The sequence below is a fragment of the Pungitius pungitius genome, chromosome 4, assembly GCF_949316345.1.
Source record: "Pungitius pungitius chromosome 4, fPunPun2.1, whole genome shotgun sequence".
NCBI lineage: Eukaryota > Metazoa > Chordata > Actinopteri > Perciformes > Gasterosteidae > Pungitius > Pungitius pungitius.
Window position 1 is genome coordinate 2,323,599 of NC_084903.1, and position 144,179 is coordinate 2,467,777.

General features: G+C 43.9%; 1 protein-coding gene across 2 annotated transcripts; it reads left to right on the forward strand.

The window, feature by feature from the left end:
- Positions 1 to 20,931: 20,931 nt before the first annotated feature.
- Positions 20,932 to 63,653, forward strand: adamts18 (ADAM metallopeptidase with thrombospondin type 1 motif, 18). Of its 2 annotated transcripts, XM_037455323.2 has the most exons (24): positions 20,932 to 21,224; positions 21,525 to 21,597; positions 22,605 to 22,918; positions 32,280 to 32,568; positions 33,498 to 33,712; positions 33,832 to 33,915; positions 34,017 to 34,176; positions 35,547 to 35,652; positions 36,209 to 36,346; positions 36,454 to 36,607; positions 38,489 to 38,584; positions 39,473 to 39,621; positions 44,535 to 44,707; positions 45,608 to 45,738; positions 46,362 to 46,485; positions 46,578 to 46,822; positions 51,829 to 51,949; positions 52,458 to 52,584; positions 56,593 to 56,797; positions 58,624 to 58,824; positions 59,909 to 59,979; positions 60,129 to 60,294; positions 61,531 to 61,732; positions 62,391 to 63,653. In XM_037455323.2, exons 1-24 carry the CDS (start codon positions 21,123 to 21,125, stop codon positions 62,504 to 62,506), a joined length of 3,762 nt encoding a protein of 1,253 aa, XP_037311220.2. In that variant the 5' UTR covers positions 20,932 to 21,122; the 3' UTR covers positions 62,507 to 63,653. The 2 variants fall into 2 exon arrangements, with proteins under 2 accessions (XP_037311220.2, XP_062417649.1); XM_062561665.1 differs by lacking the exons at positions 20,932 to 21,224; positions 21,525 to 21,597 and having other exon boundaries at positions 22,778 to 22,918; positions 32,280 to 32,572.
- The last annotated feature ends 80,526 nt before the right edge of the window (positions 63,654 to 144,179 follow it).

Sequence of the window (144,179 nt, forward strand, 5' to 3'; positions counted from 1 at the left end):
CAGCATTTTTTTCTTGCCATCCCAATTGAAAAACATGTACTTCATAGATATGTTAATTTTGAGTGTGTGTGATAAATTGAAGTTGAAGTGCTCCTTGGATGGGTTTGTACAATTCATATAAAATGGTATTACGATAACCTATTGTCACTGTCTTCAGTGGATCAGCTGGAGAATGCATCGTCACGAAGCTGGAAACAGGGCTGTTTTCCTGAACTATTGAAAAATATGTGGTTCTTACAAAGGACAAAGGCGACATACATATGGTGATTCTTTTAGAATACGGTTCAATGCTGTGGAAGAAATACCCAAACAGAATGTAAAGCAGGTCAAACTAACTCTTAACTTTTAGCGGATTGTTTTCTTAGTGTAGTAGGAATATCTTTTACATAAAATATCTCAATCCTTCTTTCCACTGCTTCTGCCATTGTTAGTTGTAGTCATATTACTATTCCTGACACCATTACTGCTGCTAAAATTAGCTCTCATTTTAACTTACTACTTCATTTTATGAATTATTTCTGTCATATGCTTCAACACATAGTAGTGTTTTACATTATTTATTCTGTAATCATGACCTCTATCCCACCTTTGTCCATCCTGATAGAGGGATCCCACCTCTGCCGCCTTTTACCCCAGTAAAGGTAAATTTTCAAGGAAATCTAACTGTTTTGATGTGAGTGTTCTGGGATAGAGGATGTTCCATGTGTACGATTGTAAAGCCCTTCGAGGCTAATTTGACATTTGGGGCTTTTCAAATAAATTTAAAATAATAAAATGGTTGATCCAAGTTACGAATGAAAGTACGTAAATCAAGTCAAATCAGAAAAATGTAAACAGTGTCTCTGACTAAAAAAGATGTGAAAAAAAGGAACTCAATCTTTAAAAATTTGAAATAAATGATTATTAAACACCATTTGAAAAATGTTGCTTCTTCTCTCACTTCAAATTGTTTTTGAAGTGAACTGGACTACACGCTGGTTCTCTTCATCAGATGAAACACCTCAGCAGGCTGAGCAGATTACAACTTTTTAATTTGACTTCAGAGACTCTTTCTTCAGTAGCTACTGTTCACTTTCAAATCAGTATTTAATTAGACGGACACCAAATCCCCAGAGTGGGAGTTTTTTGTCCTTGTGTGACCACTTTGACCTTTTTTGTAGACAGGCAAATGGCAACTAGTGGATTAGGGGAGAGGACGAAGGTAAATGTTTGTCCGAGCCCCTTTCACCCCGTATTGTCTCACAGCCAATATCTGATGGGAAAACATTTGCTCCAATATCCTGATGTCCAGAAGACTAAAGAATGCCAGAACTGGGTGACAATAACAAATGAACATTCCTGGAGCTTTTAGGATTACAATGGAGAGTCTGTCCAAGTGCTTCATAGCAGGGTTGATAAATTAGAGTTAAAACCATTTACATTACCGTATTAAACTAAAATCCCAAGAGCAAAAGTGACAGGTACCTAATCACATTGAGGACTTTTTCCATTTCCTGTCTGAGTCACTTGGTGAAAAATAAGCATGTCATTAAGTTATGGCACCAATGTTAGCTTAATTACCTAACATGCTAAATATGATCGAATCTGTTTGGAATTTTGTCATTTCAGAGGGGGACTATGAACTCTCAACTGAAAAAAAATAAGATTGAGAGTTTTTGTTGCTGTACTTGTGCCATGCAAGATTAGTGTAAGCCTTAGCAAAGGTCTAATCTGTTCCATACGGCCATCATGGAGTCCATCCTCTGCTCCTCCATCACCGTGTGGTACGCTGCAGCCACAGCCAAGGACAAGGGCAGGCTGCAGCGTGTCATCCGCTCTGCAGAGAGGGTGATTGGCTGCAATCTGCTGTCTCTCCAGGACTTGTTCACTTCCAGGACTTTGAAGCGGGCCAGAAAGATTGTAGCCGACCCCTCCCACCCTGGATATGAACTGTTTGTGCCCCTCCCATCCGGCAGGAGGCTGAGGTCCATCAGGACTAAGACCTCCCGCCACACGAACAGTTTCTTCCCTTTGGCAGTCGGGCTCATCAACAGAGCCCGGGGCCCCCTCTGATTGACTCTCACTCTCATGTTCATTCACTTTGTCACTTTCACTTGTCACTTTCTGTTTAGCTGGTGCACTTTATCTTTATTTCTCAACTTACTAACCCATAGCTTTAGCCTACTAACCCATGGCATATTTTATTATATTTTTATTTTATTTTTATCTTATTACTGCACTACGTTGTCATTATTGTACTGTCTTCCGTCATGCACCTACCGCCAAGTCAAATTCCATGTATGTCTAACATATAATGGCAATAAATGTTTCCTGATTCCTGATATCTACACTAAAGAAAACAACCTATAGAATCTACATAAAGCATACTTATGTTTTAGAACTAAGATACACCAAAAGAAATAAGGTAATTTGCTTTTTCAGTACACAACAAAACATTGGAACTGGGAAAAAGTGTCCATTTTAAAGTGATGAATGAACTCGGAAAGAAGGTGTAATGATGATGTTTGCTTTCCCTGCACTGATTGTTGTTGTTGTTGTTGTTGCTGCATCATTTGCAGATTTTTTTTTCATGGTTATCTTTGCTTTGATGGATCGAGATCCAATCATAGTACTCGGGTGTCCACTTGGGAAGGTCCTGGGTGCACGGATCCGTGTCACCATGGAGCATGCTGTTCCTGTTCCGTGTGAAACCAAATATCAAAACGGATTCATTTCTATTTCAGTGCTTCTTTTGTCACACGGTGAGAGGCGGCCATCACCAGGACAGCGACCTCCTCATATGAGGGGGGTTAATGACCTGCTCGGATAACGAGACCATTGGGGGAACAATCATTTCAGACATTTTTGTCTCTGCTATCTTTGTTCGCATGGAAGATCTTCTCATCTCAGTGAGTGTGTCGTCAGAAATGTGCAGCACCTTCTTTAAATTCATTGTGAATCTATAAAAACCTTTTCTGATTTGTAATCCAGGGTGAGATGGGTTGGTAAACGACCACCTGGTGTTTGGTGTGTGGCTTCCACAGGTCAGATCCTAGGTCATGTATTTGGTCCTAAACATGTCCATGCGGGCCGTGGATGAGCGGATTTCTCTTGTCGGAGCGGGTATGAGCCATAGAAGCATCAATTCACTATGTTTCCTTATATCTGAGTTGATTCCCTACAGCATTTGTTTTAATGTTTGCATCTCCACACAACAAAAAATCTAATGCTCACATGCTAAAACAAAAAACCTTCAGCCTGTGTGGTAAAACTGCATGTGTGTGTGTGTCTATGTCTGACATGATGCATGGCGCTGGTGTGTGGGAGGATGTGAGTGGACACGCTTGCTGGAGCACCCTAAATCCATGTAACCTCTCACTTTTCGCCCTCCAACTCCAGCGGAACTTTTTACATGCAAGATCTGCTTCACGTTTTCCGGCCAAGGACTTTGCGAAGGCTCATTATGGCATTCGTTCTTTGCTGAGGAAAATCTGCAAAACACCCGGGGGCAAGGCATACGAGTCTGGGCATCAACACTCCCACTAAACAGATGATCATAAACTGTATAACAGTGTAAACAGTCATTACCTCGGGTGATGATTGATTTTCACAGGGATTTGAAGAGATATTAGAGTGGAAGTCTGGCATATTTAAAGTCAATCCTTGGTTACAGTCAAAACAAAATAGTAAACTCCTTGCTTCACGAACACACAAGCTACAAAGCGCTCACCGTCAAGACCCCGCATGTCCCGATGGACACGGTAATTTATTATGAGTCGCCGCAGGCGGCGGCGGCTTAGTTGGAAGGAAGAGCGCTGATTTGAAGGAAAAGTCCCCATCCTGTTGGATGTAACGCACAAGTGGGGCTGCATTGTCTGAGAGGCGAAGGCCGTCTTCAGCTTCTCCACGTCTTCACAACCCACGGCTGTGGGTGAACCTCTGAGTGAAAAGACGTTACGTTACCATTATTACACCATCGCTGGAGTCGGAGTCTTTTTTCTGCATTGTTAACTAATGAAGCCTTGTGATTAGCGGCTGATCCCTCTGTTTATCTTGCAGCGGGGTCAACAGATTATGTCTGGGTGGATTTCTGCTTTTGATTTGCCACTGATGCCCAGTGATTGGTACCAATTATGTTATGGAGCCATCCTATCCAGGGCCATCCACATTTAATCCCAGTTCGTAATGTTTTCACTCAGGATGCTTTGGAATGATCCTCGGTAGAGGTCATGAAGAACGTGGCTCAAATTCAGCCGATTATGAGCTTTCTTCAGCAGGTTGGAGATGTGTGATGGCCCCTTCTGATTCCCAGCATCACATCTGGTAAGGACCCAAATGCAGTACGACAGACATGAGCAAGGCAACCGCTTCATTGCAGGAAAACCGTCTCAGATCAGCTCACGTGGAGAAATCCACCGGGCGGAACGCCAAGCCGTCAGGGGAGCAGGCGGGACGGAAAGCAGAGGAAGCAAAGTGATGAGCAGATGAAGACGAGAGCTGACAGGTGCACTGAATGAGCTCCTTAGGTGAGTGAGGCAGTGACAGGCAGCCATAGGGGTGCAGAACAGAAATGCTTGGTGAACTAACTTGATGGATATTGTTTTACTTGATTGTTGCAGTTATCTAGATGGATAGTAGGCACCCTTCTCTTTGTAGGGCCCGTAGTAATTGTCTCATTGGGACTATGAGACAGTAACAGGGCGAGGTTTTAGAAAATATCCATAATGGTCATCCCAACAATAAAAGTGAGGAGGACACAGGATTTTGAAAAGTGAGTGACATTTCATGGAAATAACTTTTGATTTCCAATAATTAAATTTGAACAAAAAATAAATAGATTTCATTTTTAAAAAGCACAGGTCCAACGGCCATTTGGACGGGTGTCATTTTGCCTGCGCAATGCGAACTCAAAGAAAACGATTGACAGCTAGATTCAGCTGGGAAACACAACGGCCACTCATTCACTCCAATCAGGGCGGAAAATCGAGAGACAAGAGACCCTCTCCCTGCCGGTCACACACATTCCCATGCACACGCACACACACACACAAACACACTTATACACCGTGCATGGCTGGCTTCCTGTGGGCCCTGCATGGCAGCAGTTGAAAGCCGTCGGCGGGATCAGACGAAACGGGCCGGGCCTCTATTGTAGCAGACGACTGGGAGAGAGGCGCGTCGCCCGCTCTGAAGCTCCCCGCCACTCCGCTGAAGGGCGGCCGGGGATGAGCTCATGTGCGCGGCGGTCGCTCTTGTTGTCATTATTTACCGCCGGTGTTTGGTTGCGCTGACACGCAGCTTCTTTGTGGACAGGAGCACGGATCAGAATGTATCTGTCGCGGTCAGAAGCTATTATTGTCAGGTTCACCTCGTCCTTTGGATGTCGACCGTCCTCCGCACATATTGCTGGAGCACGTCACACTGAGCCATTGCATTCTTTAGCTGTGGCCATTGGACCAATGAGTGTGTTTAATGGTGCGTTTCCACCGAGCGGTGCGGTACGGTACGGGTCGGTACCCTTTTATTTGTGTCTCCACTGAGAAAAGTACCACAAATCCGCACCGTACCACTTTTTGGGTACCCTTCCGTTGGGGTACCTGGCACAGTTGTTTGGTACTAAAGGGTGGAGCTAGACTCACTGCAGAACGTTGGTTGAAAGAGTGTCGTCATTTGCGCGTGCCGCAAGGGGAAAGACAACACACGAGGCGCCATTTTTAAACTACAACACCGTCGCAACAATGTCGCCGCGCAGCATTTACTTTAACAGCCACATATCGAGAAGCAATAACAGGACCAGCTGTATGTCCTCCATTGTTGCTTTCAGTTGTCGCGCGATCGAATGATGTCAATCTACTTTCCGTCCAATACCACGCCTATCAAGTGACGTTACCACTACTTTCTGGAATACGCCACGCCTATCAAGTAAGGGTACTGTTGGCGGTGGAAACGCTGGCCAAATCATGGTTAACAGACCCAACCCGTACCCTCCCGACCCGTACCGTACAGCTCGGTGGAAACGCGCCATAAGTGTACTATGTGCTAAGCATGAGCTGATCTCATGAATATCAATCACACATTAGTTGGTTACGCAAAGCTGCAGTGTGATGTCTCCTGTTTCTGTTTACAGATGTTCTGATGGACCCAATATAACTGAATCCTTAATTGCATTTTCTGGAAAAAGTACTTTAAAACTACTGCTCAGGGTTTGGCTTAAAATATGTAATAATAAAGTATTAAAAAAAAGTCAACATTGACTTAGCTTAACACAATACACAAAGACTCGATCTACCTTTCTGTGGTGACTGCAGTGAAATAGGATTTGAAACATAATTGTGATATTTTGAAAATAGAAGTAATATGTTTTCACTTAACATGCGTGACAATGCATTTCTGTTGTATTGGATCAGATTTTAGGAGACCGGACTGAAACGGTTGGCAGAACAAAAAGCAGCAAGCAGCTAAAAAAACAGATATTGTCAATCTGCAATCAGGGGTTAGGTAGCCGATCTCCAATGGTCCGTGTTGACGTGTCCTCGGGAGGTCCCCAAGAATTGCCAGAAATGCTCCCATTTCAATTGTAAAATCCGATCCGAATCAGCACATTCATCTTTCTATTTGGAGCTGGCCTTGTACAGACAAATGGAAAATATACCAGGCTTCATTGTTTATTGCGCTGTTGCCAACAGCCAACAGATGTCGCTTTGTTTTCTTGCCGCACAAGCCCTCAATTCCGGTTTGTGGACATATCGCCCACACATATCGCCTCTCTGTGGCCGCCGAGCTTCATCCGCACGCCACCCTGCCGCGCTAGTGCCCGTGTGACTACCCTACTTCCTGATGCCACTGATGTTACACGATGAAGCGGTTAGATGACACATTTGTCGGAGCCATTTACTCGCTCAACCTTAACCTTGTCTGCAACAATCTTATACAGTCTGACCTCAGTTTATTTCAGAGGACGCAGGAAAAGTAGTTTTCTACGTTCACTGCTCTTCATCGCTGACTTTAAGAAAACGTTCCGTGCTCCCCCCCCCCCCCCAAAAACCTTGAGCGCTTTTGTTAACTCAGCAGGCTTGAGACTACATAGTGAAAGGACTGCATGGTGCAGCAATATCCTGCTCTGTATTGTGTAGGTTGAGTAGTGTCAGGGACAATGAAGTTGGCCTGTGTGTGTGTGTGTGTGTGTAATCCTATTTGAAATGATCTCACCCCTCTTCAGGTCACTTCATCATTGAGGCCCTCCATCTTTTGTCCTCTCCTCTCTCTCGCTGTATTTCCTTCTGTGTTTTCCATTGAAAAGAAAACACACACACACACACACACACAGACTAGTGAGGAGGGAGGAGATAGCAAAGTAAACATCGGCAGCAATAATCCATCCCTGTCCCCTTGGAGGACGGGGTGTCAGGGGTTTGTCTCTGTCCATTGTCCGGCCGTGGATGCCAGGGACAGGGGAGAGTTTCCAGCTTCTAGCCCCAGACAATAGAGCCCTCGGACGGGGCCAGGAGCGACCAAGTACAACAAGGGCCTTGGGTTCAGATGGAGGAGCTCAGAGGAGTCATTAGACTTCACGCTTCAACTTGAGGGACTTTTGCTTTCTGATGTCAGAAAGCATCAAGACTTTGCACGGACTCCAGTGTGAAGTTGTCCCTTCCCAAAGACGTTTCGCTTCTTCATTTTCCAAGCTCCATTCGACGTCAAATAAATGTCTGACCCTGTGGTTCAAAGTTCTCTCCTGCTCTTAGCCTCCTTTCTACTTTGTGGTGCATTTCACAAACAAGCAAAATATATTTATAAATATATCAAAGGGTGGCCCTTCCAACCTCGGTAATTCCGCAAAGCCACAAATTGGAATCCGTGCTTGGGAGTCAGAGCATGAGGACGATCCCTCGATACACAGGCTCTAAATACAGCGAGCCGACGTGCCTCCCCTGGCCTCGCGCCGTGCTGAACCTGCTCCTTTTGCCACTCCTGGCCACTCGGTGTATTTTTACAAGAGATGTTTATCCTCAGAATGCCGGTTGAGCTGTAATTTTGGGCTGTCCATCCGTCTCAGTGTCTGTCTGTCGCTCTCCGGGGGGAGGACGGAGGTTGCGGCGGCCGACCACTGGCACAGACTTGGAGCCCAGCCGCTCGCCCAGCTTCTCCTCTGGCCGATGCAGTGACTGATGTCTGACGCGTCGTCCTCTGACGAGTTCTGAAAGGACGTGTTTTGGTGTAATAATGAACAGTTTAATACGGTGATAACTCATGGAGCATGAGCCAACTGCAGTGGCTCATGTAGTCCAGCAGAATATGCTCCATTGATAAATAATGGGGATTAAAGTAAATGAATAACACAAATCCACAGACACAATGAACCTTTTTCTGAGGCAATAGTATTACATTTTTGTATTGCTGATTGGAAAAGGAAGATTCAATACATCACTGGCCCATTTTCCTCTCTACTACAAAAGAAGTCAGATTGGACAGAAAGATGAGCCACATAGCTCAAATGGAACCTTGAGTTTGAGTTCAATACTATCAGCAACCTGAGTCCATCCATGCAGTCATTTTATTAAACCCCTTTTCCTAGTTACTAACACACACACACACACACTGCAGGGACATTCACGTGCACTGTGCAATTCTTTTAATTCAAATGTCTCGCGTCTGCTTGATCCATTGGATGTTTCCTTACGGCTCCTTTGGGTGCCGTTACCTACCACAGTCCTTGTCAGCCTTTTGAATGATGACAAATAATATACAGACGCAACTCCACAGAACTTCCAAATGTATTGCCATCGTTTGACAACAGAAATATGACTTGCAAACATGAGGTGCAGCATCTGGGTTTTTTATCCCCGTTTTAAAATAGATCTTAGAAAATGTGGACAATGCTTATCAAATCGTTGAAATCATTTAAACGAAAAAAAAGATCCATGGCGAGAGGCAATTAGTCCAGTTTCCAGTGGCTTGGCAGCACAGGGACGGACCTGCACTCTGTCACGCCCCCCCCCCCCCCCCCCCCCCAGAAAGCCGGTGGCGCCCGACTTGTAAAAGGGGGTATTAGGGGTAAAGGGGACAAGTCAACGGTCCTGCACTGAAGGCGAGCCAACAGACCATGTGGGCCGCGTGCTGAGTGAGATTTGGGTTTGGGTTGGAGGTGGATGTGGGCGGCGGACATGATAGACATTGGCAGGCGGTGCATCCAAGATGGAGGACGACAAGCGCCGCCAGTGGTCACGTTGCGTTTGCAGAACGACGGCAAACACAGAAGCACCGGTCCGCGGGCCGCCGGCCTGGACCTCATTACCCCTTCAGCTCTGAAGTGACCCACTGAGGCAGACCCTTCTGTCGCTGATGCCACCGGCCTCGGCCTCACTCTACATCCTCTCCCGTTCCTACGTTCACAAAAGTGTCCCGCATTGGAGCCCGATGTGAACCAAGCTGAAAAGATGCAGACATGTATAAAATGTTTCGTATACACAACATTTTTTTTTTAGCAGCTTCTCAGTACAAAATGCACATGAAGAGCCCTTCATCACAAGGGATGTTGTTACTGCATATAAACAACAGTCTTTTATTAAATGTAAATGTACTCACCAGCAGTAAAGGCAAACCAGATTTTACATCTGGTGTTTCTAAAAGCCTTGTCTATGCTTTGTATACTTGTGTATATTCGCATGTGAGTCACTAGAATCACAACGGCAATAAACGGTGTCACATTACAATCCATATTTCATTCATCATTTCAACGCATTTCCCTTTTCACGTATTACAGTGGGACACACCAGTGTCCTCATCCCTCATAGGGAATTTGATTTGTGGGTTGCTTGTCGGATCTGTCCATGTCTAAATGCTCTCTTTGGAGCTGTAAACAAACTCAGTTTTGTTTATAGACTAAACAAAATACTTTATTCATGTCCTGAAGGTCTAAAAAAAACCATTTGAAAGCACTTTTGAGGGGGATTCTATACGCCTGCATTGTCAACATGCAGATTTGATTAGTCCTCATCTTTGATCTTATTTGATCTTTTTAATTCAACATAACTAAAGTACTCCACAGAGACATTTAAGTGATATAATAAAGCAAATGTAGCTATCCAGTCCTGTTAAGACAATGCCAGCAGGAGAGCATTGCATTTATTAATCCAGTGTTTCCATGAAACAGTTGTCAAACGTCTCTTTTGATCATCAAAACGTGACTCTACAGCGCCACCAGCAGGTAAACTAGTCAAATCCAGTCCAATCAATATTTTTTCAGGCTGCTCTCAACCACCGCTGCCAATGAAAAGTAACCAGGACGAGTTGACACAGCACAAGGAGCACGGGGGAGGAGGTTGGGTGGGTGGAGGGGGGGGGGGGGGGCTCGAGGAGGTGCCCTGATTGCTCGGGTTGCTGGACATCACATGAGGACTGGTAGTTTTATTATATCCAGCTGTCGTCTGGGTCATCAGAAATACAACCAACAACATGAAACATGTCACAACACTTTAGGATGAATGCTAACATTGGCTTGATAGGAATGTATTTTGATGGTAATGCAAACACGTTGGTGTAAATGTTCTAGTCAGAAAATGCATTAGGCACATTCATTCTGCAGGTATATGATAAAGATCATCTTAAAACAGCCGCATCTGTCTTTTATCGGCTGGTTGAAGTCCCCATTGTCGTGTCCCATACTGTCTGTCCTTGTCCCTCAGAGAATGCACTGTCCCATCCTTTAAAATACCGTGAGACTCGACCCAAAATGTTCTTATTATCATTAATACAAGCTTGAATGTTGGCTGTTGACTGATATGATTGGTGTATCCCCACAGATTGAAGCATGACAAACTGCAAACCTCCCACTACTTGCTCATTTCTATGCTCAATCAAATCAACGGTAGATGAAACGCTGCAATGCAAAGGACACTTCATCCAAATGAGTGAGGTGATGTGAAAACTTTCCAGCATGAACAACTCACAGCACACCGTCCTGACAAAAGGCTGGACCTTTTATTTCATTTCATCTCTTTGGTGGATGTCTGTGCTGAGCCTTCCTGACCAACGCTCAGGCAGGTGTGTGTTGCGCTGAGGCCTGAAGGCTTCGATATGAGGAAAAAAGAAAAAGGGAAAGCCGTCACATAGAATAAAATAGAAATTAATAGAATATTGCTGACTGGGAGGTTTCCCCGAACAACAGCTCTTTTTATCACCTGTCACCTGACGCCTGTGTCACTGTCTGTATGAAGCCATTAAGCAGACACCTGAGGCCCCGGGGCGCCCTGTGACGCAAAACAAACGCCCTCTGTCATTCTTTACCTGGAGCTCCTGGGGGACATGGAGTGATGTAATGCTGCATGATATGTGCACACACAGATAACTGCTGTCTGTGTTTCTCACACACACACACACACACACAGACAAAACTCCAAACACACATTTTCTTTATTTGGTGAGATACGAGTGCAAAGAGAGCAGTGAAGCACACACTGGGAGGGCAGCTCGATGTTCTCCTTGTGTGACTTTTGTGAACCTGACTGAATCGTTTTCCTGCTTAAACCCGACCGAGCCGCTTCGTGGACACAAACGAAAAGTGAGCAGCCGTTTCTTTGTGGGACAACAAACTAACTTTTGTGCGAGTTCTTTCTCGGTGAGTCTGGGCTTCGGCACAGTACACAATCGGCCTCCTCTTACCTCAGGCTCAGGCTTGCCCTCTTCATGAGGAGTATTAAGATATCAACAGCTTACCACTGTAGTCGACATTGTAAATATGTGGTCCAATACAGGTTTATTAAGGGCTTCCATTTGGAGCGCAGATAAGCGGAGGGGTTGGTAACAGCTTGGATATCCTTTCTTTGGATCAGTTTGTACCTTTCAATCTCACAATCACCCTCATTTATCACTGACATAATACCTGTAGTAATACCAGTGTCCTGTTTGATATCGGAGTGATTGTGTCTCTGAGGATTTGCTACTGGTAGATTTTGGATTCATTGAAAGAACACTTCCTCTAGAATTCAATGTTTAACATCGGCAAAAGCTCTGGCCCTGCAAATATTGTGAAAGAAATACAACCGGACTTTAAGTATCAATAGGATACGCATCAAATCATTTTCTCAACACAATTGCTCGGATGATTTTCTCCCCAGTGGAAAATAGTGAGTCAGTTGGAGGTTTTGTGGCTGAACAGAATATCAGAACACTTTATACAGACCTTGTTTTCTGTGTACTGTATTAATGACAGCAGGCTGCAACCAGAGAACGGATTAAAAACACGGAGCGGACGAAGGCATGCTAGAGCAACAGATGTGGTTTAAGCCTCAAGAGCGAAAAATCCTCAAGCTGCCTTTCAAAGTCCGATTTTAGAATAAGCCATCATCGCGTAGCCGGATTATCATTCGGTCATAAACATGCTCGTGCCGTTCCATGAGCATGTCAGACAACTGGAACATCTGCTGTCGCCAACAGAAGTTCCCAAAACTGATCTGATTTGGCACAAACGAGCCCTCTAGTCACATCCCAACGCCGTGGTGCGAACAACCAACGCCTCCTTTGACACGTCCGTGCAATCGGACACTGCGCAGACTCTATCTGGAAAAGACGGAACGCATCGGGTTCCCACTCCACTTTTAGCTCTCTCATGCAGCTGCGGGTCTTGTTTTGAAGTTCAGGGTCGGAGTGAACGTGTGCAGAGGACTGGTAAACTGGAAAATACACAGGCAACGGGTTTTCAACTCTTTTCCAATGACAGCAGCCAAGCTCCAAAGGTTCTTAGAGCTGCACGAAGGTGACCCAAGTGGGCCAATAGGCCGTCCCTTCAGCGTCTCCCCTCAAAACGATCCTTTTGAACGTAAACATTTTACAAAAGACAAAACCAACAAACGTGACTGATGTTAGTACTCGCATTGTTGAGCCAGCAGCTTGTGGATCAGTGCACCGGTAGAAGAGTTCATGGTCGCCCAATTAAATAATTGGATGGGCTTATAACAATCCTGTGGTAGATACACATTTTGGTAATTGCTGTCAAGATATAATGAGAGAAAAGACATGTTTTTAAGGAAGATTACCAACTCTACCTTTGAGACAGTGAACCTTGGGAGGCTCAGTGTGGTTCTCACATCATGTTGTGTGGCTCAATGCTTATCTGAACTTCATTTGTATGTCTCAAGGTAGCATGTAATGCCAGAGACGCCATGTACGCCTTTGTTCAGTTTGGGATAAAACTAAACACACACAGGTTCAGGGAGTCAGTGTCCAGCAACACCGCACTGTTGATTACAGGCTAATGTTTGTGCTCTGATGACAGCACATTTTTAGGAATCAAACTGCTCCCACGAGTCCTTTTGGAGTGACGTAATGTGAGCGGCCGGCGCTCGACTTGTGTGTCGTAAACTTGAATGCACGACACGTATGTCATGACAGGTGTGTTTTTCCACACCCAAGTAGCTTTTCCTTTTTAAGAAAGCTGCAACCAGCCTCCACCGGCCCTCTCTGGACAGCCATGGTCCGAAAGGACACATCAGTCAGAATTCTTAAGCCTCTTAATATTGTTCCGTCTTTGTCAATATTCATTTGCAGCTGACAAAGGGCTCAGGTGTGGACCGGCTGCTGTATTGTTGCAGAAGGTTACAGAACATGTGGAGGATCCCTGTGAACAAAAGTTCTGTTTGCATCCAACAAGTGATTCTTTTGAGGTATAAAAAGAGGCCTTGATGTGTTTCCGGGGCGAAATAGACTGTTTTGTAATATGCATTGTTTAAATCCATGTTCACAAGCTTGTGGTTTCTGCCTTTTGTTGGCCCTGTTGCTCCATTCACTACACTGAACATCAATCAGGTGGGATGATTTGAAATCAATAGCAGGAGTGGCCTCAATGATAAAAAAAAACTAAGCCCTAGGATGACATCCATGAACACACATGAACACACACAATTCTTTTGCAACTTTAGCCCAGTGTGCCAGCCCAACAACTCTTTAAGAAGCAAGCCCTTTGATACAGACCCCGGAAGATCATTTGACCATAACAGAGGAGCAGCTCTGCAAAAGGAGGCAACAGGCAGGGTGTGTGTGTGTGTGTGTGTGTGTGGGAAGCATGGCGCGTACAGTGGAACCCCAGCAGCACCAGACCGTATCTAATGGGAATTAAACAGTGTATTAAAACCTCGCCCAGTCATCTTTCTACCCAGCCTCGTCACAACAGTTGGAAACGTCCTACGCTCCGCCACTGGACGAGGTCCAGCTGCATGATCCGGGAGCCGTGCGGGCTGTTTCAATGAGGTTATAGAGGAATGTGCAGAAATAAAAAAAGGAGAAGAGAAATAAGGAAGTTAAGAAAGACGATTCAAAATGTCTTCTCCTCGCGGTAAATCTTTAATTGTAAAGAAATAACCTTGATTGTATCAGGATATCAGTGTGTATTCAATGCGTCGCCATGGAATCCCACATGTGGGTACCGTTTGTGTTTCAGGAAAACTAGAAGATATGAAAATAATCCTTTCACTTGTTCTGAGATAATGCTGCTGGTGCTACATCCCTTCCTTCCAGGGTGCAGTAATCACCCCGATAGAGGAAGATTGTGTTCATCCCTTCAACAGCACCAGGCTGACGTCATGCTCCTCTCACTGGACCAACTTACAGATTTAAATACAGTGTTTTACCGAACGATAGGTCATTTCAAATAATGTATTTATTATATGAAGTGGATGAATACATTAATAGGTTACAGTAATTTATGATATCAACCTGGTCATTGATTTACTCTTCTTTTATTACATTGATAAACATTAACCTTACGATTAAGCACTTGTCAAACATTATTACAAAGTGCTTTAGGAGACAAATGAAAGGTCCCAGTCAGATGGGGGAGACAGCGCTCCCACGACATTCCTCAGTAGCTGGGTAATAGAAACTGCATAAATCAATACTAGAGCAGCAAAGACATACACAAAGAATTAAGATGGCTACATATACAGATGTGGATCTGTGTGTGTGTGTGTGTGGGTGTGTAGCAGATATTCAGAAACATTTTTGTAACACAGAAATGAAGCTATGAGGAGTCTGGACTGATGCCCCAGGAGCAGAAGGCTTTTATTCTACCCGGCAACCAACACTGAGAAACATCAAACACACACACACACACGGCGGGCAGTTAGCACCTCCCCAGCACTGTCTGTGTGATGTCATCGTGGACAAGTCCCAGGTGCTGATGGGATAGGAAATGGTCTCTCTGGCTCTCCTGGCACCTGGCTGACAACTGATGGTATCTTTCTTTTTATGTAATCATCCCCTTGACTTCAAAGTGAAAGTAGGGGAATCCCACCTCTCACACACACACACACACACACACACAGTGCAGGTACAAAAAGTAAAAAGACGTGTATTTATCTCATTTCTCTTCCTAGTTGGAAGATGGGACAGGGTTATGGTTTAACTTTTTTCTTTCGGTAAATATTCTTCAGACGTCAAACTACTATCCGACGCAGGCGAGTCTCGTAAAATGAGACATTTCATAAGAAAGCATTGCAGAAATGGGAGAATGGCAAGTAAAGAGACCTTTGAGTGGTTGATAAACCAAAAAGGTACAAATTAATGCACCAAAAATCTTTTAGGTCCAATGTTTAAAATGAAGCCAGAATGATAGATGGAAACATATGTAAATATGTATTTTGTTCCAGAGATAATTACTCAAATTAGCATGCTACCTCCGACTTACTCTTGTAGTATCACTTGTTCCACGAAAGTCTGCATTCAGTGCAAAAAACAGGTCTGTCTATAAATCTCTGGAATGTAACTGAAATTATTACACAACTAAAGCTTGGTAAAAAGAGAAACTTTGCCCAATGATCCATTATTTTAGTTGGCAGTGTGCACCTGGGATTAGGAATACAGTCATGCACTGCTGTAGGCAGCGGATTGAGAGCCCGGTCAGATTCATTCCTCACACTTGTGTTTTTGGATTGGTTAAGCTATAAAAAGAGACACCACCCTAAGGTACAGTCAGGATACAGTGCGGCTCCGCTACGGTAGAGATGTCCTGAATGACCTGCATAACGTGCATTGCTGAGCTGTGATTGGTTGGTCTTTCTTTTTGTTATGGGTTATGCAAACATTCCGTTAGCATGGTCCACAGTTAACCCTTCCGAGATACGAATACTCACTGTCTTTTAAACAGGATCGAGATAAGTCTATGATCAGACATCCACTATTAGCCAATTAACCTCAACTTTACCGTTCTCTTACACTCTATGTGACTGATCGCACAGACGCTGTTTCAGAATTCCAGACGGACCATCTGCAAGCTAAACTAACATTTCACGTCTTTGATGCTGGCAGTGACCGATGCCTGAAGGCCTGGCCCGAGGAGCTCCTCTGATGAGAGTAGGTGACACTGACTGAGACTGGAAACGCACTCTCAGGGGCATAAGCTACCAGCAAGCATTCACATCCATTACCAGCTTGGCTTTAAGACATATACACAAGACTGAAGTTCCTTCAGACATTTCCAAAAGCTAGATCCTCCTTTTAACGGAATTTCCTTTTGTTTTCCCAAGCTATCACATCCCTAAACACACACACACACACACACACACACACTTTATGTGTGGTTGGCCCACACTGGAGCTATTTCTATCCACACGCAGGAGGAGATCACGCAGGGCCGCAAAGGACGAGACATGACTGACAGGCCAGCAGATGCCTGCCGCTGTGGCAACCGCTGACACAGCCTAAAATAATCCTGGAAGAACTGGCGGAAATTCACCCCCCCAAAAAAGGGTTCCACAGATACATGCAGCAGGGTAATTATGAGGTCTGAAACGAGGACAAGAGTACAGGACAGGAGAGAGGAGGAACGTCTGGAGACGCAGTTGTCCATTTTGCAGTCCGCTGCTGGAAAAAAGGCGGTGCCAGGGAAGCGAGGATGAACCGGGGCAGGAAAGCTGTCGTTCTGATATTCCCAAAGTGACAGTTGGCTTCTCCTGGGGGAAACAGACTTTACCCCCGTGGCGCTCCCACAGTGTGTTCCTGCAGCGTGTGATCGGGCCGAGGACGACACGCAGTGTGAAAGCGTGTTTGGAAGTGTTTTCGGAAGACTAGAAAAAGAGCCCATTTGCCATGTGACTGTCAGAAATGAAATGTCCGAGTGGAACAAGAGTGCACCCACCCAACGCTTAGTTTATAAACTAAACCTCAACCAAGGACTCCGTCCTAGTGGGTGGCTTCCAGGTCAACCTGCAGCTTCAGGGCTCCTCAAGCCGATTGTAAATTTAAAAATAGTACAATAAAAGGTGCCTCATTATCACTTATCACAATTATATTTTTATTAAAATCTGGTTTAAATATTGGTTTCATTGCAGACTATGCTTCTAGGTGTGCTAAGTCTTGTGAATGTTTGTCATCATGATAAAAAAAAAGCTTTCAGAGACCCCTTTAAAATAAGTATTTGTGTTACCTTGAGTTCATATTTCTGTGTAGGTATATTTGGCCGTCTACTAACTTCGACACCATTAACTTGTCAAAGGTGATTTGGGTGGTGAAAGGGGATTTGACGCTGGTTCCTCTCACTTGGTCGTTCCCAGGACGGAAGGCCCGGGGGATGGACCTTGTCTCGAAATCTTAAAATCTATTTCCATCCCCAGCCGGAATACTCAAATGCTTGTGCTTCCCGTTGCAACCAGATATGTTGTATTCCTTTTGGGATACAAACAACAGACTGACCTGAAAGGCCCCAGTAACTCAACAACCCCGGGGGGGGGGATGGGGGGGGGGGGGGGGGGGGGTGATCATGAGAAAGGGAGGGACATCTAATGGCCTTAGACAGTCGTTTTAGCGTGCAGTAAATAAACACATTGTCTGTCAACACAGTGGCAGCGAGCGTGATGTGCTCGGCTGTAACAGCGTTCACATTCGAAAGCATCTGTGACAGCCACCGACGACCCAAACTGCACCCTCAGTAGGACGGAAGGAAGACGATCCGTCCGGAGAGAAAGCCGTCCTGTGGAAAAGTGAAAAAGCAAGGAGCTGCACTGGCCACATTGCAAATCCCATCAAAAGTCTTTCCACTCTCCTGTCTCGACGCCGCCGCGTTTCTCGGAGGCTCCGCATCACAAGAGCAGACGGGTGGACGGGAGGGATCAACAACGTGAGCTGCTTGCAGAACAACCGACTCCACATCACACTGTGCAGACGACATTTTCAATTAGCCTCCAAAGTACAGAGTAGGGATTTTCCCAGCACCCTCAAAGCACACCAGCACCAAGTACAGGGACACCCAAATTGCATCCTAGATCTTAGCGACAAGTAGACGCTGTTAGGAGCCAATGAGGTATAATGTCATCGTGAGGGGGGCCTATTTCCACAAAGAGATTGTCTCCATAATGTGATGTGGGAAGAAAGTGAACATTTACTGAAGGCCTGCTATTAAGGGACTCATACGTTGTAACAGATAGTGAATTCGTTCTGCCTTCATCCACTATCCTGCTCCAAAGGGTTATGTCCTTGCTTCACTGCTTTATTGTACATGCGCGATAGTGGTCTATGGAGAACGTGGCCTCTTTTACAGTAGTTTCTTCAGAATGGTTTGTAGATGTAGCTCCTAAAATACAACCTGGCTTCCTGTTCATTATGGATGAGATAGCGAGACTAAAAGGACAGAGCTGGGCAGGGTACCATCAAGAAGATTTTCTTACCCGCCAAGTTAAAAGTTACGAATAATTCATGTGTTTTATTCGACTCGCACAAACACCGCTGCCAAAAATGTCTACTGCATGCTTTGGCATGCCGCGAGGAATGCAAAGTTCTTCTCACATGCTTCCAGCAACTGTTTTCCTCGTATTACAATGAGAAACATAGCAGATCCCGGCATAATGGGTCCCATTTTCAGAGCGGGAGGTTTGCAATGCAGAGTGGCTCTCTAATGAAACTAATCCGAAACAGCTCCAAACCAGATTGTCCTTACACGGTACGAACGTGCAAAGAGTCTGAGCGCTCACGCCATGTAGGATCTCCCCGTGACTCCGGCGAGGCGGACCAGCTGGGGGGCTTGACTCTTCACTGAAATCCACCACCATCTCCCTCATTTTCGCCCTATTGCACGATTTCACACCATATCTGTGGGTAATGCCTGGCGTTTACATCTTGTACAGGAAGATGAATCTATTTTAACAACCTAATTTCCATTGGCACCACTCACCGGTACAGAATGACAGTTTGTAGCCTAATGGTAAAAGTAGGGTTCTTTTCCTTTGCGTTCTGGTTGTCTCATATGATCAATCTCCTCCTTTCCTTTCTTCACAAAATGGGATGATCCCCAAGTCTGTGTTTGACACCTCAAAGAGGCATGTGTTGGCTGAACCTGTGCTCTAGGTTTAATGGGATGGCCTTGGATTGAAATCCTTATCAAGATCAATACATGTATAGTATTCCACCTTAAAACTTTCATTTTTGGCAGTAATCTACAAAGTGTCAGAGCACACGCCCTTATATGGTAGGACCGCTACCGTGACTGATGAAAAAGACACAACGAATGGTGATTTGGCCAGTCCCCTCTAAACACACGTTTAAGTGGCACAGACATTAATAGGCCCCATGAGAATATTGCGGGGTTTTTTTTAAGGGGACGTTGTATTTGGGCTGCGCTCTGTGCCCGGCCAAAAAAGCTGGCAGGAGCTGTGAGAAGCCTTATTGTGCTCGGCGGAGCGTGAATATCTGTGTGCTGAGCTCGCCGGGCTCTTCAGCTGCGGGTCTGTGGCGGCACCCCTGCGAAAACCTGCCCAGGTGTTTTAGCGGCCAGCGGAATGAAGAAGGCGAGTGCAGGACCGGGGTCACTCGCGGGCCCTAATAATAAGGGCCACGAGTGACCTTCTTTCACTTGGATATGACACATTTCACCGTGAGACTTTCTAATCGAGTTCAAACCGTGCGCTTGTTTTATTGACTAGCTGTTAGCGCTGCTAGGGCTGGGATGATTAACTCAAGCTGCTTGCTTTGAAATGCAGTCGGAAGTATGGAGAGTGAAATGTCCACGCATGCAGACCCCCTGATGTGTCCACCTTGATCTTTAGGCAGTGCTTGATTCATGACAAGCAACCCCAACTTCAGAGTGTTGGACCTTTCACGGAGCAAAAAATAACACCTACGCAAATACACTTTTGTGCAATTTCATTTATAAGAACAACATTCATATTGTCAGAAATCCCCAAATTGCCTAAAGGGGCAAATGTAAGCGTTGTTTAAAGTAAGGTGCGCTGAGCAGCATTTGCGTTGTGTGCGTGTGTCATTATGTTTTTAAGGTTTCTTTTAAGGGGGTAAGGGTTTTTTAAGGCAGCAGCAACTACAACAACACAAAGATCTTAATCTGAAAGTCAACTCACATAAATGGTGTGGTGGAGTACAAGATTTACCTCTGACTGTTAAAGTATCAATTAGCCGGAAAAACAATACTTTATAAGTAAATGGAGACATTCTACGGTACCTGACTCACTTTTTTATCAATGCTAGTTTTTATCTAAGCAAAGCATTGGGAGATCCGAACATCATACCTTGGTTTCTAATTTACTGTATTGTGCATGTCTTCATTATTTTGAAACAATGGTTTCAAAATAATAAGTTTTTTCTCCACTTCATGCCTATTTTTTCTCCACTTCTTATTGCAACATGAAAAAACCTATTCCTCCCGTTTTAAAAGTCATTTCACCGCTCACAAAGCTTTTAAAGTCGAGATTTACGAGTGGAACCTGAAGGCAGCAGCAGGCCCGCGGCTGCCAGGAGGAGAATCTCTTTCTCTTCTCTTTTCATCTGCGCGTGGTAAATGATGGCGCGCGCTGATTGGCTGCCGGCCGCTGGCTTGCGCTCCATCCTGCGGGCCGACTCCACTCAGAGCCCGGACTGGGCGCTCAGTCAGCGCGCTCCTCCCGGTGATCCCCGACACCGCGCCACACCGCTCCTCCTCACACACACGCGCGCGCACACACACACACACACACACATGAGTGCGCGCTGCGTCCGTGCGCACCATCGGCTGCTGCAACCTGCTGACTTCACCTGAACGAGCAAAGTGCAGCGCGGACAGACGCACTAAACAATGCGTGCATATTGCATTATGCGACACCGCAGGCTATTACTACTTTTGCGCTCTTTTAGGAGGTAACGGCGGAGGTGGAAGCTTGCATGCCATCACCATGGATTGCCTTTTTCTTCTGATCTGGACTTTACCCATCCCGCTGGTCGGCTGCAGCTCAGTCAAGCTCCTGTCCACCCTGTTGTCCTGGAACATTGTCAAGGCATGTGGCAAACGCATACACTCCTAAAATGCAGCACACGCACCCATCTGGGCCGGGACCAAAACAAACCAAACACAATTGTCTGTTTTCAGTGCGGCGCATGCACCGCCGTGCTCTCCTGACTGTAGGGCAAAAGTTGGACAAGTGATTGTCATCCTAAATCAAACCTGGGTTGCAACTCGTGTCTCAACAGAGGAGCTCCATTCATCAACGCCGTTGGCTCCCGCTTCTTACAGCGCGTGTAACCTGTTGCTACCCGTCCCTTGATGGGCTTTCTTTTTCTTCTTCTTATCTTTGCAGACGCTGCACGTTTACCGCGCGCACACAGTCACGGCCGGCTATTCCTCCAGCGACAGACACGGATTAAATCACGGTGAGTGCTCGTCCTGTGACATCTGCGGCGGTTTCTTCCAGCTGGCATGGTCCCATTGTTTGTAAAGCGAATGTGGCTGAGATACTGGACCAGTGGTTCCATAAGATGCTCTTGATTCAAGCAATTGGGAATATTAAGAGTTCCATTGTTATTCTGGGAGCTTTATAGGAAGAAATGTTAGGGGACCCCCACCTTTTTAATATGCTTCATTGTCTGTACCAACCTAGTTCCCTGAGTGCAGGGATTCCCCGTGGGCGTCTTTGACCCAAAGAAACTTTTGAGTGAAGATACTCCATTGGAGAGGTTTATATGAAGAACATGCAGACACTCAGACCTTTAAAGCACAGAGAGGAAATACTTCAAAAACCTTTGGTCCTTTGTAGTACATTTCTGATTTTAATGTGGAATCTCCCACTGCTCTACTGTATTGAAGTGGTTAGTAAATACATGATTGCATTTAAGTGGAACACCATGACAACTGCACAACATAACCACAGCCTCCGTCTTTGAAGTATTGACCCATATCCGACATGCGCGGAAGTATGATTGTGCGCCGGCTTCTGTTAGAAAGTCATCTGCGACCCATATGAGGGGCTCTCCTCCGAGCAACAGCTGAGCGCGGCACCTTCCCCTCCCATAAAGCGCCTGCCATCTGGGAGATGCATGCTGTGTGTGTGTTTCTGGGTTGGTTTCTGGTTCGACCTGGCTAAATGCGACTCGGCGTTGTCCTTTTTTTGGATTGCATCTACCAGTTGAAGTTACCTTTTGCAGCAATCATTAAGAGCAATTAGCTTGCGGCAAGAATGCGCAGCAACCAACTGTTGCTTTGGTAGTATACAACTACTTTGGTATGGTGTCATTGTCTGTCTCTCAACTGACACGTTCAAGCAATGGCTTAGTTAACAACTAGCTGAAACTGAAATGAGATGAAGCCAATGAACCGCTGAGGAGGAATCATTCGAGCGCTTGATGTCATCTCTCTCCCTTCCACCCCTCTGGGTCTGCAGACTACGTGTTTGTGACCCCCGTGGAGGTGGACTCCGAGGGGGGATACCTGACCCACGATGTGACCAGGAGAAGCCCTCGCAGCAGGAGGTCCCTGTCTTCCTCTCTGCACTACCGTCTCTCGGCCTTCGGGCAGGACATGCACCTGGACCTGGAACCGTCCCCTGTGGTGGGCCCGGGGTTCACCGTGCAGGCGGTAGGCTGGGATGGCATCGCCACGGTGATGGACGACGTGGGGATTCACGACTGCCTGTATCAGGGATTTATACGGAACGTTTCGGCCTCCTCTGCAGCCATTTCGACTTGCTCTGGACTGGTAAGTGTCTGATGGTGACTTCTTGGGTCTTGATGAGCTTTGTTTAAAAAAAAAAATGTTGTTGTATTATTTTTATTACATTGCATGTATCTCTACTGAAATAGATTATTCTACATGGCTTGGAGAAGGATGAAACATTACCAAGTTAAATGACTTCAAATATGCTAATGAGGATGTTTTTCATTTGCAAGTCTTTTTGGGGGGGAAATAATAGTCTCTCATCTAACATGGCTTGTGCTCCACCCTTACCTCATGAGCCATTCCTTTATGCCCTTAAAGCCGTCTGTCCTGTAATGACTGATGGTTTTGGTGAACTGTAGCATGACATCACTACCCAATGAGTGCAAGCATCCGTTTCTCCAGCTTTGTGAGGGACCTTGTTGAGAGGTTGAGAGGGGATGAAAAAATGGGAATAGAGAGACATGATAGTCTGCTGACAGGGCATCATACGAAAAGATTCAATAATTCAATGGAGCTGTTTATCTTAGTGCCAGGGTTAAAAGCACCCAACGTATTGATCGGGACATTCTGAGGAAGAGGAGGAGATTGACCACAAGTCATTCTTGCAGGAATCAATTTAATAGTTTGTTGCAGACAACGTGCCAATAGAATCAACATGTATCGTCATTGTCCCTCGTAATAAGATAGTAAACAGACCAGCTGGCCCTCAAGTAGAGCTCAGGATGGGTTTAGCTTAGCAAAGGTCTGATAGGGCGACTTCTCTGCGTGTACAGATGTCTATGAAAAAAGGACTCTACTTGTCTCTTGATTTGCTTTCCCTCTGTAATCATTGTAGACAAGAGTTTATAGTGTCAATCTATAGTTTAAAGCCGTCTTCAAAATCTTTTATTAAATTATCGTCATGTTTTTTGGGGGGGGGGTAGGCCAGCTTACTCTTTTCTTCTGCGTCTGGTTTGTTATACAAACAAAGCTCAAGACGTTAAGACTCCAGATCCATACTTAATTCACATGACGTTGACATCGGCTATCTCTTACCTTAAGACTAAAAACAAGAATGATTCCAAAAGTTCTTACTGTCTTGACTTTATTTCTCTCTTCATTACAGAACATCAGTGACACTTTAATTGGAATTTAGTTCTGAACTTCTCATTGATTATTTTGAACTCCTCAAGGGACAGAGGGGTAAGAAGATCATTTGCTTTGACATGCCTTGACGCGTCCCACACCAGCCTGAACCAGCTGGACACACTATACCTACTTATTAAAAGCCATACCCCTGGTTATCACCCAGGCTTCCATTCCTCCTCTTGCCTCCTCCAGCTCGGCCCAGCTCATTTATCGCTTGCGGCGCCTCTGCATCTCTCGTTGTGTACTCTTGTTGCGGCAATTAAAGCCAGGGCGAAGTTTGAGCCGCCTCGCCGGCTCTGCTAATCTGCGCATTGTCCCTTTCATTAGGCCAGCTCTCACTCACAATAAAAGACAGCTGACCCTTTCTCTTAAAAGTGACGTGAGAACACAATGCGATCGGGTCACGATTGCACTTGAATGCTCTGAGAAAAACACTTTGATCTCCCCAGTCCCAAAGGGGACCCTGAAGCCATCGTTGGTTGGATGTCCACTGGTGTTTCATCGCTGGCAGGAAAAAGGAAAGACAACTGGTCTTCTGGCCTTTCCCTGTTCTCTGTGTTTACGGTTTTGGACTGCTCTGAGGCTTAGAGCACCGGAAGCAGTTGACCCTCAGCTTTCAGCTTCCACCCTGCAAAAGTATAAATGGGGAAAGAGCTATTGAAGCCCGCCCGAGGCAGTGGTGGGCTCAAGAAAGAGATTAGGGTGGGATTAAAAACAATGGTTAAAGGGAGCAAGTCAGAAAAGTAGAAGAAGACAAGAAAGACCAGGAATAGGGTGAGAGACAATTACCTCACGTCATTGTCTAGACGAGAAAAGGGAAAGGAAAGTGTCTGGAATACAAGTTTTTGGACGTGACCCTCTCTTTAATATCTGCAGAGGTTTCAGCAGCTATCGACCAAGCTGTTTTTTTTTTTTTAACATGCTCCCTGGCCCAGGGCAAGCAGATGGAAGGGATTCAGCCATTTAAATGAAGACCGGGGCGACGCGGTATTAAGAGCGGGGCCGGAAGGATGAATGCCTAAGAGGGATTTTCTGCTGTAAATCCTCATTAATTGAACACGGTGTTATGTTCTTCTTTTTTGGTTGAAGCGACGCACTCATGATTTAAGGGCAAATAAAAGTGGACGGCCTCTTCGGCGTGGACGAGATGTTTCACATGTAATGCGCTCTGATTTGTGAGAGGAATGGGGGGGGGGGGGGGGGCGACGGGGAGTCCTCTTCCTTTCTTCTGTTGAGGGTCTCTTTGCCCGTTGACCCCAATCCTCTCTACTCGTGGATATGGGGAGGGAGGGGGGGTGTGGTGTCAACCTGGACTCTCTCAGGTTCTTTGCATGTAGTTGAGGGTTCAGAGCTGCGTCCCGCTCGTGTGAACGCGGAGAGGAGAGGAGATTTACTGCTCCCCTCTGTCCTTCAAGCCCCTTCTCAGGGTAGGATTCCTCTCCCTGGGGTGACGGGGGCAGCTCTGAGACCTGTGCTGCTGGGCCTGTGAGAAAAATAGTTACTCCACAGAGAAAGAGAGATCAGAATGTTGACACCTGTTTGCAGATTGCAACTGAACAATAAAGTGCAAAAGAGAGAGACACACGAGGCAACATTTGTTATTCAATTTGGATTAATCCTTCATGATTATCAATGCTATAAAAAAATTAAGACAGTAATAAATATTTGATACGACCAACAGTCCTGAAACAGAAGATTTTCAACTGAGAGTAATATATCAGTAAAATAAATAAATAAATAAATGAATAAATTCCTCTAATGGGTGAAGTTAGAACAAGCAAGACTTTGAGGGAAATATCAGAAATACCTTTTTCTGCAGAGGTCAGAATTTCAATTTGAGATTTTTATTGTGTTAGCTAGCCGGTAGCTATAGAGCTACATCTGATACATTGTATTTTGCAAATAAAAGTTTTGTATAGGACAAGATGCAACATTTTTCAAGGTCATCGAAGCTCATTAGTGCTACAAACAACCTTCCGTCATTATTCACATGACGGCATATCCTCATAGCAGAAACATTTGTCGGATACATCCCACGTGGTGGCCGAGCCGACCATGACCATTACTGTGACCTTTCCCAAGCCCCTTCCAGCAGGTCAGAGACAGTTTAGTCTCCATGGAAACGGACCAATGGTGTGCAATGCATGGGATCAGTTTCACTCGGGTTGATACGAAGACGTGTCAGAAGTGACATTGCATGACTAAATGTGTGCTTTTGGAGGGTCTCCGTTCTGTGCGCTGGTCAGTTTCCTCTCGTTCAATATTCAACATAGTTCTGCTCTTCATATTCATACAGCTTTACTACGAAGCATCTGGAAGCAGTGGGCCATGAGAGCTGAAAGACCTGATCCACGGTTCCACAGTCCCCATCATGTTCTAATCATCTAACACTTCAAACGCAGTTTATAAACTAATCAAACTTGTATGTGGGGACATCTCTTTTACATGTTATTTTTTTCGGATGAGCTCGGGATACTTCTTGGAGTAGTCTTGGGAGATTACCCAGCGACCCCCAGGTAGCTCCTTTTACAGCTTAAATGAGTGTGTGAGAGAAGGAACTCAAGGGAAAGTGTCAACACACACCTCCTCTTTACTGCCCTTCATCTCTTCACGGAGCTCAGATCAAACCCGTCTGACGGCCGTCGTTGACATGGTGCCGAGTGTCGTGGCAGACACCGGTGAATGCTGTAAGACGGAGCTCAACCTACGACCTCTGTCTGCGTCTACCGGGCACAGGGCTCCCTGCGGTGCAAAGAATGCCTTTGCTCTTTTTTCAGGGCTGCATGTACTGTTGCCCCTAGAGGTGCTCGTGGCTTTAGAGCCTATCATATATGCGAGGTTGGAGTTCCACTGTTTGTCCGTTTTCTGGTAATTAATGATTTAGAAGTATGATCCACTACAACACTCTTGTATGGGATTTCAGATATCTGTGTGTGTAATCTACATCTGGAAAATATAAACTATTTGGACCGAAAGGCTTGATTATTCAACATGCGTAGATGGTAATCCCATCAGACTCCTCGAGGAGTTTGTCCCCTGTGCTCCAAATTCCTTAGGCCTTCAGCTGGGCTAAAATGACCGATAGCCGGCCGGCGCTCGGGCCGTTTGTACCTGTCGGGTCTCTGTAAAAGGCCAACAAATTGGAACGTCTCCCCAGTACAACGTGCCTCTCTGGCTTGGTTATAATTCAGTGACAGGGCTGGGCCACAGAGGCGCTCAGAGCCTGGCGTTACAAGAGCAGAGTGGCCCAGAGCCGTTCCCTGGTGGTCTGAGCCCTGACAGTGATGTAGTGGCCACTGTTGGATGCCAGCAGGAGAGGGGGGGCCAGGCTCTCAGCGTGGCCGTGGGATGGTGGGTATGTGTGTCGAAGGAACAGTGTGTGGTTGTATGTCTTTTCAAGTCTGTGCAAGGTCTCACATAAGACTAATGGCTGGTGCCGAGCTCTTCAAGTGGATGTTGCAACTGCTATAAACAGAGCCAATACATCAAATCTGACCTACTGTTGTCACCATGGCATCATCAAGTGCTGCCTGTTTGATAAGAAATACCAATGCACTTCCTGGCCTTATTTATTATATCAGACTTAAACCTTTGAAAAACAACCTTTCACCCCCAGCCATTACATTGTAGTACATCTATTTGGTTTCTGTTCCGGCTAGAGCAGACTGAATGGTGCAAGGAGCACAATCTGGTCCAATCTAGTATTTGAAAGGGTTTCAGAATATGGTTGAGAATAATCTCATTCATGCTCTTGTATGTGTGGAGGAGCTGTTTCTGTATTCGGGGCCTCAAATCAGTAATGAGCACTTAACATGGATGTGTTGAGCAGGACGCTGTGAACAGTTGACTACATGGGCTACCTTCTTTTGCAAATATACCTATGTTACCAAATGTGTTTGTGAAATTCTAAGGGCCCGCGTATGAAATGACACAACTGTGGTGTCTTCCTTGGGTCAGAGGCTAAATTGTTGATGTAAATATATAACATCCACTTTATTTTAGTCTTTTTCTTTTGGATTTTGTAAAATATGCCAGATCAGCGTCGAGATAATTTATGCCCTCGGATGAACCGTGTTTTTCATAACTGAACATGATGACCAACTGTGTTCCTCTTCGAGCTAGTGAATCTTTTTGCTTACTCAACAACCATCAATCCAATCAGCTCTTTAGGCTGTTTGTGTGTGACAAGCATACAAGTAGAGATATCAGACCTCCACCTTACTTGCACCAGATGCCATTGCTGGAAAATGGAAATGGTCTGTAACGGAATTTCCAGAACTCCTTAAGCTCATACACGTTTGCATCCATACTTTGCCTCCCAGTAGCCTTGCATTTCTACAGCAGTAAGAGTGTTAGGGCTGCACTGATACCTGTAATAAGTGCAATTAATGGCGCTTCCAAGGATGACATTACCATATGTATGGGCTGGTGTGAGTAGTCCTCCTGTTCCCTACTGTGTCCACACAGGATGGCGAATGGGACCATTACATGTCCATCGGCTCCAAATGACAAAAGACTCACCCGACACCATTACTTCATCTTCTTTGTGTGTGCCCACCTCTGCTTTGTTCACAGGCTGCTAATAGGTCGTTCAAAGACAATTAGTGATCCTAAACAAAAGCCGTAAGACCCGGGGGCTGTTGACACATGGTGATCCCAATCAGTCTCTCATGAAGAGGGTTATCCAGACATACAGTACTATAACCAATGGAGTGGCAGCTAATGGAATGGCTTAATGCAACTGGGCACTTGGAAATACAGTCATTTGTTAAATCAAAGGGATGCCAGAGTTATGCCCTGCCATTGCCGCTCAGCTCATGTCTGCTGTGCCATCTTCTTCTGATCCAAGACCCAAAATAACCATTTTTTTCTCGGACCAGTTCTAACCCCGATTTAAAAGACACATGATTCACTCGAGCAAACTATAATTACTCAGATTGTGATGCCGTTGAATAAGTTTGGTCCCCGAGGGGGTCTTTCTGTTCTTGTATTCCCCCCACCCCCACCCCACCACCACCACACACGTGATCCTCTGCTGAGCTGGAGTGCAGATGTGCTTTAGAGCTCTGTAATCACCAGCTTGGGGCTTCTCGCCGCTCGGCACCAGTCCTTAACAGCATGTAAGCACTTACTCATTTGCCTTATAATGTCATGGTAGGAAACCTTAAAAGAGAATACGGTTTATACACAGACAAGCTAAAGATTCTGTCTCTCCTGACAAAAACCGCTATGTTACCAAAGAGAGAAAGGGAGAGAGAGTTTTTCGGAGCGGCTTGGTTTGGCTTTACCGTCCTTTTTCTAATATAGAAATTATCTCGTCGGTTGTGGCCTGGTCCAACCTGTAATCTTGCCTGTGTGAATCTGTGTGTGTCAGAGAAATGTGTGGGTCTGCATGGGAGGGAGGTAAAGTGAGGCTTCATCCCTTTAATTTAGCCAAGTGTTAATGTACGGAGATAACTAGAGGTCTGCTGTATCAACACTGCCTTCAAGTCTGGGAGGGTAAACGCTATGAAAAGCGTAAGTACTTTTTTGCATAACGCATCATTAAGTGTATTGGCCAGTATCTTTAAATTGTCTTTGACACAGGGAATAGAGTGGTACATGATGTTCTATATTGAAATGTGATGTTGATCCATTGATACAAATCTATAAACAGCTGCACCAGGTGTTGTGTTGGCAAAATCTACTGCTCTAACTCTTCTATTCTTTATAGCTATTGATATCCCGATGATGTTTGAAGAAATTTCTGGATTCAGACTGGGGGTGCAATAGAATATATTTTTGAAGCAAAGATTCCACCGAAGCTCTCTCTCTGGAGAGCAACTGATTTACATCCTCACATCGTAAGGCCGACATTGCATTTTGGTCTTTACCCCTTTTCCACTGTTTCCTTGGATACAACAATATTTTTGAATAACAGCCAGTTTACGTCATCTATTGAAATCTCAGTGTATGAAACTTTCCTTTTTCATACCCCCCCCTTCCCTAAATGACATATGTTGATATCCTTTTTCTTAAATGATTTATGTCTGATGGCCCTTTTCTTTGATAACATCTTTCTAATGGCCCCGGCACCACACCTGCTGTCAGAAAAAACATATTTTCAAAAGAGCACTCTTTGTAAGTTTGACCTCCTCAACTGCTGTTTTAAATTCTTATCGAGGTCGAGAGGAGCTTTTTGTTTCTCGATTCAAGTGTATTTGGTCCATTGCCCGGGAGCCTTTCAGTGCGATTCCGCAGGTCAGGGCAGCTGTTAAGTAACTAGCTTGAGGACGTTTTGGCAGATATGGATGTTCTAGGGTTTAAACTATTGACAAAATAAAAATGAATCCCAACAAGTGAACCTTGTGGAATTGACACAAAGTCTAAATAATGAGGGATTGACAACATTATGCTCGTAAAAGTCTACATTGCACCATGGAAGCTTGTTGGACGGAAAGATGATTTAGAAGAAGATATTCTGGCACCTGAAAAGTGAAAGGAATGGATGAAATGTTAAATAGATGGAGGGAGGGATTGATGAAATATACAGATGAATGTTTTAAATAAATGGATGGTTGGATGGTTTAATGAAAGGATGGATGGATAGTGGGCGATATAAAAGGTTGGATAAAGGGTTTGATTGATAGATAGATGAATGTAAAGATAGATGCATAGTTGGATGGCTGGAAAGTCGGAAGGGTGGAAGGAAGCAAGGATGGATGGTTGGATGGTTGAATGGATGGATGGATGGTTGAATGGAAGGATGGATGGTTGGATGGAAGGGTGGACGGTTGGATGGTTGAATGGTTGAAAGGAAGGGTTGATGGATGGATGGTTGAATGGAAGGGTGGATGGATGGATGCATGGATGGTTGAATGGAAGAGTGGATGGTTTGATGGTTGAATGGAAGGGTGGATAGATAGATCGATGGATGGTTGAATGGAAGGGTGGATGGTTTGATGGAACGGTGGATGGATGGATGGAGGGATGGTTTGATGGTTGAATGGAACGGTGGGTGGATGGATGGATGGATGGTTGAATGGAAGAGTGGATGGTTTGATGGTTGAATGGAAGGGTGGATAGATAGATCGATGGATGGTTGAATGCAAGGGTGGATGGTTTGATGGAACGGTGGATGGATGGATGGAGGGATGGTTTGATGGTTGAATGGAACGGTGGGTGGATGGATGGATGGATGGGGATGATGTTGGCAGTCTGCCATATGTCCAGGCATTGTTTTGACAACACGAGCCTCGCCATGGCTTCCCTTTTGTCTTGCCTCTGTTTATTTTGCCACCTGCTACTCCGGGGGGAATGGGGTCAGCTCAACAGGAGCAGGGTCCTGTCAAACACGCTAACATGCATACGCACAGTTACACACATACCCACACACACATTCACGCACACACTTCAGTAGGTTGACATAAAAACACACACACACACATACACAAAGAGGTCAGAAGTCATTGGGTCAGAGGGTGCATGTGTATGTTTTTGATAAAGTCAGTGAGCATGTGTGGATTGAGTACACAGTAACTTTGTGTGCATTCGTGGGTTGTGGAGAGAATTAGGTAGAACTCTGTGTTCAGACGGAATGTTTAAGGTTCAGTAGCTCAGCATCTCAATTCAGAGGGCAGACAGAGCAGGTCTGTCAGCTTTGTGCGGTGTAAAGAAAGACGGGATCCACTTTGAATTTCAAAGTGAAATTGGTTGAAAGATGTAGAACGGAACACGGCCATATATGCCACGTTAAGTACAATGTGTGTTTAGTAAGTGATTGAAGCAGTGAATGATAATTATGTTTTTTTTTGTCTATATTTAAACCTCAGAGTAACAATTCAAAAGCAAAATAACTGCCCAAAGAAATATTATTTGAACATAATCATCACTATAAAGTGTCACTTCTTCATTTATCAGTATTACTCATTTACTGTCTTAATACAGCTGCAACATATACATTTCTCTTTGAGGGTTACATATATTGTTTTACTCACAGTTTTCGTCTATAAATGAATCCTACCTAGTATGTCTTTCGGCTAATTAAGGCATCTCCTCCAATCCACAGCTATTTCTTCTTTGACATTGCTCATCTGCCTAATTTTAGGACAACGTTAAAGTTGGTTAAATTCTAGGGCAGACAGATCCAGTTGTGTTAGCCCTTTCTGTATTGAATTCATTTATTATTGGCTTCTTTCAACAGCCACTTATTTTCTTTAAAAGTGGTAATTATAAAACCAAATGGACGAAATAGAAATAGTTCCATTGCTCCTGTCCTTTCTGTATCTTCCAGTCAGGTTTGATCCGCGTGTCTCAGGAAGAGTTTTTAATTGACCCGCTACCCCATCATCTGGCTACACAACACTGCTACAGCGCCCCCGATGGTCACCACCCGCATGTCGTCTACAAGCGCTCTGCGGAACACATTGTGCACCGAAGATCCAGCAGCTCATCTAGCACCAGTTCTTCAACGCCCGACAACCCGTACCTTCAGCATCAGCCCCATCATCAGCAGACTCATCACCATGACTACCAGCGGGGAAAACTGCAGAGGCAACACTTCTGCGGACGCCGCGAGCAATGTATGTAAGGGAACCTTACCTTCCTTATACTTAAAACTCCTTCATTACCTGCATCCCTCATAAATACCTGATAGGCCCGATGACTTTGCTTTGTAACATACAACAGCTGACTAGCATTTCTAGCTCCATTACACTCATTAAATATTTCAATATTTAAACAGTTTTGGTGCAACGCAGCCCGGTTTCCTGTTGTGGCGGCCAATCACCTAACCATTGAAGAGAGGCCGGTGTGAAGCACCATAACAACCTAATTCTTTTTTTTTCAGTTTGCAGACAACTTGTAAATGGATCATTCTGATAATTATCCAGTTAACCCAAGCCAATCCAACTACCAACTGTAACTATGTAATTAGAACGTTCTATCATGTTAAACTTTTTACCTTCAAATCTATCCCAGCGACGGTCTAATATGAAGATGTTAATCCTATGTGAATGTAGACAGACTAAAGGGAACCCACCTGTGTGGATAGGATGTAATTATGTACTGGACAAACACCATACGTTATAACACAACAAGATGTGGTGTACAGTATAAAGCAAACTTTTTGGATTTGCAGCGGATGTTTTAACTTTAGTGTAATGAAGGAAGCAAGTAGGTAAATGGTAAAAAAAGAAAAAAAAATATCAAGAAGTGACCATACAAGGGCCAGTGAAGGAACAATCTCTAATCTATAACCAATATTTCATATTATCCTTTTGCAAAATAGTTATTTCTTTACTAAGTTAGACCATTGTCATCATTACTGTCTTCTCTTCTTGTGGTGAGAGGTAGGAAGCAGTGGGGGGGGGGGGAGTACATTTCCTGTCCTTTAAACCCCAGAGTGTGTAACCTCATCACCCGACACGAGCCAGGAACAACACTGCCAAGTTCTCCTTCATGCTCTCTCTGCCTCTACCCACTTCCGCCCTTCCCTGTCCTGCCCTCCTAGACGCTCCCAAGCCTCCTGCTGAGGACGGTTTCGTCATGCCCGACGACTTTGTGGCGCCCGAGGCGGAGGGAGCAGGAAGGCCGAAGAGATCGCCCATTAACTCCAACCGGGTGGGGGGTCTGAACGTGGAGACCCTGGTGGTGGCGGACAGGAAGATGCTGGAGAAACACGGCAGGGACAACGTCACCACTTACGTCCTCACCGTCATGAACATGGTGAGGGGGGGGGGGGAAGAAGGGAGCAGAGGAAAAGGAGGAGGTGTAACGCCACGTGCTACACATCAGTTTCAGGTTTTTGTAGTTTGTCTCATAATAACAATTCATCTCTTTTGCAGGTTTCCAGCCTTTTCAAAGATGGCACTATTGGGACGGACATCAACATTGTAGTGGTGAGCTTGTTGCTACTGGAACAAGACCCGGTGAGTTGACTGATACTAAAAATCGGCCTAAATTTGTTGTTTTGCCATCATTACGGGTGATTGATTAATTCACTCTCGCTCTTGTGTCTATTTCTTTCAAGCTGGGCTTGACCATCAATCACCATGCGGACCAGTCCCTCAACAGCTTCTGTCAGTGGCAGTCAGGTCTGGTGGGGAAAGGTGGCAAACGGCACGACCACGCCGTTCTCCTCACTGGGTTGGACATCTGTTCCTGGAAGAATGAGCCATGTGACACCCTGGGTAAGACAGCTCACCATAAGAGATGTGGGAGCTGTCTTCCACATCTGTGTCTTATGCTGACAACTTCCCATAAATCCCTAGAAGGGGGAAGAGGTGATACTGAGTGGACATTAGAACAAGGCTGCATTTTACTGGGATTATGTCTAACGCCTAAAGTATGTGTGATTGTAGATAGTGACAGTGTTAATGCACTGAACATCAGGGAGGAGGTGCGACATGCAACAAAGGTGCTCGGCCCGGGAGTGCAAACATCACCTTGATTAACTGTCACTCAAGAGGAAAACAGCTCGTTGTAAAGTATCCTGCTACGGTAGTCTGTCAAATGTCTGGGTCAACAAAAAAAACAGATGTGGACCAAGGACCAGGGCTCAACCGTGCCTGAAGTGACCAGCATTGCACTTTAGGATGGGCTCATGTTCAGTTGATGCATAAATCTTTACGCCTGTAGGAACCAAAGGCAGCTGAACCAACATCATCGCAGCCAACTAAGCTTGACTAATGCCATAATCATATTGCTTTCACACCACTTGTTGTTACGAATCTCATAGCAGCCCCATAACTCATTAACGGTATGAGGTAGGAGGAAAAAAAAGGGGCAAGGTCACTCAATATTAGAGGCATTTATTAGCTTTGTGTTTTTAATGTTCCACATCTGGATATTCTTGAACCACAGTTTCTACCATATACATGTTCTCATGTCTCGGGTCCTTTGGGGGAAAAGAACATTTTCATCAGCTTGTCTTTCCCACATCTAGGGACGCTTGTCTCGTTCGCTAACGCTGTCTGGTCCCACCCCCCTCCCCCCCCCACCCCCCTCCATCAGCAGCAGCACCTCCAATAAACCAAAGTCTACCAGCAGAAAGGCTTTTGATGTTGCAGCTGGCGTGAAATCTCCCGCCGTGCATCTACGTACGCATGTAATATGCAAATATGACAGACATTTTTTGTCTGCCAAATGTGTCATTCGAACGGAAAGAATGTGCTCAGTTACACCACAGGGGAAGGGCAGCAGGATGTGAGGGTTTGATGCCTGATTTTGTTGCCATTCAGCTTTTGATGTGGTTTTCCGTAGAAAATGTACACCGTTGTTTACGCAGATATTTTCCTGTGCTTTTGGGATCCTCGTCCACAAGTTATGGAAATGGATATTTCTGAAAACAAAAAGGCGTTACTTTGTACCTGTGCGGACATGTCAGGCGGATGCTGTCCTGTCCCCAATCAGCGAGCCACATCTAGTTCTTGTGTGCATGGAGATATTATTTATTTTGTGTTCATTTTAAAAGGAGCCAGAGGAAAATACACGTTCAAAAATGTATCTGCGTACAACCCTAAAACCCTTTTTGCCGTCGCTCCTACTTTTTTCAACGCAGGTTTTGCCCCAATCAGTGGGATGTGCAGCAAGTACAGGAGTTGTACCATCAATGAAGATACGGGTTTGGGCCTGGCCTTCACCATCGCTCACGAGTCTGGACACAAGTATGACTAAATCGTTTTCAATTCTGCACCACACGGATCAAAAACAGATGAAGCTTGACATACATTCATCTAGAGCGGTACAGTGTACCAGTCATCATTTTGGCGTGAGTGGGTGTAATGAATGTATATTTAATAAAATAAACAGTCTCATTTAAAGCAACAGATATTCTGTGAATTTCGGAGCATTACGTATGAGCAATACGTCACCCACCCCATGCTGCTTCATGGAGAGAATAATGGAATGTTTGTTTCCATACATTACCAGGCTGTCAAAAACTAAAACTCTTACAATATGTCAGGATACCTATAGGATGCATAAGAGAAGACTCAAGGCTCTACGTCCATTGTGGATGAATTAACAAGGAACTAAGTGCTGAACGTGTCGCAGTGATTAACGAGCAGGTTAGCATCAGCGAGCTGGAGGGATTTCCTGAGGACTATTTAATTATAATCGTGTGGCTAAACGATGACATCTGCTCGTCACGCTCGTTCCCTTTGAAAGCCCAAACTTCTTTCTTTTTAACTATAAACTTTTCTTCCTTTTTTTTAAATCTAGTTTCGGGATGATCCATGACGGCGAGGGGAACCCTTGTCACAAGACAGAAGGCAACATCATGTCCCCAACTCTGGCTGGAAACAACGGGGTCTTCTCCTGGTCCACCTGCAGTCGGCAGTACCTCAGCCGCTTCCTCGGGTAGGCCTCATGGCCTCGTGCAAGTGCACCAACACTTTCCACGCCAGCCAGTCTCGTTGCCGTTTGTTTCTTCCCGACTGACGCGATTGATTGGCTGTGTCCACCAGAACAGCCCAGGCATCCTGTCTGGTGGACGAGCCCAGGCAGATCGGCCAGTACAAGTACCCCGAACAGCTTCCCGGGCAGCTGTACAACGCAGACACTCAGTGCAAGTGGCAGTTCGGCTCCAAGGCCAAACTGTGCAGCCTGGATTTTGTCAAGGTGAGATCTTCGCTTTAGTTTAGTTGCATGCGCCTCGCAAGCAATCAGCGCCCACTCATTTGGGCTTTTGAGCGGCAAAGGAAGCTGTCGCACTTTAGGACTCGAGATTAGTCGGATCCAATAGGATCAGACAATCAAATAAAGTGATTGAACCATAGGTAGATCTAGGAGATTTTGACCATTGACGTTTCTTTACAGTGAGGCCTGCACTAAAGCCTCTTTTAGAGTAGTTTTCAGTACTCTACCAACGTGAAACCTTCCATAATTCCTGTCCACACGGTGGGCTATCACTTAGAAGTGTTCTTCTGCCTGGTATCTCCATGTTTCATAGGACCTACAGGTTAGTGATTTTCTTGTGTTGTATATTGACTTATATTGACCATATAAACTGATTTTCACACAGCATAACACTTACAGGGGCTCCTTTGTTTGACAAGATAAACAAAGGAGTTCCAGAGTAATCACACTTTTTATCATGGGCATGCCATTTTGACAGCAGAGGCCATAAAACAGGCCAGCAGGGTGTTCTCTTCACAGTAAGTAAGTCTCTGTTTTGAGAAACGTTGCCAGCAGGTCATACAATCCAACAAAGACACTACACACCAAAGTAAGAGGAGCAAAGAAAAGACAAAGGATGCTTCCTTAAAGCGGATCATTAAACTAATCCCGTATTGTGCACTGACAAAGAACCCAACCTTACCCTAGCAGTGTATGTGAATCGTCCTGGTTTTTACATGGACCCCAACACTCCTAAACAAAGCATCATTCATGTGTCCCTTTGCGTGAAATAAGACTCAGCAGACGAGCCTCCGGCGCCGAGATGGAGCACCCCCGGATCACACAGGGGCTGCAATTGTCTGCTTCCCAGCGCTAATGGTGCAGTGCTTAATTGGCACTTTATTAATTAGCATGATCTTTGCACAACAACCCTGAACCCCGCACATTTGACCCACCTTTCCAAATGCATTCTGCAAATTGAATGGGAAACCTCAGCCTATACCCCCCCCCCCCCCCACCTCACCCCTCCGAAGCCTCGTCGTTTGAGCCTTTATGTCGGTTGCATTCACGGGTGTTTATTCACATGTAAATTGTGTTTTAAATACTACGGGGCATCCTACAGCTTTAATTGCTGGGAAATCGACTTTTCCAAATGGTATATATAATGGATTAGCACGCACTTCATTGCCTGGGCTATTCATGATTGCTCCAAATCCCTGCTCTGTTTCCCTAACACAGAAGATCAAATACCTCTTCTTTATTTGGGCACAAGTCAGTGGGAGGTAAATTAACCTACACGCTGATTAGCAGATTCAGGGCTGCCTTTCACAGTTGTTGTTTTTTGTCCCCGATAGGCTCATGTAGAATGATTTTCAGCCTCCTGGTATGGCTGTCAATCAGCTGCGCGGCGTCAGAGAATGAGGACAAAGACTTCGGCCTCTCCTGCCCCCCCCCTCTCTGGCTCCTCTCTTGTTGTCAGTTGCAGTTGGGCGGGTTGCCAGACTCTGCCGCCTGTCTTTCGACCCCGACTCTCCCTCCGTGATCACCCGCTCGCCCTCTCCCTCCGTATTGTTGGGTCAGATGACACATGCAGTTAAAGCCCGTTTCATTAAAAAAGTACAGTGATTCGATTTGACACCGAGGCTTTGTGGAGCGGCTTATCCTTGGCGGGGGCTTTATTGACCAGCGTGATGGTGGTCCTGGCAGGAAGCAGGTGCTGGCGGGTCAAGGATGAGGAGAAAGGGGAGGAAGACGGAGCCAAAAAGGCTGTCAGTGTACGGGGCAGAAAGAGAACTGATGACGGTGGAAAAAGAGCTGCCTTTGATTGACAACTCATACTGTGTGCGTGTGTGTGTGTGTGTGCTTGTCTGCCTCGTCCGACAGGACATCTGCAAGTCCCTGTGGTGTCATCGCACGGGGCACCGGTGCGAGACCAAGTACATGCCTGCTGCAGAAGGCACCAGCTGTGGACCGAACATGGTGAGGAAACAGTGCACGTGGTGCACATCGAAATGAACATACCTGACAGGTGATACACACATGATGGAGAGCGTTTGCAGAGGAGGAAATAAGGTGGGGCACACACTAGGATGCCCCTGGTGTAGATAAAAAAAAAAAAACATCCGTTTCATACATTTTTTACCCCTGCTTAAGTTTATTTCCAGACAGATTAAAAAATTACTTCTAAAAAAAAAATTACTACAAAAAAAGAGGATCCCATTGCTTTAAACTAATTAAACGAGTTAATAAATATATGACAGAAAATGAATTCCTTGAAAACATCCACCACAGTTTACAGTCCAACTCACTGCAATGCGACGAGCTTGTTGCAGCTGGGGGTCCGAACACTTTTCCGGTATAATAAGAGATTATCACCGACATTTTGGGGGCTTAGATGAATCAGTCTGTAAGGTCCAGATGTCACGGTGTTTTGGACGGATTCTATTTCAGTGAGTGAAGTGTTAAAATAACTGTTAGAAAGGATGTCTGGAAGCATTACAGCCAAGTTGTAATGAATTGCAAGTTCCAGGATTCAAACTTCCCAGTGAGCCAAAGTAAACCTTGGCTTAGAAAGGTAGAGCCGACCGCCCGTGTGCCTGCGTGTACCTGCAGGAGAGGTTTTACGTCCCCGAGCTGGACGGAGAGCGGCCGGGCCTCTTCACACGATGGAAAGATGATATTTAGTAAGACAGAGAGGTGATGATGTGTTTGAGCGGAGGGCTTGGCTTGGATGGGCCCGGGTGTGGTGTGTGCGTGTGTGTGTGTCTGCCTGTGCTGGCTGCCACTACGCAGTGTGGGTGTCCAGGAACGCTCAAGTTCTGATAAGAGAGCTATTTCTGTGTGTCTCTCTCCTTTCCTTCTCTCCAGTGGTGCCGCAGGGGTCAGTGCGTCAAACACGGGGAGCACGGCCCTCGGGCGGTCCACGGCCAGTGGACGGCGTGGTCTCAGTGGTCTGACTGCTCCAGAACCTGTGGAGGAGGGGTCATGTACAGGGAGCGCTCCTGCTCGAGCCCGAGGTACACATGCACGGACACGCTCCTCTGATTCATACGCTCCATGCTAATGCTAACCGCTAGCCAGACACATGGCAAAGGGATTCATTTGTTTCGCGTTACTGCGTTTACGATGAAGAACAGCAGATTGGGCCCAAAAGCAGTTCTCGAAAGCCCCGTGTCCCAAAATACTTTCTCGCCGAACATCTGACAGCGCCGCCTGCCAGGTACCTGTCAGCACAGGGATGCAAACACACACACACACACACACACGAATACTAGCGCTAACGCTAAGCCTTCGGTCAAACTGATAGTCCAGACAGACAGACTAGACAGCGTCCCCGTGCTCCACACAAGGACAGCCTCCCAATGCCGTGCTCTTTTTCTCTGAAAGCTGGCGAGACGGTCAGCAAACGTCCCCTTTTGCTGCTCACTCACATAAAAACACAATCCCAGAGGGCATATCTCATGGTTAGAGGTCTGTGCACGTCGTTACACGCATGTGAGGGATCCTCAGGTTTACTGTTGTTTCCTAACTCCCTCAGAACAATCTGCAGATTTATGGATGTTCTTTTGCAGATTTATGGATGTTCTTTAGCCTATATTACACTTTAATACAACAGATTTCTGAATTTATTAGAAATGAGAATCTCAACCAAATTCTGTTCCAAATGCTATAAACACAGGCCAAAACAATCAATCAACAATCAATCAAGGCATGTTAAACTCCACCTTTGCTTGTTAGATGGCTCAGAATCCGAGCACACAGTGAGGTCCAAATGGGTTGTATTTGGTCCTCTGAATGGGTGTGAGGGGCCTCATCCTGTGACGCACAGGCAGTTGGGCCTAAAAGCACAGCTTTGCTCTCAGTGTCACTCACACAAGGACGAGGAGAGGTGACGCTGGTGTGTGTGCACCTTCAACACGTGGCCTAAAAAAAGCTGTTTGTGTAACAATAATGAATCCCCAAAGAGGTGTGAGGGGGGAGCATCCTACTGTGTGTTAGGGGGATTAGTGTTTCCCTTTATTTAGGGGAACAAGAAATTGGTGCATAAAAATTACCAGACTAAATAAAATGAAAATCTTTATTTTGCTGTGAACCTGTCTGTTTAGGGGCGTCTTACTAAACTCAAGTATGTAAACTGTACACAGGAGGGACAATACTGTGCCATAGACTCACACCCAGGGTTTTTATTGGTCAATGCCACTTTCGCTTTCTGTTGCCTCCAGCTGGGCTACTTTGTGCCGGGTAGAAGATTTGGCCCTACGAGTTGAGCAGGAACTCTTGCTCTGCAAGACGGATTATGAATTACACACTCTACAAGGGCTGTAACGCCATGAATGATCTGCCGATGCATTTTTATCATTTCTGTGATTAGGCTTCAACTGACTCCAGTCAAGAAAGTATTTCAGCTTTTCTAACTCCCACAAATTGAATTGTTTGTACACATATTACTCCAACTGCCCTCAATGGTCACACTTAAGCTGACGCTTTAACTTTCATCACCTTTCAGTTTTTACACATTTGCACTTGACTTCAATTTCAACTGACAGGACCATTTATTATCAACACTCCTTTCCTTTACTCTATCTTCGATTGAATCAACTCCTTTCAGAACTTTGACCACTTCCAATTCTTCAACTTTACTCAACGTTACGTTTAAATTTGCACTTAAAACTGTGAATGTTAAGCTTATTTCATCACTTCCATTTAAACTCATTATTTTATATTCTCTTACTGGTTGTACATTGACTGCCACTTCAACTCTTTTCAGTTTTTCAGCTATTTCCAATGTCAAAACCGTTTTTCACTGCGTTCCAGCGCTGCTTACTTAGACACTGATGAAGGTATTCCCTCCGTCACAGTTGACTTGTCTCTTAATCCTCATGAGGGATCAAAGACCAAAAGGTTTTTTCAGAGGCAGACCGGCCCTCACACGATACACTCTACCTGAACTGGCAGACCAAAAAGGGCCAAAGAGTCCTTTAAACCAGGTTAGCTGTCACATTCATTCATAATTCCCGTGTGAGAGTGCTTTGTAGCAGCAGCTGCTTCCAAACGGGTTGGTGCTGCCAAACGGAGATTTTCGGGGTCAGTGGGACAGAGAGGGGATGGAAAGATGGGGAGGGCTAAATATTAAGTCCAACAATGCTAAGTCATGATACCATTTTCCAAAACATACAGTGGGTCAACTAGCTGTCGCATCCTAAAGGCATCTCATGTGAAGACAGCAACATGGTTTGGGGTATGTTTCATGGCATCTCTTCACCATCCTCAGCCCACTCCTCCACCCTGAAGACACTCGCGTACCCCCTGAGTCACTTCTCAGAGTGTTTCTCTGTGGTAATCTCTGCGATTAATTTTTGCAGGGCACTTCATCTGGGCAGAACAAGAAGGATTAGGCCGAATCTTCAACCCCAAGTTGAACTGTCTGCCCACTGTGGGCGCTACCACCCGACGCCACAGTGGAGGCGCGTAGTTGAAGCCCAAGCATCTACCAGTTGCTCCCGAACAGAAAATGAGTCTTCTTGCCCTTTCCATCCCTTCTCCTCCCTGTAGACCACCTGCCAGATCAAACACAGTCAAACCTAATCCTCACCAACAAGCCCAGGAGATTAGGTTCACCATCTTGACCTGGTTTTGTTGGAAGGACATTCTGTTGCACACTACATTTGAAGCGAGCCGGGGTGTTTGATGAGGCGGAGGGGGGGGGGGGGGGGGGGGGCGATTGTTGGTGTAGCTGTACCTTCGAGACTTGTAAAAGAGATTAGCTCGGCACCGTGGCAGAGCAGCGGGAATAAGGATCTATTTAGGAAGTTATGCGAGAGGCGGGGAGGGGGGACGGTGACCTCGGACCTTATAGTCTCAGCTTCTGTCGCCGGGCAGATTTACCGCCCTTCCTGGGCATTTTAAGCATCCTTAAGAGCTCCGAGTGCTGCAACAGAGCTGCGATTTAGATTTAGAGCCGGAGTGACTGGAACAAAATTTGACATATCTGGTTTCTGTGTTGATGGAAGTAGATTAGCGCTTAAAATGACAATGGAGAGCAGAGAAAGACAAAGAAGAAAAGAGGTCAAGAAAACAGGAGGGTTTTGAAGCTCAGGGGAGGCACGTCCATAATCAAGAAATTGTATTTAACTTTCTCCAGTAAATGGTCCTTGATCCACGCTGGGCTCTGATCAGAAGTCCTTGGCTGATGCAGTATACAGTGTAGTCCCCCACTGGCCTGCCGTAAGCACATTAGCATGTGGGGGGAATTTGTCTGCAGCTACGTCTTAATATGATCAAGCCTTTACACAAACCTGGGCCAAATCCCCCTCTCACCAAAGGAAACGAGATTGGCACCGAGCACATTTACACACACACACACACACACACACACCTTGATGAGCTCCATCCCTCTTGGCAGCGAGGAAGCTGTTTGATTGAGTCCAGGTCCGAGTGAAGGGGATGAACGGTCTGAGTTAAATAAAAATATAGTGAAACAACATGCAGTTTGGCTTCTGATTGTTGCTGACATTCGTTTCATTCAGACGTGTTTAACACTGTTGCATTGGTGCAAGGAATCTAAAATAAATAGAGCAGTCTCCTGCTGGTGTTAACCGTGTAATGATTTTTTTTGTTCCTTTTCCAAGTGGTTCATTACACTGCGCCACTTACTAAATTGTTTTTATTGGACATGTTTGATCAGCATGGTGCCCCAGTCCCCGGCCACTTTGCTAAATAGCTAAACTCAATTTTCCCAGCAGGTTGTTGTGTTGGAATGCTCAGCTTGAGTCCAAAAAGCCTGAGAAGTCAGACACGGCATCCTTATGTACCCTAGATGTCCAGGCTCTACTTGTGGTGAATGCTTTCATCACTTTTATATACACATTAAAGCTCCATTACATGTTTTCTTTTCTATACATTCTTATTAAGAAGCAGTAATTTGGAATGGTGTGGAAACATCCAATATGTCGTACAAACTGGTCATGAAACCAACATTATGCGTAAACCATGTACTGAAATACATTGAGGAATGATCTGGAATCATTGTAGTCATTTGAGGAAGCATATTTGTCATGGATGAAAGGAAATGTAACAGAGAAACTCTTGAACTTAAATGTCCCTATTTTGGCTTGTTATTATGCTCAGAAAGACAGTCACAATGATTGAGATTTAAAGGTGTCCCTTTGCGCCTTCAAGATGCTCTTTTAAGTTTTCTTAGAAACTTTAAGTTTTGTACTTTTGTACTTTTTAATAAGTACAGTACCAGTCCAAAGTTTGGACAAGCGACTCCAATGTGCTTCTAGATGAGATCCATCCAGAGATGCTGAAGGCAATGGATGACGCCTCTTCAACATTCTGTGGAGGTCTGGGACGGCAACTAAGCAGTGGCAGGCCGGTCTGGTGGTTCCTCTTCCAAAAAGGGGGACCAGAGAGTGTGTGCTAAGTACGGGGGTATCACACTACTCTTACTAGTCTACTTGGGAAGGCTTTGACCAAGCAGATCAAACCACAGACTGTAAGAGGAACAAAGCGGTTTCGTGGAGGCGGGCCTGGGAGTAAGGCATATGACTGGGTCCCTTGGTAAGTCATCCAATCCCTGAACGCCTCAAAGCAAGAGCTGTGTCAGGCGCTCTAGAAGCGGTCGGGATGAGGGTGAGGATGAGGATGAGGAATGGCGTTGGAAACTTTTGACTGGTACTTTAAATGTGCAACATAGTGGTCAACGTGTGCCCGAGGTACCGTCAAGCAAACGCCCGCATCTGGAAACTAGATTCATATGAAGTATGTATTGTAATTAGTAAAGATACGTTCATCACCCATGTGCATTGTGGGTATGGTTCCCTGCACAGAAGCACAGCATTAGGGAACTTTTCGCCACCGCTGTAATGATCTGCCATTCACTTCTTGATACATTAGTGTAAACATGTTCTTCTTGTGTATCACGCAGGCCACAGAACAACGGGAAATTTTGTTCGGGCTCCAGCCGCCTCAACCAGCTGTGTAACACTCGGCCGTGCCCTCTGAAGTCCGTGGGCTTTCGGGCCCAGCAGTGCGCCGAGTACAACAGCAAGCCCTTCAGGGGCTGGTACTACAAGTGGAAGCCCTACACCAAAGTGGACGGTAAGGTGATCAGTTTATGTAAGACCCAGTCTTTTCTGTCTTGTGGTTCATTGCATCATTTGCCCATTTTGTTCTTTCTTCTTCCAGAGATCTTTTTGTGTAATCGTTTTTCCTCTATTGTAAAAAGACACTGTATCATAATGGATTATGAACACACCATGATGTGATCTTAGCACATCATGTAAAAGAAACCTTATTGTTCAGAAAAAACCTGAGAAGAGAATTTCAGATTATCTTCTCTTAATTCCCCAAACCCTGTTCCACTCTGTGAGGACTTAAGTCTTTTTTTATGAAGTGTTTCTGTAATGCCGACCTCTGTTTACTGCGGCAATGATTGGGGCCAAAAAGCTGGAGGAAACTATCACTGTGTAACGTGCAGGGGAGGCGTGTAGCCACCTGCACCCTCTGACACAGTGGGGATAGATTTAAAAAGGAGGCCTACGGGCCAGCTTTGTTACACAGAGCGAGAGAGAGAGCAGTGGTCTTGGCCGTCGTCCCATCCCTGGTTAAGCTCTTGATGAATGGGAGGTGATGTAGAGAGGAACATATTCCGAACAGCCTTCTGGGACCTTGGGCCAAGTCACCTTCACCGTCATTTATTTAAATCAAAGACTGCTGTAGAGACTTGTCTGGGATAGCTAATTTGAACCACATAATAAAAACTGCAGCGGCAGATGAATACCCTTGGGTGCATTCATATTCAGTTCCCGTCTTTTCCAATTCATCTTTATTAGGACTCGTGCACAGTGCGCGGGTAAAAGGTTGCAGCACAGTAGCAACTCTCAACGTTTACCAAGTCATAGAAGAATATATGAAAAAGTCAAACTTTTACTTTTACAGAGAAGTTGCACTTCTTCCTCATGGTGACCTTTTCAGTTTGTCTGTTGTGTTTCTGTGCAGACGAAGACATCTGTAAGCTGTACTGCATTGCAGAAGACTACGACTTTTTCTTCGCCATGTCCGGCAAGGTGAAAGACGGCACCTCCTGCTCGGAGCACCGAGGAGACATCTGCATCGATGGAGTGTGTGAGGTACAGTGTGCGGGTGGATCCACTGTGCTGCTCACTGAAACCTTCCCTTTCCCACTCTGTCAGCTTTCCTACCAACACCGTTACCTGGGCTTCGGGTATCAGCTGATAACGAGGACGGTTCTGATATCAGTGTTTGATTAAAAAAAAAAAAAAACTTCAGGCTTGTGTTAAACAGCACTTTCCTAACTGGCCTTTTTTTTAAACCAAAACCAATAACAATTAAATACATACATGGTTTATTAGAAACAAAGCAGTCATGTTGATTTCCGTTTAGAAGTAATTCTTGCCAAAATGACGTATTACTTCTTATAACGATGTTTATTTCACCAATGTTCACTTCGGTGAAATGTGAGTAAGCAGCTTTTTTTTTTAATACCTGGCTAATAAAGTGTAAGGAGAAAATATCCCTCAAGTTATTTCCGTATTTTGTCTGAACAAAACAACTCAAATGTATTGCATTTTCATCTTTTCTCTGCACACAATGTGTATGGTAATTCTGTATCATCTATATTGTCTTCATCAACCAGACGTCAGGTGCAGTACTAGTAGAAAATGATCGTTAACCCAATTAAGTTCATAACCTCTCCTCCACGTTGGGTATTTTTGTGTTCTTGTGTGTGCAGGCCGTGGGCTGTGACCAGGTACTGGGCTCCAAGGCCTCCCTGGATGCCTGCGGAGCCTGTAAGGGAGACAACTCCACGTGCAAGTTCTTCAAGGGCCAATACACCCTCCAGCACAGGGCCAACGGTGAGCCGCTCGTAGTCTGTGGTGTTTGTATGGTGAAACCATAAGAGAAGTCATTTGTTCTTATCCCCCCCCCCCTCTCCTCTCCTCTCCAGAGTACTACTCCATGGTCTCAGTCCCGGCGGGGGCACGAAGTATTCGTGTCCATGAAATGGAGGTCTCCCCCAGCTACCTGGCTGCCCGCTCCCTGAAGAGGAAGTACTACCTGACCGGGGACTGGACCGTGGACTGGCCGGGGAAGTTCCACTTTGGCGGGACCGTGTTTGACTACCAGCGCTCTTTCAACAAGCCGGAGAGCCTCTATGCTGCCGGCCCTACTAATGAGACGCTGGTGTTTGAAGTAAGCCGCCCCCCCCCCCCCCCCCCCGCCGCCGCCGGGTGATGTCCGTCTGGAGCAATTGACAGTGACAGGGTCCCTCGCAGCTGCCGCGTCCCTGTTTGTGTTTTTTTTTTTATACGTCTGGATATGAATAGGCTTAGATGAAAAAAAAATGGGGTTTGGGGAGGTCTGTGGTGCCTCTGTCCGATTGCTAATTGTGTTCGGTGATTGGTTACGTCAGGGATGATCTGGGGATGGGTGGGTGGAGTGGAACGCTTTAATCAGATAAATTGGAGGGGCGGGGGTTCAAGCTGCCTGTCCTCTTTGTGGGTGACAGAAGGACTCTAAGGGCTAAAAAGTGGAAGGAAGAAAAGGACAAGAAAAGTTTTTAAACAGTCTTTTCATCCAGAATAAACCGTCAAAATGAATTTAAGACAGAATTCTCAACAATATCCTCCTAAATCTTTGCCTGTCCATTAACTGCAATCACACTGCTTTTAAAATCCACTTTGCAGTCCATCCGAGCACTTTATTTTCATTGTATTGGGGTTCGAGCAGTTATTGCAGAGATGTCTCTAATCTGCATGAACACAAAAGGGTGTAATTTAGTTGAAGCAATCCCTTCAGCTTCAAATGCGGGACGCCAGTATACGAGTCTGACTCAGCCGCCGGGCCCCTTTTTTGGACGCAGTGCAGTTCCTTGGTGCGATGATGAGCCCCCATGCCCGCCGATCTCAACAGCGCGCCGTTGCAGCCACGCGATTCGTGGCTAATAGAGCGAGTAAAATCCCGGAGTCAACCGCCCCGTTAGAGGACGGGATGAAAAGTACGACATGAGTGAGACGTTCTGCATGCTATGCGCGTGTGATTTATGGTCACCGCACTGTTGTTAGCAGTGTTATGTCAGAAACCGGAGCTTTGAGGGGGGGGGCCCAAACCCACACATACTCCACAAGTGGCTGAGTCATTACCCTTATGGCTGTAGGGCTTAAGAGATGGCTGGTGGGAGGTGTGGGATGTCCTTCTTACGGCGCTTTGTCAGAGAAAAAGCATTTATTTTCTGTTGCACTGTGAACCCCGAGGTGTGGAAACACAAGTGGGAAACCAGTTGAAGAGTCGACATGTGGGCTTTAGTTCGTAAGGCGCAGTCGGATGGAAGCTCGTCTGGGCCTGTGAACGCAGGAGCGATACCAGCGGGAAACGTCCAAAGTGCTGAATGGTCACCAGTTTGACCATCAGGAAACGTCTCTTTATTCTAGCAGTTTTAGTAAAGAGACTTCTTTATGTGGGCCGCTGCTGTAGTTGCCATCGAAACGGCCAACTGTTGTGTCCTGGGAGACAAATTCTCTGGTAACAACAATCTAGATGGCATTTACAAAGGGTACATTTTTGATAAACTCTCAGAAACTTTGCAAAACTGCAATTGGCGTGCGGCTCTATGAACGGAAACGTCCGCACGTGTTAGGCCTTCTCAACGTAGTGACTCCATCGCAGACGCAGGTTGCAACAAACAAATTTATTCTTCCTTCTCAAAATACAAAAAATCCAAAACGAGCAAAAATACAGAGGGTTAAGAAAACAGAAAATCTTTAAGTCAGGGATTCTAACATGCAGGTTCAGGCATAGACCCTTCACAGGCTAGATGACAATTCGACAGGGGACATCATAAGGACACGCCTATATATATATATATAGGAGGGAAACCTAACGAGACACAGGGGAAACAAATCGGGCAAACAATCAGGGGGCAGGTGAGCGACAAGGCAGCAGAGGGCGGAGTCTACGGAAAATGACAGCCCACAAACACGTGACAAAATAAACAAACCGGGGGAAACACGCGGTAACACAGTGATCACAATATTCACTGCTGTTATATGGATGTCCCAGAAAATGACTGATGTTTCACTTATGCTGAGATGTATCTCAGCATAGATGGATTTTGGGATAAACAGAATCTCAGGTTTAGTAGTAGCAGCTTAATACCATAAGCAAAGATGGATAACATGGGGAATTAATACCTATTTTAATATATGAACATGTTTGAGCACAATCAGTATAGGTTCCAAAAGTAAGCGGGTTTAGATAATCCTGCGAAACTATTGGTTTGCTTCAAGAGATAGAACCAAAAATTACCCAGAGGATGAGGATACACGGCCAAGTCCCCCTGCTTGTCCACGTGTCCCAGTCAAACATCTGCTGCGGATCTGCAGATGACACGAGCACAATCTCCATAAGTATGTCGTGTGATTACAAAACGAAGAAATAGGGTGAGAAGGATGGAGAGAGAGATTAAAAGATTAAGAATTCTGCAATTGAACTCTTTGGCTGTGAGTGAGTTAACGTTACAGCAAGGGACTTTATCTGCAAATGGAAACAGCCAAACGAAGGAAAGCGAGTCTTTTTCGACCTTCATCAATCACCCACAGACTCTTGCTCAGCTTTGTTTGAGGTGTGAGTGCTCAGCTGGTGGGGGGCGGGGGGTGTTGAAGGTAACATGAGGTGGAGGAACATGTGGCCCGAGGTCTCGGAGGATACAGAGAAGCATTGTTATTGGTCCATCTTGTGGTTTGGCGAGGGCGACCTCACGCCACGCCGTTGTGTCTGGTGACCCATTATGATTCATCATCATCTGAGCTGATGAGTGGTCTGATGTAGTCAGGTCTGTCAATCACGCATGGTGGACCTGGAAGGCACACTTTTTAGTATTTCTTGCTTTCAATACATAATATATTTCCATAAATCAAAGTATTCCAGGTGTTTAGGGGACTTTTTGAACATACTTTCTGTAATGAAAGTATTTAAAAATGTATTTTGTATTTTACAAATACAACTCATTCACTTTAATTCCACCCTGCCTGTCTGAAGTTTTGTTTCACTAAATAGTACTGCGAAAGAAGAGGAGCTCTTGTGGGCAAAACAAGATTCAACCCATGAATGTCCTTTTCATTGTCTTAGATGGGATTGAAAAAGACACTTTTTTATAGAAGCAATATTGCAGCATTGCCAATAGTACTCCAATATTTGCAAATCAAACAGTTTGCCAGCTTTAAGCAGTTCCCCGAAGTAGTTATTTCATCTGGGCGCTACAATCGCCTTGTGCAATTAGGTGTTGTATTTTGATGAATGAAATATACATTAGCTCTGTGAATGTGTGGATTATACAGACCATTCATAGATGCACAAAGCCTGCAGCTTTATCTGCACTTTCTTTTCCATTTTCCATTCCATTTCCATTCCATTTCCAAACCATGGATATAGCCTTCTGTTTTTACTTAATACGCATTTACTGGGGTAGTTACTGTAGCAAATGTGACAATATCTTATGTATTTAGTGTTCTTTTAACTTGTGCTTCTAATCATGTTAATCCACCACAATTTAGTTTCATACACACAATGCATATTTATATGAATAGGTATATTTGCTGAGCCAGGGATCAAACCGCTCCCCTAAATGAAAGACGACCCTGCTCTCCACGAGGCCACATTCGCCTCGTGTCTGTACAACCAGACGCACTTAGGAATGTGGCAACACACACACACACGTGTCACATAAGGCTGGGGCTGGAACCGGAAGGGAGGACTCATACGCAGGGTTTCAAAACGACAAGTGCTCTTTAATCGAACCGAGGCCGTGCACCGAGGACCGGCATACGGGACACCAGGCACACCAGGGCTTAAATACACAAGGGAGGTGCAGGTGATTGGACACAGGAGGAAACAATCAAACACGGCAGACAATCACAGGACAAGGCAGGAATAAAGGAGGAAGGAGGCCCAAACCGTGACAACATGTTATATAGAACTTCCAAGATGCACCGTGGCCAATAATATCCAATCAAAGAGCTTTAAATGCCTCTAAGTGTGCTGCTAATGGTGGGTGAAAAGCTACTTAACTGAACTACAAATCAGATGTAATTGTGGTTATGAATTAAAAGCTAGTGGAGAGTTTTGTATCCGTGTCTGTCCGCGGATCACATCAAATGCTCTCATCAATTCAGAATATCACGCGCTGCGTGTTTCAGCATGCAAGCCGTCTTGATTAAATATCAAGGCCTTGGAATGGCTGTTGACAGATGGATAGAATAGACATTTGCCAAACAAACAAAGGATTAATACCCAACCCACCCAAACTAAATTAAGGTGGGCTTTGGAATAAACATAACTGCACTAAACACCAATCCAATGCAGTTTTCTGAAACTCCGTTCTCCACCATGGCAGTGAATCTCTTATGTCTACTCTAATGGTAGCCTGATGCTTGTCCTCTAATGGCTACGTCTGCTCTTGTTCTTCTGTTGGACTCGAGTTTGAGTGCAATGTCCAAATAAATCTCCTGAAAGGAAAAAGGTAACTCAGAATCACCAGCGCGTAAAGGATGTGTTTACTGTTTAACGTTAAATGATCTTAGCTGCTGCGCCCACATTTTACAAAAATTACTTTTATATCTGCTGCTGCTGAATTATTTAAGAATGAATTCAATATGCCTGTAACACGATGCAGGCCAGAACTAAAAGTCATTCTGATTTAAATCCATTGTTGATGCATTCATCTTTCTGGGCAGGTTAGTGGACTGAAAGTTCCAAGAAGGTTACTCAAACATTTCTACATTAATAAAATACCTTGTTGTTGGTTGGGCCTTGTTGAATGATCCTGAATGGTTACTTGATCCCCCCTCCTGTATTTTAAAGCTGAAACTTTCTCTTATTTATAATACGGGTAGATGAAATCCGGGGTACTGATTGGTTGAGAGTGAGTCATGGGGTGTGCATTATTGAACAATAATGTACAGTAGCGTTCCATATCACTCCGCACTCAAAATAACAGTAAGATTTTCTATATATATATATATATAGGTAAATATAAATAATTAAAAATCAAAATGCTTCAAAGTCTCCATAACCAGGAATGGATGTGTCCCTTGCCAAAGATAGATCGATGACCATGTCCAGTTTTCTTTCCCAGATGCTTCATGGGTAAAAAGACCTACTCTATTAATGTACTTCTGATGTACCGTGCTTCTACCCGACAGATCCTTCTGCAGGGGAAGAATCTGGGTGTTGTGTGGGAGTACACCCTGCCTCGCACGGAAAGGAAACCCGCCTACAGCTGGGGCGTGGTGCGCTCGGACTGCTCCGCTCCGTGTGCCGGAGGTGAGACGGCGCTTCTTTGGAAGTGCACGTGTTTTTGAAGGACGAAACTAAAAGAGAACTCTGCATGTGTATAGTTGTTCACATCACTCACTTAGAACGCTAGTTCCCCTACATTACAGCTTTGTATGTGGGCACAGCAGGCCAGTAAAGCTCTGGGTATAAATCTCCCCAAGCTGAAGCATAGGGATGATTTTTTATTTTAAACGGCATTTCACTTCAAGCCAGGGAGCATAATACTCTGAACCCGCTAACTACAGATAATACCATTCTCAGCTAGAAATAACCGGCCTGCATTTTTGTAATAGCAAAGAAGCTGGGTGAGCAATACGAATAAAAAAGGTGATCTCTGATTTTATAGATCCATGTTTGTGTATGTTGGGTTTCTGTGATCCAGTTTTAGATGTGTTAAGGCTAATTAAAAAGCCTTAACAACTGACAGCGGATGGCTGGGTGAGTATATACATAATGACAACTATACAAACTCTTTTTCACCATGTTCCTTCATCAGGTCGTATCTCCACCAAGGCTATCTGTCTTGAGGACCAGAAGGTACAGGTGAACTCCACCATGTGTATTCCTCACACCAGGCCGACACTGGGCTCCCATCTCTGCAACACGCAGCCCTGCCCCGCATAGTGAGTGCTGCGAATGTGTGTGTGTGTGTGTGTGGGTCCGGGCATTGCCTCATGTTCAGTTGGCTGTGGGATATGTGGCATGGGTCTTTGTGTTGACAAGTGGAACCTTAGGCGCTGTTTTTATTACAGACACACACACAGTGGTGGAGCAGCTTGAGGTTGCTTGTGGACCATTCGCTGTGGCAAGCCACCACTTTTGCTCAGCCTGTGTTCTCCTCCCCTCATCCTCATCCTCCCTTCTCTGGCCACAGTTTTTTGGAGTTTTTTGCATTTGCCTACGTGAGAAAACGCATATAAAGCTTTCCCTTTGTACCTCTCTTAACCTATTCCAGTGCAGTGTTTTCTCCATCTGTGTCAAGCAACTAGCCACCGTTAGCATGCTAACACGAAAATCTATGATGTTATTGGCCTGTTAGCATGCTGACATTGTATGTATGTAGCTCAAAGCACTGTGGTGCCTACTTTTTACATTCAATTACCTGATCCTTTTATCCAAAGTGAACCACAATGTTACAAACTCAGAAGAACAAGAAAGTGCCATTTCATCAAATAAGATGATTTACAACTTGCTATAGATCCAAGAGCCATTACAATTTAAGTGCTACAATATGTTTGTGTTTTTATTCAAGGTATTATCTGAAGAGGCGCGTCTTTAGTTTGTGGAAGAAACTATACTTAGCTGACCAGGCTCGCTGTATCTTTTTTAAATACTTTGAGCTTTACAGAGTTTGGTTTGTTGCTATTTAAACATATCGTAGGTGGGTGGATTTCTGTCTGAGGATTTGGTATTTCCAAATGCTGGTTACGGCCCAGTCAGAGGAATCTCATTCCGGTCAAACGAAATGTTTTTTTGTCATGTTTCTGTAACGTCTGTAACGGACACTTGTCAATAAGAAAGAGAGACAAGAAAGCGAGACATGGACACATCTCAGCCGATTCAGATTGATTGTTGGTTTCAGTGAGCATCATTCCTCCGAACATGTTCTCATCCCAGAGCGCCTTGACTTCCTCTGTAGCGAAAACCATGCTCATGTTTTATCTCAACTCTTGTCTAGACATTGTGCTTAATGGCATGCATTTTTAAAGGAGACTGTGCATTCGGGGACCGGTGCAGCCAGCAAAGAAGAAAACCAGGCTAAAGCGCAGTGGAGTAACTAGTTGAAGCAGCACTAAATGAATGGCCTCTCTCCAAAAGTAGGCCTTCGGCTCAGGGAACCAGAGCTATCCTGATTTACACAACAGTGTCTTGGGTTCACAAAGAGAATACACACACATACACACGTGTTCTGCATGTCGCTGAAATATGGACTTCAGGTGCAAACCACAGCCTTTTCATCTTTTCGGCCTCCATTAGCCCTGCCACAACAGGTCCGAACTGAACTCTCTCCAGTGTCAGAGGTCGAACAAGCCAGACTGCTATCGGTTACGCCTCCAGCATGCAGCCTCTGTTTCTCACTATGTTTCCCACCACCCGAGAGGGCATTTCCTGCCCCCTTAATCCCGGGCACGCCGTATCTCTTATCTTGGCGAAAGGTATTAAGCAGCTACGTTACGTGTGCTCGGAACTCCTCCCGCCCCCCGTTTTTTGTTTGAAATAAAGAAAACGGAATAGTCCGGATGAATAAACACCAGCATGTGTGTCCATTCAAGGAAAAGAAAGCGGGCGCTGGACACCCGTGGATCCTACAGTAGCAAATTCCATTTCTCAGCTGGGTGGGCGTATGGGCCAATTGATGGGCTCTGCACAGGAAGAAAGTGAAGCTGAATGAGCAGCATGAAAGCTTTAATGACTGCATTAGGAGCTCCAGGATGTACAGGCAACCATTCAAAGACGAATTGACAATCACGTGAGATGCATGTGCGCTCTGTGTGTGTGCGCGTCGTTTGTGTGGCCGACAGGAGCGGGAATGTAAAAGTGCGCGCTTATCTCTGCAGCGTGGAGCCCGGGTGCTGACAGGCCCGTCCATGTTTTATTGTCCAGAGACGGCAGGATTCCCACGGGGGCCCCGGCCAGTGTGGCCATGCAGAGGCAGTCAAACCTCCCCCCTTCACTCCCATCTACCCCCCGGTGCTTTAAACCTTCACTACTCAGGCTGCTGTTAGCCCGTCTCACAAAACTGGCATTTTTGGCGGTGGTGTAGCTCCTAGTTTTCTGGGCAAAAAAGAGGGTTGCAAGGAAAATTTGAAGTAGCCATTTCAATCTTCCTGCACAGCAGGGCCATTTTGGGAGAGATATGATCGTATTTCATAGAATTACTTCAAAGTACTTTTTTTTTTCTCCCCTCAAAAGGCACAGCCCGTCCCCATCTCCATCTGACTTACCTCCCTCTGCTGGTCTGAGTCTTCTGCCTTAAGTTGTTTTGCTCTTCCTTTTTGCACAGGGTGGGATAGTGCATCACACAGACCAAAGAGAGACATAGTGTACCTGTGAAGAAGAGTTTTTTTTACCAGTACCATTTTGAAAAATTCAATTGCATTCAAAATAATAACTTTATTCTATAACATGTGATGGTAGTCCTGGATTAGAATAAATGAGTGGAAAATTGATTGAAAACTAAATGAATGCCAGCATTCTTTATGTTTTTTGCAGCCATGTTAAATTCAATTTAAATTTTGATTGACAACTTAAAAAGAAATTTAATGAAATGTGAGATATATATTGCATTCAAGGATCCAAGTGGTCCAGAAACATCCCCGAATGCCAACATTGGAAAGGAATTCAAGTGTCAGCCCCTATCGGAGAATGCTAAATCTGGAGCAAAATACCGTTAAAAAGGAAATATCAGAGACCGAGATGGAAAGAACGTTTATACAAGCAAAGGCAGACAGAAAAAGCACATAAATATGTGCATATATGTAATATATATATGTAAATATGTACCGACCTGGGTTCACAAGAAGACATCTTCATTAGAAATCTTTCTCTATCGGAAAAACTTTACCCAAACTCAATATTAGGTTTAAAATGAACGTTCATTTTGTGGTGGTGGTAACCGATGTGCAGCCACACACATGTGTTCTTGTAAGAACCTCCTGATAGTACAGCACTCTTCTACCTCGAAAATGTTGCAACATTTCAGTGATACAAATTACAGCCTGGCCAGTGGTGGTTCGCAGCCACTTGAGCCATTTCTTTCCCAAATGACATATCGTTATATATATATACACGCCAGGCATGACGGAGGAGGAAAAATAAGCAAACAGCCCCCAAAAATCCCTAACCGATGCTTTCGGCGCCCAACGCTTCCCATCCCTGCCGTTTCCAAATTGCAGTTTTGGTTCCGCTGCTTCATCCGTCTGCGGCACTTGACAGAGAATGAAAGCATTTTTCTTCCCCCCCCCGGAGCAGGTCGGCGGCGAGGAGGGATGGTCTCTGCGGCGGCATTGCCGTCTCAGGACTGGACTGAGCCATCTGCCCATCTCTCCATCTTCCTCCTCTCTGCCTGCGGTTGTCAGGCCTCTCATTTGCTGTAATCTCCCCCTTTCGGCCCCAATTGCCAAGAAGGAAGCTATTTTAGAAGCAGCAGTGGGCCTTCAAAGAGAGGAGAGAGGGCAGGAGAGGCAAAAAAAAAAAAAATCTGGACAAAAAGAGAGGAGATGGGAAATAAAATGATGGCAGGGGAGAAGAGGCTGAAGAATGAATGAGGGAAGAGAGGAAGGAGAGATACACTTATTGTATGTTACAGGCCAAGCTGTTTTGGAGAGTTGTATATACAATATGGTCGTGGTGTTTAGTTTTAGAATGGGAAGAGGTGGATGGGTACCGATATATAAGTCCTCAAACTACCAAAGATCATGTGTGATCTGTATTGTGAGTGGTGTGGCATGATGCTCACTGTTAACTTTGGGTGAAATGGTCTTCACTGTGTGTGTGGGTTTGGGCCCAGAATAAAGTGATTCAGAGCATGTGGTTGACTGTGCTGATTAGGAGCTCATTGATGTACGCATGCGGCATACGCTCCATCCAACTCCAACGTTCTCCCCCCCCTTCTGGGTGTCCCGCCACAGCTGGGCGACCGGAGACTGGGGCCCCTGCAGCCGCTCGTGTGGTGGAGGTCAGCAGACCAGGGCGCTGCGCTGCCTGAGGAAGGTGACCTACCAGAGGGAGGAGGTGGCGGTCCACTCGCTGTGCCCCGTCATCTCTCCGGCCCAGGTCCAGCCGTGCCACACCCAGGCCTGCCCGCCCGAGTGGAGCACGGGCTCCTGGTCACAGGTGGGTTTGTGACTTCATCTTTACTACGCGACGGTTTCGAATGTCATGTTTTTAGTTTGTTAAGTTCATGCGCCACGTGGCTCCAAAACGTCGGACAATCAGCCCGAGTCTTTTTTGTTGTTGCTATTAGCAAATGTTAGAATGCTAACATGCTAAATCAAGATGATAAAAATGCCCTCATGAGCATGGTCACAGAAACATTTAGCGCCAAACATGAATAAAGACATGCTGCGAGCATGACTAACCAGTGAAACTCCATGTCCCCCACATAACACACTCTAGCAAGGAGAGTTTGTTGTAATGCACATGCTTACTGGGCCTCAGGCCCCGGGGCCCGGTGACTTAAAAGCTGCTTTCTGTTACTGACTGCTTGAGTCAGAGGAATAGAGAGGCATCTGACAGTCTCTCTCCCTCGGGGGGGGGGGGGGGTGGTGTGTGTGTGTGTGTGTGTGTTAGTAGACTTAAAGGTGCAAATGCATACATTCTGTGGGACAGAAATGACTGTCTGCCTCCAGGGAGCTGGCTTCTATCTTTAACCCTCATCTTTAATCTACTGTCGCATAACGGTATGCTTTATTATGAGTTTATAATAATTATTGTAAATTAAACAGATTGGATGTTTTAAGTCTTTATTTATAGGAAAGCCAGGCAGATTACTCTGACCCGCGAGATGAATAATTCATCATTTCTTGATTCTTTATTTAACCCTGTGGTGTGATATGTAAAAACACTCCAATAGTTACCTCTGTACTTGCTGTTAAAACAGAAAAGCAGAGTGAAGCGCTGACTTCAGCACGACCTGTTAATGTTGCTAGGTTACGCGTGCCAGCTGTCAAAATGTGGCCAAAAGTGTTCATCGTCCACCAACAGGTTCAAACAAAAGGTGCACGTTGAGACATTGGCAGGAAGGAAAGTACGAACACATGAACACACTTTTCCTATGCGAGCCGTCAGAGGTTTACGCTGATGCTGGAACAAGCCCTCTGCTGCCCCCTGGTGGACACGGGACGAACAATGAAGTTCAAGTGAGCCAGGTGTAGGACTCTTCGGCCTTTATGCTCAATTATTGATTATCTTATTTCAACGTTTGAATCACAAAGTAGTCTGAAGGTAGTAAACCAAAGACTTTGAATCAACAAACAGCTGTGATTATGCTTTTTAATCTTCTGGCGGTGGACCGGGCTTCTGTTAGCTCATCATGCGCCAATCTGCGGACGATTGGCTGGTGTGACACAGCTGGGGGGGGGAAGAGAGTCTGGACTCTTTGGTCTCACCGGTCCGGGTTCAGTCGCCGGTCGCACAGAGGCCTGTGAAAACATCAATCGGAGTTTTTCCAGGGACAGTGACAAAGGGACCAATGGGACGCTTGTTATGCGCACGTCAATCCGCACGCACAGACGTGTACGAGTCCTTTGTCTCATCGATTCGTGTGACGCCGTCTCATTAACTGCCCCCCCCTCCCCCCGACAGCTGTGGCTTTCAGTCCCCGCAGAGCGCTTTGACACCGCCGTCCACCGCGGGCTTTTTTCACTTACAGCTGCCTTTTGGTGGACGCTTTGACGGCTCAGGGTCACACTCTTCTGTTGTTGGCGTATTTTATTTAATGTTAGACCGTAATGTGGTGATTTTTCGAAAGCATTAACAGCGCCAAAGGATTTGACCTCTGCTGAATGCGGGGGGAAAGCTGAAGGTTAAAGCAATAATCCCAATAATAATAAAGTTTGGTGCATTCTGGGTTCCCTTTTGCACGTCGGATCGCTGCTCTCTTTTAGCATGCGCACGTTCTGTGCTCTCGGCTTTCCTGACCTCCTCGTGTCCATTCGCAGTGCTCCAAGACGTGTGGCCGCGGGCTGAGGAAGCGCAGCGCGTTCTGCCGCAGCACTGACCCCGGGGCCAAGGCGGCGGCGGTGGTGGTGCCCGACAGCATGTGCAGACAGCACCACAGGCCCAAAACCCAGGAGACCTGCGTCCTGCGGCGCTGCCCAAAGAACGAAAGGCTGCAGTGGGTCACCACGGCTTGGGGGGAGGTAGGAGAAAGGAGACTTGTGATTGACATCTTCACTTGAGTAATTCTGAGAAGAAACTAAACAAACACACAGACATGTATGGTATAAGAATCCGTTTTACGTAGCACATTGTTCCTATGTGGTGTTGCCTGCCTATTTGTCCAGAATTGAGAAAATAAAAGCTTCCTACTAGCTTTTGTTTCTCAAAAACATTCATAATCATACAAAGGGGAAGGCCGGCATCCATAGTGGATCAGAGTTCAAATCAATGTCGTGACATCTGGAGTGAATTATCATCACATACCTTCACTGAACGTGTTGTAGAGTAAAGAAAAGGAAGAACTTGATTGGGTGTTTTACACAGAATAAATTGTGGAGTCAAGGTGGTTATCACTTTCAAGCTCTTCTGCTGTGTCCAATGCAAGATGAAGCAAAGTCACAGGTCAAAGGAGCTAATTCCAAAACAAGTCTCCAATTCATGCGACTCCAATTGATTAATACAGTAATTAGCTGGCAAAAATGTTCAAATGAAATCTTTTTTCTTCTTTTAACCTATTATGTGGGTATATTTCTTCTAGTTTTGGACAATGCAAAATCCTGCTACAACAAATGCTAATTTGGGTTCACATTGATGCCACCATGGGATAAAAGAAAGATGTAATGAAAAGAAATGTCCCAGTCTGCTGAAATGTCAGCATCATATTCACATCTTCACTCTGCAGCCAGTTTACTTACGTGATAATGTTATGTTGTCGGACGCTATACTCCACCCACGACTCACTATTCATTTCCACGGTATGCCGGCTTTCTCCAGAACTAATCCAAACAACATGGAAGTGTTGTTTATGTCATTTATGTTATTTCATGCTGCCGAAAATGCAATGTTAAAGTTCTGCATACGAGTTGCAGCAAGGGGAAACTGATGCATTTACACTCTCTGACACATGTACGGACTACGGACCGCTCCGTAAACACAGTCTTTTGGATCCATTGCTACAACGACAGGGCACATTGTGGTTTCTTGCTGCCATGGGAACCCTCCCCACTGCACGATCAGAGAGTTCACTCGGTAAAAGGGCCCCTCCCGCCTGCGCTCTTGTTTCAGTGCTCCAGGTCTTGTGGCTCGGGCATCCAGAAGAGGGAGCTTCGCTGCGGGGAGAGGGACTCACAGGGAGGGTAGGCGCCTCCAACTGCACACTCAGACAGTCTTAACAGACCCCCACGGTGTGACCTCTGTGCTCTCCCCCGAGTCGGAATCTTTTCAAAATTGTAAAGCTCTGAGGGAGGATTCGCTTTGAGCCGACACACTGTCCTCTCCCGCACAGGTACGTGGACTTCCCCGTCCGGAGGTGCAGGAATATAGCTAAGCCTCTGGTGGATCTCCAGCAGGGCTGCAACAGAGGTCCGTGCCCAGAGCTGCCTCGGTCCGTCCCCGGCAGAACCAGCTCCGGTGCTGTGACCCTGGGCTGGTACCCCTCTCCCTGGCAACAGGTACATCTGCTCGGGCCTTTGATCCTAACCCGTCTCCTGAGAGGCCGTTTAGTGCAGAACGCCTTCCAGCTGGCGGTCTTGCCATCGGGAAGCGCTGTTTGTGGGTAGAAAGTAGCGCATGACCGGATGCTCAAACAGGATTTGGCCATCATATCCGTGATGAAACTTCAATCCTGACCTGGACAGGGACTTGAAGTAGAAAAACAGATAGTATCTGTGTGGCTATATTCAGTTACGGTTGGTCAAACCACCATCTCAGGGGCGATGCAGTAACTCTCACTCTTAACTGGATTAAAACTGCAGTGGCTTTCATCCACAGGAGCTGCAATCGACCGTTTGCTCAAACCCCTTCACGTACTGCCGTCCAATCACAGCTCAGCAATCAGAATCACAAGGCAGGCCTGTCAAGCATTTTGGTTCCCTCCACAGGAAGAAGTGTTAAACACTGGGCTCTAGACATAGAGATACCCTCTATTATCACTAGACCTTCTTTTGAGCCCTTTCATGGTAGTAAAAGAAAAGAAATTGCCCGGTTGGCAGGACAGTAGCCTTACAAACGACAACTAGTACAAGGCTTATGAAAGAAAACATAAAAGTGTGATTGCAATGTGACTGAAGAATTAAAGTGTTTTAAAAAGTGGGTACGGGATCAGCATTTTTTAAAAGTTGCTAAACTAAACTAATGAAAAGCCCTTTGTCAGATTCAAATTCATTTTCCATCCTTTCGTCATTGATTTTTGGTTTCGCCAGATCTCTTTAACCGCGAGGCCCTGAAGTGATCAAGGAGATGAGAAGATAGCGCCTCGGCCCGAAAGACAATCCGTCAATACACAATATGACCATGGGTGCTCCAATATCGCTTTTCCCCAAAACAAGCTGTGCAGCGTAGGAAGTTTGCAGAACACAGTTTCCGTGCGTGGAATGAACCTCTGGTGCAATCCTAATCCCCTGCTGATACTATGAGTCTGTTGGGGCAGGTTATCCGGGGCTATGCGTTACATCATCTATTATGCAAAGTCTCATAGCAGACGCGTGGTATTCTACTTGATCTCGAGCTTGTGATCCCGGTATGTTTCCACCAGAGAAGATTTCTGCTGACAGCTCGCTGGAGGGTGAGTACATGCTGGATGGGATGTTTGTTTTCTTCATCTGTTCTTTGCCTCTTCGGCATCTTTCTCGGTGCGCTGGGACGTTCCATGCCTCGCTCCTGTTCATACCCTTCCCCTCCCCTCGCAGTGCTCGGTGTCCTGTGGCGGAGGAGTCCAGGCCCGGTCCATCCAGTGTCTCCGGCAAGGTCGCCCCACAGCCGGCTGCCTGCCCCACCAGAGGCCCGTCGCTTCCAGGGCGTGCAACACGCACTTCTGCCCCGCTGCCCCCCCAGCGACGGCGCAGCGCCCCGGGCGGGTCACAGCTGCTGGACCAACACCGGACGGTAAAGGTGAGGATGAGATTCACCCAGTTTCATTTCCTTACATAACCGTGACCATCGTGTGTGGGAGTTGTGTCCATGTTTATTTGGGGTTTCTGCTCTCCCTCTGATCCAATGACGGGCAGCTCATGCAGCGGCTGCACATGAATCACACATTTTCACCCCATCAAGTTGCTTTTGACCCATTCTGATATATTAGGATGCAGTGCGCAGCTCGAGAGCACTTTTTGAGATGCTAAGGGCACCTTCGCAGGGCCCATGGGGGGGGGGGAGAACTGGCACCTTTCCAGCCACCATTCCACATTCCACACTTGTTCCGTGCAGGGACTTGAATCGCCCCCCCCCCCCCCCCCCCCCTCCGGGTACAAAGCCACGTCCCCACGGAGCGAGCTACTACTGTACCAACAGCACATTTAACAGGGAATTCTCCAAGGATACAGTAGTTCATTTGTTCCCATCACTGTCAGCCATAAACCTATTTTGTCATCTATAGGGATATTTTACAACTGGCTAAACTAAGATTTACATGGTGAACAATCTGCACGTTGGCATTGCATCACCTCACAGGACTTCTGCTGTGAGGAAGTAGAGATGAGCAGCACACGTTGCACTGCTTTTACACATTAGCATCATTCTTTTTTTTTTTTTTTTGTGGTTTTCTCTGCAGAGGAACCCTGCGTGGACCATTTCAGCTGGTGTCACTTGGTCCCCCAGCACGGCGTTTGTAACCACAAGTTCTATGGACAGCAGTGCTGCAAGTCATGCTCCAGCAAGAGGCTCTGAGGCCTCGGTGGAATAACGACGCCACAGAAGCCGCTTGGTGCATATTTTGCTCACAGCACGCACAACTGTGCGCGTCAGTGTGTTTTCCTCCTGGACTACTTGACTGATGGATTTGGAACCCGCTGATGTTCATCTGCCAAAGCGCAAAAGTCATCATTCCATCAATCACGTTGTAACTGGAAAGAATTGTTGGTGTAATATATATATGTTGTCATTTTAAAACCTCTAAAGCTACAAGCCATCAGGAAACAGGAAAGGACACTAGTGTTTCACGTTACTTACATGTTGTATTCTTAAAAGGCGTCTGGTTTCATATGCCTTCTTTTAAGTTATTGTGGTTCGTAATATATGACTTTACATTGTGTCAGATGTACAGTGGATCTGTGACATGTCATTTCTATGTTTGGTTATACACCTGAGGATTGTGCCACTTACCTTTGAAACCCCCTTTTTTTTATATAAGGCATTGATAATGAGTGGTCAGATGCCTCCTACACTTCACCCACCCTCCGCTTGTTGTGTGTATGCTGCTGAATCAGTTCTGGAACAAGCTGGAATCATTTTCCTCCTGTGCTTTCTATCCACATTCACGCTGTACCTAAAACATGTCCAGTCGCGTTGAGAGCGTACAGTTATGGTAATACAACTCGATCATCCACCTGTCTCTTTTCTTTCCTGCATTCTCTCTCTCTACGATGTGGGAGGAAGGGATAATGTGCTGCATTGTCCGCCAGTCTAGAGCAGAGCAGAGGAGAGTAGGGTGAAGAGGGAGAGAAGGGGATGATTGCAGGGTGCAGGGGGTACAGTCGACATAGCGCGAGGTTTGAGCTTTTGTTCAGGGAGAACATCGTAGGTGTGCTCTGCACACAAGTCTGATCAAAAAGCACCTCTCGTGTGGCTGTGCTTTCGGGTTTGAGAACTTCCGATAAGTGACGCCACAGTCACAGTTTGTGGCTATGTTTGACTCCTGCACTTTGAGGCTGATAACAGTATTATTATGTGTTATTGAAATACATCGTATTCATCGTTTTGGTGACGTAAGTGACGTAGTAGACGTGCCTTCCATAGTAACGAAAACCATGGAGACCTCTGCAGTTGCCATGCGTGAAATGAAAACTGAACACCTACTTTATACTTATTATTAAATCGCCAACCCTAGCCTAGCCAGTTGGCTGCCTAATGCTAACCACGTGTCATATTTTTTTCCAAGAACATAAAAATAAGTAACACAAATAGAAACTGTTCAAGGTTTTTTGTTTTTTATTAATAATAATTAATACATTTTGAAAAATATTGCTTTGTTTTTAAAATAACCCTTTCACACCATCTGGCCACCGTAGTAAGGTTTTATTCTGCATTTTCCCAGTCCCAGCAAGAAACCGCCGTAGTTCAAACTATTGCACCCAATCTGCCAAGATGTTTCCTAATTGTCAAAAATAATACTACAAATATTCAGGGAAAACAACTACCGGCTGTGACCGATCGGAGAAGGTGAGGATTAATCAAAGTATTTATGCGGGTTTTACAACAACTGTAATGAGCTTAAAGAAATGCTACAAACATACCCTTTTGTGTGATATAAAATATTCATAGAGCAGCTTTAAATGGCATAGTGAGAAGGAAACATGAAATGATTTGAAACTATCAAATCTCAAGTCCTTAAAGTGACTCCCCCCTGTCAGCACAGTGAATATCAGGCCCCCTTTTGCCTTCCACTCAGTAGGAATCCACTTGCACTATTATTGGCCTCTTTGGCAACTGCAGGCATCCCACAACTTTTTGCCACCCCTCGAAAAAAAACTTTCACAAGTCGAAGCGTTTAGAGACTTACGCTCCCAAACCGTGTTGTCTTAAGGTGATTACGCCACCCTTTCTTTCACCGCGGGGGCAGCGATTGCTCTTTAATCAAGCCGCCTGCACGGGGGGCCCCGCGTCGCCTCGGCGGCACGCTGTTTACCCGCCGCGCTGTGAGCCAGACGCTACGAGCCGGGCCCACGCACGTGTCGCCTGGGCTCGCAATGCGCGAGTGCGTCGTGTTCTCTGAGTGCCAGGCTGTCAGTGAAGGTGTGTACTCACTGCGCTTCGAGTTTGTGGGGGTTAAGGCGTGCTCGTGCAATTTGGGCGTGCAATGTTTGCATATTTGGTATGCTTTACTGCGAGCATGCATGTGTTAATTGGTTGAATTTATGGTTTGATAGTGTGTGTGTGTGTGTGTGTGTGTGTTTTTACAATACATATGGATGTCCCACAACCCAGCTTATGATGTCTCCCTCTCAGTGGGGGAGCAATTTTACTGCTGAGTTATTTTTCCACCCTGCTTTTATTTCCAGCTGGGACTGAATCTCCCCTGTCCATGTTGGTTCATAGTGACATATTTTCTCATAATCTACATCTAGTCTAGTCTGTGGGATGGTTCTTTCCATCACCGTGATGGAGAAATCTTCAGAACTGTTGATACACAGTGAAATCGCCTCTGGGAAAACTCCTTCACATTTTTTTTTTAGTGGAACCTGTCTTTAAATATGTAGGACAGATGTTCACGTCCCCTTCAGAACACCTCAACCTTCCGGCTGTACCAGGGCTAAACGCACACACAAAGCTCTAATGATTGATTGACACATTGTAGGCACGCCATAAGCATGTTAGCATGCTGACGTTGGCGCTTGGCTGAAACCCGAAAGCGCCTCTTTGTCTCGTCTCCGTATCTCCTCTTTTTTCACGAAGAAAAGCACATTGACACAAGAGAAGCTTGTCTGAAGCAAAATAAGTGCACAATTCTCTCTGTGTGTAGAAAGACCGCACATAGCACACGTTGGGCTGAAGTAGAAGCCCTGCTCTGTCAACTCCCAAATAGGCCCGTCTCTCTTAATACCTCCCCTCCGCCGTCTGATCGATGCGGGCGTCTCTCTCCTGTTTCCACTTGCTCTCCAGGTTCGTATTTTCGTTCTTCTAGATGGGTCCAGCTGTGAGTCAGAGCCGGCTGCTGTTTCCAGGTTTCGACATCCCGCCGACTGTCAGGCAGGCGGGCTTATAGGCGGCCATTTGTTTGCACTGGACCCTGATAGGACTCCTTCACGACTGACAGTCGGCCTAATCACATCTCGCGTGTGTGTGTGTGTGAGAGAAAGAGAGTCTGATCTCTCTATTTCTCGCAGGGCTTACTCTGAGGGCAGCGCTTCGGAACAAGTGAGAGCGGTCATATTTCAACGGCACCTCGCCCGTCTCGTACCTGCAGAGTTCACTCCGGCGCGTGTCCACCCATAAAAGACAACATGACACACACCCCACCCGTGGCGTTGTCTCCTCCTTCTCTCTTGCACAGACAATGTGGCGGCCTGCTCAGGGGAGAGCCCCGTATTTGCTGCGGGGCGAGCGCAGGTGGGTCGCGAGGGCCGATAAAGCCGAGCCGCGCGGCTGCGTGGGGGGGGGGGGTCGCAGTGTGGGGGCCGGCTTGTTGCCGCCGGGCGTCTCCGCCGACGTTAAGAGACCTGCCCCTCGCAGATCTCCGCGATTAACAGCTCAGGAGACGACCGACAGCGCCGCGTCGGGCCCCGCCTTTGTGTATCCGTCACGCCGGGTGATTTAGGAGTCGGGTAAAAGACCCGCGGATACGTGACTAAACCTCGCCCCCGATCCCTGCCCATCACACACTCGTTGGCCTCCTCCTCAGTCCGTCTCCATCGGATTTGCTTGTTTCGCTTCACATCTTCATCTCACCTCTCGGCTCCCGCGCCGCGCCGCGCCGCCGCCCTCCTCCCACGCCCCCGTCGATTTCCCCAGCCCTCGCCGCCCGCGCCGCCTCTCCCCCCTCACTCCTTTTTATCTCATTAGCCTCGCTTTTGTAAACCCTGAGAAGTGTGCAGTGTTGGTTTGCGGAGCGCCCAAATCGCTTTAGAACCCCCGCCTGCTGTGTGTTTTCTGTCTGCAGTGGGTGTCGTCTGGGAGTCAGCCGGAGCTGGTGTCGATGCCAGTCTTCAAGTTCACTTTTAAAAGGAGCTTCGAGAAAGAGAGGCTCCCCATCTGTTTTTCCCAAGCAAAATATTTTCTATATTTACTTTTGACCCCACAGGAACAGTAGGATTTTTGCACCTAAAGTATGCAGAGCGTTTCCAGCAAAACACTCTCAATAATGTTTTCCAGCATTTCCTTGTCTTGACCCCACACATGTACTAACGCATAACCATCATGCCTCTGTGGTTATGCTTTCGAACCTCGAATATCCTTTTGCTTGCTTTGTTTCACATTTTTTATATGAAGAGAGACCGGAGAGTCATTATTTTGATTCACTTGCATCCGTACAACACACAGTATAGCCTTCAATGTTACAACGATACAAACTTTCGGACTTCCTTGTGTGTTGAAAATACTCAATGGAAGGATGTGAAAATTCTGGGGGTAAAAGGTGGAAAACCTTTACATATTTTATCTGTGCTATGCTCTCGCATCTTCCTTGCTGCTTTCTCATCATTTCACCCTGAAATGTATGATTAGGCTCCTCGGGGCCCTGTAGGCACCAGCTGCAGCAGCCCCCACCTGCATGTTAACCCTCAGACCTCGAGGAAATAGCTTCCATGTAGCTGCCTGCTCGGCTTGTCTTAGTTCAAATGTTTCTATGCGAATAATCAATATCAACCAGAGAGCTCATGCATTTCACGCCCAAAAGGACTCGATGTTTGTCACTCCTGCTCCTCCTCCTCCTCCTCCTCCCCCCGAGACGCGCTGCTTTGCTTCACTTTATTCTTATAGATCCATATGGAGCACATAGGAACATGGGGAGGTGCTCACAGGCTACCTTTGAAAAGACATCCGCCTCTGTGGAACCAGCTTTGAGCTGTTACACACACACACACACACACTGAAGTAGCAGCTGTAGAAATAAGACCGGTTTCATGCCTGCCCACCAGAGGGCAATGCATACTCAATAAATACACCATGATGTACTTTTAGTACCCTATTCCTCCACATTTTAAATGCAAATGACAAACGACAACATGAACAGAGAACAACAACAGCAACATAAACTCTAACATCTATACTAGGTGTATGCAAATAGATTCTCTTTGATTTCCATGACTTCTCTGCCCCTAATTAAACATTATCCCTCCATGCACATTCCCAAACTTCATTTTGACAGGCGTGATTTCAACATTTGTTTTCTCAGACAGTCATATTTTATTGATGAACTGCGCACTCACGCTGGCCACGGGGAATGCAGTTGCACAACAGATATGTAAATTCCAAAAAACTTATCAATTTTGCAGACTTTTCCGGGCCGTGATGCCAGATGAATTTCTGAGGCGATCCTTCATTTTTGCCCCTTGTGGATAAAAGAGATGAATGGGTGGAAAAAAAAAAAGAAAAAAAAACCCCCAGTCGGGCTTGATACTGTGGACCAACTAGGAACTGATGTGCTCTCCAGCTCGTTGAGGGCGATGCTGAACTGCAAACCCGGTCGGACGCAGAGGTCAAGGTCAAGGTCGGCGCCCTTACCAACTAACCATTTCTTCTTTTAGTGCCATGCGGCACAAGCCTGCGCGTAAGCCACGCCGGTGCTTTAAACAAGGACGCGGCAGTGGTCACGGCGCCGCACACCCTTTTCGGACACACATTAGTTGCCGTCATCTTCAAGCATAACGAGTGCACTTCCCACCGCTGGCTAGCACTCCCCATTACTTGACCTCCCACGGTACGTTCTGTTGTATTGAGAGGCACACATAGAGGATGAAGAGGCCCCCGCCCCCCCCCCCCCACTCTCCCCCTCCCCACATCAGGGTAGCCTTCATCTAATTGAGGCCTTTATGAGACTGAACAGATTGCATTTTGAAAGTGAAAGGCCCTGTGCTTGAACAAAATGTCTCTGAAGTCATTTAAGAGGGAGATTCGCTCGAGCTGCTGCTATTTCAACTCAATGGAAAGATGTTCTGAATTGTTCTGAAAGGACAAATTATCCGTCGCTGCTCAGTGAAGTCGGTCTCTGCCGCAGCTCAGATCAGCCTAATGCATCAGAATAACTTGATCAAAATCACAAAGTCATCCCACGAGCCACGGCAAGTTTAGACAAAGTCGAAATTTGACGCTTTGTTTCATCCCACCTCAGATCTCCTAACTAACTCCATGCGGGGGCCTTCAAATAAATAAAAATACAGACACAATGTTCACAAGGCCGCTTCAGAACATTAGTTACAGGAAGGCGCCAAACGAGTGCATCTGTAAGCAAATTAGTGATTGGTGACGACAAAAAACGGCACGAGCATGGCACAGCGTGTGTGTGTGTGTGTGTGTGTGTGAGAGCGTTTCTTTATTGCGTGTGCAGGTTCAACAGCAACGGTGATAGTTGCAGGTAGATCTCAGTCGGCTGTCAGAAAGTGCTCTGAAATGTAAAGATACACATCGTACATAAATAGAGAGACGGAACGCAGACTGGCGCATGTGCCTTAAAGCCACTTCCTCAGTGCTTTCTTACCCGGGGGGGGCCTCTGGTGAGGAGCACACTGCATGAAGAGGAGTCGTCGCATTCATCCGAGATGGTGAACGCCGCGTTTACAAAATCAACTGTCACCTGAAGCCCGCCGGAGTCAGCGGGTTTGACGGCTCACCCCACCTTGCTTTAGTTTTCTTTGGAACGAACTTAAAATATGACGGCCTTCAAAAAGGGCCCCCGCAACTCTTGGTGGCGGCAGGCTAATCAGATCCCATTTCCACAAATGGTTCCCTTCATTAGGCCTAGCACTTTGAAAACAAACCCTCTCCTTTCTGGTCTCAGGAGTTCGCGTGAACCTACGCGTCGCCGCGCAATCGCCGCCAATCCAAGTGAGTCGAATCAAATCAAGCCCGCCTTGCTCCCTCTTCCTCCCCCCTGCTCTTCAACCCCGCGGAGCAAACGGCTGCGTCGTTAAAGTCGGGTCTAAATGTGGGAACGTTTGCTTCCACTCGGGGTCGGGTTTCCGTCGGAGCGAGCGGCGGGGAGGGAGCCGGGAGAGGGGTGGGCAGGTGCGTCAGGCGGCGCCGCCGCGGTTTCGGTTTCCTAGTTACCTTTGCTACACCTCAGCTAATCATCCAACTCAGTGGTCGGTCCGCCCGGCAGGAGCCCTGAAACCCCCCCCCCCGCCCCTCCCTCCGCCCCCTCTCCGCGTTGGCCTCAATTAGTGGGGAATTAGGAGTCCTGCTTCACGGATGGGATTCGTGGGGGACACTGCTCCTTAATTACAGCAGCTCTCCATGTGCTGCTGGGGTCTGATTGCAGAGTCATCCCCCAGCCCAGCACCCCTTCAGCCCTATTTGGGGGTGTCAGGGATGTAGCCATGTGGAAATCAGCAGGCAGATGCAGATTAGTTATTCAGCCGGTACAATAGCACAAAGCCAACAAGTGTTGCTGTCATTTTCTTTTAAAAAAAAAAAATATTTTCTCATCTCGCTGCCTCCGAGAGAGAGAACAGTCTTTTCTTTGTTCCAACAGTCAACTGCACAGCTGTGAGGGAAGTTTTGTTTGGAGGCCTCACTTTTGTTACAGTTTGTCTAAAGCTGGCGAAAGGACAGATAAACAGACTTTTGGAGACTCTTCCTGCCCACCTTCAGTTGTCTGTGGTTGCACAGGATAAAATGTTGTCTTTAAAGTTACGCAATGGCGCTGACCGAGCTCAAGTCCCTTCTTATCCCGATCAACGTATTTATCATAGTACATTGAAACACCCTTCTAGAGACCGACATATGCTTATTTGCTGTGATGAGAGAATGCTATACGTTTAAAAAGATGTCCAAGATGTAAATTACAAAGTTGTTTTTTTTTTCCCCCCACTGTTTCTCCATTGCCTGCCAGGTACTGGTTTAGTTGCTTCTCCTGCTGGACATTTCAAATGCGAAGCATAAGCCGGAGGGTCCAAACCTTTTTCTGGGTCTGGGCCCCAATTTTTTACCACTGAACACATGTGCAATGCTTTTTTTTGGCACAGACTATGTTGCCATTGACTTAGAATGATTAAAAGAACTTGTTGTTGTAGCACCATGCAATGGTGGTGAGTGAGAAAGTGCTCTGTGTTGAAGCCGGTGCTCACTTGAACTCACCATGTCTAACGAGACGGTTGCGCTCGCATGCAGGTGGCAGCCTGCAGGGCCAAAGGGACGGATGTAGTCGGGATTGAACATCTAATCTCGTCCCTCACATCTAGCCTGGGAAGGTACTTTGATTTGAAAAAACCGATTTGAAAATGCACCGTGTCACCTTTGAGTTATTGCCTCTTGCTCGGAACCACAACTCCTTGTCACGTTGGATCAGTTTGGGAGTCAATCAGCTGTTGTTTAGTACCGGCAGACGCAGCCGGGTTCTCATTGCAGTGGAACGGGTCGATCACACAAACATTCTGCTAAGGCCTCTCAGACATCACGGGAGTATTTGCTTCCATTACTTTGTGCATTTCTATGCTGAACGCTAGATTGCAAACATACAAAATAAAATCTCAATTAACTTTTTTAAAATGTCCTCAAACATCAGTGGTTCTCAACTTGTCTGGCTCCGGGACCCACCTTTACCCCTTAATGACGAGCCGCGACCCAATTCAATCGGTCAACGGGGGGGGGGGAGAAACACCGACACTCCGCTGCATTAGAGAAAGTCCCTTCAAAATAAAATCCCAGGATGAATTTTTTTTTTTAACTTTTTTTTTCCATGTCGGGACCCACCAGTTGAGAAACACTGGTTTAGTACACCCTCAATAGTTTGATATGAACTCTTTAGCTGCTTCCTTGTCTCGGCCAGGCGCTGTTTATTACAGACAAACTGTATCAAAGTCAATGGAAATATCAAACAATAAATACAGACAACGCGTCATTTTTACCAGAAACTGCTTCACCCTACACATACCATTGACAAGGTTTCGTCAAACAGCCAATCAAGGGCATTGTGAAAACGACATGTGGCAAGCGTGAGGTGGGGTAGGAACTACCCCGATAATCTATTTTTTAACTAGGGGGAAAAGAAGGAAACTAAAAGGAAACCAGCAACACCACCCTGGGAGAAATCACCCAGGGAAAAGAAAGAAATCTATGAATAAGGTAAATTACTAAATCTAAACAAAAGGACAACACAAGTTCGTTACACTGAGCAGGCGAGAGACGCGTTTCCAAAAGCATATACAAGTTTATTTGGCACAATTAAAGTCTAAAAAGGTAATCCTATTTGTATAAATTATCAGGTTTTCCAGGGCTGGGGCATTCGTGCTCAAGGTGAGTGAGGGGTGGAGGTATAAACTTAAAATGGGAGCACCACAATCCAAATTAACACTCCAAACACACAAGAGCAAAGCAAAACAAAGGAGGGGAGTGAATAAGACACTACACACGAAGGGACACCATCATCAAACAGGATCACCAGTGAGGCCCTCAGCACCAGGAATCAAAGATGGACAGTTAATGGGAGACTGAAAATAAATTCGACAACAATAAAGTTCCAATACAAATCAAAAAAAGGAAAAATATCAAAACAGGTTACAGTTTAAACTCAAAGAACTAAACCATCAAATAATCAAAAACTACAAAAATAATAAAGAAAGATCTCCCTTGCCATCCACCTCCTGTTTCAGGCAGCTAAACAGGAAAACGTAATACAACAGGCATTAAAATGCGGACACCGGGATTTCAACACTCGAACGCAGCCCTTAGCTGGCAATGTCCGTAAAAAGTGGGTTTAACCCCCCCCACAAAATAGCAGCAGTCCAAAACGGGTCAGGGTAGTCGGGACCTCAGCGTGGCATAGCTCCGGGACAAAACGAGCAAACACGCAGTCTGACCTGCCAGCGCCTGCCGAACCTGCAGCCAGGTAAACCCGGAAGGGGGAGGTGCGTATCAGCTGTCAGAGAGCGAGCAGATCTACAGGTCCCTCCTTTCATAATAAATTAAGGGGGACAATAATGCGAGTGGGCAGAGCCACTAGAAAAGCAGTCATCCTGCTACAGACACATCAACTGAACGTACACTTGTGTCCTCACAGGGTCTCCAGCTCCTCGTGGTTTGATGATATCTAAGGAGTCTTTATTTGGAGAGGGCAGAAAACTACACAGCCTGTTTCCACAACCCACGTCTCTTCGTGGCTTTTTGTGGAAAGGTTGGAATAATTGCTCTTTGTCTTTGCACCTGTGTGAGAACCGAAAAGCAAGAAAACCCTCTTTGAATTTGCATGAAAAAAGCCCACAAGAGCCACTTGTGTCATGGGAGCAGCGGCGGGCTGAAGTGGCTGTAATATTCTGGAATTAGCAATGATAGCGGAATACTCAGGGCACCAAGTGGGTACACATCTCCTTATGTTATTTTTACCTTTCATTTTGGAAAAGTCAGAGGGAGAAGAGTGGGAGGGAGGCATCCACAAAATGAATCATTTCAATTTTGCAGGTACCGTCAGCATCAACCTTAAATTAAATCTGAATGTAGATCATTTTTGGCAAGACGGCAAGTTAAGTGGCTGTTGAAACTTCTTTGTGTATGAAATGCCAACCTTCAGCATGACATTTGGGTTTGGAGGTAGTATTTTCCCCTCCGTTGAATAAAACCAAGTTAAAAGAGAGGCTACACCTGAGCCTCCTACAACAAAGATGGCCTATTCATCTTTCACTGGGAAACAACAGTTTTTGTCACCAGACTACCTTTCACATTAGAAATGTCCCTTGTATCAACAGTTGCAGAGGTATTATCAATCAATTCTTCTCGGAGCTCAGGTTTACATGTGATGACAGGTGATGTTCAAGTAAAAAAGAAGAGGTCTTTAAAAGATGGGTGTATAAACGTTGGAACAGCAGGGAGGGAGGAGGGATGAGATGGGGTTGGTACGATACCTTTTTCCAACAGCCATACAACCGACTGACCTCTGGAAGACATGCGTACATGCCGAGTGTGGGAATTTGTCCGCTATCACCACCATAACGGATGAGTGGTGGAGGGGAAAAGGCAGGAAAAACAGTTTCTGCTGCCGTGAGACTGTAGAAACTGCGGTGATTTGGAGGTAGAAAGAAACACTGTGATTGTGAGAATGTGTGCTGTGTCTTGTCGCAGTTACAAACTGGATGGGATACGAGATATGCAGCTTAAGGTTGTAAGTTGGATTACTATCTATTTTTATTTTTGCTATGTTTTTGATGTAACCAAAGCAATATAATTTCATTGTCATAATAGATACACACACACACACTCACATGTATGCATTTAAACAGAAACCCATTCCTTAAAAACAGACACGACATGAAAGGACTCACTCTCAAGGTCGCGGCACTGGCCAACTACTGTTTGATTGACAAGTGCTGTCTGGGTAAAGCACACCAGTCACACCACACTGAGTGAGTGCTACAGATAAGGACACCGTAAAACATGGACCGGATCGGCTGACCGAGTGAGTCAATCAGGAACAAATTATCACTTAAGGGAATTGATCTATGGATCCAAACCCACCAGATTGCTCAGCGTTAAAGCCAAAATAGATTTGTATCCCTTAATGAATTGATTTTTTTTGGTCGTTTTGGTTTTGCACTAGTGGCAAATTTCCATCTTTGAAAGTTATAGAGGGGAAAAAGTTGTTGGTAAGCTTCTTATTTATCCAATCCTGGGGTATATACTTTCATTTGGATTAGCGTGATTAGTTTGTTTGCCTAAAGTCAAATATTTACTTTCCTTTTAGTTCAATATTGGAAATGTGTGGCTCTTAACTGTTAAAAGCTCCCCAATCAGCAGCTTAAATAATGCTAATGGAGCAGTGAGATTGAAACAAAGTCCTTCAGCTTGTGGGCATTAAAACCAAAACAATGAGCAGAAGTCTTGTGTAGACCTGTGGCAAAGTGGTGCGCCACGTGATAGTTTGAGGCTTTCATATATCCTCAATTTAAAATGTATTAAAGCAATAGTGCCCGTTTTACCTCAGATTCCTGAAAAACACACACATGCCCGCAGTGAACAGAGGATAAATGACACACTCAGAAATGAAATAGTACATTTTAGCAAAGATGCTTTTTTCACTAGTTAAAAATGTCCGAATGACGGCCTCATTTATAGAAAGATACACCGAGAAACAATGATTAAATGCTCACATGAGTCTTCTTGAGCCTGGAAACAATCCAAAGGTGGCTCCTGTCACTGCGGTGCCAGACAGTCACGCCACTCTCGCTCTCTTCCCCCACCTCCGTCTGACACCCTGTGTTTATTCCTGAAAGCAGCCACGTCGAGGCTTGGGTCGTTTGCACAAAAGAGAGGGTACGGAAGTCGCGGGTTTGTTAGAGACACCAAATTAAAATGTCATTATGCATCTCTATTCTTAAGACCGCTGCCGGGATCTCCCACCTGTCTGGCTTTGTGCAGAGAAGTGGCGTACGGTTTCAAAAAACAAAAAAAGCCCACAAAGAGGAACTAATGTGCTGCATGATGTGAGTTCCATCAGGATTTCAATATTGTGCTCGCAGAATATAGTGACACAAGCATGATTGCCCAGGTGACTCCCTGAAATGATAGTTAGGGACAACGGCCTGCTATCAGAATGAGGTTTTGAAATAACATGCAAGTGATATTTGCGTTTAATGCTCCATGTTCAGGTGACTGGAGATGGAACAATTGTATATATTGGGTGATGGCCACAGCCACAAATGCTGATATTCCAGTACTCGCGCTTTGCTGCATACTGTTCGCAAACAATAGCTTGGTTTGGAATGGATTGTTTGCTTTTAACCTTGCATTTTCCACCATGGCAGCAGGTGATCGGGGCTTTAGGGGGGGGAGGGGGGGGGAGGAGGTAACCAGCAACGCCACTTGGGGAATAACCCCCATGGAAATATCAGTCCAACAACCTTGAGATATTGTTTTGTTACAGTTGTTAGGTTTGCTGATAACTTATTAACGTGTTCATAACACATTAAACAAAGCAGATATATTCAGGTTTGCAGGGAAAAGGAGCTGCAAGAGTTTTAATATATTTACAATGAGGGACCTTAAGCATTTCTTTATTACAGTCAAGTAGTTTTTAATAGGGTTATTTTAGATTTATTTTCTCGAAAATAACTTGTTGAATTTAAAGCACATACAGGGTTGAAGTAGAAGCCACTAGTAGGGAGGCAGACTGCACTCGGGATCCCCAAAGGAGGGCTGCTGGTAAATCACTTCAGGAGGGAACACGACAATCCTCACAACACACAAAGTGGGGCCGTCTCCACTCTTCTTCCAGGGTTTATTCATGCATGCATGAGGTGCGGAGAACTCACCCCACATGCTTAGCCCACCAACACCAACCGTTTCTGTAAAAAGGAATAACATGGCGATGTAAAGTCATTGCAGTGTGTCGTTACACGGGGCAGAAGCAGTGAAAGCACGGCACATGGTTGTTCAGTCTGTCAAATTCAAATTTACAAAGATTAATGAACAAAAAAAACAAACAAACATGAAATTACATGATAGTTACTCATTTATTCATCAAATGTCATTGAAGCAGTTTTGACAATTTTATTTAAAATAATCTCACGAGGGCAGAGCCTGGAAGATATTCAAATCAGGGAGTAAAAAGTGACATTAAAACCCTCATTTTGACGGGATATCCCTTATATCCCTTACAGATTCCCACCCTCCAGTCCCTGAAGACTCAGGGTATGGGGGGGGGGCATTGGGCATTGGGATTGGACCTTTCTTGTTGGTATATACGAAGTAACTGAGGTGTGAGTGTGAGAGATTGAACAAACTAGAGTATGTATAAACGGGATAGTACTACAAAACCATGCTAACGTCGTAACATTTTAAGCACAAATGGGTGTGTTTAATCTATATATTTCACTCAGTGATTTTAGAGTTTGGTACAAGGCAATTTCTGTCCGGCACACATTATGAACCGAACACTTTGTTGGAACAATACTATTGCATTTGGAAAAGGTAATACTGCTTAAATTGTGTCAAATATAATGTTCTCAGTGGAGCACGTGCACTCAACAGGGCAAGCCACGCCGTCTGTCACTCCCAACGTGAAAGAAAAGAATTCTACTTTAAAAAGGCACAATTATTATTCTATAAAACGTGGGCCCTAATTGCATGCTTCATGTTGTTCAGCCCTGGGACTCGACTCCTTCTCCCGTCCCGTTTCATCCAGATTGCAATTGCTGTTTTGCAAAAGAAGGCAAAATCACAAATAGAGGATCAAGTGTCCGAAGCGCATGATGTTTCAGGGACAGGTGTTCAACGTCCGAGTCCACACAAAGCTCCCTGACTGTAACGACACATTCCTGGGACTACCGACAATGCCAGGAATCCGAGAAATGCCGTCGGCGCCGCAGGAATAGATACAAATTGCTACGACTGCAGTGTCCTTGTCACTAATCTAGCGCCTTAGAAAGCAGTATTGGGTCTAAAAACGCATGCGCCGTCCTCGTCCTCTCTTTCTCTCTCTTGTGCTTCCAGAGTTTAAAGTGACGAACGCTGGGTGATTCTCCGAAGCAAAGTCTGCTGAGATGCGTCCTTATGGAAAGTGTTCACATAAGTCTCAACATCTCAAAGATGTTGTATTTAGTTAGGTTTGGTGTCTATCTTGGTTACCTTTATTTGCTTTGACCAAGCCACTATATTGCATCCTGTGAAGGTCATTAGAAGTCAATTGCTTCTTTGGTTGCTGTGATATCAAGCATTGTTATGGTATGTTGACCTTAATTATAGGCCTAGCTATTCATAAAGTCTTTTTTTCTGGAGGGAGGGATAAAAACCCTGTTTTTCTACAGCTTGTTCTATGGCAAACATCATGAACTGGTTTGTAGTTGCCATGGAAATGTTCACGAATTCTGTTTTAGATACATTGGTTAGTGCCCTATTGTGTTGATGATTATATAGCGGCAAACAAACTATTGCATCCAGACAGCGTCAGAAATACACAAAGGCATAAAGTTATGGGGGCAAAAAATGCCCCCATAACTTCCTCCAACAATAACTATAATGCAATCCGTAATGACCGCATCTAGTTGCCATAGAGCGTTCGATTCTCGCCTCAACTGATGTTGAAGAATCAAACGTTCTTTAAGTGCGCTTCTTAATCAGAGCTATGAAAGCGCAGCAAATCCAGCCTCGATCAACATCTATGGTTGAAAAGAAGATATTCACGCACCCATTGACCAATCGGAAAAGGGAAGATTAGCTTGGGGTGGAGGAAGAAACCCACATACATCTTTTGAAAGGTCCTCGAGGCACTCAACAACAAACTGCCAACGTTGCTGTCAACCAGCACCGCAAATTATTCTGCTCCCTTTTATCAAGGCGAGTGAAAACATTAAGAAATACGCGTCTTTTCCACCACCGTGGTGTGTTGCTCGGTCAGCTATATATATGAATATATAAATATATCCTCTTCCTGGAGGTCCCGATCAGAGTTATTGGTGGGAGGGTTTCAGCTCCTGAGTGAGGGTCTCAAAAACCTCCACCAGACAGTCTTATACCCTTCTCTCCTCATTTTGCAGAGAGCTCACCAGCGATCATTCTGTGCTACTTTCCCTTCATTTCCATGGAATCAGACTGTCAGTTGAAGCCTCGTTCTGCCCAGTACACAGCTGAATCCTCTTTCTCCTTTCCTCCCTCTCTCCCCTAGGCAGTGTCGGGGGCTTAAAAAAAAAAAACAGCCTGTTGAGCAGCCATCAGTCTGCTGGCATTTGATCAATGCCCAGGTCCCTTTGTGCTGCTAAGCGACAGATAAAAAGACTGTTATCAGCTCCACAGCATCAGCTGCAGATAGCTACGTTGCAGTGGCAGAGGCGGCCAGTGGAGCTGAGGGGGCGTGCGTGTGCGTGTGTGTGTCTGTCAAGTGTCGAAGCTCGCCGTAGGTCAACGCCTTGATACAAGGTTTTACAGCAGTCACAAGCCCTCTGGAGAGGACCACTAGGGGGAGGAGATGGTGGGGCGGGGAGGACAGCAATGGAGAATAAGAGGTAGGCCAAGATGACGTGATGGCCTGAACCTGCAGGAGATAGGACCTCCACGGTGCCGTGTGATTGAACTACGTCTTTGACCGTGACCGAGAGCACGCAGACAGCATTGAAATGCACAACACACACACGCAATACATAGGTCGTCTACATGCACACACACAATTCCCTTATCTATCCAGATTTTGTGCCTGACTCGTTATCACAAAACAGATAAACCGAGTCACACTCATCCCATCAAGCCTCCTTTTTCTCTCGCCATCGTCAAACACAGCCCCCCCTCTCTATGAAAACCCTGTAAGGGGCATTGATTGGTGTGTTTACAGGACCTCTTTTCACTCTGAATTTCTTGATAATTTTGTCAGCAGCCTCTTCTGTTTGAAGAAAGAGTGAAATATATTCAATTTGTGGCCCCCACTTTGACTGAAGCAAACATAAAAACTGTACACTGGTAAACAGCCTAATGGATTGAAGTGTCCAATTCAGCGACGCGACGGATGGTACAAATGAGCGACGCGGAGGACTAAAACGGAATCTGAAGCAGTGCGTGACAAGCGGAGTAATGACACGATGCTTGGGGGGGGGGCTTTCTTTTTTTGATGTGGATTACTGGGAGCGACAAAGAAAACAATGGTGTGACAAAAGGCTGACAAGACGGCAGATATCAGCAGCTATTAAACACCCTGAAGCATGGACGGAAATAGTCTCTCTAATTTTCTCAGGGTGGGAGGAGAAGTTTAGAAAATTGTTTCACAGGATCTCTTGAAAAAGCCGGAGGATCAAGCCGGGAAATATATAGTCAGAAAAAAACAAAAAGTGAACGCAGAAGGCAACTTGCCTCGGGCGCAATTATTTTTATCTTGAAAAATAGGTTTTGTTTCCTGTCAATTCTTCACATTAAAAGCCCTGACAGTTGAACAACAGACATGTTTGTATGAATAGTTAACTATAAATGCCAAACTATTTTCTTGCTGTTCAGCATTGGAAACAGTTAACGCTTAATGGGGACTGTGTCTGCCAATTGGTATTAGCCGTTACCACAGGGAGCCACTGGGGCAGCATGTCAACCCAATGGGAAAACTTAAGAACAGTAAAGGTGAAAATCAACGATTCTATTGTATGATATGAAATTATTCAGCAATATGCAAATTGTGTACATACGCATACTTCTTCTGACTGTAGAAATAATGATCAGTATTAACCCCATATCATCACAAGCAACTTTGTGAGCATGTATTTTTGATGGAGAAGAACATTTGACCCACATGACTATGAAGAAATTTGTATTTCTCTTGCCGCCATACATATTACTAAAAGAGTGGCAATTTTAACCTTCACTCAAATTTAAAGCGTGAGATTCAAGGTGGAATTCATTTAGGCTTTAGGCAGCTTTTCACACTTGGGGTGCATTATGACAGTTTGAAAGAAGGATTCTTCTTTGTGATTGACTCGGCATGAAAGCTGCAAAAGAGAAGAAACCCTGTGCGTGTGTGTGTGTGTTTCTGGGTAGCAGTGAATGTAATTGGTGAAGGTTTTTATTGCTCCAGGGCAGTCACTGTCACGGTCACTTTCGTATGTATATGACTTCCCCCAGCTTTTGTTTCTGTTTTGCCTCCCTCTTCCTTCCTTCATTCCATCTCGTACCCCTCATTGGAGCCACCAACCTTGTTGTCTGTTTTCTTCTGAGAATAATAATTAAATGGCCTTGAGTGTCTGTCAGCAAGGAGCCTGCATTGGTGCGCGCGTTGTGTGCCCTTGCGTGGTTCATGATTGCTTTGTTTGTCCCAATTACACCGGCAATCATGATGCGGTGACCGAAATTCACAGACCTAATGAATTAAGGCTTAAGTGTAGACCTTAAACGCTTTCTCAATTCTTACTCTCCTTATTTCCTCAGTTGTGGAGATCACTGAAAAAGAGCAGTTTGTACCCAATGGAGGCTGTTTGAAAGCAGGACACGGAGGGTTCAGAGATGATTTTACAAGCCTGTTTAATAAGACTCTTGTCAAAACGGTGTGTTTGCGTGAGTTCCCTTCCGAAAGTCTATTGCGTTGCAGATCAGTCGCCAGACAACTTGCCCATGAAACAAGCAGGAGATTAAACTTACTGGAGGGAGGCATCATTAACCACGTATAGTCAAATGTTAATGGGCGTGCTGCTGCCTTTAAAAACATAAGGACGAAGGTATAAAAGTGCAGAGGAATGGTGAGGAGAGAGGAAATGAGAAGAGAGTGGGTTTTTAACTGTTTTTTTTTGGACCGAGGGAGCTCTTTTTCTGCAACGATCCACTTCAAACTCGCACATATTAAGACCCCGAGTTGGCTGCTGCTGGCAGCCTCTCGGCCCAAAGGCATTTCAGCGATAGTGAGTGTGGGGGAAGAGCCAAAATGTGTTCACTTCAAGCTAAATCTAAATATTTCACCTCAAAAACAAACTCACTTTCGGATCACAGGGCTATACGGCTCAAATCTCAAAGTCCAAGCAGGTCACTCAGACATCAACCGGCAACAACTTCAAAACACTAAAGTGGGTCTGAGTAGCTTACACTACGATGGATAATATTGTCACCAAGTAACTTTTGTCCATCTCTGATGACAAGCTCTTTTGGTGGTGAAGCCTAGTTTATGCTTCTGCGTCGACCAATTTTTCTAGACTAGCATCAAAAGCTACCCAAGCCTCATGCAGCATGCATACCTCACTCTCTAGGTCGTCTTCTACAAAACACGTTACTCTACGTAGTGTTCTAGCGGTGAACTGCTTTGCAACACGCGCAAGCCTTTTTGAACCATGAATTGAAACGAGTCCGTCGACACAAGACGCAGAACCATGGATCAGCCTTGAGTTGGAGAATGTGGTTTTTGTTCTCTCTTGTAGGCTCAGGCTCAATAGAACGCTTGTACTTCCCATTGTTTTTAAAAGCTCGAGTGGATCTGCATTCAGGCACAGCTGTGTTTTGTGCTTAATGCCAATGTCAGCATGCTCCTGTCTTTTATTATCGTTTAGCGTGCTAACATTTACCTAAATTGTCACTAAGCACACAGTGCGTGTAGGTGTTTGGTGATAAACTAAAAAGTATTAGGCGAATTAAAGCTTTGCCGTACAGTGACAATGATGATCATCAAAGCGCTCACAATTCATCCTGCATGGAAGATATTTCTTTGCGCTTTACCCTTTTATATTTCTGACGGACATTGTGTTCATCCCAGACTGCTCATTGCCTGGTTAAATAACCTGTATGTAAGGAAAGGAAAAGAGGCGGGGTAAATGCCAGTTTAGTAGACAACTTTCTCAAGCCTGTGTGAAGATACCCGCCAGCTAAAAGAGCCGGGGTTGCTGTGGGGTTAAGCCAGGTGATGGTGTTTGTGTACGTGAGTCGCTCCGCCTGTCCTTCAGCAGGCCGGTCTAGAAATGCTGCCTTGGAGATTGACAGGCTTTACCATGCGTTGGTGAGCTCCCATCTTCCACTTGTCCTCCACGTGACGTGGCCTGTCACACCACTTTGTCACAGTGGGAGAGAGGTCCTAACATGCACAAACACACACAGTCTAACGTTTTGTACAGGGTGTGAAAAAGGAGGGTTAAAGACTTAGAGAAATAGATTCAACATTCACTAAGGGAGAAGTGTGGCTCCTGGATTTGAGGATCATTTAGAAGAAACAGCCACATCAGAAATGAGCCGTTTTCTATTCATGGACTCAACTAGGAACTCCCAGTGTGAAGGCTACAAGAGAAAGAGCACAGCTGCTCACTGACTTACAGGGATTTTTAATTTGGAGGTTTGATATTTTGGTTCTCTCGAACACCCACCCACCCACACACGCACACACAGATGCATCAAAACACTTCATACATCAGTGAGCCCAGCCGTTCCCTTCATGCTGGCGTTTCAATATTCTAGCTGGCAGAAATCCATGATTGCCGCTAAAGATTGTTAGAAATGTGAACATCATCGTGTTTCAGGATGAGGATTTTGCCCCAAACCGCAACCCACCAAATTTAAATGATCAATTACTACCTTTTATCGCCCGATAAATAGTTCAGCTTCCAAAGCACATTACTAAATTCAATAGACAGGGTTCATGTGATATTTTGGAAACGTCCGGTTCGGGTAGTCTGGTAGTGATGTTACTAAGATGCACCGCAGAGTGAATGAAGGTAGCAATAAAGTTGGACGCCCTGGTAAGTGTTTGACTCTGAATGTCAGCAGACACAAACAAGTGCAACAGTTCCTAAAATGTGCTAGGTGCTAAAGGGCAACAAAGGCACTTCTTTAAGTGGGTAGAATAACTTTCCAGCCTGGGAACTGAAGCTGAAAGCCGTGAGGTTTGCATGTAAACAAATGTCAAGTGTAATGATTTTCAATGCAGAAAAGCAGTTTTCTAGGACCACAAAATGGCTGCTGCAGGTTAAAAAGACTTAAATTACAAATGAAAGCAAGCTGAAGTTTCAGAAACAAACTGTGTCAAAGATAAAGATACATTTCCCTTTGAAGTGGGCAGGGAGAAAAAATGGAATTTAACAGGTCCAGTATTGGGGGAAAACTGGAGTGGAGATGAAACAGAACCCTTATCGTCTTACGTGGAGACAACCTCGACAATATTTAATATAACCTGGCCAGCTTTATTTCTGTCAATGATCCCCAAAAAGTAATGTCCATTGACAATCATGCAAACACAAATTCTGAAAACGCAATGTATCAGACTGGTGTTAACTTTTCAGCTTTTGGAGGTCGGTTAAATAAAACCGGAAAGATCATTTAAAGATAACTAATGTTAATTCTATAACATAAACTACAGTTTTAGCAGTCAGCTTCCTGGTGATGATTTAAATATACAAGGGATGCAATTATAGCCATGCAGGCTTTTTTTAAAAGATGACATTTGTGGTCTTTCTATTGTGATACTAACTAAGGGGTATGCTCCTCAGACGTTGTACAGAATGTATTTCATCTATCTATTGATCTAATATTATCATGGATTGCTTACATCACACAGTAACTATCTATTTCTTTTAAGGAGAACCAATGGCTGAAACATATCATTGGAAAGTTTCATTTAGAATTTGTTGAATTGCTTTTTTTCCTTTACAAGCAATTAAACGTACCAATTGTGGCAGGAATAAGAAGTCAAATCAAAATGTTCTCATTTGTCAATGCAGCAAAGAAATGGTGATTGTACTGAATAAAATGTTATAAAATGATGGGTACAGAGTGATCATCATTCATCATTGCAGGCTTCTCATATTTGACAGGCCCTGACAGCATCAGTGTGTCCTTCCCCCCCCCGACAACCATCTGCTTCTGCAGTGTACACCATGACTCCCGATGGCCTGGAGCTTTTTGCTCTTCTCACATGAGCAAAACAAGTTTCTGAGTGGATTTGGGGCGAAGAGAACAATGTGTAAGGAGTACGAGCACACGGGTTGTAACAGCTTTCACAACAACCTGTCTGCCAGACTACCAGTTTAAAACATGCCTCTGTAGTGAAGGTATAGGCCACTCCTTCGCACTCACCTTCCCTCTTAAATCAATACTTTTATTTCAAATTAATTTGCTTGGTTATTCGATATCGTGAACAAATGGCACAACATGTTAGCATATGTAATGTAATAAATGCTTAAAGTTGATTTTCACACGTTTTATTAAGTTGGTAAGAAGCATCAGACTGAGAACTCATGGCCACCTTACATGGTGCTAGAAAACGGATTCATGGAAAGTATATGTATTCTATTGGATCTATTGGTTTTGAAATTGTTGTATACCAGGTTCTTTATTTTAAGTTTTCAATATACTAAATACCAGAAACGTTCACTTCTTAGAACAGTGTAATGTTTTCAGAACTTATTCCCAGATCTCTAGAACACTATTTCACAAAAGTGAAAAGGCCCTCTTTGCTACCTTTCATCTCAATTTCCAAACGATGGGAGTGATTAAATAAACTGTCTCTGTAACGTATCAAAGACTCAAAGCGACACTTGAGCATGGAAGACTTCTCTAATCCACAAAAGCAAGTGAATCTCCAGGTACTGAATTATTCCTGCAGATTTGATTTTTTTTTTGATGAGGACATTTTCTCTGGCTTGCAGTCTCAACATCTGTGCCCCTCCAAGCACACACACACTGCATACAAACTTTTTAGCAACACACACACACACACACTTTGTCACTGCACACTTCAATCCCACTTTGAGGCCTTTGCTGTTTGCCTTTTCACGTTGCTACCACTGGCACACCTAAGACCAGGGGAGGCTCATTCTGCTCACTTCTTCACTTCAAACAACAATCCTGGCGAATGGCTTGGATGTGTATAAAGTAGCGCTGTCAAGAGTTTAAAAAAATGTAAATTCATTCATCTCAATTAATGAATAGTGTTGTTACACTGTTGTTTTTAGGGTTAGAAAGTGTGTATTTTAGACACTGTTGTTTAATTGTTAATCCTATTTCTAACACAAAACTACACACATGATCATCTTGGAAGCAGAATTCCACCTGGTTGAACTAGCGACTCTTCCTGCTGTCCTCGTGCGCTTTGCTCTCAGCTCTCAGTCATTTAAACGGCTGTGTTTGACGTCAACAATGTCCCCGCATTTAGCAGGACGTTTTCAAACCGCGCTCTTTTAGGGACACAGTGGTGGTCCTCTGCAGACTGTGTGTTGAGATGGAAGTTGCATAGCAGCTAGCTTAGCCTAGCATAGCAGCTAGCTTAGCCTAGCAGTGCTTTAACCTGGTCCGTTTGCCACTCACCCCCCTTCTGTTTGACACATGGAGGAATTCCTCTGTATGTTTTACTTCCAATGCAAAAAGCTCTCTCCATCTTGATGTAACTGAGTGTAGCTAGCGGCCGTTCAGTTTCTGCGGTCAACTTCCGGCTTACTTTTGGTCTCGGAAGAAAACAGACGTACCTTATTAACTACATTTTGTTGCATTTATTCGGCCACAATAATCGCATAGATCAATGCGTTTAGGTTGACAGCCCATACATGATCAGTTAGATTGTTAAACACATCAGTGTTGTGTTGAGGCAATTCTGGTAGATATAAAGCATAAGGGCAAGTGGCCAAATTATATATATATATATATATATATATATATATACACAGGTATATATACAGTTATATAGGCTCACAAGCCTTCCTTAAGACGCATCGTTGTAATACGGGGCGACAACATGCACCAACTGTTGGTCCCACTGACAACAAACAGCAGTCTGAAGTACAACATCTGTACCCTGTGAAAGGGTGTTTTCTCTTGCTGGTCATATTTTCCAGAAGAATCTGAAAACATGAATTACTGTTAATTACCGAGGGGGTTCTTTGGGTTGTAAGAAGACAATATACACCACGGTTGCTGTTTTGGTTCAGACTTTATAACTATGCCGGCATTAATCAAGCTCTGTGTCACTTCGCCTGTCCTTTATCTGCCAGATCGCCAGTACTGCATTAAACAGGGAGTCAGACAATTTACTCAATGAGTTCATTGGAGGCCAATTACACCTCCACCTGTCACAGTTCCCCAACGCATTCCCCGACTCCGTCCCCTCTGCAGCCGATCCACACCACGCCCCGCCAACACAATTACCTTAAGTGTCTTAGCGCAGAGGAGTGAGAAAATGTAGTCGGAGGAATTTATAAAAAAAGTTAAAAAAGACGTTGAAAGTTAATTTTCTCATTGTAACTGCATCACTGGAAGTGTTTTTCTTTGACTGAGATTCGTGAAAGGAAATCCATAGTCATAGCCATTCCTTGTGAAAATCTGTGCAGCCTACACGTTTCCTTTGGCTCATGCACAACAGCTTGCGCTGCTGTCTGCCACTGTGTGTGTTTAATAATGCTAACAGCACGGATCTAAAGATGGCCATGTCTGTCGGACTTTAGTCCCGGCTGGAATATAGCTATTGAACAGATTGCAGGGAAATCTTGTACACCTTCAGGCCATTACACACCGAGCACCTATTTATTCTTACAAACTGCTTTTCTTCAGGTGTCTGAGTGCAGGTTAGCTGTCATGTGCATGGACGAATCCTAGGTCTGCCTGCTGATAATAAGCTTCAGCGTCCATGGATGACAGCAATTAGCTCAAAGCACAAGTGGGCCTAAGGAAAGCTGCTTGCATGACTAGACTATTATTCCCATTTCAGAATCCTGACATCAATATATAGTTTTAGGGTATAAATTAGGTATTTGTTACTAAGATTCACTTCACTCTCATGCACAAAGCTGACATTAATTTTCTTTCAGTTACAAACTAAGTTAAGTTGGTACACTACAAAATATAATTACACTTCACTTTATCACAATAAACTGAACTGGTGGTTCAGTAAAAATGATGATGCTCCCCGTGCTTTAAAGAGTATGAAGTTATTTCTTGGGTCTTCAATTCACCTCAAATGATAAGACCGGTAAAGCATAGGTTCCCACTTCCTATAAAGAATAATTAAAATACAATACATTTAGAGAAGGGAGGTTGAATAGATTGCTGAATAAGATTTAAAAAAATGTAAAAGTAATTTATAGGTATTGCTAAATTGGAGTCAATCCAACCTGATTCACACTATTAGCATTTGTCCATGCTGCTTAATTCTTAAATATACATGTGTCACCATTGTTTTATGAAATGTGCCCTTGCTGCTGTCGTGTCCCACCATTATTTTCTCTTCAATCAGCTGTCCATTACGCAGGAAAAAAAAGGAAGGATAAGGTTTTAATAATCCAGCCCCACACTCATGCCACCACCACCTCAGGGAGCGTCCTCACAACATGTATGACATCAGGATGCAAAAAGACACCTTCCCCCATGCGACACGGTCACATGCCGTCCTTTCCATTCCACTCCCCGGATAACACTCAAGACTATAAAAGGCCCAGTCTGTGACTAGCAGCGTCCCATTCTATAACAATTACAGATAACAAGATGAACATTGGGAATGAAAAGTCATCAGGGTTCCCTTTCAGCCGAGCGTGAGTGACCGTATCGCCCCCCTTCATCTCTGTGTTAACCTTGGCATTGTGTGTGCTCCAGCCCGCCACGCTTTTCATTGGCATTAAATTCAAAGTGGTGGCGGTCGGGCAGTGGGCGACACCCCCCACACCGACAACGTGTGCTTGTGTTTTGTCATTTTTCCAGCAACCCCCACCTTTTCTCATTTTGTCCCCAGCCCCATCTGCCGAGGGGTTGAAAGGGATTTTAATTTTTGATCCAATCGCCCCTCTTTGGCTCGTAATGTGGCAGCATACTGTAGCCATAAAGAGCAGGGATGTAATGTTTGTGTGAACTGGGTGTTAAATGCTACCTGTCCCTGTTAAGCCTGTGTGGCCATGCAGATAGACTCCACTCACAGGCATTAGGCACAACCAGAACAGTTCCCATCCGGTGAAAGGAGCATGGTGGCGTCTGATAATAAGGTGTTGATGGCGCGCATTAACTTGATGGCTTCTGCCGCCCCGATGCATAAACAGACAGGCAAGGGGTAGGCTAGGGGAGAAAACAGTCAGCAGACAGCAGTCACACGTCAATTCACATATCAATCACTCATTTGCGAAATGAATGAATTGAATTGATTTGCTCGCGGATCTGGATCGGCTCTTTAGAGGAGCGTCTGTCAGGTTGGACTGGGCTCTGTAAGGTGTGATTAAAGCTGACATGCATGACAATTCTAAATGATATTGTTTGTTATCTCCAATTGCAATGGAAAAGAAAAGAAGAAGAGAAGCACAAAAGAGTCACGTTCTATACCGATTAGCCTGGGGGGTCGGCTGGAGTAATTTCCAAACAACCATAAACTCTCCCATTCACACAAGTACAGGCCATTTTAGAGTCACCATTTAAGGTTCTGCGTGTCTTGAGTGTGGAAGGAGGCCCGAGTGCACGGTGAGGACATCACACACTCTCCCCACAGACAGGTTCAAACTGGCTCAGCAACTGGGGCCTAAGACCATCTTGCCGAGAGGCAACCGTGACGGATATCAGACCAGGAAGACGAACACTGACTGATAACCTTTGCCATTATGGATAATTCTCACAAATAGCCAGGCATCCTGTCATAAACCCCTCTCTTCTGCAATGAAATTTGCAATGTAATATGTGAGCGATATTGACATATTTGGATTAGGCACCAATACGTCCGGGGCCCAAAATGTAAAACACTGCAGATTATCCAGATTTGGATACAGTGTACAGAAGAGTTGGCCTACTGTCTGTACACCCGCTCCATGTCTGTTCTGGATTATGTTTTTAATTCACACCAGAAACAAAGCAACGCATCAACTACACAGGTCCTCCTGGTTCTGAGACCCCTTAAGTGACATTCCAGACCCCCTTAAAGCGTCCATAGCCGGAGTTTTGGGGGGGCTTTTAAATCATTAGATCGAAATTAACACATGTTTTAAATGATTACTAATATAGTTTCCATCATTCAAACAACAAAACATGTTTTCACACATTTAACTAGTTAGTGCGAGAGATGATTTTATTTTGGATACGACACATTCAGAGCTGTTGCATGAAGCCAACCTGCCTTTACGACAGTTTGTGGACCAAAAAAAAGCTTATTTATCTGACTTACTTGGCAAAAAATTGTTTGTGATTCTGTCTTAAACTATAGGTACATGAACAAATCTCTTCTAATTCCTCCTTTTTTAGCCAACTCCAAAACTCTTATTCATCCTCTGGCGAAGGAGAGGGTCAAACTGTGCTAAAGCCTCCTCTGGCTCTCTATCGCCACCCAAAATGTCTTTTAATTCAGCTAAACTAACGACTCACTTGTTCCCATTTCCATATTTTCTGCACCCCTTTGGCGATAACAGCACGAGGAAAGAAACAAATATGCTACCAGTTTACCTAAAGGTAGATTTTATGATTTCTCAGTGAAGTAATTCCTGCACTGAGACATCCATCAGATCCCTAGTTTTATTATCACAAAGTCATCTAGTCTAAATACAGGATCTGGAGTGATGAGTTCTGAAGCACATGGTTATATGTAGAGCTTTTTAATAACTTGTCTTCAAAATGGTATTAAAAGTCATAACTCCAGATCTTGTCTCAGTTTTGCAGACTGTTGAGGCACCACGTTTTTTTTAAACTTTCAAATAACATAATAATGCCCCTCCAAGTTGATTCTACATTGAAAAAATGAAAATAAAACACATTTGTGGGAGGAAACTAGAGAACCCGAAATTACAATGATATGGAGATAACCTTGAAAATACAGACCAATGCCTCATGATCACCAAAAGAAGTCCATTCAGACCTCTGAGCAAATGTACCAAAAGTTCACACAAATTACATTGGATATTTTAGACACTATTCATGAGTATGGAAGTGCTATTAAATAAAAACGACTGCCACACTCATATGCATGAACAAATGTACGGATTAAGAGTTGTGTGGACGTAACAAAAGTAGTTTAATTGGTACTCATGCTGTTACTTAATTAATAGTTGTTCTGATAAAATATTCTTACGTATTGGCAGCATAAATTGTTGGTACCCGCGACTCATTCTGTATGTAATACAGTGGTTTTATTTTCAGCAAAGCAAACGCTAAACACGTGTGCTTTTTGTTGCGGTGCGATCTCTCGGAGTGACTTGATTCCTTGTAATCTTCAAGGATGAAGTGCTCTTCCCATCAAAAACAAACAGGAAGTGAGAAGATCAAGTGAAGGATCTGTTCTCGCTGGGAAAAAAGTGAGAAAAATGAAGCCAATCCCACACCTCATCAGAGAGGCTTGGGGAGTGGACAGTACCCACAAAAAAACAACACTTTACGAAGACAAAGAGAAACGAAAAAACCCAATAAAACCACCCCCAAAAGAGCTCAATGAAAAACGCCCTCCTCTCTTCTCAGCGCCAGGCCATTCAGAAATCTGATGTTCACATATCCTCCAAAGCGCCGTGGCTGCAGACTTAAAGGCGCGCGCAGTGTTTATCGCACTGTTGCCGTCATTAGGAACGGCACAGATTAGCCCTGACATTCTTGCAGATCAGAGGGGTAACAAAAGGAGCAGGCTATTAGCATGCTAATGCACATCCAAAGAGTTCAAAGCGGCCCTTTTCACTCGGGCCTTAAGCCCTCCATCCCCATGAAAAGCGTACAGATAATACATTTGTGACTCACCTGTGGGCATGTCTGAGTGCACGAGTGTGTACGCATGTAATTCTGCTCACGTGGTTTCCCAGTGGCAATAAATGAGGCTACATTTGATCCACTTAGCGGCGGTACAGACAATGTTATAGAGATTAAAAGACAAAACAGTTCACCAACTACTTGCAATGGCCATTAGGCAGGCACGTCTTCCATTATTAGCCTGGAACGGCTGCTTGTTAGTCGGACTTTCTTTCCCTCACAAGATGGCAGTGTACCGCCTTGGTTTCTTTTGTACCCCGGCTCCCGGAGACAGCCAAGGCTCTTTGTTTTTGGACTAAAGTGAAAGAGGTAGCAGCTGAAGCATACGTGAGCTGGTGGTAGCGTCTTTTCTAATAATGTGCTTGCAAAGAGTCGTGTGTGTGATCTTATTGATTGGACAACTTGCCTTACTTAGAAACAACGGTTTTGGTAAGTATATGTGTGTGTGTGTGTGTAGTCTGAAACGGTGTGAATCTTTTTCAGTGCATGCATGTGTACTTGTGCGCATGTACCGACACGGACGTTGTATTTATGTGGGTGCACATGTGCTTCAATTGTGTTTTGAGTGATACGCTGGCACCATTGTCTCGTGTGACTTTGCATTGATAATTTCAGCTTCTTCCTTTGTTCATGCAGCTGCACCGTTTGTTAAAAAATGGGGACAACACGCCTCAAATCCCTTGCCGCCCTCATATGGCTGTAAAAAAAAAAGGGGATGGCATATTAATAAAGCCCCAACAGGCAGTTCTTTACATGTGAGTTTACTCCTTAGCCTATTTCTCATTTTGTAGGATAAATGGGTTTTAAAAGTCTTTAGTCAAATGAGTCCATTATTTAGTCCACTTAACGACAAGCCTGGCCTGTGAACATGTCTTTAGCGCCTCTTCACACAAGAGCTCGGGGTCTATATTGCTGCTGAGTGACATTGCTTCTGGCTTCATTGGGAATGTAAGTGTCCGGATTTACATCAAGCCATGCAGATAAGGGGCTCTCTTGCGGGTGATCAAACTTGGAGGGTCTTGAAGAGTCAGCGGCTAAAGGACAGCTCGTCGTAACAACACTATATGTGCCGCTCATATTGAAGCCTCTGCTTATTAGTGGATGCATTAAGGCAATGGTACTGTTTTTTGGGTGGTGGGCATCACATTTAGTAGGGGTGTGACTCATCGGAGAACCCAATCAATTATGGCTCTACATTTTAACAAGTTAACTATTTTTGTCACCTATGGTGGTAATTTGCATTCAAACGATGAATCTTGACATAAATCATTTTAGGATTGATTTTTATCTTTTGAAATGAAATGAGGTGTCACTGATTACACTTAAAATTTCTTAGAGCTTTTCTGAAGATCAAACGGATTATGAATTATATCTAGCTATGTTGCTGTGAAAACATCTCCATCAAACACAGATTTTCACTAAATACTATGACTATTTGAAAAGATTACATTTGACTAGCTCAATTAAACCTCCGTACTGCTCTGATCCATGCTTTACAACAGCTACGGTTTTCCACGTTCCTAATATTACTAACCCCCCTGCTGTTGATTGAACACACGTTTTTTGTTCATCATCAGAGCAGAAACCTCCAGATCAAATAACTTACTAACTAACTCTTAACTAGTCTTTTTTATATTTTTGAATGTGCGTGGTGTTCTCATGCATGACGCGTATTAAGTTCAATATGATATGCATCCAGTGTTTCCTCAACCATTGTACAGGGTGGCCCTCCCCCCTGGAGTGGAGTTTCATAATATGTCCCCTTTAACATTTAGACATTTCTTCTATCAGGCCTACTGATAAGGAAAGGGAAAAAAATGGTTGCAAACATTGATAAAGAAAACAGTTCTTATGCAACTATATACAGTATATCTAATGACTGCTCATCATTGTTGTGCTTCCACCATGGCATAAAAAACAAGCCTCAGTTGGGGCCTTCAGTGCTGCTACAGGACAATAATCCCTGATAAATTGGCCCTCAAACCTACGTGCAACTTCTCTCTCGGTGAAACTCAGCCACCACATGGGTCCCTCTGCATTGGGCTGCGATGATGATTCTCCTCCAAATTGTTTCATTGCAGGCCGACTCTCGTCGGTGAGAGGAAAAGACCACAGTATCTCCAGGAAACTCTCTATGCGGTTTGGCTTTGTCAAATGATAGAATCAAGGATTCAGACTCTCTGGCTTTCAGCTGTTTGGACTCTTCAACCTTACACTTTCCGGACCGACTCTCGATGGGGGGGACCCACGTTCTCACTGCCCCCGAGAGGTAAGAAGGAAGCTTCTTCTACCCCCTCGATCCGGCTTGTGTGTAAGAAGGCACAAAAAAACGCAACAGTTTTTTCACTCAACAGAGAAGACAACGTCAGCTTTTTCGGGCCTATAAATTACTCTAAGCGCCAGCTATATATAAATCCCTCAGGAGTCCAGACATTGGTGAGGGTGGTTGGAGGTTACGCGGGAGTTGGCTGGAGATTCAGATGTGGTGCTGAATCTGAGAATATGAATTTTGCAGTCTTTGGACTCCATGCGACCATGTAAGCTGCTCCCGGCTGGCCAAGAAAATCAGCGAGCTGCAAGGAAGAAAATGTACACTCATGATCACGGAAGCCAACTCCTGCACATCATCTCCTCCGGCCCAGTACTAAAGGAAACAACCAGTAGCAGCCTGAAGATGCCATAACCCTCCCTGCAGTCACAGACCCTGATGGTTCCTGTCTACGGTTCGGGGGTGGGCCTAAAGCCTTCCAATAAAACTGGAATGACAGTATAGCAATTCAAACTGTCTCTCATTACTGTGCGTTCCACCTACTACCACGGCATCATCGACTCTGGTTCCACATATCCAAAGGTCCTCTTCCCTACAATGAATAAACTTCTCAACCCCATGGACAATAGTTGTCACTCCTCCAACCCTGAGTCCTTCTGCTAGACCTAAATTGAGAAAACCACTAATATTCTAGCACCCCCCTTTTGTTATATCTTTATGGGATACTATACAATGACATTGTTATGTCTTTTATGGCATAGAATGCAATGATACACTTCAAGAGTTTTCTCAAAGTGTGTGTTACCATCTAGAAACCAGTGAGGCCAGAGCTGGCTGCTGGTTGAAACATTGACCTTCTCATCCAAATAAAATAACTTAATTTCTGAAAGTAAATCAATGTGTGCCATGTACAGCATATGAAAATTAAATAGATACGTTTATCTACCAGAATATACACGTATATTATATTTTCACATTAATCATAAATTAAGTCTTCATTTATAAAAATTCCCCTCAATCAGTTTTTAACGTTAATGTCCCATGGGAAGAATACTTTTGATATTTCTTTAAAGGGTTGAAACAAATCATTTACTCTTTTGTTATCGTGATTTGAACAGGACTTTTGCTTTTAAACATCTTTTGTTAATGTTTGTATGCAAGGTTATAACACGCTCAATGTCAGCCAAAGCGCTGCATTGGGAATCTCAGAGACTCAAAAAACTGCAAATCATTTTATTTATTACCTTTTGAAGAAAATAAGAAGCCATAGTATCATACTTTATTTTTCTTGACAAAGAAAAGCTGAATTGTAAGCCTAGAGACCAAGAGAGACAGCGAGTTGCGACTTTCCCTTTAAAAGATGCTCTGCTATGGATAAGCAGGTGACCTCCATTAAAGGAGCTGAAGCCCTATACAGATAAATATAAGAAAGGTGAGAGATAAGGTGGATAAACCTGCAGTATTACAGGGAAAAAAGCAGGCGATGGAGCAAAAAACCCGAGTGGTGGGAGGGATTGTAAAGGGGCCCTTTGTTTTTCGCAGTGTGATATGATCTATCTGCCGCATATCACACCCCGGAGACTCTGAGCTCTTTATAAAACCGGCTGATAGTGTTAACGCCTTTTTGTCTTGGTCTTTATGAAAAAAAATCTTTATCTTCACGCCTCTTTTTGTTTTGCCCAAACAGCCCACCACCTAATTGATGGTCAGTGTCATCAATCTGGAGCCAAAGTGCAAATGTATCGACTTTTCCTTGTCAGCCCTTGCAGAAAGACGCTGGCTTATTATTTTGGTTCAGCCCTGTAATATTGAGACACACGGTCAAAGGACTCTTGGCGCCATTGATTAACCATTAAAAGCCTGGTTATCCTTTTGGGTGTGAGGTCTGATGAGTGTAAAAGGTCAAAATCACACGGAGGTGTTGTTGGAGAAGGTGGCTTCGGCTCTTCATTTGCTGCTCCACTTGACCCTTCAACCGGTCGGGCTGTAGCTCTCCATGTGCTGAAGGAGCTGTTGAGGAGCGTCTTCCGTATCAACACTGACTCCTCTCATCAGCACTCCAGTGCCTGAAGTCACAAGGAAATATGATGGTGCAGCAGAGACTCTTAATATACGATTTCTCTGTGGTTCTCATGCAGCAATAAATGGAGGTGCATTGCAGTTAAAATAGAAATAGATTATTCTATTCTTTCAAAAAACTATAGGCACTATTTACTTTCCAAAAAATGTGCAGTAGAAGTCTCTTTAAATCGCTTGTGACTATGAAGTACATATTGAGCCGTTTTTAGCAGTCATGCTCCAAACTAAAGTGCCTCAATGAAATAAAACTATTGTTTTACAGATGCTGGGATCCATCTAATCTAACAAACTGGCTCTCTTGAACATGTTAAAGCTCTAAAAGAAATAGGCCATCGCACACATAAGACACAAGCTTTAACATTAAGACAAACTGTCTTTGCTATTTTTGGTCGGAATTCAGATCCATCTTCCTGCTATTTTGTACAATGCCGGGACAATAATTTTATCATTTTAATCTATACTTGACTTTTTTGTTTCTGCTCATCTGGGGACTCACAGGTAAAATGCAGGGCCGTCATATAAAACGTAGATTATGATTTCAAGTGTTTGATAACAGGGCCATAGGGCGGTGCCTCTTTTTGCTGTGATGTATTCAGAGTCCAGCACCCAGTGCTACCACTAGCACTGATGTCCACAAGAGATGACCGATGTGTCTGTATGTTGTATTGTTCATGGTTGACTGGTGAATAAAGTGCCATGTAAATCTGCCATTATGTTGGAAACTCTTTGTAGCTAACTTTCTGCCAAAAAGTACAAAAGAGACTTTGGCGTTCCCAATATTTGTAATTCCTCATTCAAATGTCCGTGCACACTTAGCCATGGACTTACTACCCCCAAGTTGTTGGGCTATACAACTGTGCAATGGGTGTGAGAGTGTGGTAGGGCAGTTTCCTTGTTCTGTGTATCTGTATTTCAATCCGGAGAGACTTATTTGATGGTAACAATGATTTATTACACATGCATCAAATACGACTTGTGCAACTTCAGGAGGAGGGTCGCCTCAGCTTCACGCTGAAAATGAAAGCTGACAGCCCAACAGAGAGGAGAACACTTTTAAAAGTTTGACAGCAACAACGTGATTGGCTCCAGGGACCAGTGTGTAGAATCGAATTGGTTACTAAAATGTGCACGCCCCCAATCAGCTGATAGCGTAATTACAAAGGAGGCAAACAGAGTCCGACCGGTTGTCTTCCTCACTGAACTTGCGCTTAAGCTACGTATCACATGATCATCAGCAAAGCGACCTGACACGTGCACTAACTCCGAATCACTAGCATTGTCCCGGGTGGTTGCAGCAAATTCCAACTGCTCCAATGTTTATGTGATGTTATGTTTTGTGCACAGCGTTACACCTGATGCGTCCCTAATGGGAATTCCAAGTCCAAAGAAACTTGAACAGGCATCAGCTTGGGCGCTACGAGTGGAGTCTCAAGGCCTCAGTATCTGCAGAGCATGTGGTCTTTTTAGGGGCATGAGGCCGAACTGACGGCCCCACAACGTCCATACACTATGGCTTTCTTACTGGATTTTAAAGCAGAAATGAAACAATCTACTACTCAAACTTCGAAATCTACTGAGAGCGGATGAAAATGTAGCACGATACAAAAACATAACACAGAAATAAGAAGCATCTTCATATGTGTGTCAGAAACAACTATGGATTTGATATGACTTTAAGCATCAAAAGGGGGATAAAATGAGAAATGAGAAATGAAAATGTATATACTCATATTTATCTGATCAGGTTATGAACCAAACCCTGGCTTTCGGTTTACAACAGGAACTTTGTCACCCAGACAAACTAATTGTATCTTGTCTGGGACACATTTTGAGCTACTCCCAGTGCCAAATGCAAAGAAATGACATAAACCTCATGCAGGCAACATTTTTCTAGTTAGTTTTACTGACTTCGAATTGAAAAGAAGAAAAAAACAAAACATGGATGTTTGTTTTTTGTGACCGGGGAGCCTGACATTTCTCCACCAAAAACAGATACCGAGTTAACATTGGGGAAAGTGTAGTCCTGCAGTGGGTTGACAGAGACATCACAATCGGAGCTCGTCCAGCCTCAGCCAGCGGATGATCACTCTCCACACAACCTCCGACCGGTTGGGCAGAGATTAGAGAAGACATCGCATCCTATCTATTCCCTGGTAGCGTAGCTCCCCTTCAGCCACACTGCCGCCTGTATCTTGGCAGACATGCAAATGATCCTGTCAATATCGTCCTGGCCGCACACCCCGAAGCCCCCAACCCTGCAAATAAGTCATGCCTATTTGCTGAAATGGGGTGCTGTGACCCAGGCTGGCTGTCACACCACATATTGCTTCTCCACACTCACTTTGGAGATAGCGCCGACATCTCAACCAAGGAATGGAAGAAAAAGTGGGGAAAGAGTGGGGGGGGGGGGGATTTATGTTGGGCTGTATTTATTCATGGTTTAATAAGAGCCACTTTGGCAGCATTTTGAGGAAACCATTTCGAATTCCATGTCTATACAAATGCATATGCAGTGGAAAACAATGGCATTCATTCCAGTTTTAACTAAGCCAGGAGGATAGTTGTGATTGTATGGAATAATCTGTGCCAATGGGGATTTTACTGTAACTCCATATGTCCTTTACCTCTGCTGCAAGTTGCAATCTCGCTAGATGATCGTGAGTGGAGATTTGGGGTGTGAATTGCTACAAAAAGGTTCTGACAAACTTATTTCCACAACATTCAATAAAATCCCAAAAAATTACCTCTTCAAAGTTTAAGGTCAATCTTTTGAAGCAACTTTGGCAGTGATTTGCAGCTATTCGTTCTTGTGGGTATCCGCTTTTAAGCCAGCTTTGCACGTACGAATTTTGTGATTTCCTCCCATCTTGAGATGCAGATGTGCTCAAGCTTACTCAAGTTGGACAAGGAGCCCATGTGACTCTCTGTCTTTAAGTTATTCGAAGGGATTTTCAAAGGGATTTAACTCCGTTCTGGCTGGGTGACTCAAGGACTTTTCATATTCGTTGTCAGAAGCCATTCGAGTGTGGATTCATTTGCATGATTACAGTGAAGGTCCCGGACAAGACTTGTCCCCTAAAAATATATTTTCGTTGGTACATAGCTTTTTAGATATGCTCTTTGTTTTCCATTTTCCTACAGGTCCATGATAAAATCCCTGCCACTGCATGACACCAGGTCACGGTATTCCCCCCAGTCATCCAATACTGTGGGTACATCAACTAAATGGCAGTTTTCATTCAATTGTTTTTCTAACACTAGTTTAAATACATCAGTTAAATCAATGTTGCGTTGCCCAAAATCACAAGTCACTAATTTCTATTACCGTATTTTCGCGACTATACGGCGCACTGAATTACAAGGCGCACCTTCAATAAATCGCCAATTTTAGAACTATTTTCATATATAGAGCGCACCGGATCACAAGGCGCATAGAAGTAACTGCAGTAAAACGTTTGACTGGGGCTGCGTTATGCATCCACTAGATCGGGCTGTGCTAAATCAAACGTTATTAAGCGTTCTGAAAACTCTTCACTCCCATGGTAACGTTGTTCAAACGTTAATGTGGATATTAACAATATCTCTTTCGTTATTGGTTAATGAAAACATTCTTGGCAAATGCTTTGGTGCATCTTGCACCGAGAGGCAGCGCTGGAACAGACGGCGGACCGTCAGCGCGATCCCGACATCCAACTACGAGCTTTAATGTACTGTAGCGACTCTCGCTAATGAATCTCTGGACAATGTGCTTATCTTCTGGTTTTATTGTCGAGAAACAGGCTACTGTCGGCCGTAGCCTATGCCGAACAAAAACACACCATCGCTCTCCAAAACAACAACAATTCCCGCGTCCCCATAGGTGGCACTAAGATGAGTGACGTCACATTGTGCGCCCTTCACTGACCATCCCAAAACTCTGTAAAGTGCAACGCCGCTCCAGAACATGAAAACACAGTCCGTTACAATACGCTGTTGGAGCTGGAATTACCGCGGCTGCTGGCACCAGACTTTCCCTCCAATGGATCCTCGTTAACCAGTATGGATCAACCAATTGAGCCATATATACGGCGCTCCGGATTACAAGGCGCACGCGCCGTTTTTTTAGGAAAAAAAGGATTTTAAGTGCGCCTTATAGTCGCGAAAATACGGTAATAATAGTATTGTAATATCTCTTCTGGGGGGTAAAAGAATACAATACGCTCCTCAAAATAAGATGGTGCCTGACTAATTATGTCTTTGTAGGTGAAGAGAAGGGTTTCATATTGCATTCTTGACTTTACAGGCAGCCAGAGCAGGGAAGTTAATACATTTTATGTAATTCATATAGAAAGGATTTAAGTGTTTTAGAAGTGCAATTGAAACTTTTCTATTGAGTCAATTTTAAATGACATTATATATTCCATACATTTTCATAAATAAAATGGCATGAAGTAAATATAGTGCAATACATTTCAAATGGGGAGTGATATCCAACACAGCCAAGGTAGTATAATATGCTCCGGAGGCATTGTATTCTTTAGTTTAACTGTCATGTGTAATACATCAGCAGCTTTCCAATATTTAAAGCGTCTGCAGTTATTTCCATATGGAGGACAGACGCGTGGAGAGATTGAGCCGCTACGGGCCAAATGAAAAAAAAAACCTGCTCACACAATTAGCGTGTGAGCCAGCCCGGCCCGGTGCCTGCCCACCGCAAAAAATGACACGGGCTTGACACCAGGACAGCAGAAGGGCCCGGCCTCTGACCGCTTCGCTTTAAGGGCAGCGGAGCTGGAAGGTGTGTGTGTGTGTGTGTGTTTGCGGGGGGGGCGGGGGTGGTGGTGGTGTTCCTTTTGTTTACCAGGCACTCAGCCTTCAGAAACAGCCTCGTCTTCACCTCGGAACAACAGGAGACATGACAGCCATACGGTCCCTTTGCAGCTGGCTAATTGCGTGCAACGTGTCCGGAGTGGCTGCTCCCGGCTCCCCATCCACACCCTCATCTCTTTTTCACCATGTGTGTTGACGATAAAAAGAGGAGACGTGTTCTTATGTGTGTTAAAGGTCGATGGGCAGGAAGTAACAACCATTTAATTGTGGTTTGATTCAGCTACAATGTGATTTTGCCGAGATGCCACTTAGAAGCTACAGGATATGAGGGTGTTGTTTTGCGCTGAAATAACACAATCGCTCCCTATTTCTTCTCTGTGAACTATATTTGGCCTTTGCCATTTTAATTGACTCTCTGTGTAAAATACGCGAGTCTTTGAATGACCACACAATGGAAGGAAAGTGAATTCCAAATGATGCACGTTTGTGTGAAGTCTCAATCTACGACGGACTGTAGAGTGATGAGTTCATCATGCGGGGAACCGGGATTTTACACACAGGCCGGGAAAGAAAGCGTGCACCATCTGTCGAGAGGATTTCCTTGAGAGGCAGAAAGGACATTGAAAAGGTCCTCGTGGGGATGCATTTTAATGATTTCGGTGACTGCAATGTTCTTCTGGCACCAACGCATCCAACAGTCTGAGTCCATTCTAAATATACACGTTTCAAAAACCCATTGTTTGCTGAACAACTGGGTCCTGGTGAACCACTGCGTGTGTGTTGCTCTGCGGCTCCTTCAGACCAGCCACAGGCCTGTGGTTGGTGTTTCTCACCAGTTCCCTTCCCTCACCAATGGCCTCCCCCCCGGGCAGATTGACAGCAGTGCTATTTATTCCCCTCTCCTTTCGTACCACTGTCCATTCTGCCTGGAAAGCGTCGGGTCCTGTCCGACAGCGCTGATGCAGATTTGTCGGGAGTTTACGGGGAAAGAAATCCCTGAAACCAGGATTACACATGCAATCTCCAAGCTGACAGCGCCAACAGTGTTTACCTAATGGAGCGCTGTGGACGGGGCTGTGCACTTCCACTACGACATCACACGAGGCTGGCCCAACTATGTCTACAGAGCAAGAGAAATGTGGGCTCAGAACACACAGAGAAAGAGGGACATTCCCTGCACAATTCTTATGTAGCTAATGGTTATTTACTGCTATATTAATGCACTCCAGTCAGCCGCCTTCAAATGTGGTAAACTGTAAAACGTTCCTGCTTTTTGAAATACATAATACAAATGAAAAAGAAGTGCATATTCTGATTATATGATAAGGGGGCCGAATGAGCGTAGTGCAGAATAAGCTAAGATGTGGTAACAATGCATGTTTTTTTTGGTCAGGGTGTAAACGACATGGTGGATACAATGACTAACAGAGCAAAGGTAAGAACCAAAAAAACAAAACAGGAAGCGCGAAATTGTGCTGCCGGCTGGTGGGAATGTACCAGTGCCAGGGTTAACCTTCACAGTAACAATGCAAGTAGACTGATCAAAGCCAATGACCTACTTTCCTTTGCTTAATTCGATCTAGCCCAAATTTACCTTGAGGGAGGGAAAAGGGAGTTCCGGAAGAGGGGAAGGATCCCTGGGGAGGAGGTGTGCGAATGCAGGAGATGCTATAAACATCAATAGAGAGTGAAGTAAAAAACAACTGTGGCACCCCCCAGGTACCCCCCCCCCCCCCCCGCTCCAAATCCCCTCCAACCCTTTATTGTTGTGTTCATCAAACATTGACAATGAGGCAGAATACCATGGAGGAAACCGTTGCGCTTTGAGAACAGTGATGATGAAAAGCCCCCAAATGCATCTGACAAGGAGTAAATATTAAATTGAAAGATAAACAAGGTGAATGGCCTTTATTATTCATGCCAATGGGGAGACAACGAAACGTGACAGCAAGAAAACAACACGTCCCTTATCGAGTTTGGTCCCTCTCATAAAGCAAGCCTCCTTTCAGATCCACTTGGTGGCAAGGTCAAGGCAAACTGGCTCACGCTTTCACATTTGTGATGTGTACTTGTGTTATTTCACTGCTCAACGGCGTCTAGAACCGGCACAAAGTAGGTCTGTGTTTCAACATTATCCCCCCATTATCAGTTTTTCAATTCCCACGGAAACATCAGCGGCGCACACGGCGGTGTCTTCGGTGATTGGGCCATGGAGCACACTGCATTTCTATTCATGTGGCGTAGCACCTTATTGCGAGCTGCTCTGCATTCAGCCGGTCCATTATCCCCACAGATCCAGACTTGGGATGCAGGGCTGGTCTACTTTGATTCCAGCAGCCCTCTCCTCTCCGCACCTTTGTGATGAGGCACAGTAGGTTCTTGTGTGTTTGTCGTGGGTATATTTGAATGAGCAAACAGGCAGGCGTCCCAGTGCATGCACTTAAAATATGTATTTAATTATGCTTTTGCGTTAAGGGGAACTATTTTGTGGTGACAGTTAAACCTGCAAATCTAATTATATCTGCCTCTGAATATGATGGTTCTTAGCCTGGGTATGCTAAATGTCCAAACTGTGATAGTGAACATTGCACCCTCACCATCAGTGTTAGCAACTTGACGTTAGCATTCATCTCAAAGCTTCGCATACAGCAGATTTATTTCATCTAAAAAAAAATAAAAGCAACCTTAGAGGCTGCCTATTACGGTTAAGACTTTAAATGTCAAATAATGATAGCAACAGTAAGTGGGCCAAGTTATGTCCAATTTGCTTTATTTGGATCTATTTGTGTGTATGACAATGTTAAAAAATAGAAATGCCTAAATGTCCAGCGTGCCACACTTTTCAACTATCTGCGAGTTGCATGAATAGAAATCTACTCATATCTCATATATGTTGTGTAAACGTGTGGGAGAGGACAGAGATTGGTCAGATGCTGTCTGGCAATCTGTCCCTCTGATCTGTGGCCAGATACCAAGGCATCTAACACCGCAGAGTCTCTCACACACACACACACACATACCTATGCAACTTAAACTTGGCAGACATTAACACAGAGGCAATCTTCCTCATCATTAGGCCGGACCACCTCCTGTGAGAATACCAGGGGCAGGGTGACCCAGGCCTGTGGCCAGCGTCACCTTCCCCTTCCCATCTTCCCCGTGCAGCGACAGAGTCAATAATCATTGTTTCACCTACTGCCACCGTCTGCTAGAATGTGCCCGGCAAGCAATTTGCTGACAGTGATTTACAGCAGGCTGCCAAGTTCAACACCAACTTAAATAAGTTATATATTATATATATATATATATATATATATATATATATATATATATATATATATATATATATATATATATATATATATTTACATATATATATATTTAAATGATGGCACGGCAAACGTTCTGGTTAGGACAATTGACGGGACTATTTGTTTTCATATGATATTTGGGTCCTGATGAAATAAAAATTCTTTGTTTGCCTTGTATAGGCTCCACCTTTGGGGCCTATACAAGGCGGTGCTTCACCGGTCGGTCAAGGCTGTTTTCCCAGAAAGTTTTCTACAGAAAATCAGAAGCGTGTTTACCAGTTTTTCGTTCCAATGTTCTTAGCCAATGATTTACACAGGGTTTGTAAGAACATCAGCCACCACAACGTTGTGATCAATATTCACGTCTGCCATCGTTTCTCCGGGGGCAGATCTTCCTGCAGTGTCTCCATCCATCAGAATGTGGGAGACGTTTCCAACACTCCCTGCCCAGTCAGCTGTCACACCCCCCCCGAACCAACAGCACCACTCTAAAAGGACCCCCTTGCTATGTGTACGCGTTCTCCTTTCCATCTCATTTCTATCTTGACTCTTTTTCCTCATCCCTGCGTCTGTCTTTTCTTCCCCGGGTTGTTACGTATGTCGCCGTGCCCAACTCAGTGATCCCGCTGATCAAAAAACAAAAAATCGCCACTGTTATTTTTTTTCATCATGTTCCAACATCTCCCTCGGTGTTTCATTTACCGCCGAGCCGAGTTTGTGTGTGCGGCGCGGGGCCCACATCGCGTTTTGTTTTTGTCCTTTTTCCTCCAGGCTGTGTGCATTCATCTCCGCGCCCTGACCACGCCGCCACAGACGCCGCCGCCGCCCGGGTTTTAACCGCTGAGTGAAAAAAAAAAAAAAACGTACTCCTGCACCCCCTCAGGCCAACTAATTACGGACTTTGATTATGCCCGTTTTGTTTCCGTGAGTGCGTCGCCGTCGCCGACAGGCGGGCCGGTTGAAAAAGGCCAGCGCCATTGATTGTCTCAGTTTCGGGCCTAATTGAGCCAAATGGGAATGGCTGTTGCCAGAGTTCACTCTTCTCCAGTGTTTACATGCTGGTCCACCGGAGAGACATTCATTACCGGCTCGCTGAAAACTCCTCTAGACATGCTCACACACACACACACACACACACACACACACACACACGTTTTGTTGTCGCGTTGACGATGGGTCGAAGTTCTCAGAGGTTTTCACATACAGCTGTGCCTGTAGATGCTACTGGGAATTAATGCTGCTTTCTAAAGCTGCCCGGGCCTACATGACAGAGCCATTATTTCTATTTCTTACCCTTCCCGAACATCCCAGTTCTTCTTTTCCAACCCTCACAGGCGAAGGATTGCATGCAAGGGAGCTTGGTGGAAGTTTGTCTGATTTAATTGAATTATTAAAATGATTGTTGAAGTTAATCTCAGACATATTAATTGTTGTGAAACAATACGAATTAACAGACAAAGAGCTTTTCCTCAAGAGAAGTGCCCCAGGACATATTTCATTCATCGGTGTAATAAAAATGCAAAAGTCTCATTGAATCACAGCAAAAGCAGTTTATGCCGTGCTGTATTTTTAATGAGGTTACTTTGTCATTATTGCTTTTGCAACACGTGCCTGCCGTTTCTCAGTCTAAATGCATTTAACGTTTTGGACTCTATCCAACATTTTAATAAAGATGAAACTGAAACATGACATCTGGCTGAAAATAAAAGGGCACCAGCAGGATTCAAGAGCATTGAACAGATCGGTCTGGGGCCAGTGGCATAAAAAAGTGTGGGTTTTACGCTCGATTTGAGATGTTGCTACGGGGGGGGGGGGTGGTCCAATGCTCTCAATGTCAACGTTCCCATGTGTGGACCAAAAACTAAGGAGAGCAACCCATATCAAGTTTGTTTGCTCATGTCCCGGTCCACATTTCGCCCCATGGCAAAGCTGATTATTTAACTAAAGTCTTTATTTTTTCTTTTTTTTTGCTACATCTGCAATCGAGGCCTACTTCCGCCACCTCAAGCGTGACAGAATGAACCAACCAGAGACAAGCGACACGCCTGGTTTAAATCCACTGGCAAAGTGCAGGTGATTGGACACAGGTGGAAACAATCAGGGACACGGCAGACAATCACAGGGGGAGGGCAGGAAGTGAAGCTAACCCAGGTACGAGAGGCAGGACATTTCAAAATAAGACGGGGAAAACAAACTTACTTGCTGCTCCTCCTTGTGGTAACTGAATAACTTTTTACATTTTTCATAAAACTATTTATTAGGTCAAAGCTCAACAGATTACAACCCTACAGAGGATCAAGCTGCACAGCGTCACTTGATTTGCGGCATCGTGTTCGGCTAACATGCCGCCGACGCGCAACGACCGCCTCAAAGCCGCCGCAGAGCGAGAGGAGAGAAATCTAAATCCTGTGAGATAAATCCGTGCCAGCAGCGAGCCCCGAGACGCCGACATGAAGCCGTATTTCATACCGGGCTCCTTTTATTGAGGTCGGATTATCAGGCAGAGTAAGTGATGCAAAGGGGATACAATGCCACCACTGCTTACATATGGATGATATGATTTAGGTGCTATAAGCCAGGCTTTGACACTGACGCACAACCCAGGTGGCAAGTACATGTTTACGGCATCGGCGTCTCGGTGAACAGCGTAGGAATGTGAATGTCACACTGCGGCTGCTATGTCCCGCCAGTCGCTATCTTGATTTGATTGTCAAAAATTCTTGGAGGGGGGGAACGGATGATGGAGCGGGCGATACGTGGGCTGATGCGTCAAGATAATTCACTTTACATCTTTTTTTGATAGACCTCTTCTCAACACACTCATCGTTAAAATGAAAAATCCCTTTCATAAGACCACCGCAATGTTCATTATGTCATTATGTGGGAGTGCAGCATTTCTATTGTCTTACCACAGATTTTTTCTTCTTTGACTGACTTGGCAGCCATTATTAGTGAACTGCTATCCAACTTTAGAGCAGACAATTATCCTGTTGCGCCGTCTTCATAGAAAATGTGTGAACATATACTCCCGAGTGGCAAAGGCAGAATTGAACAATTATCACACGACACGTCTCCGCTGTCATTGATAAAAGGACCTTTTTAATGGGGCCGATTACTGTAACCATGTGCAATTTTATATGATCGACTCAATAGGTGATGGGACTTTAATGCCAGAGAAACTCTGTCCACCTGAAAGGCTCAGGCCGGTATTGATTATGGCAGCATTAAACATTTAAGTAATCACTGCACTTAGTTAAATGATTTTGTAATGAATAATAGATGAGATGGAAGGCGGACGGGGTAATAAATGGTCCGGGGAATAATATCTGGCCCTGTGATATTCAGCCATGCCTCTACATCTACAAGGACGTTTTTTAAAAATTTTTTTGTACCAGGCCTCTGACTTTACCCACTCATGACTCAAGGTGTTTTAATTTAAGGAAACACACGCACACACACACACACACACACACACACCATGTTCAGGAATCGGTGGGGATTTAATCAATTCACATTACTCTTGTCCAAATGTTCGATGTGAGTGCAGCACTTATTCCCCAAGAGTTAGACGGCTATCGGGCCGTTTGATTAAGTATCGCAAAGACCTTAGACTTTTTAAACCTAGAACAGCATTTATTCAATTCCATTCTTTATTATTTCGCTGCCCTCAGGGCTCAGCGCACCGCGACTTTAAAAAACACAATGCAAATGGATGAAACACCATACAATGCAAACATAATATGCATTATTAATTTGACGATATAGACATGCGGCCTAAATGTATCAAACAATGAAATACACAAATGCCCTGCGAATACAAAAATGTAATGCTATTCTGGGCTGTGATGGAGTACATTTTCCATTCCAGCTGTGTGTGAGAGTGTCAGGTCAATAATGCCCATCCTCACACACACACACATACGTCACACACGTCACACTGTCGGATGTGTGTGTGTGTGGAATGGACACCTTCCTCAATCACCCGATGTAAATGGGTTGCAATTTACAACACAGTCCTGTCGTGTCTGATAAATCCAGCTCTGTCTCTGTGTTTATCACGTCAGGACGACTTCACTCTCTTTAGCCCCCTGACTCTCACCCATCCACGAGCTGTTTGGCTCCAAGCCCCTCATTTCCTTGGCGATCGGGGGGGGGGGGGGGGGGCACGCGAGTGAGACAGCTTAGTAATTAGTTGTCGAGCGTGCCCCTGCTACGTATTCCTGCCTAATGATGAGGCCCGGGCGGGCACGCCACCCCGAGCGGCCCGGGGGTTTAGTGTGCTTCCCGCGAGCTCCAGCGGCGGGCACGACGCTATAAATAAATAAATAACTGTGAGTAAATAAAAGAGAAGTAGATGTTGGGGCACACTTTGAAAAAGTACATCAAAAGCAACAATTTGTCAGCCAGCAACAGTCTTTGCAGAGGGATCTCGTCTCTCTCTCTCTCTGTCTGTCCCTGGGTCTCTCTCTCATTTAGTCAGATGATTGCCTCCTGTAGCCCCAGGGAACGATAACAACCACCAAGTCTATTACTTCCTACAGCACTTTAGCTCCTACCAACATGAAACACTCGATAACAACAGAACCTACGCCGCGTTCCTATAGTCTATTAGCCAAACACCAATTCTTTCCAGCAGTATGCGTCGATACAAGGGACCCCCTGAGTAACATTATCCACATTGAAATGAGTCAGAAGAGAATCATCCAAGTGGGTTGCATCGAAAATGGACGTAATGGAAAAAAGGAAAAAAAAAAGGAAAGGGAACCTGGGTAACACAAAGGAAGATAATAGGAACAGACAAACAAACAAACCAACAACAGGCGCGATGGGTGACGCGGCCCCACTGTTGGTAAACGGCTCCCTTCGAGACGAGGGGACGTTGGCGTGGAGATGTGCCTCACGCGCATGCCACCGTGTAGTCCTCGCACGGCTCAGGTGTTCATTTATGCCAGTGCACCACTTTTCCCCCCCGACCGCACAGCCTGACCCCGCGCCCAGCGTACCCCACAGCGCGCGCGGGGGGGCTGTATATCTGTCCAAACAGGCCAATTCTGTGGCTCAAAATGAGCTGAGCTTCACTGCAGGAAAAACAACTCACGCAGAAAAGGGTGGATTGAACGGAAGCAGCGAGAAAACACAAGGGAAAGGTTTTTTGACAGGTGTGGATTCATCAAAAGTGAAGTGCCGCTGTTGTACATTACAGATGATCATCAAGGTGGAAATACTTGCATCATGTAACCATGAGAAATAACACAAAGGGATGGAAAAGCAAAAGCAAAGGCAAATGATTCAAGGTGAAAAAAAGAGAAAATGTATTGGAGTATTAGCAATGAATCCAGCAGCAATAGTGGATGCTTTCAATGATGACATTGGTTTTGTTCCAGAATGAGCTTGGTTCGTTGCTGTTTCTTGTTGGAAGATGAGCAGAAGAGCGACACGAGGAGAGGGTTGGGGTGAGGTATCAGCAGCCGATGGCCAATGTGTTTGTGGTTGAGAGAGTTTCTGGGGCAAAGCCTTCTCGGTTGTTGGCCGGAGAGACACGGGCTTAAACTCCAATTCATTATTAATAATCTGCAGCGCCACCGACGTCCATTGACTTGATTGTTGAGACGTCACGTGAGACGCAGACGCGCGTAAACACGCGACGAACAAAGACGAAAGCCCCTGAGAAGATGCCTCTTGAGCGCTTTTCTCGTTACTCTCCGTCACTCCCACCAGGGCAGAGGGGGCTTTCTAGGCACCTTGCAGATGTAGATAGTGAGTGCGGGGGAATCGAAGGGAGGGGGGGGGGTAAAGGAGCATTGTGGGTGGCTAGTTGCCGAAGACCCCTTAGCCGAAGGCCAGCCTGAAAGAGGAAAAGACTCAAGGGAAAATGAAAGGAGTAGTAGAGAAGAGATAGCCTTTGTAATTCATACGCCGAGAGGAGGAGGACGATAGCTTTGTTGTCCATCTCGGCGGTCAGTCGGGGAACAGAGGACTCGTAGTTCAAAGGGCCTCTCTGACGCACCGGCTGGTACCGCACCATTAAATCCACCGCGTCTAGGAAAAGCATTTCATCACATTATCCCTGTTTAGGACCTTTGTGCTCGGCGCCAGAATTCGCATAAGAGCCTGTCTGTCTGTCACTTAGGCATGGAGCCTGAGGTATGAATATATATTTAGAAAGGAAATTCAATAAGCACGTCAACACCAAGCCGGGGTATTTTCATTCCTTAGTTGGACTGGAGCCAAACCTTTCTTAACCTGGCTGAGCACAGGTGTTAATGTGGGCCAAATTTAGTGTGTGAGTGGGCTCCATCAATAGTAGGCAGCGCGGGGAGGGAGGTGTGGGTGTGTTTACAAGGGAAGAGCGGGAACTCTTGGGGTGGGGGGGGGAACAAATACCCAAAGACTTTTTTTAATTGAAATATTTATACAGGTAAACTCACTGTATCTGTGCAGCTCCATTTACAGGAGATTTCCAGGCGTCAGACCAAAGCCACAATCGATAAAACACAATTATAGCAGGACAAGCCATCGGGTTGGGTGTTGAGCGATAGGAAGATGGAGGATTAAACCGTCGGAGGCTGAATACATAGAACAGCCACGGGGGCAGCGATGTGTCTGTTTGGACTGCTCGGCCGCGCCGCCTTCACTGGTGGAATCAGCTAAGCCCCCCTCGCAGTGCCTCATTATTTACCAAAGTCAAGGCTTTCTTTTCATTTATCTATTGATTACTGACACCCCGGAGGTTTGGCAATGGTTAATGTGCTAATGTTCTGTATTACTCTTGTTGGACTGACATGGCTATTCTTCAATAAATGGCTTGAATCTAGGGGGACATTAAAAAAACAAAAAAAGACCAAGAAAAACAATAACCTTGAAAAACACCGTCAGCTTTTTGGCTCACATTCACATTCAAGGCAAAATGCCCTGAGCAAATCAAATGACCAACAAGTCAACAGTACTTGTTTTGAAAGGGAGCCTCTGGAGAAGCACATGAGCCAAGGTCACAGGCCCGGGAGCCACGGGGGGGTTCAGATGCAATAGATGCGAATTGCATTACACATGACTGATCTGCTACTAATGTATGGTGTTCCTGCAACATGCCAAAGACGATTCTCCTATATGCATGTAATCAGTTATTATTACACACACCTTGGGGAAATGTCAACCCGACTCTACATGCGTGCCGCGTTCCCTGAGCATTTACGTCGTCAGTGGATATGTGAAGTGTGCAGTGTAGCAAGAAAAAAGGAAAAGGAAGCCGGGGGAGTTTGGGAGGGGGAAGGGGGGGTGTAAGTGGTTTGGGTCCGTCAGTGTCACCAAAAACCTTCTGAACCACCTTCCGCCCTCTAATAAGATTGAGCACCAAGCCGAGCTGAACAACTGCCAGACACGGAGACACGGCCCGAATAAAGAGGAGATCTCCGGCAAAAGGAAAAATGGAAGGGGACGTTTTTCAAGGGAGGGCAAGTAGAAACAATTCAATGCAGCGTCTCGCTACAGAAGCGTCTCTACCACCGCTTATAGTCAAGGAGAGCTCAAAGTGTCTTTGTCAGGTAAATCAAGTATGACTTTTATGTGTTGGGGGGGGGGGGGGGGGGGGGGGGTGAAGGCACGGGGCGGCTACAAAGACACTCTGACAGTGGAGCGGATGTATTCATGGGTTTCCGGAGCAGTAAGTGGCTCATATACAAATGACTTGAAATGTTCTTTTGTAATCAATTATTAATACTTTATTTGATTTACTGAGAAATTATAAATTCCGCTAGAAAACAAGAATATTCCGCAAAGATTTTAAATGTCCGGCCCGCAGATATCTGTGCATCAGCCACACAGGCAAGTGAAGACGTCCCAATATACACGTATAACTTATAAGATTAAAACATAATCAATAAGTGTATAAGTAAGCCCAAATACCTTTTGACAAGATATTCACCCATAATATGGAGTACAAAGATGCTCTGTAGTTTTACCGAGGCTTAACCTATATTATTTAGTATTACAAGAGGTATAAAGTCATCCTTATTGACACACCTATATATGTGCAGGTGTTCTCTGTTTTTCTTGTTTTTATATGTGCATATCATCTAAAACTTTAAAACGCAAAATATATATGTTTGTGTTGTGTAATGGACAGAAGTGACAGCAGTTGTGTGAGGAGATGTGATGCTTAAGGGCAGGAGGACCCTTGGTAGGGGTGATTTATGGCCTCAGAGGCCGTGAAGGTTTTTTTTCCCCTTCTCTTGCTATTTTAAAGGCTTTCCTGAATCTCCGGACTTTCTGGTATTATAAAAGGGACAGTTCGACCCGACAACTGGGTTTTCTGGTTGTTGATGTTGTTGTTATGGGGAGGGTCTTGTTTTTGGCTGTAGGGTGATAAAGAAAATAAATTAAAATCTCTGGACTTTGTCCCTTTTTATTATCCAGTTTTTCTCTGTAACTTGTTATAATTTGAATTTTTGTTCTGAAGTAAATAAAACCAAACTTTTTTTGAGTTGACTATAGAGGTTGAGTAAAATATCCTGTATGCTGACTTTTAAGCGGACTGACGACCCGTGCTCCGGGTTTCAGATTTTCTCTGGCTGTTTTAGCCACTTCTCAGCAGTTCGGTCTTTCGCAACACCCCGACGGGAGAGTAAATAGGGATTTTAGCTAGAACCCAAACCTCAAACAACTGCACTTTAGAACAAAACTATAACTGTTATCCAAAAATGATGAGATACGACAAGACCCAAGACTCTACCGAACGCGTACACGTTCTTTATATGTCTCTCTGTATCATAAATACGGCTCTATCACAGGTCAAAACGCCTACCTTTTGGTTTCTTTGAGAAACACGTCAGCAGATGTGCATTGGACCTTGTGGAGCAGGAAACCGACATTGAGTCACTATCTGTGGTGTTGTGCTAAAAGTAAACTTCTGTGGGATTCCAAAGGCTACATGAGTGGGATCAGTGAGCACACCCATAATGGTGTCCACAAATGAAGCCTGAAAAGTGAATATTGTGGAAATGGTGGCAAAGTATGAATTGGAAGCGCAGAAACGGACTCTCCATTTTTCAAAAACTATGTTTACAAGAAAACCGCTGGAGGTATGCGTATGCCCTTTTTGGAATGTTAAAGTAAAGACTTTTTCCTACGTTTTGAAGTTTTAAATCATTTCTCTATGTTGAAGTGTTTTAAGGCAGTGGGGCTGCAAGGTTAAGTGTATTTTCCTCTTTCTTTTTTTTGAAACTCCATTTATTCTAATGGAGCTTTTTGGCTGGGCATTTGGGGATTTTTGGGAAAACAGTTGGTCATACCGCACGATTTCCGATGCCAAACTTTTGTACGGAGGGACGATAAAAGCCCGAGAGATAATAAGGAATTTGGCTCTGCTTTTCAGGCCACATTAAACAAACTTTGTATCACCAAAAATAGAACCAGAAACATACATATGGAGCTCAAAATCTGTTCAGTTTTTTCTCCTTTGACTTAATCAAAAATAGGATCAAGTTATACGTGACAGCAGCACAAATCAGAGCAGAAATCTCACATATCTCATTTCCCACTGGTGGGCCATACATCTTTCTACCAGGCCCTTGTTTGGTGTTCTACTATAGTTAAATAACCTCATAACCTCATCATGATGCCACGGGTTATTACTTATTTACTTTTGTGTAAACGCCTCACATTCACATCACACTGTAACATTGAAAGGGAAATAAAATGAATGAAGCTCAACAACTTTAAATAGACTTACTGCAGATACATGACTATGCTTTTAAATGGACGCTGCGTAATTAACAGATAATACCTATATTAAAATCAATGTAATTAACAGAGAGCAAACCCACAAATTATTTAGAACAAAACATGACGAAACAATCCACCAAAACTAGAAGTTTATTATAAACGGTTTCATTTAATAGCTCTATCCTTGTGATTCTGTTAACGATACACGGCTAACCTAAAAGTGTGCAGCAGAACCAGAATCAGGCCCACTGGTCTGCCACTAATTGCAATGTCAGTGTGGTTCGGCTCTTCAGCCAAACGTCATGTTGTTTGCAAAGCTAAGGCGAATGGTAATATGCAGAACATGCATCGTGGTGGACCTGTGCATAATGCCCGAGGATTACTGTGGGGATCTGCATGAATGGAGCACAACTTCAGTTGTGGAAATCATGGATCTTAATGTCTTTTGGATTAAATACTTCACCTAACCAAAACTATTTTTGTTTTGGAAAGCATTTAATTCATCATTTTACATCAATATTTCTAGAAGTATATTCACCTTGCATTTGGCAGAGTACTCGTTAGCCATTTTACAGCTTGACTCTAATGACTGACTTTATTTCCATTAAAACATTAGCTTACACAAAACACACATATATTACATTAAAGAGGAAAATGAAATAGAGAATACGATTAAACTGTTTGATACGGCTGCTGAACATTTATTGCCCAATTTAACAATCCCTATATTTTATCAAATGGTTTTAATCTTTACTTCAAATTATGAACTCATTAAAGCAAAGCAAAGGACAGCAAACTAAGAGAATTTATGAAAAAATATATATTTCTTTGACTTAAGCTCACCACGTTAACATGCCCACCCATTCAGGTTGTGGCCTTAGAATATTCATGTGATGGAAACACCCATATCTGATCACACCTACTCATTTTCTACAAATAATGTTCCCTGTTGCAAAGTCTAAAAAATAGAAAGAACAGGGAACAGTATGTTAGCCTTTTGAGAGATTTTACTCAATGATCACTGTAATTATCTTCTTTAAAAACCTTTTTAACATCCACACAATGGTTGGTATGTTTTACTTCATTATTAAGTTTGACACTGGAGAAAAATAATGAATGGGCAGAGTCGTAGGTGACAAACGCACTCTGATTGTCGGTGGCAGAGAAGCCGAGTGAATATTCATCAGTAGTTTCACAATTATGCCCTTCACAAAGCAATATTATCATATTACTCAAAGAAAAAAAATACAAAATGACACAAAGACCTTGAATGGAAAATGTCAAATGCTGAGGAAAATGATAACTGGGCTGAAAACAGGCACAAGCTGTTTGGATCAAAGGCCTACTGCCCACCGTCAAAGAGGTCATAGACTGTCTCTCCACCAGCATCCTGGTAACCCTAACCCAAAGGTCACTGACTGGCGGACCGCACCCAGAAGCCATCGCATCCGGACCCGGCCTTAAAACTACCGCAACTGAAGTACCGCCGTCCATTTTATGGGATTCAACAAGGAGGAAAGAAAAGTAGGCAAGGCAAAGTTGGCAATCTTGCCTCACAAGTTAAACACCAGTTAAATGCTGAATGGGTTACTCTATTTACTCTAAAACTCTATTTTTTACACATCCACATTCATCATATCCCAAAAAGTGTCTATCTCTATCTAAGTGTCCATGTTCCAAATATTTCAGTCATCTGAGGAAGCAAACTGACTCAATTATATCTAAAAACCACCTCCACCTTTTAGAGACATGTGACATAAGAAAAAAGGTCCCCAGTCTGTACATTTGAATTTGCACTGGTAAAAAGGGCCTCCCTTAATTATATTATTTAAAGATGTAGTTGGCTACTGAGTATTTCCTTGATTTTACCTACGTACTTAATATTAATACTCTCGTAATCTAAAACACTACCAGGAAACAAGGTTTTTGGTTTCAATCATAATCTTACTAATTTATTATTGCCCCATTTGTTGACACATTGGCTTAATTGAACAGATTTATTTACCTTAATGTTGATTAAATCTGTATCTGACACACACACACACACTCACACTCAGAGGAAGCCTGGCTGCCTGAATGTTTCGCACACTGCTCATTGGTCATTAGTATATAATTAGCATCAGAATTTTGCAAATGGTGGTGTCAGATTGGAGTCAATCATTGCTGTGACCCAGTTTTTTTCACATTCGTACACTAACTTTTACCCATGCAGCAGAATTGGTGCACTGCAGTCGTTGTAAAGTAAGAACACAGGATGAAACCGGAAAGAGAGGATCATATCGAGATCTTAATTTATTTGGGCCTATACAACCAATTGGATGTCACCTTTTATCTGGCCCGAAATCCTTTCAAGGAATTGTGGGCATCTTTGATTATTCGATGTACTCACATATTCTAACGTGACCTGCTTGATAGTTTGTCACACAGAACCATCCGAGAAGGAAAACATCAAGATGAGAGGACTGCATTTCTTTGCTTTTCTTTCATTCACAAAACATTCTCTAGTTCTGATGCAGCTGACCCGCCCAAGGGTCTCCCTGAAGGGCACAGAACCGAGCCACGACCGAACTTGGAACAGGAATATGGTGTACTCCTCACAAACAAATATATGAAGGCTTCACGCTGTTAGAAATGTTAGTCTTGGCTACAATCTGCACTTAGGCGTTTGAAAATGCTCCAAAAACACCGCTCCAACAAGTTGTAAATGTGTTATGCAAATGAGTCCAGATCATTTGCACACGGTGGTGCTTATGTAGACGTTTCTCATCAAAGCTAGATGCTAACAGAGTAAACAAGTCACCGAATCGCTAGCCCAGACGGCACTGAATAAGCCGATCTCCGGATCATTTCTCTCAGACAAACCTTGCCGATAGCCAGAGCCCAATAATCACCAGACATTTGAATTATCAACGCCTTACCTTTGATGTTTTGAACACATTTATGGAATGAATCCTTTGGGGTTTTTTTTTTGCGAGATACGTGGATCGGCCAATTTTTGCGCATCACAAACAATTTCAGTGCCAGGTTTTTAGGAGTTTGGGGCAGAGTTGTTTGGGAAATTCCTCAACCAACTCTGCGTGGTATCAGTCGGATCCAATTGGCCTCTTCTAGAGTTCCAACGGGAACTACGGTCCACACCCGTAGATGTGTTTTAGACTGATATCCCCTTGTTCTATAGGACTTATAGGCATGTTGGTGATTTGTTGTCAAACAGCAGCAGAGTGGAAGCAGCATCCGAGCTATTGCCTTTTTTTCAAAACAAAGCTACAGTTCTGCATAGAACCAGTGGCTCCTCAAAGGGCCGTGATTGGTCCGTACTGAGCTTACAGAGCACAAACGCACTACCTGAAAGCTCGATATTACGATCCCTCGCTCACGGTATATCGTAACATTACAAGAATCCAGTACCCATGCAGGTAACACTGATACATCCTTAGATATGACACAATCATTTCTATTCAGAGCCCACTGAATATAGTCTACTGCCTTTGCTTTGACTCCCTTCATTAAGGACCTTTGATGTCGAAGAGGGAATATGAGTAAATACTTCAGTAGAATACGATGCAGCTAAAAAGCATGTTGTTTTTTTTTCACGTGCCCCTGTGCTCCACGGAGATGCAGCTGTTCTGTCATGTTTTCCATCTTTCAGGCACTGGATGTGAATGACAAGAACTCCACGGAAATCGATTTGGCACAATACGAGCATCAGGAGAGAGCTCAGGATCCCTGCAGATGGAGGCTCCACAAGCTGATTGCAACATTTTAACATCACACAGCTACCGCATATTTTGAAGGTGTATCTATAGAGTTAACCTACAAAAGACCTGCGGGGGTCAAGTGGTGCAATTGTGACAACTTTCATTGGCTTAAGACGTCGCCTCAATCAATTGCAAAATAAAAAAACAAATTGGCGGTGCTTTTTCAATTTAATTGATGTATTCATGCACGCTTGTATCAAACTCTGATCGCCACGTCTCCTGTTTGTGCTCAACGTGTGACAGGCTAATCACCACAGAGTGCCTCTTCAGGTAAAGACCCAGCCACACTCACCCAACCACAACCCTTTCTGTTTTAGTGCTATTACAACACGGGCCCTTTGAAGCTGTAACAATCATTACAGGCTCACTCCTCTCTGCTGAAGGGGAGGAATAGAAAAAAAAAAGAGTAAAATGAAACAGAGAGAAGCTTGGGTCCCTGCAGAATTCTTTGACGAGCACCAGAGTTAGAACACCCAAAGAGCTTAAAGTGATATAAATGTCCCTGAATGACAGCATAAATCTGTATGATGACAAATAACCTCTTTGAAGCTTGCTCCGCAGCAAATAGGATACCATTTTTGTATTTTAAAAGGACAGGATGAGAAAAAGCCCTCAACAATGTCACAGCGGAAGTTTTAGCCTCGTCGAAACTACAAGAGTGAGACGGTTATCTTGATAAGATTCCCACACCTACTTACTTATATTACATTATATTACCTTGCAACAATAACCCCATTGACAAGCCAAGAGAAAAGAGCCAACAATGAAGCAGTTCAAATTTAAATATTTGTCTATATATTTTCTGCGTCCAAGTGCCAGCTCAATAAACAAACTAAGCACGGCACCGTGTAGCCAGAAATGAAATAGAAATGAGCAATTTCCCTGAGGAAGAATTGGAAATTTTGTAAGGCTGTTGGTGGCTGACCCGTCATCAATCACTCGACAGCAGCACATTCTTAAAGGCTAGTGGGAGGCTGAGTCATTCAGGCAAACACCCAGCGGTTGTTGACAGGACATCTGCTGCCAGTTGCAACCTCACAGCTGAACTGACATGAGGAGACTGCGATGTCGGGGTTCAGACACCAAAGATTCTGTATGTGATGGACGCCAAGAACCTTAGAAACTTAGGCAAAGACAGTCATGTGTCAAGTGGTAACTGGGAATGAACTTTAAAGCCTGCAGCACAGTTTGCATCAGAGTGGTGCAGTGTTAGAAGACTGAATTTGGGCTGTGACAGCGACCGTTTTTAATAATATATAGAGAGTTTTCATTGTAGGTTTTGCATTTTTTTTTTAAACAAGAGAGTTTGCAGTATTTTAAAGTAGCAAGTAAAATGGAGGATGGAAATTATAATATATATATGACCAAAGTAAAATGTAACTATTACCCCAGAAGTAACATTACAATCCTCAGGTGCAGCCATGACCTTAATTACTGGCACACGTTTGTAAAAAGTAGATATCTTCCTGCACCTCTACTCTACCTGCATAGTACAAATGCTGCGCTGCCAGTTTTGGAATTACCATTATCGTATCTATTTCCTCAAATTACATATTGTACGTACCTACCCTAAACATGATTATAATTCCAAATATCAACTTTTTGTCTAATTTGTCAATAAAAGTGTCAATAGCATGATCAGTTTCTCACACTCTGAATTAAAAATGATAGTGACAGTTAATGTGGTGAAGAATGCAACGGACTATTTTAATGTTATTGCGTCTATCAAAAGCTGTTAGCCATAGCCCACTGCTGCAGGATGTCAGCATCAGGCCCATTGTTCAGTTGTTGGGGCATGTGTTATGTTGCTTTGCTCCCCGCAACCCATTCCCAGGGCCAGGTTAAAAAAGGCCCCTGTTGTCTTGGCCTCTGGCTGCTACTGTTCCGTGTAGTTAAACTGATCAGTTAACATCAGTCAACCTTTTTGAAATTACACACACTTTGTCTACTGCCTCGTTTTTCCAAATCTGGCTTAAAATGGTGTTGCAGAATCCATTGTTGTTCTGCCTACCTCGAGCTCTGTTAATCCCCATTGTCAGCTCACTGCTTGTGTTCTTTTTCCACTGATCTTTAGCTGGTTTTGTTTGTTGCTTTTGATTAACCAACTGGGTTTATGTGCTTTTCTTTCACGTTCTTTTGTTCTTCTACCGTAGTTCTGTTTGCTCCATGCAAAGTGGAGTGCCATTGTTCGGGAGGCTAGGCCCCCGTGGCGAGGTCCTTACCGCATAGATACGCAGCGTTCGAGTGTGGACTGAAGCATTTCCTGCTTTTCCTGAGGTAAGCGAGCTGCAGCAGCCTCAGGTACTCACAACAGGGTGTTCTGTCTCCCACAAGTGGCCTCAACTTCAACTCCATAGTGCAGTTTAATAATTAGAAAGACGTTAGTAGTTCTATGGAGCTTTGAATGACTTTTTTTAAACCCATAAATTATTTCCTTAATATTAACTCTCATCCCTCCATCTTAGAACATTTTGATTCCATTAAAACCGTTAATTCTTAAAATAAAAAAAAACAAAGGGATTGTCAGATCTTCTCCGGTTTCAAACCCAAATGAGACTACCCAACGTTGGTGGTGACAAAGGTGAGTCTTTGTTAATAGGATGGGATTCCAGACGGGTAGACAGCTGGGTACCGGTGATGAGGCGATATGGTGGATGGTTCCGGTTGCCAGGCAGGAGTGACATGAAATCCAGGGTGAGCGTACTAGAGACAGATCCAGGATGAACGCATAAACACACAAGAAACTACAACAAGCGAAAAGAGACTGCTTTAACTATTGGGGCTGACAGTGGACCAAAGAAAACAGGGATCTCCCATCTCAAGGGAATTCTTGAGGGTATGAGCCAGCAGGAGTGCGACTAGACGGTCACATGGGTTGTTTGCATGCATACACAACTCTCAGACCTACCAACAAAATGTTAAAGATGAAGTTGCCCTGGTACCAAAAATCTTCAGATTTGATTACTTCCACCACAGGGACACTGAAAGCCCGGCTCTCAGCATGTCGAGTCTCCCTCAGATGGTCGCAGCGACCACCAATCAGCCGAGATGGAAAACTACGTCGAAGGAAGGATGCTTGAATGGCAAAATGTAATGTAAAACTCTGTGGTGCTTACTTTGAGCCCAACCCTGATGGTTATTTGAAACCAACTCTCAGGGGTTTCGTTCCCTAAACCCTAACTTGAAAAAGTAGCAGCTGCGGATAAAAGGTAGAGTTTGTTGTTTTCTAATTGGAACATCTGTGGTTTTATACCTTAATTCACTTATTTAATGCAAGTCCTTTTGGTTTTGCAACATTAGGCAAATTTGCCTTTAATCTATATTTGCAGAGGGCCCCTAAACCCCAAATCTCCTGGTCCCTGATTAGGATTGTTGATGCCGGCCAATGCATTGCAAACGTAAGACTCAGGGGAGTAAAAGCACCTTAATATTTCCCACTCAGTGTGTCCAAATGGTGTTTTAGTTACAATCTGGAGCAGGTTTCATTATACACTGATTATTCATTGAACAATGTGAACTCTGACTTGCTTACATTTTAGGTTCATTTAACACTTGTTTTATATACCAGTAGTTGTTAAACTGTACTGCTAACATTCTTCTTCTACTTTCAATGTGAGCTGAGTTGATGAAACAGTACAGACATTTCTGGATGAAATTAGTTTTTACATCAGCTAACGGACGTTTTTTTCATCCTCTTTCAACGAACAATAGCTCTTTGCACCATCGACAACTGTTATGCTCCCCCCTCTAACTGTTTTAAATTTTAGCAATAGGGTGCAAGTTTTATTGCTGGCAGCTGAAAACCCAACTATGCTCAGAAAGGTGAGCATAACAGGCAACAAAAATATTGAAGCCAGCTGAAGTTGCTTGTTTTCCTTACTTTATATCGATGAGGTTGTCTGTGTGTGTGTAGGTAGTTCTGGTGCTGGTGTTGGAGGGAGTGGGCTTTCCCTATTGTGTAGAGACCTCTCCACCATCTGGCAGGCTGCTCCCGGCCTCTTCATCTGATCGTACTTGATGACGAACAGATGTTTTCCCCGGCCGTTGCTCCCCAGCAGGACCTCTCCTGCATCATCCCTGCCCATTTTGTCTCACACATGCGCTGGAAGCTTAATTAAAGCCCTCACTAATACGCCCAGTGTATATGCATGCAAGGAAACGCACGTGCGCACGCATACACGCAAATAAAGTTGTTCTGCGTGTCCTTACTGTCCCCTACTTCATCTGCTTTTCAAACACACACACACACACACACACACACACACACTCATGCCGCACAAACATTAAAGTTACACAGCCATTTAAAGGCATTTAATCAACGGGAGTTGCCCGGCAACCTCACAACCAATGACACCCGAGATGTTGCAAATCTGCATATTTGTCCACATAAATGATACAATAAATTTATGGATTATTTATTGATGAACTGATTTTTTTTTCATTGAAATCGGGTGACTAAGAAATACTGTATATTTACTCTCACTCCCAGAGCGTCAGGTACAAGCACACAGTCACACCCTTCTACTTTGATTTGGCACCCTTTATATGTGAGCACTACCAGATCAGGCGTGTACCAAGGGTACACTGAACCAACTGAAAAATTCTTTTGATTTGGACGCAGAAGTCCAAATCAAAAGAATTTTTCAGTTGGTTGAAATGTTGCATAAACTCAATAAACGCAGTGAACTGAGGGTGCTCTACCGGTTGACCTTAATAAATGAGAGATCATTCATATTTAATTTGTAACCATATTATTTTTAATAAATTGACACGCTGTATTCTGACCAGAAGCTCCTTAAGGATATTATTTCCAAACTTGTTGCAAGTTATATTATATAGAGATGTTTGTAGTGATTGATAAATGTTTCAGGACTAAAACAAGTGATACCTACCATGTACAGATATAACCAGTTGTAATAGAGTAACTGAGGCATGAATTGCTAAACACCAGTTTCTGTACTTCCAAAAGTCACAATCTAACATCAATTGACTAATTACGGCACTTCAGGCTGGAATGAGACATTGATATTCGTATACAACATACAGTAACAAAATGATGACATTTATAAACAGTTATTGGATTTCCACGCACGCCACGAGGCAAACAACAACCATTAAGCAGCTAATTATGTCGCACTAGATCGCTGTGCAAATGACACAATACAAACCTTAAATGACGTTGAACTAACACAACACTTCATATGACTTGTATATTGAACGTGTTCATATTTGACTCAGGTATGACTCTGGGGTGCATTTGATAATATACGTGTGCATATGCTGCTTCGTATGAAATGTTGTATGAAAGGTCGCCATCTTCAACCAAATGGCCGGACCAACTCAAACATTAGCCGTAACAAATTCACAAGGCAGTAGTATGTTTTTAGTGATATATATATACTGTATATATATATATCAGTGCTTCTACCCCGTATCCTTCAAATTGATTAATGCAGCTTTAAGAAGCCACCATGCCAGCATGATGCTGTCTACTCAAGCCCTAACTTATTTCTAATAACTAATCATTTCCCTTTGGGCCTTGACTCACTTTAAATCTTCAACTCAAACTGGCATGAAACAAAGAGGAGGCGTACTGGGTGGAAGACTAAATTGTGTTTGCTGGCGCTGTCTGCTCTCACCCATTCTAACCTCATAACTGCTGTTGAACAGTTAAGAGAGTAATTAAAATTGTCCTAGCCTTTGATTTTGTGCAAACTGCTGCTCGGTGCAGAGGTCAACAGTTGAGGCAGGGAACCTTAAATGTGTAATGAAATACGCCGAGGAGTGGGGAGGGGGGAATGAGAAGAATCTTAAAAGATGAGCGTGATGAAGCCCTTGAGGAGAAGGAGCATTTGCAATGCCTTTAAGGAATGCTGCAAACTACAATTTGAAGGAAGAATAAAGAAGAGAATAAAGATTGACTCCTCTGATTGGAAAATGTTTTTTGAATTTGATTGAAGTTGTTGCCAAGGTTCTTCAGCGTGTTTTCACCCAAACAATAAAGCTTAGAGAATTAGATTTACAGAAATGTCTCCACACAATTGTTAGGCACCAACCTGGTCTTGAATGATTCTTATTCTTCACTTGCGTGATGAAGCAGTTGACATTATTCTAATATTTAATAGTCACTGTAGTACAATGGCTCACGTTACTGACAACTGAACAGTGCTTGTCATGACCACGCAAACACGCCGTCACCTTCTGCTTTGGAGTCATTTCAGGAAGTGACGCTGCCTTCACATCACGTGGGATTAAAGGGCTGAGAGATTCCTAAATGCATTTGAGATTTTTTTCAACAATAGCAAAATTATAACTGAAAGTATTGTATGTTCTGGAATGGTAACCAAAGAGAGGCCGATCCACAGCTTACACTTGATGGGTACTTAGTCGTGATTTGTTAACTGGTTTAATGAGGTAAGTTGCATGTTATAATTTTTCATGTACAAAAAGAAAAAAGAAACATGGAATGAAAGAATAGTGTTAATGATAATGATGGTGCTAATGATGATAATGCTGCCAGCAACAGCTCTTAGCGACACGTCTGTGCTATCTGACGATTCGATAATAGTTTCTCTCATCTTCATCTTATTTGGCTAATAGCATGTACAAAGTAGAAATAACCCAAAGATATGAATAATGAGAAAACAAAAAAGAAAACATTAACCAGGCCAGTGTCAAGTTTAGAAATCAACATCTGCCAACAATAGCATTTTCTGTCTGACAAAGCAACAGTAATTTGACCAGAATGGTAAAAAAAAAGAAGATATATAAGCAATTTAAGTGAACAGCACAGGGGCATTTTGGAATGCCACTCTCAGAGCAGAAAGCAGCTACAGTTCCTATTACCAACTTTCTCAACTTGACTCTTCAAATTGTTATCCAATTCTGCTTGGGAAAAAAAAAGCATGGCCAAGATGATCCCATTTTAGGCTCTTACAATCCCGTCTCTTCATCTCGCCAAGGGCTTCGCCATTTCTCAGCCAACAATGACTCATTGCTTTGGAACCTGAAATATTTTGTTCATGCATATAAGCGGAGCACTTCTTGTCATCTTGTATTTTGACACGCCTAAAGACAAAGAGGCAGTATCAGTTTAAAATCGGAAAAAAAATCCCTGAAAAAACGAATGATTGTTAAGATCTGTTAAGTGTTAAGGAAAACACTATTCCCACTGCAGAGCTATACAGTCCATAATGTTCTAAAGGTGAAACATGCCCGACCCCATGTTAACATGGATTTGGATCTCCTGCATCCGTATCCCAGGTGTGAAACACCGGCTTGTTTGTTTTGAGCAGTCCTTCACCGCCCACGCCGAAGATTCATTGTAAAACAATGAAAACAACAAGCTGCCATTTGCCTGGGTGCTCGCTGACGACAGCCGCCTCCAATCCCAGATTTAGAATCTATTCTGTTCCCTCGACTGGAGCTGACTGGGTGTCCACGGGGATTCAAACGAGCTCCCCTCCATAGCCAAAAGGTCACACAGCAGAGGTATGGCTTTCTAAAGCAATGCCCTTTTGTGGCGTCTGAACTGCCTTCATTGTATTCCCCTCACATAGACTTCTTACAGGGAGAGAAGCTTTGAGAAGCCGGATAAGGAGAAGAGCGTTGACAGCAGTTCTAAAGGGCAATCATACAGATAATTCCATCCAATGGGTCTCTTTATTGAGATTAAGGCACCGGCACTTCTGATATTGTATAAACAAAACAATGGGCATTTCACCCTGCAACGGCCCAAGGACTCAGCCAGAGATGCAGGGCAAAGCATTTTGTAACTCCAGCTCAAGCAATGCGGGTCTCTGCCTCTGCCAGTCTGGCGCCACTATTCACTTGGCTGAAGCACAATGTGTGTTGTTGTGATGTCACGATAGTACATTTGGCCAGTTTTGGTTGTATCTCTGTTGGCAAATGAAAAGTGAATTTCGGTATCTCTTTGTCTAGTGTACAAGTTTTACAAACCACCTTGTTTATAGACCGTTTCAACGGAATTGCATTGCTAGGCAACAGCTTAAGTGCTATTTTACTTCCCTGTCAGCTGAAGTTCTTCCTCACTAAATGTCACGACACCATTTTCTTTTGGCAAGCAGGTTAAAGGTCCATATTTAAGAAAAAAGTGCTTACAATATTCATTAATCATTATGGCTAACCCAGGTTAATGATAGCCCTCCTGAATATTATAAATTGTCACCAGTTGGACAGCTGGTTAGTTATTGATGACAATGTGCACCAATGGGAGTTCAATGACGTAATGCCCTTTTTTTCTCAAAGAGGATTCTTGCATAAACTGGAACTCATCTGGGACATTTTGAATGGTGAAGTGGTTTATAACTTCATCTTTTACCATGCTATTGGTGTGAATGAGTGGAGAGCAATGTCCGAGGTGATCTGATGGAAACATGTAACTATAGAGAGGTCGGTTTAACACGTCCCTCTTGGGTGAGTCCCAGACTTGTCATCCAGCGCCATCATCATGTCACAAGCTCAACTTGGTGTTCAGTGCTAAACAGATATTAGCTTGCTGACACACTAAGTTACGATGGCCCACATGCCTAGAATCTGCTTGGTAGCTTGCAAAATAGACATCTTTGTCCCTCACTACTTTGACATTAGTATACATTCAATGAATAAGCCTTTGGCAAAAGTCTTCTGCATGTAAACATAACATAGCCTGCATCATCATCGTCATCATCATCTAATCGCTAACACACACTAAACATAACACATCTTAAATCATTATATTTCATAACATCTTAACCATGATGTTTAACTCATATATATGGTCCACATTTGGCTATCCTTTGCTCCTAAACGGCCTGACAGGAGAAAAAAAAAAACCTTCATTGGGGGGAAAATATGAAATTTTTCAAGGAAGGTTTAAGCATCCTTCCTCCAGGCTGAACCTTACATTATGGCAGGATGTCATGTGTTGAGTAATTAAATGACAAATAAAATGTGTTTTATTGATATTCATCCAACATACTAATATAATAACTAATATTTATTTAATTTACAAACTACAATTCTAACAATAGTCTTGATGAAACATTATAATTACTGCCGCTAACCGTGCTTTTCTGCTTAAATTCCTAACAAAGCGGACTCAAAGAAGATTCAAATGAATATACTATATTAGGATGACAGCCAAATTGCAGAAATGAATGTGGATTATCATCTTGCCAGAATGTTCAGTCAAAGAAATGGAAGAATCAGTCATGTCAATGTAACAGACAGATATCTCTGTGTCGATCCTCAGCCCCTGACTTAAATCATGGATATTTGTTAAGAATGTCAGCAATCGTGATACAATATACGACCAACAGTTTGTTTGTATGTTCAGATATTCCTTTAATGTCTGATGTAACCTGTTGCAAGAGCAGACAAAGAAGCAAAAGAGTGGTTGAGGATGTGGGATTAGAAGGAAAAAAAGTAATTCATCCCCTCCTAGCAATTAGAGCATATTATCTTTGTAATTACTATTATTATCACAGTTAAAAAGGAAAGCATTTGTAAAAAAAAAAAAGCGATGTTCACGACACCGCACATTACTCGCTTATTATGTCGAAATTTGTATTGAAAATCTGAAAGTGCAATTATGTCAGCTGGCGAAGAGTCATTAATAAATCTAGCATGAAAGCTTTCCAGATATCAAATGGTGAGATTCAGCCTCTCTAGCCAAACTCTCTCTCTCTCTCTCTCTCTCTCTCTCTCTCTCCAGAAGAATACAACAGAGCTCTGTCACGCTCTGCAAAGGCGCAACAAAGGACACCGCAGTCCCATTAGCCAAGTAAACAAATCAGAGAGTGAAATGAAATGCTTTTTATACTGAAACAATGGATTTCCCTTAGGAGAAAATATGGCGGGATATGAAACCCAATAATGAGGCACGTGCTCTCGTAGAAACTCTGAGACGAGTGGTTTGAGTGGAAGCAGCCCCATCCAAGCCGAGGAGATGAAACACCGTCGGTTTGTGAATGCGGTGTGTTCGGGATTTACTTGCAAATCAGGACAATCCGAGATGAGAGAGCCACAGTTTAGCATTTGCGGCAAGACAAATGCATTCATATGATCGTCGTGAGAGGACAATCTGGTCTGAAGATGGTTTTGATCATCTACTATATTCCATTACACTACTTTCGCCAATTTGAGATATAAAAGACAAGATTTCCTCCAAAAGAGACAGATGCAAATCTATTATTTCTAAATTGGCAAACAAGAAATCCTGAGTACCGATCTGCAATGATGCCCATATGTTTTTCCTTAAAATGTGTAGTATGAAATAAGTGAAAATCAATACGCCATCTCAGGTTGTCATATTTCTTTCTCACTTAGCAGCCTACCTGCAATTATAGCGCAGTAGACAGTGTGGTGTTCCCCTGACTGCAAATGCCGTTATTTCTTTTTTTTCTTTTTTTAAAAAGAGAAGGCTCAGCTCTGAGGAGAAGATTAGAACTGGATAGTGGCAATCCTTGTCTTTAGAGGGGAGCTCTTTGGGGACGCCGGGTTGGTGGCTTTATCTCTGTCCAAGACGGACGAAAACCCTCCCTACAGTGACTTCGACACAGAGGTGCTCTAAGCAGGTTTGACAGAGTATTGATTATCCCAGGTCGCATGTGCGGCACGACCGCATTAGCTCATGACAACAAAACAGACATCTCACACACATATGGGCCCCCCGATGACCCCGAGACTGATGGTAGGAAAATACTGTCAAATTACAAGTGTGGACACAAGTGAAAGGGTGGGGAAAAGGTTACACTTGCTATTGTTATTTACTTAAGAATTCTCTAATTTGCCGTGAACACTTCAAAGTAGATTTAGGTCCTATTTCAGAACCACATCGTAATCATCATTTTAAAAAAACCTAATTGACCTTATCCATTTTTAAGGCTCATGCTTGAAAATGGCACACCCATAAAGAGTATATCTATGCAACCACAGTGTGTTTGATTAATCTGGCTGTCATAACTAAGGGAACACGTGTGAGGCTCTATCTAGCTGTGTAAATATCAGTATATATGTTGTAGGTTAAGAATAAATCAAGATGGCACACAGAACAAATTAAAATGTTTCAGGTCCGCCTTAGATAAAAAGCACTTTCAGGATGAGTCGTGCTTTGGAATTTTAATTTTATAGCTCTTTAGCTTTAGCAGATCGTAGCACAATACGTAAACCTCTTTGCAAAAGTTGACTTTGATGAAGTGAAGGACGCTTTCAAAGGGTGCTTCAGGACGGACAGTCCAGTCGAGATCTCTGGAATTTTGTATTGTGAATCCATTAGTGCCAATTTGTTGCCATTTGCATCTAATCTAAAATGTAGGTCGATGCGTAACTTTTGAACCTTCCACCAAAGAACAGAAGCTTCTAAAAACTTGCAGAATGCTCGGACTAGGACACAGGAAGTTGACGTCTCATGTGACATATAACACTTTTCAATACTAACTACTAAGGTAAGAGGGATTTTACAACTAAGAGAGGGGCTTCAACTTCAAACACTTCTCAGATGCGTCACGACTACTCAAAGGTTTCGTCCTTTGGCTTTGAATTATATAAGGTGTATCAATCTGTGCCCCCCCCTCCCCACCCCGCGTCCTGAGGAAGGGGGGCTGAATTAGCTCCCACTGGTCACTTCCACATCACAGAGAGAAAGAGCGCATTGTTATCCATGATTCTAGGAGATGGAGGAGACAATACAACCCTACAATAAGAGTTCCTGGAGTTACTATCCTGTTTCTTTTCCTCCTGTTTATCCCAAAACACTACGTGTCAGGTCACAAGGTCACAAGCTATGTCCACTAAGACGGAACATTAATTGAAAATTCCCAACAATTTTATATGAGGGAGATGCAACCTGAGAGGTGATAAACCACAGTGAATCTTCACTACATCAAACTCACCCTGCTCCGAAGACTGTGTTGAAAACTTGTAAAACGCAACGGAAAACTACATGTACAGACATGAAATAAGCTCTAATGCACGAGGGCTGAATTATTCATTTGTCATGAATCCGCTGTAATTTGGCAGTAAAGTATGATTCCTGTAGCTATTCCACACCCGCCTGTTATTGTTGTATATTACTCTATGCCGTGATTGTGGGTTTGCATGTCTGCTTCTCCCCATTGCACCTGTGTGCACCTGCTCCCTCCCACTGTCTTTATTACACATAATATTAATGTAGAGCAGGGACGGCGGTTGACATTTTTATTGAATTATTTACAAGGGAAAATAATGATGGTGGGGTCTCGGCACTAAACAAATAAATAAATCACATTTCAGATCTCTAATCAAATCTAGGGATGATGTATGTGGAGCACGATGTTATTGGGTTAGGTGATAGGTGTCAACACTCGCAATGCCAGCTGAGGAACAGCGCGTGTGTTTGCACAAGGCAAACGATTGTGTGGCCACCTCTGTTTGTGGATGACTTTTTTTGACATCTGATTCTCAATTTCCGGCAATCCGATGATCTAATAAATCCCAATTGGGAGTTTCACGAGAGTCGTTAGCTGAAATTATGCTTTGTGACTTCCAGAAAAAAAAGAAAATTGAAAACAAGTTTTTTCCTCCATCGCCCACGGCCATCTTGTATTTCTTCACTTTGGCTATTATTATTGATTACAACACTGGTTATGATGGAAAGAACCAAACTACCCAGGACCCCTGAGATTTTTCTCCTTTCATACCTGGCACTAAATAAATGTTGGAAATATTAGAAAAAAACAAAAAAACTGTTTCTGTAGTATTTGTAGAGAAGTTTGAAAGACTATGTTAAGCTTATTGACAATAAAACTCAGTTGGGGAGAAGAGGTCTGGTTTGGATCGTTCTAGCGCCATGACTCCTCGTGTTCTCTGCTCTGCAGCTGTTCCTGTTTGCTACCACTCAGTCAACTGAACGTGTGGTCTAGTTTGCCTCTTCACAAGAAAGATGGAACTTGTTAGAGGGAGGTGGGGGGCCAGGACGGGGAGCCTGACACCTAATCCACCGAAATTGTCACGGAAACAAAACTACACTCAACCAGGGATGGTTTGATTTTTTCTGTGGATATGGAATGGTAGTTGAGAAAAAGAACCATTAAGGTATAAATGTGGATAAAAACATAAAATAGCATCAAACTTTCATTTTTTTGCTTTAGAAGCTGTGCAAATGCACTAAAATAATTTAAAAGTAAAGCTGATCGCTCTAAACTGTGGCTCCCTCCATCTTCCTGGCGAACATTACTTTTTTTACACTTGTGTATTGTGAATAATGCTTTAAACAAGTCGTGACAGCCCCGTGGTTCATAACCAAGCAATAACATTGATAGTGGCTGACCTCTTTTTTTACTTACTTACATTTTTTATCAGTGGTAACGACACAGAAGAAGCAAAATCTTACGCTTTTTAGGAGGGGTGATGCAACGGTTCCCAAACTTTAGTAAACTCTCAAATATTAGTTTATCCTTCTAATATAACTTAATACCCTTCAGTTGATGAAAAAAATTAAACAGCAGTGTGTGTGTGTGTGTGTGTGTGTGTTGCCTGTATGTGTGTGGGTTGTTAGTGAAGTTGCACCCCCACCATGGAGGAGAAAAGCAGGGAGAAAAACATCTGATTTGTGTGGAGAGAAGAGGAGAATGTAATACATATAAAATATAAAAAATCATCAAACAAATAACATTTCCATCATGTTTTACTCACAATGTTTTGGATTTTACAGTAAACACAACAATATAACTAGAAAGAATTATGACAAAATCTATCATATTATGTTCTTTACTTTAGGGTGAAGTGTTACTTCTCTTATCATCTTTTACAAAAGATTCCTACTCCCAATTCCTACTCATCCGTATACTTACTGATGAAATGAAAAGAAAAATGGATTAATAAAAAAATTCCAAATGAGCTCGGCGTAGTCTGATAAATGAATATATCAAGGGGTCCACGTTCACATGTAAGCTCGGTTGTGATTGGACAGTGTGCGGCAGAGAAGATACGCACACATTAAAAACCACATCGCAAATAAGAGCACTAATTAAGATCAATCCAAATTTCATCACCATTTTTTGAACTAAAAGGAATATATAAATTGTAAAACTAGGAATGTGAATACCATTATATATTGCTAGGAAATAAGCAGTCCATAGAACCGCTTATGTCTCCTATACTTGTCCATTTGACATTAGGGCCCCTTTTTGCCAATGCGGTGGTTCACAATTAGATGACACCCTCATGGAGCCAATAATAAACGCATGCAGGAGGTGAAGAAGTCAATGAACAATCAACTTCAATTGACATTGAATTGGCAATATCAATCAATGCCTTTACAGATGTGCCATGGCTGGACTAGCAGGAATGAAAGGAATTAAAATTAGAACACTGTTCACAGCAGAAGCCATTATCTCTACGCACCACTGAAAGAGAAAGAGAATGAGATATAGGGAGCGAATATGAGGGAGAAAGAGAAGACAAGACCAAAAGACGAAGAGAAGCAAATTTGAGAGCCATTTGGAAAAAAAAGGCAAAAATGACCTTAGGTGAAAACGATAACGTTCCCTCTTTTCACTGCTTCCACAATGAGGCATTATCAGCCAGAAAAGGGCATATGGCGAGGAAAGTGAGATGAGGAAAAGCGTGTAATGGTGAGGGAGGGATCTCCGTTGATATATCCATCCAAAGTGGAGGGCATGGAACTGACAGGGCCCAAGAGAAGCTTATGCAAACAGCCCGGGACAAATGAGGGCTTCATTTTTCCCCAAACTGGAATAATCACTCAACAGCAAAAGCCAAAAAATATATTTTTTGCTTAGTAACAAAACTCCTAAGTGTTTAGTTTTTACATTACCTTTGCAGAATCAGCCCATGAGTGCTGCACCCACAACATCAATAACTCCTTAAACATCCATCTACGATGTAGAGTTATGAAAGATCCATTGAAAACACAAGAAGGTAGTTCATTGGGTCAGTTGGAATCGACACGCGGCCTCTTAGAACAACACCTGGAAGTGTTTCCTGATCAGGAGTTCAACTTCCTATTTCTGTGATAGTAAATCCCTCTGTTTCATAACGCTAGGTCACGGCTTGGTCAGCTCTCCACACAGGAAGGGCTTTTACTTTTACCTTGTGTGGTGCACATGTTTTGTCTTTTGGCTGTATGAACTAAATCTCTTTTTTTCATTCTCCCAGACTGAATTTGAACTACTCTAAGGGCACTAATCCAGGTTTCTACCCTTCGTATTCTTCCCAAGAATGTATACATGTTTAAAAATGTACAAATTTTAGGACCCACCATGATGTTTTTCCTGTACCTCGATGAGTGGTTTTGTTGCCTAAACACAAGGTTAGATGTTCTCCTTGTGTGGCGGCAGTACATTTCACCACCACCACCAACTGTTGACTCATTTCTGCGAGACCGTGTCAAAAAGTCATTTTAAAGCTTAGCATCTCCTGGAATCCGTTTCTCCGACTGTCACTGAGCATTTAGACATGAAAGGTCGCAGTTTTCTCATATCTGAGCTATCATTCCATCTCTATCTCTGGCTTCTCAGCGACCACCTTGGGAATATTCTGCCTCTGTATCTCGCTGGGGGTCTGCGCGCTAGGTAGCTGCAGATCAGAATTAAGGGCAGCCAGGCAGAAAATGGCAACGGGGGGGGGGGGGGGGGGGCAGACAGGCAGCGGCGAATGACCGGCATCAGATCACTTTCAGGAGGAACCTAGAATGAACTGCGCTGTGCCGTTAAACAAACGCATGTCCACGCTGCCCAGTACCTTCTCACCATCACTTCAGATGTGCTTCCTAGGGTTCGAGCATCCAATCGAATTCGGAGCCATACATGCATGACCCATCGATAATGACTGTCATGGAGTATTTTCATTCAGAAGTGGTGAATTGAAAGGGAGGTAGAATAGATGTTGCGTGGAGAAAAGCTCTGTGGATGTGACGCTGAATCTGCGGGTTAGTGCGGTCAGCTTCTTTTGTGCCAAACACCATCATTCTTTTAATATTCATCCTGAACGAGTTTTTTTTTTTTCAGTGAGTCTTGATGGGAGAGACACCTGTCCGCGGTGGAACACTTCCAGCCAACAAGACCGCCGCAAACAAAACAACAAAATTCTCTGTGCTGTTTTGTCTCTGGTGGGTTAACCGAAAAAAAAAAAAAAAGGAGGAGAGAAGCACTCGAGGGGGAGAGGGGGACCAGCAACACTGTCAGTTAATTTTCAGATCTGGTAATCTTCCAAGTTCATTAACAAAAGCCCGTGTCTGACTTGCACGGCTTTTGTACGCACCGAAGAGTCGTTGTGATACACCACAATGAATAAGTGATAAGCTGTTTGGGTAATTTGCGAAGTGACACAACTTTTATTATTTACGGCGCAAACCCTGATGGTTGCGGAAGGGGGGGGGGCAGATAACAATGAGCGAATGTGACAGGATTGTGTGGGTGGAATCCACTTAGAACTATTACAATCAAGCTTCATTTACATGAGCCGCCGACAACCTTCAGTTGACTTTGGGGAGGGGGGGGGGGGGGGGGGGGCCTGCGTTTGGGAATGGCGGACATGGGTATTACAGAGCATACTGATGCATTTGTAATGGGGGGCCGGCAGCAGATTGCTAATGCCGACTAGAAGAAAAAAAAAAAAAAAAGAAAGAAGAAAAGTTCACAACGGAGAGAGATCAATTCCCCCCTACTCTGCACAGCGTGATGGATTTGACATTCATCGGTGCCCTGTCAGCAAATGCATTAGGTTTTATATTACACCTACAAGTTTCTTCCATCTCTTCTTTCTTTTATGGCTTCATGAAAGACCGTTTTTTATTTTAGAGTGGTAGAGTATTTGGTTATAGGGAGAAGAGTAATATTTAGGGAAAAAGATAATCAAGTTATTTTCACAGGGTTATTTACATTTATTTTATATACTTTCTATTTTTGATTTTCATATATATACCGTCCGTTCCGAGGGTCTCCTGTGTAACTTTTAAAGACTTTTCTACCATTGAGGATCTCTGACAACAAACCAGCCCCTTAACTAGAATGGTTCCTGCCTGGTTCCACGTGTCACTCCAACCGGAGCTTATATTATCCTCCTATCGAGGAATACATTAACCCATTAAAGTAACAGTCACTTGTCATTCTATTGAAAAATATATAGTTAATTCCCAAACACACCTTCGCTAAAACATGTACGTGTGGTGTAGAAAAAGCTTCAGATTGTGCTAAATGTCGTTCTCTCAACTTTTTCCTAACACTGGGGGGTGCTGCTTGGTCGATACAACAACAGCAACGGGATGTGGATGGAAACACAGTGGAGGTGGAGAGAGACAGTTTAAGCTCGTGGAACAATAGTTTGGCTGTAAAGTGCAAATTGGTTAATTCCCACCCAGTGTTTTGTTTGCCTTTTTGCACTGACATTCACCAGCAAGCAGACATGTAGAAACTGCAGTGTCCCGCAGCTTCCTATAAAAGACAATGTTTTAGTCAAATAGATGAGTGAAAAGCATGGCTCACTCGCGGCACACTGCTTAGAATGCCCTTTGCAGATTATTATGATTATCATTACAGTTTGTCAAGTGTAAACAACTCCTTCCGATAAACACCCTTCACATGGATGCTCGTCCCACTTCCCTTGACATCCTCTTATTTCTCTCCCATTCTGCCAACATCCAATTCATATCAAAAGAGACATTTGATGTCTTTGGAAGGAATCACAGACCACACTGTTTGTACCATTATTGCGAACATAAAGGAAGCGACATGTTTGCTTGTTGAACTCTGGGGAAAAGAAAAAGGCTCCTTTTAATCTTATCCCGAGCTTTGGAGAAGAAGAAATGCAGATTATTATAATCGGCAGTTTGGCTGCAATGTTTTCCTCTTTTATTTCTCTGAGACTGCAGTTGTTGTTGTTGATGTTGTTGCCTTTGGTGTGCTCACAGGTTGTTTGCTCGCGAGTGTCACAGGCATAATCCATGCCTGCGCTAGACGGGCTCCTCCAGCGACAGATCTACAGACGCCGATTATTCATAAAAACATGTGATTTCACCGACAGGGTAGATTTCTGCGGGCAATTAGCCGGGGATGAGGCGCAGGGGGAGAGCTCAGGTCCTCGTGGGCGGGCCGTCTGCTTCCTCTGCCCCCTTCATTTTACTCCCTGGCAGAGCATGAGAGAGACAGGAGCACTTCTACCTCCTCGCATTCTCCCTCAAGGATGCGCTTGTGCAAGTGCCAACATGTGTGTGAAGCTGCTTCAAGTTGCACTGCAAGTGAGGTCCATTTTAGATAGAGATTTTTTTATAATTATTATTAGGAAACCGTGGAACGGAAGGACGATGACTTTACTCATTCTTTGCTAGTACTTTTCAGGAAATTAGAAATAATATATCAAAACACCTGTACATGGTTCTCTTCTAATTAGTGCCTATTAACACAAGGCTATGGGGTATGTTGGAGGAAATATGCTCTAATTTATGTGACCTATTTTATTTTTTAATGATGGGTGTCTTAATTGGGCAATTACCTCAAAAACAGGTGTTCATAATTGCCCAATGCTTTGGAGACTAAGGCTTAAAGCTGCTTTGTCCATATGTAGCTTGATGGACGGCGCTGTTCATTAATGTCCAACACTGTAAAAAAGAAAGTGTAAGAGGTTTGGAAGTTTCCTCACATTAGATTTTATTACTGTAGACAAAATATTTGAATCCTAAAGCAAAAGTAGCCATTACTAAGGCCCATGTGATTGATATATTATTATTACAGTACTGTAAGATAATGATGAATCTGAGCCCATCAGAAAAGCAGCCCCATTTGTATTATCATTATTTGTATGCCAAACTTCGCTCCTTGGATATTCATTTTAATGACATCATCAGAGAAGCCCTGTGTGGAAAATACTTTTTTGTGGTCCTACTAACATCCCATGTGCATGTACTACAAGCATGCTGCATTACATAAGGGGTCACAGTAGTAATTAATGGACAAAGGCAGACAGGCCGGGCCTCCTCTGTCTCTTTCCCCAATACATTGTGGTTTGGGGATACTTTTACATCAATTACTATATTATTGTTGGCACCATCACACCATACAAGGGACATTATTTTACTTTTTACTGAACATCTTTTATCCACATTCAGGTTTTACATACAAATCCTAATTGATGTAATACAATTAAAAGTTAATGAAACTTTATTTAAACTACAGTCTTTGGGAAACAGAATAATGCATCAACAGTAAATATCCACACATTTTTTAAAGCATATTCATATCCACAAGCTAGGAACAGGACTTTTGACTTGAATTATATTCAAATATCTTGTGTAATATCTTTAATGCTTTGCTCGCCTTTTTTGGAATAAAATGAAATGAATGAGTACGTTCTAAACTAGTGAGGGTCAAGGCGGACAAAAAATGTGTCTTGGTTAATTGGCTCATATCACAATATAGGTACAAAGATATATGCTTTTCTTCTAGCCAATAAGGAACGTGGGGTTCCAAGGAACACTAAGTCTCAAAAACATTACACAAACATTTTACATTTATGTGATAATATATTCATATTTTATTCTACATGATATTATTGTTTTATATTCATTCATATTTGATTATAAAAAAACTGCAAATCTCAATGTAGTAGAGGTATACACTGGCACACTACAGAAAGAGGAAGGTCAAAGTACCTTTAAATTGATTGAGCACAACCAATGTACACATTCGATTTTTGGTTAAAAAATTCCCCGCCTCCATGGATGATGGCGAAACTTATTTTTCACACGAGAAAAGCATAGCGATGGCTTGGATGGAGCGACAAAGGTTGAAACCAGGAAAACCCAGCTCTGCTGCCGATGTCTCAGCAGCGCTGGGTAATGGCATGAAAGCATCTGTGGCAAGAGGTTCCACCAATGTGTAGCTCTCGTTGGAGAGTGTCACAAGCATTCAGCTGCTTTGAAGAAGAGAGCAAATGAAAGAGACGCACCGCACTCCTCAAAGCTTTCACTCCAAAGGGAAAAAACCCCTGTGTTTTTTCCCTTTGGAAACAACAGGAAGGTATACTTATTAGACCCCGTCAAACCCGATAACAGCAGCATTTTGTAATACGTTTTAGCTGTTGAGCTACCACGTACCTAAGTACGTGATTTGCTCCTTGATATTTGTTTAAGAGCATTTAGTGTATTCGGTAAGTCCCTTATAGCAGTTTTGGCAGTCAATGTTCACTCATGACAATGGATTCTTAAGGAGAATGCTGTATGTTGTGTGGAAAATCAGTGTGAAGAAAAACAACAGAGATCAAATGCAGCAAAAAAAGAAAAAGAGAAATGACGGAGCCTCGAAATAAGAGGGAAATGCACTGACTCAATAACCGGTTGGAAACAGTAAATGAAAAAACAACTAAATTCCTTGAATCATCAGAGAAATCCTCTGAAGTCAAAATAAATAAAGATGCTAAATCCAGTACTAATACATATTCAGTGTAATGTTTATTTCTGACCTTTTTGGACTAAGGCAAAATTCAATGACTTCTTCGGAAAAATGAATATGCCCTCTGCTGCATAGATGAGTACATATTTGAAATTTGAGCAATAATGATCACTGATGCCCCCTCAAGCAATCACAGAGCCTCCCCTTTCCCTCAAATATTTAACTAAATGAATGGATTTCTCAGAACATATAGAACATATTTCTGGGTATTTGTTGCCGCTTTAAAGAATGACAATAAAACCCAAAACATTCTCTCATCTCAGTATTTCATCACTTTAGTCGGCAGATGTTGCATTTACTATTGGATACATATTGGGGGAAAAACGTTTTTTTTTCAGGACTCAACAAATGCAGTTATGTCCTTGCTGCCTATTTGAAATAATTTGCTGTAGAGACAACGAGCACCAAACATGTACGAAAAATAGATGCAGTGAAAATATCAGGCTTTTCTGCTGTAATTTGTTTGCATCAAGATCACAAAGCCCAGCAGCGGTGGAAGTGGTGAGGCTTTTTTGGGGACTCAAATAACACGATTTAGGATGTTGTGAGTCTCTCAAAATGAAAAATAACCATGAGTGTGTTTATTCCTTTCATTTGTTACTCTCCCCCTCGGCCATGCTTTCTTTGTGCCTGGTATGTTATTAAATCTATGTGTGGTCACACAGCCCCCGGTACGCAACGTGTAATTTGTCGGTTTTTTTTCGTTTTTCTCACCCCTGCCCTGTCAGCCCCACACTGACCTTTCATCGTAGCCTTAAGTCAAGATGTAAAAAGTGCTGTGGGCTGACAGGAAGTGCCGTCTTCCCTCGGCAGAAAAATGTCACGGCGTAACACAAACAAGTACTAACGACCAGCATTAGACAACATTTATTGGTTACTCAAAAACGTTGACTAAGATTTGAGCTGGCTAGAAGCCCAATGCATATGAGCAGTAAAAAAAGGCCCATTACATAAGATAATCTAGATTTACACCCTTAGTCAGTGACCCATAAAAACTGCCACAACCAAGATAGAATCAGCACATCTTTAGCCAATCTCTGTCCAACTGAAAATTAAACTAAGGACTAGTTAAATTAGCTGTGATGGGAATGCTGCACTTTTGTTTTAAATGCCACAATTCGTTTTAGGGCGGAATATCTGCAAAACATTCACAGCTGTACTTAATGGTTAGTCCTAATTAACACATTAGCATGAGTACAAGCTTAACAGAGAGAGGGAACATGATTTTACACTTACTAAACACAAGCAATGCTAGCATAGTTGTTGTGAGCATGTTAGCATGCAGCATGTTAGCATTAGTCTATAGCACCACTATGTTCAGGTACAGCCTAACACGTGATTGTACACTCCAAATTGTATTTCCCTTTCATAGCTCTTAAGCTATTGAGCAGTTACAGAAGGTGTAAAAATCCACAAAATCTCACTATTTCAGATACAGCAACATGGACCGATATATAATTAGGACGCATTTTCATCTCCTTCAGTTGGAAATACTAATTCCATCATGTCCTGTCTTGTCGGACTAGAGGGAATACATCCAGTAACTTCTACAACTGCAACCTTCACCTACTAGCTGGGAAACTTTCATATTGCTAATTTGTCTCCAAAAGTTGAGTGAATCTCTATCCTAATGCAAAAAAATAAAACTTTTTTAACTAATTGAAATTTGAACTAATAGACCTACTACTAATTGTGACTAACGTCACATCTTTAAATGCCTAAGTGTTGAGTTTTGTTAAATTACTGTTTTAAAGCTGAATGTCATTGGTCGCAGTATGGACATGATGTCCATTCACCGTTTACAATACAGATGCCTTTAATTGAAATGGTGTAAACCACCCAGCAGATCAGGGCCTATCTGATTGTCAGCCATCATAGGCTTTGTGATGGCTGACAGATGGCGCACAGATTGTAAAACCATCTGAGGCAAATTTGTGGTTTGTGATATTGAGCTGTTCTCATTGTGGCAACTAAATGTCAACCCAAAGCCAAGTGCTACAAACGGAATGAAGAGAATGGATAAGTGTAAGCACAAATGAATGTGATGCTAATGTGCCAATGGTGTAAGGAACCATCTAGCGCCAGTTGTGTTAGCAAAATGCAAGAGGCCACGTAGCACTTTCAGAATATTAACTTCATTGTTTCAAAGACTTTTTGAATCTTATATTCAGTCAAATTAGTTGACATAAAATGGGAATTTGCAATAGTTCAATATATTTTAAGGCCTATAAGAATGTACATAAAATGGCTATTCCTGACCTTTGTTATAATAGTACATACATGTAAGATGGTGTTTGACCTTTGCCTCTAGCACAAAGCATTTTGGAACAGTGGGCTGCTGTATATCACCACGTTCAGGCTCAGTGTCTTGCTCAAGGACAGTTTGACAAGGGAGCAGGACGTGATGGGGACCCAACCGCCAACCCTGAGGTTAAGGGAGGCCACGCTCCATCGCCTGAGCCATAGCTGGCCCCTCCTTTCTCTCATTCACTGTGCAGTGCTCCTACTGGGTCATGCAGCCTCAAACAATACATGAGCCAAAACTGAATGATGAAGTTTCAAATGCAAACGTGGGAGCTAATTAGCGCAGTGATGCAGCTCCGATTTGGAATGCACAGGGGATGTTTATAACCAAAATAAATGCTGCAAGAACAGCACTGCTTCATCATGGCTGGAGTGTGCAATTGCTGATCTGCTGAAAAGCTGAACTTTTTGGCCTTTGGATAAATATCCCCTTGGGATCTGGATCAAAAGCCCTAGAGATATCACTAGTTTTTTGTATGGAGTTGTACCAATTGTACCTATCGACCCTCTAAAAATGTCCTGATTGGAGTTGCTTGATCTCTTTACTGATCTCCTACTTGTTCTGTAATGGCTGGATCACCATTACATGGGGCCCTGAGCGAAAACCTCTAATGACCTTTTCATTTAAGTTTAGACTTTGGAGAAGCAAAAATGGCTGTTAAGTTAACATCTGAGCCCAGGACTTATTAAAAGGATAAGGATTAAAATTTCGGTGGTATTGCCAGGGGAAGCCTACTCAATATAATTATTAAAATCAATTCCAACAGGCCTGTGGCAGTAGCCCCGATGTAAACATACCGTTTTCATCTGGTTTGAAGCTATTTCTCACTTGTACAGGAGAGGACGTATTCAATTCATATGGCAGACTTTGCACTGTAAAAAAAAAAAAGAAACATCTACATTACAACCTTATAAAGAAATCCTTTATCTGTTCAGTCAAAAGGTGCCATAAACTCGGCACACAAAGCTGGTCCAATCATACAATGAGAGAGTACATAAAGCTTAATGACTCAACAGAGTTGGATAATTTTGCAGCGAATTATGGGAATGTCAAAAGTTTAGCAAGATATTGTAAGAAAAAGCAAAGTATTGGTCAAATTAAAAAGTAAGAGGAGAATTCATGGGAAACATAAAGGTCCGTACTAGAGGTAATACTTATCCATCCAATTGTTCTTTGAGGGTATTCTCAAGAGATGTGACTGTACATATATTAATAACATTTTAAAATTAATTAACTTACAACACCATGATGGACATTGCAGGCACGTGCAAAGATTTGTGGAATGAATAAATGCAACCATCACTGCGCATTTTATCGTCATCTCTGTGTACTATTTTAAAACCTACCCAAATGAGTTCTCTTCTATAAAAAAGAGTGAGCCAAAGGTTCCTCTGGGAATTTTCTTTCATTTATAAGATTACGTGCAAAAAGTTAACAACAAAAGCAACATGTTTCCAAAAATATCTAAATTATTACACACACACAAATTGCAATGAATGCTACATTACTCTTTAACCTTCATTTATTATCATGTGTCAGGGATTTTACAGCTAAATCTGAGTCCGTATGCAGTTCTTCTGCTAAGTGTTCCAATATTTAAGCAGAGAGGCCAGCAAATTATTTAGTCGGGATTTTTAACATTATCTAATCATTACATAACATTACATTACATTTCATTGAGCTGACGCTTCTATCCAAAGCGACTTACGTCTACTGCAATGCAGTGAGGCTGGAAATAGTTTTGGTCTTTAGTCCAATACACAATTAACCTTTAATTTGCAGAGATACCATCATATGCAGCAAAGCAGCAGTGAATATGGACTTTATGCATCAATGAACCCTGCATGACTTACCAAATGATTCTTTAAAATGTCGCTTCAATTGCCTCTCGAGATTATTAAAATGCATCCAAAAAGAAATTCAAAGGCAACATTTACATGCCATCCGTTAATTAGGTTTATTATCAGGTCGACAAAGCAACAATAAAAACACTTCATGCATGAAATACACAAATATAGTACATTTTTGTAGTTTTGCAAGATCTGACACCATCTCAATCTGATCCTCCAGTCCAGCTGTTTTCTACTGCATACACCAAACCCTTCCTTTAAAGAATTCTATTGTTACGCCTCCACCCCGCCTCGGAAGAGGAGGTGGGGCGTAACTGCCCAAGACCACGCCTGTTGGGACCGGAACCTGTATGCGATGCACTATAATAGCAATCAATAAAAACACACGCTGCTACAAAAGTACAGAACGGTGGGTTTATTTTTCCACTAAATAATAATGAAAAGAAATAACCAGTACATACCATACAAACACACACAAATAGGTAGACAGGGGATAGGAGGGCTAACAGGTAAGGCCTGTGGAGTAGGGCGGTGCCAGTGGTCTGTCAAAGCAAAGAAACAAAACAAAAGGACCCTGAACTTCCCTATTCCTCAATCCTACCTACCACAATCTAACCTATCACACCACTTACCTAAACTGCTACAATACACTGGGTGACAGCCACTGGCTTCTAACCTAGTGTTTCTAACAGGTTTTTCCTACGTGTGTATGTAGACCCCAGGGTATCTTACCTAGCCCTGCTCCACAGTGCTCTTGGGGTAAGTACAGAAGACAGTGTTAACAAACAAAATAAATCACACAAATCTCAGTTTGTCTCTCAAAGTTTGTCTCAAAGTTTGTCTCAAAGTTTGTCTCAAAGTTTGTCTCTCTCAAACCTCTATCCCAACAACCCACTTCCCCAAGCTCTCACAACCAAAACATTTGTAGAGGAGAGCCGCGCTGGATTGGCTGGAGAATCACCTGGCCACGCCCGCATCATCAGCAGCAACTCACCACACCTGTGAAGCACAGATTGAAAAGGAAGACACGGGGGGGAAGGAGAAAACACAACCAGCAGCCGGACGTAACATCTATAATCAGTCTTAGAATGGTAAATTATTTAATTCATTCTATTCCATGTCTTCTACTAAATTGCATTTAATGGTATTTCAGTCATTTTCATGTATGACAGTGTTCATCATTTTATGTTTTTAGTTTTTATTCCAGATGGCTCTGGGAACGACAATGTGAGTCCATCAGCACTTGTGAATCCCAGGGTGTCAAATACGGATGCTGTGTCATGCCTGAGGCATCTGCAGTGTCTGAATGATACGCAAGGGGCATTTAAGTACCTGTCAACCCATCCGCATCATTATTAGCTGCTCATAGAAAAGGCACGGGGAGGTGGGTTGGTCATCCGAACAGAACACAAGTTTTTGACATGCTTTTCTTACAAATGTCTCATTGTTTTTCCCAACACTGACTTCAAGGTTTTGTTCCCTCAGCCTTAGTAAGTTTTTTTTCACAACTTCTAAACAAGCATTGGATGGATTGCAGTGAAATGCTGCACACACATCCATTGTCCCCAGAGTATGAAGCCTACTGTCCCAGTCAGAGTGACTCATAAAACCGTCATTGACCCTTAAACCTTTCCTTTGGCAAAATGTGACAAAAACAAAAATGTGGATGTGTCCAATACATGTCACGTAGCAAAGGTTGCAAGATCATAATGAGCTGAATTGATTTATTTACTTCACATACATATTTCACCTCTTCATGTCCCTTCTGGGGCTGTGTAGAAAGGGATGTCTGCAGACCTACTCTTTTTGCAATTTATTTGGATGAGTAAGTTACAACTAAAAATGTTTTATGCTGAGCAACCAGTATCAGTTTCCTGTACGTATATCTCCACAAGACGTATTCACACTTCAGTGTAACAACCTCCCTTGTCATTTATTTTTCTCGTATTTCAGTTCTCGTTTTTCCACAGTGTCCATTGACTCTTTTTACAGCCAGTAAAAAGACCTACAGGTTTCCAAAAGCTCTTCCATCTGGACAAACAAACCCTCGCTCCTTCCTACTGCCCCACAGGCCACTTCACAGAGAGATATGGCATGTCAGATGGTCAGGTAAAGAACCAAGGTTGTGGCTTCTATCACCAAGAAAGCAAAACAAACTCGAGGCCTTGGTGGGTGTCGGGAAAAGGCACGGATAAAAGGACAGAACCAGCAGAAAGATGGCGAGTGGACTAAATGAAAAAATGATTTTCACAGAGCTGTCCGGAATTTCAAACAAATAATAGATTACAGAACAAAAAGCAGTGAAAGAGTTCAATAGTATGTCTGAATGATTAGACACCTAAATGATCCAAAGCTGAGGCAGTGAAACACATGGATGGCTCAAACAAAGATTTGTCTTGGGCCTTTAACTTTCCTGATGTACTTTCCACTCAGAAAGCAGCGTGGCTATTCTATAAATTGTATTTGACATAAAACCGTATAATGGATAGGCCTCTTCTGAACTGGGTTCCTTCGATTAGCAAATATATTTTTGAAAATCTATTACACGTCCCATATTGAATTGTGAGTGCTCTAACATCTTTATTCCAGGCAGGGCACCGCAGAAAAACATGAACAAAGCAGTGAGGACATTTCTGTTCAGGTGCTATACTTTCCCGCCATACTGTGCCTTTAACGGACAAGAAGATCAAACAAATATTTGGATATTAATTATATTTATCTTGCAGTTGTATTAGAAATTGTAGTAAATAGTAGTATATTAAAGCACCACAGACATTCATGATTACGCAGACTCATCTTGCAAAAAGTGGCGTTTACAAAGTTAACCCAATGGAATGAGGATTTTGGAGCGAGCCGCAGCAGACCTATCAAATCCCACTCTGTGATCTCACATAAATACCAACTCCTTACATGGCTGTCACATAATGGTCCAAATTATGTGTTGACAGCATGGAAACAATTTAATGTGAAACATCAATATCCTGGTTGTAAATCCTGTCCACCCCGCCTCCCCCTCACAGTTTATGTATGTGACCCATTAAGGAAGGGTGGGTGATTTGATGAGTGGGCAAACACGTTTTTATTTTTAGTTCCAAAACA

What these genes read in the sequence shown, in the direction of transcription:
- adamts18 (XM_037455323.2), top strand. Translation starts at nt 21,123, where the DNA reads ATGGATTGCCTTTTTCTTCTGATCTGGACTTTACCCATCCCGCTGGTC. An exon ending in TGCTACTGGAACAAGACCCG is followed by an intron (nt 33,916 to 34,016) that starts GTGAGTTGACTG and finishes ATTTCTTTCAAG; the next exon opens with CTGGGCTTGACCATCAATCA. An exon ending in CTCCGCTCCGTGTGCCGGAG is followed by an intron (nt 51,950 to 52,457) that starts GTGAGACGGCGC and finishes TTCCTTCATCAG; the next exon opens with GTCGTATCTCCACCAAGGCT.